Source organism: Panicum virgatum, chromosome 8N (assembly GCF_016808335.1).
Source record: "Panicum virgatum strain AP13 chromosome 8N, P.virgatum_v5, whole genome shotgun sequence".
Taxonomy (NCBI): Eukaryota; Viridiplantae; Streptophyta; class Magnoliopsida; order Poales; family Poaceae; genus Panicum; species Panicum virgatum.
Genome location: NC_053152.1, coordinates 15215013 through 15334216, shown reverse-complemented (window position 1 = coordinate 15334216; position 119204 = coordinate 15215013). Strand labels below are relative to the sequence as shown.

The window sequence follows — 119204 nt, the reverse complement described above, 5'->3', positions numbered from 1 at the left end:
TTGACCGGACATGCCAAAGGAGTTTGCATTTCAAAGAAAAACCTCCAGGTACGTGGCTGAATAACGATTGTTTCGGCATCGTTGATGTAACCAAAATAGTGTGAGCTATTAAAAATGTAGCTATATTTGAACTGTAGCAATACGATCATGAAGAAACTGTGGATAAAATGAAGCTTACACCTTCAAATGTAGCTGTCAATATAACTGCTTTTGTGGATGCAAATAGCTTATTCTAGAAAATTTGACTTGTGCAGTAGCATTTTATTTATTTCTATAAGTGTCGTGGAGATACAGTAGGGTACATAAGACACTGAATATATATGACCCATTCATATAGTTGTACTACTTTGTTTGTGAAGGGAATAAGTCCTGTGCTTGTGGTTTTTGTGGGGCTGTACTTGTAGTCCTGTGTGGGGCTGCAGCATCTCATTTTCTGCAGCACGCACTAGCACCATTGCTGACCTAAAGGACAACATCTTGGACTGCTTTAGCATCTAGATAGGACAGCAATTAGTCCTTTCATTTGGCATCTTAGACTAGGAGTAGAATATGCCTTAGTGCTGGCTGCCTTGCAGCTGTGTATAAATGTGTTGCCACCCCTCCCGTTGGAAGGCATGACATTGTGTTTGAGTGAATGAAAAACCCCAGAAAATTACCCCAACACTGAGTGTCATCCTCTCAGCTCAATGAGAGTGAAAATTGAGCTTCTAACAGTTTGTTCATATCGAAATTGTTAACTTCTGTTCATGTCATTGGCAGTCAAATGCATTTGATACATTCCACATTATAACAGAGGGCAAGCGTCGTTATCTTGCAGTGAAGTTTATTGCAAGACAAGAATGGGCTGTATCAGGAGATAGTCGGGGGACAATTCACGTGTACACACATACTTATAAATTAGAAAATGTTATGGTAATTGATGCTCACAGGGGAGCAATAAGATCACTGGCAGTTCATGCAACTCAACCTTATCTTCTGTCTTCGGCTGATGACCATCTGATGAAGCTATGGGACTGGGATATGGGCTGGGTTTGTACTCGAAGTTTCAAGAGGGACTTGTACGATCTACATCATGTGTGCTTTAATCCCATGGATGCCAATACGATCTACATCAACTTAGAGTGTGTTTAGTTGGTGAAAAAGTTTGGGTTTTGGTACTGTAGCACATTTCGTTGTTATTTGACAAATAATATCTAATTATGGACTAATTAGGCTTAAAAGATTTAGCTCGTGCTAATCAGTTAGATGGTGTAATTAGTTTTTTTTTCAACTGCATTTAATGCTCTATGCATATGTCCGAAAATTCGATGTGACGGACAGTATGCAAATTTTTTTGGGAACTAAACAGGGCCTTATATAGACATTAATGTAACACCAGCATAACTTGCATTGATTTATTAGCCTGGTGAAGGATAGCTTGGATTGGTCCTAGACTAGCTAGGGACTAAGCCTACCAACCAATCAACACCTGACCACCATATATCTTAGGGTAAGAAAAATGCACTGGTACAAACGGATTTCAAAAAGGACACTCGAGAAGAAAGCTGTTGCATTTTAAAGAAGTAAAATACATAAAAACACATGCGCTGAAGCAGCCCAAATATTTCCAACGGGACCACAGTAGGGCGCGCGTGTCTTGAGCTCCAGCTCGAGCTTGACCCAACGCGCTCAATAATTATTTCTCTACTTGAAATATGTCATTCTGTACATGTACATCATTTATTATGCATATAGATCCACCTGCATGATCTGATATTTCCATATAGACTAGAATACCCCGCTACATTTCTATCTCCATCTCACTGACATGTAGCCCTGCTACATCATCCCCATCCTCCTACCTTTCTTCCCAAATCCAATTTTTGCCAATGAAAACCGCGACAAGTACCCTATGAAATCTACTACCCGAGGGCTGAGGCCCTCCACACCCACCATGGTAGCCACAAGCAAGCTCCTTGCTACCGCCATCGTGGCGGATCGTTTCGTGCTGCACAGCAGGAGTGGTGAGACGCGGACACAGCATGAACTTATTGCGAGCAGGGGGAGGGGGGTGGCATTTTCTTGGGAGTGCTTGGTATGCATAGCAATCCGATTGGAGAAAACAATCTTATATATCAACCAATAAATCACCTCATCATGAACTCTTGCTAGTGCCAATGATTTTTTTGGGACGAAAAAGTCTAATATACTCCCTTAACTATAGCCAAAGTCCGAATATAACCGCTAAACTATTGTTTGGTTCATTTTACCAACCAAACTATCTATACTCTTTCGTTCAAATTAACCCCTAGTACAATTTGTCTTTTTAATTTCTCTATGTATAGGTGGGTTTTTAAGTTGAAATTTTAGAAGATGATATGACACACTTTGCATTTATGAAAGAGGGGAAAAGGGGTTGAATTTTAAAGAAAAGCAACGTCAATAAACACTGGCCCTAGACGGAGGAGGCGCACGGCTCAACCAAATTCAGCCTGGAGATGTTCTTACTTGTAGTTAGTTTTTTCATAGAGTAAAATGCACTGTATGTTCTTAAACTAGTTGAGCTGTTCTGTTCAGATCCATGAACTTTGAAAATATATTTTTAGGTCCAGAATCTATTTAAGTGAGTCACTTGAGGTCCAAAACTTGCCACGCCATCGCCCGCATCCGACGTGGACGTGCCACGGTGGCACCTGGCCCGGTGAGCGCGAGCGTGCCGCCGGGCAGAGCTCGCCTGCGCCCGCGCCCGTGGCGGCCGGCCGGAGCTCCCTCGCGCGTACCGGCGGCCGAGCCGAGCTTGCCTTTGCCTGCACCTGCGGCGGCCGGGGCGCAGCTGCCCTCCACACGCACCCATGGCGGCTAGGGCGGAGCTCCCCCGGAGCGCGCTCGCACCGGCCGGGCGGACTCCAGGCGGAGCTTGCCTGCGCCCACGGTGGACGTGGCGGAGCTCCTCGGCACGCACGCTCGCGGCTGCTGGGCAGAGCTCGTCTGCGCCCGAGCCCGCGGCGGCCGGCCAGAGCTCCCCCGCGCACACCGGCGGCCTAGCCGAGCTCCACCGCGCCGGCATAATCCAGCCACTCCGTTCACCCTCCATCCAAATTGGTTATGTCAATGTGTTCTCCTCATCCTTGTGCACCTCTTGCACCGCTCAATTGCGCCCCGCAGTACCGGAGCTGCTTACCCGCCCCGTTCTTCCTCGCGGCCGGCCGGCGCACTGCCGCGGACCGCCTTGCTGTGGCCCGCTTTCTCCGGCCGCGTTCTCTTCCTCCTTGCTTTTGTCTCATGCTCGTCTTGATGCCGTAGTGATCTCTGGCTTGACCGTTGGTCGATTTGTGCAGCAGGTTGGCCGGAACACGAAGTTCGTCGATGTTCAGCTTTCCGCCGCCGCCTCCGTCGTGGTCGACCGTGTTCCAGTCGATTTGGGGCCCTGCTGTCGTGTTGTGCTGCTTTGGGGTGAGTCTCTTAGCATGCCCATGCCGTTTGCGTGGTCAATTTGAGGCCGGCGGGTCCTTGGCGCCGTACGGAGGGGGAGCCGGCGAGGTGCTCGGAGCAGAGCGTCCTAACTAGTTAGGTAAACGCATGCTCTTTCTTTCTTACTGTGATTGATCAATCGTCGTATCAATTACTGATTTCTTCTTTTTTGTTGCTCGTTCCTGTCCAGCATTCGTTACTGTCCAGCGACATGTCCAGCAACTGAGTGTAGTAGAGATGCGGATGTTGCGGTGGTTTTGCGGCACACAAAGAGGGATAGAGTCCGGAACGAAGTTATTCGGGATAGGGTCGGGGTGGCACCAATTGAGGAGAAACTTACCCAGCATCGGCTGAGATGGTTTGCACATGTCCAACGAAGGCCTCCTGAGATGCCGGTGCGTAATGGGGTTCTTGAGCGGGTCGATAATGTAAAGAGGGGTAGAGGTAGACCTAAACTGACGTGAGATGAGTCGGTTAAGAGATACCTTAAGGATTGGAATATCTCTAAAGAGATAGTTTTGGATAGGAGCGCTTGGAGACTAGCTATCAATGTGCCTGAACCTTGAACTTATTTCTTTCGTGTTTCATCTCTAGTCTATCCCAACTTGCTTGAAAAAAGGCTATGTTGTGTTGTTCGTTCCTATAGAGGCAGGTATAGGTCTTCGACTTATGTGACTCTATTCTTCACTTTATAAAGTGCTTGCTCATAGAGTTCTTCCCTGAAGGGATAGAGTTTGGTATCGGCAGATGGTGTATACCCCACTAATTACTAAAAATGAGCAAACCGTCGTCGCCTATGTCTCCCGAACTGTTGCAAGCCAAGCAACATCACACCATGTCACCATTGCCGCCACCCGCCAGTCGCCACCTGCAGCCTGCAGTTGTGACCGCTACCAGCATGTGCAAGCCATCGACCTAAGATTGCCGCACGGTGCAGGCCCCCTCCATTCAGTGCTATTTGGAAGTTACAAGTTTTCTCTTCACCCAAACTCACTAGAAGTCGTGATCTTTGGATTCTATAGAACAGATTGAGAGATTCCCCATAGCATGGAGATGAAATATTGAATGCGTCATTGACATAATTGAATCAAATTCAAATGGCACTTGTTCTTACAATAAAATAAAACAGAGAGCAACTGAATAAGCAGTACAAATACTTGGGCGAGCTTCCCAAAGACAACAAACATAAACATTTCACAATTTTTAAGCACTGCTATAGTCACCAGTAATTTGATCCAGATTGAAATGTGGAGCACAGTCGAAGATGTCAATGACTCAGTAACAGTATGTTGGAGATGGTTGCAAGTACTAGATCCATAGAAGAATAGTAATGCAGAAGGAACCAATCCACCACGCCTAAATACGAATCTCTAGGACATGCTGCATCTTATGGTGCATCTCGCTCTTGTTCCACTGAGGTAGAAAGCCCTTGTGCAGGTTCACCAGCCAGAGCTTCTTCAGGGAACGAAGCAATTCGATGCCTTGAGGGACCTTATCTAGCTCCAACAGCGACACAATGTACAGACCTTCAATGCAAGGGAGGGCACCTTTCCCTATCACCAGCTGGTTGACATTAGGCATGTGCTTCAACACAAGCATCTTAAGGTGGGGAAATGATCCTTCAGGAAGAACCAAAGTCTTTGCACTACGAATGTTGTTAAGTCTCAGGTTTGTGAGGTTTGGCAAGTGTGGTGCGAGCATCTCCAGTGGATCTTCCCCAAGTTCACACCAACTTAAGGCTAAATACCTGAGATGTGTCCCATGGCCTCGAAATATTGGGCACTGTAGTGTTCCCTTAGCCCACTGCCCTCTGATAATCAACCTATGAAGTTCTGTCGACCTTGGTTTGAGAGCCTCAAAGCAAAGTGCCTCATTTTCATCCTTTGCAGAAAGAAGCAAGCTGGAAAGTAGTGGCATATTTGATAGGGCGGCAAATATATTGGCACAATCAGAAGCACAAATGTTGTCAATCCACACAGTCCTTAGCTGCATCAGTTTCTTCAGTTGTTGAGCCAAATCCTTGCTGGCTTCCACAGTCTCAAGAGTCTGCAGTTCCTCCAAGTTCGACAGATCTTTAGGTGCTTGCATCCCAATGAAGTACCGAAACTGCGACTGCTTCTCATCAGCATATCTGTCAGCTAAAAGGTGTCGTAGCTTCTTAATCTTAGAGATCCCTCGTGGCAGTCTCTCTATTTTTGTTTGCTTGATGTCTAGAGTCTGAAGGTTCAAGAGCTTCTCAACAGAATCAGGGAGTGATCTGACCTTGGTACGGCGCAAGCCGATGTAACGTAGGTTGAACAGAGTCCCTATAGATGCTGGCACTTCAGTAATTTCAGAATCTTGTAGCTCAAGAACAGTTAGGTAACTGGATTCACACAAAATTGACAATAACATGTCTGGGGAGGATGAAATTGTCCCAAGTGACACTAGAGTTCGAAGACGTGGAAGTTTAACTTTTAGTGATGCATTGTCTTTCCACCCATAAGACGATAGGCGTCGAACATCCTTATCCTTATCCATCAGTATCATTGCTCTATAATTATTTGCAGTGCCAAACCTCTCATCTTTTGCAACAGCAAGGGCAAGATCTCGCACGATATCATGCATTGTACATGTACTCACCCTTCCCTGCTCATCAGTTTCCATTGTTACCAGCATATTGCGGTGGATTAGTTCCATGAGGTTTCCCTCAGCTACCTCCTCCGATGTATTGTTTTCTTTGCTCACCACAAAGCCTTCTGCAACCCAAAGCCTCACCAAGCTCTCACGTGAGATTGGGTAATCTTCAGGGAAGAGGCTGCAGTACAAGAAGCAATTTCTGATATCTCCTGATAGATCATGGTAGCTCAGGTTCAAAATTGCTCGGACATGATCATTTTTTGATAGCTCACTTCGAAGCTGATTGTACAACTGATTCCATATGTAATATGTCCGTGGCCTTGAAGATAATAGGCTGGCAATTGATACAATTGCTAGTGGCAATCCCTGGCACCTATCTACTATAGAAGTAGCAATCTTCACAAGGTCATTGGGGCATGTGTGGTCCTTCTTGTTATAAAAAGTCCTTCTGCAGAAGAGATCAAACGCATGAATGTTGCTCAGAGGCTGGAGATCAAGGCGACGTGTTGGGTGAGCAAGAGCAGCCACATGATTCTTCCTTGTCGTGATTATGATGCGGCTTGCCTGGAGATTTTGGAATGCATCAGACATTTGAAAGTACACATCTTGGTCCCAGACATCGTCCAATACAATCAAGCATTTCCTATTTTTGAGCTTTTGCTTTATTTTTTCTTTCAAATCATGCACATCCAGTTTGTCAATATTTTGTTGTTCATCACCAACCTTCATGAGTAACTTCCTAAGCAGAGCATCCATAGTGTAGGTCTGGGACACAACCATCCATGCAGGAGCAGAAAAGTTGATTTTTTCACGTTCATAAACATTTGTAACAAGGGTGGTTTTTCCAAGTCCGCCCATACCTGATATCGTTATCACCGTGCTGTCAAGCTCGTCAGAATACAGCCATTCGGTGAGTGTTCTCCTGTTATCTTCAATCCCAACAAGATCTTCATCTTTGACAAGTAGAGGGAAGCTGTCTTGGGACCGTTGTCTTTCCATCTCAATAAACTGGTCAGGAACAAGCTGTGATGGCTGCAACCACTGCTCTTTAAGTTCTATAACATTCTTGATCTCCTTTTCGATCTTGACCACCTCATCTGCAATTTGACTAAAAACCAAGACATAATGTGATCCTTTTATGAAATACTTCTTCAGAAACCATTCTTCCTCCATTTGAAGTGTGTGATATGAGTACTTGTCCATTACATCCTCAACACGGTAGGCCAGCTTTCGCACTTCCCCAATCCAACCCCTGACAACTTCATCAGTTAGGTATACTGTACCAATCTTCCGTATAACGTTGTTCATGGCAGTCAGTTGCATCCTTATTTGCTCGATCTTGTCTTCCAGATCTCTCAGATTATTAACCTTTTCAGACAGTTTGGCCAGCATGGTCTTGGCCGTTTCATCAGCTAAAACGCTACCGATCTTTGTGAGAGCAAGGAGTACAGCTTCTGCCATGTCTGCTGAAGAAAATGAAATCAATCATGTTACAGCATACAAAGAAAATTTTCAATGAAATGTAAGTTTAACTTGCAAGTCCAGACAGCATTTTTCTTGAATACTGTTATTTATAACTGGTAGTTTTCCTGGATAACTTGCGGCTTCTTTGATATTTAATTCTAATTTTTACGGTGTGACTGTGTAGCTTGTTCGCTTTCTTATTTTTGCAAAAACTCAAGGCATGGTGATACTGAATAGAACCATACCAATCAACAGAGTACACTGTGTCAGTACAGCAGAAAATGTATAACCAGGCTTCATCATCTGAGATCTAATAGGCAATGAGTGGCTAATGTAATTCTCTAATGCAACCTCTAAAGTAGAACCCTTTTTACTGAAAATCATTACATACAGGAGTTTAGCTAATCAGCCTTAATATCATCAATAAATTGTACTCCCTCCATTCAACTATCCAAGGCCCATTTATCATTGACTCAAAGACCAAGGAACAATTAGCATGGAGAGAGGCCCATTTACTTCCTCCCCATTTCTGATGGCCTGCCTTAATTGAGTCCGACGGCCGGGATCCAAAGTGCAGCGCTAAAACCCGCCCCGTTCGCTAAACACATCGGCCTCCCGCTCGCTGCGGTACGGGAATAAAAAGAGGACGAAGCAGCAGATCCGGTTGAAGTGGCGGTCCTCTTTTAGTCCCGAAGCAAGCGAGCGACAAAGTAACAGCGGCATTGACCTCGAATCGTTTTAGAGGGAATAGGCCTTCCAAATCTGAATTTTTCAGAAATCCTAAGGGGCCTTGCATAGATGAATAGAGGGAGTATAATGAAAAATGTTCAGTTCAAAATATCTTTGAGAGTAATGAAATATAGGTCAGGCAAGCATAAAAGCTGGACAAAACTATCATGGTATCTCTTGAATTCTCTAATCCAGGTTGTGCTACTTTTGTGGCATCATATTTGCTATGTTTGTGGCATCATATAGGGCATATATCTTTATATGCAAAGCAATCAGGATAGCGTAACTTGCAAGCTCAAACCTGATGGCAAATACAGTGTAAGTCATTTTTTAAATTTTCCTAATATCCAATAAAGTAGCTCAGCTATAGTTATCGTTACAAGTAGCTAGTAGAAATGAAAATGTATTTAATTGAGTTAAATGTGAAAGATGGAATGCATTGACTACAAAATACGACTTGCTCGACACTATCAAAATAGATGCTAGGCAATTGCTCCTTTAAATCAAAATAACACTTACTTTCTGAAACTACACTCTTGACTCTACTATAAATGGTTCCTCTAGGTGGGCGCCTAGGCCAGCCTAGTTACACAGGTGTCAGTCGACTTTGTATAGGGAAACACTAAACATCAAAATCCTTTTACTGGTGCAAGATGTGGCTAAACGCACGCGATTACCCCACTGAAGGAAGATTGAAATGAAACGCGCGCGATTTACACCACTGAAGGAAGATTGAAATGAACAAAAGAATCAGCAAAGCAGATCCATTTTTTCCCATTAAGAAATGAACTGTCATGACTCATGAGTCAATAGGCACTAGGAACACGGCTGCAATTGTCCAAGAAATTCATCAGGTCAACTAGTAGGCAGGAAACTATGATCTGAAAGTTCAACACAATTGCTGTCGTAAATGGAGATACGTATGATAGATCTAGAAGCTCACATGCTGGAGACTCACCGGCGGACTAAAAAAGGGGGCAACAATCCAGGGCTCCAAGCGCTCAGGTCAGCAAAACTCTGCAGCATCAAGTAAGAAGGGATGAAAATACAGTCGAGGCAAGCATCAAGATTAAAGATGGAGTGATGACAGAAGAGATTGTTGCTAATAAAGAAAATAAAGGGCAAGAATCGGATGGATCTAACTTGCCGGGAACCATTTTCACGGGCTGTTACAGCAACTAACTGGCCATCCCTGCGCAGCACGCAGGCGCGGCACAGGGAGTGCAGGCTGCGCATATCTATGAGTTCACCGGCGGCGTAACGGCGGCTTGAGGCTGGCCTCTCGACCGCGGGTTCCATTATGGCCGGCGGCACAAGACGGCAAGACATGCCTGTTTGAGGGAAGAAGACGAAGGGTCGGTACTGTGGACCCTTCGGGGGGAGGTGAGCCCGGCCCAGCCCAGTCCAGTCATAGAGGACAGCCCGGAACATATCACTCAAAATTACTTTCTCTCACCTCAGTCCAGAAGAAATTGTTGAATCTCCTCTGGAGAAGATTTCTAGTTTATTTATACTTTGAAATTATATCACAAACATCCCTTTCCCTGCAACACAAAAATCTTAGGGAATCCGCGTCGCTCCTCCCAGGGGAGGCTCGGGCGGAGCCCGCCTCCCCGAGCACTGCTGCCTTCACTATGCCCCCCACCCCCACCCCTCGTCTCGCCGCCGCCCGAGAAGCCGCCGGAAGTCCGTAAGGCTGCAAGGAGGGCGACAGCGGGGCTCCAACTCCTCCTTTTTCTCTTCCTTCCTCCCCTCGCCCTCTCTCGGTTGCTGCCCCATCCATGGCGCCAGCGACCATCCCTAGCTTCCTGCGGCCGGTTTCACCTCCGGTGCGGCTGGATCTGCGCCCTCGGCCACCAGATCCGCCCTCCTTGAGCCTCGGCGTGGTGGGACTCGTCACGGCGCGGCGGCGGACCTTGGCCGCCGGATCCGCCATCCCTAGGCCTCGGCGCGGCGGCGGCGGCACCTTCCGCGGCGGCGGCACCTTCCGCGGCGGCGACGGCTTTTGCGGCTGGGCTGCTGGGGTGGCGCCCTGGTCGCCGATCTGCCCTCTCCTGGGGCTCGGCACGGCGGAGCGCGACGGCGGTGGCAGCGCTCGTGGCCTGGCGCGGGGCGCGCGCCCGAGCACGGATGCGTCTCGGCTGTGGTGCCCAGGGCCTGGTGCGGTGCGGCGGTGGCGGCGCTCGCGGCCTGGCGTGGCAGGGTGGCGCGCGGCGGGGTGCGGCGGTGGCGGCCCCTGTGTTGGCGCGTCGCTGGGGCGTGGATGTCAGCGTCTGGGGGACGCACGGCTTGGTGCCTGCGGCTTCAGTGTTGCTCGACCCCCCCGCTCGCGACTGCACTCGCGACTGCGTCTGGTCAGCATGTGTTGCGGTGTGTCGGCGGCGCCATGGTGGCATGTGTCGATGTCGGTTTTGCTTGGGCGTAAACTAGTGTCTCCGTGGTGGCGTCGTTGGCTGCGGCTGCGCGGAGGCTCGCCAGCAACACATGGTGGTGGTCTGGTGACGCCAGCCGTCTTTTCACCACGGTGATGATGCGGGTGAAAACTCATCCCTCCTTGGGACGGCGTCGATGGCGCCATTGGCGTCATTTCCTTCCTGAAGGCAATGTCGAGCATCTCTGGCTCGGACATTGCTCCTGTCTATGGACATGGACAGTGTCTTGGGCGTCGATCTCCCATGTCGGATGTGGCGGGTGTAAGCCCAACCCTTCTTGGGCTGGCATCGACGACATCTTCGGCGTCTTGAAGGCGATGTCGGCCTTTTTCGACTTGGAGGCATCCTTCGGCGTTGGCGGCTTCCGAAAGGGCTTTCACTTCTTTTTCCTTCCTTTCTCTCTTGTTTTGGGTTGTGTTGTGGGTTGTGGTGGCTCGTGTCGATGTCCCAATCCGACCGGGCAGAGTTCGCGGCGGCTCTGGTCGAGGTCCCAATCCGACCAGGCAGAGTGTAGATATTGGTGGCTCGTGTCGATGTCCCAATCTGTCCGAGCGGAGAGTTGTGGTGACTCGTGTCGATGTCCCAATCCGACCGTGCGGAGTGTAAGTTGGTAGGTTGGTGTAGTTTTTCGATGTCCCAATCCGACCAAACAAAGTCGAGTGAGTCCCGGTTGATGCCCCAATCCAACCGGCAGATGTTGCTAGTTGTAGGTGCTGTAGTGGTATATTTTGTAGTTTCTATTGTGTGGTTTTCGGGCCCGGTTTACCTATAAACAGAGTTAATTCTCTTCTTCTTATTAATATACGCCGAACCGCAAGGTTTTGGATTTTTCAAAAAAAAAATTATATCACAAAATAAAAGGTCAATGCATGTAATTTTGGTAGAGTTGAGCCTTAAAATTCATAGAACTAGGTATTATAGCTCCAGAGCCGATGTACATAGGAAATGTTTGGGTGAGTTATTGTGGGCTCTATTTGGGCTTGCAGGCTTGCAGCATTTACAAATTCCGTTTTGTATTTTTCCTTTTTTATATATTTAAATAAAGAAATTGGTAGGAGCTTCTCCTACCGTCCCACTAAAAAAACTTTTTATTTACGAGAAATGAACTTAACCTGACAACTTCAGATCTAACGTGGAACTGGGTGTTCTATTACCAAACAAAGCCAAAAGAGACATCAAAGGTAGGTTAAAGTGCTAAATTCGGAAAAATTGCTAAGCATTTGCAGATCGAATGAGTGTTACCGTAACTTATATAAGAAGCGTAACACGCAGATCGAACCGGACGAACCATGATTTCCTTCTTCTAAGATATTCTAACAAACACTAGAAAATTGTCTTCAGCAAATCAAGGCGGAAATGGTAAGGGGGAATATCATTTTGGATACATGGATCTACATACAGAGCCTAGCTGTGGTAGCTTGGCAGGCACAGACGACAGGGCTTTCAGAGGGGAGACACTCCGACCGAAAACACCTCACAGCACATCAGAATCTGACTCTGGGAATCCAGAATGGCTAATTCGCACGAAAAGAACAAGAATCTGAAACTGAAACTCGGCTCATACACGAGCTAACACAAGGATGAAACTTGCACGCACCTGCTGCTTCTAGCAATGGAGGTTGAGCCTGCTGGAGAGGGTGAAGGCAGGGGAGACCTTGACCTGGATGTGGAAGGAGAAGCAATGCCAATGAGCCAGCTAAGCTGATGGATGGCTCATGGCTCCTTCCTGCATTATTATGCCTTCATAATTTCTCTCTCTGATTTGTTCCTGGTCGAGTCGTGCTTCGTTGTCGCTTCCTGTCATAAAAATAGATCTTGAAATTTCATTGCGAAGACTTGGCAAAGTCGTCGACGGTATGCAGGACGCAGCAACAACCAGTAGTCCAGGGCCAGACACCGGTGGCACATGTCCCGCTGCCGCTGTTTCCGGTGCTTGCAAGTTGCCATTGGACGACTCATCAAGTGGGCAGACACGCGGCGCTAATTACAGTCAAACCAAACCTTTGTTATACCACTCTTAATACACTATTTAAGAAATGGGTAACACGCCCGCCCTGAAAATGATTTTCAGGGGCGAATTCATATCAATACATAAAAACCTTTAAAAATAAAAAAAAATTCTAGCCAACCAGCCAGCCACCACCACTAGCCTTGTAGTGTCGAGCTACAATTTTTTAAATAAAATATGTACACTTGCATCAATTGAGATTCGAATAGTGATAGGTCCCGCAACTCGGGGTCCTCAGTGGACCCTGTTGACGGCTCTTAAGTACCAATTTTAGGCTGTCAAATCCTGCATAAATGTGTAAAAGATAAACACCAATGTAGTGGTAGGGGTTTATTACTAACCATTTCCACAAGTGTTGGTAAATATTTGTATGTATGTGAAACAATGGAGAAAACACACCTTGAGAGCATGAGGACACATCATCAATCCAAGGTGACACCTTCTCAACGAATCAGGCGTATTTATGAGGATCCATGGGCCCGCCAGATCTAGCAAACCATCTTAAGAAGGGTCCACTCACCCATAACACGACCTTGGGACCTTTCTAGCAGCTTCCAGACCAAAAGGGGGGACCGTTTGGCCACCTTTTTCGGCCGGCCGAGCACTATGGTCGCCCGACCTATGGTTGGCACGTCTCGTGCCCATCTTCCACATGTTGGCTCCTTGTGACATCCCAAAGGACTGGTAGGCTCCGGGTGAAGTAACCGACTTAACAAGTGCTAGGTGGCACAAGGAGAAGAGTTGAAGGCTTGGAGGAAGTCCACTCTCCCAAGGCACCTCCCCCTTGTCACCCTCTATAAATACTAGGTGGGGGCCCATATTTGAGACACACAACACCAGCCAAGAGAGCTTCATTCCAAAGGCAAAGCCTTCCTAGCTTGTCTTTAGAATAGGGAGAGGGTAGAGGTGCTCAGGAGGGGCGCCGATCTTCGACGCTCTTCTCCAAATGTACCTCTACGAGAGTGAGATAGTAGTTCGGGAGATGTGCCGGGGTGTCAGCATTCTTCTTCGAGCTTGTACCTCTACGGATGCTGTTACATTCTTCTGGTTTTAGTAAGTATTTGTGGTTCCGATCTCTAGTATTTTACTTGGTATAGTAGATGCTAGTAGTGCTTGTAGTGGAGTGAGATTAGTTCTCTTACTAGCGGGTTCGTCGCTCTATATTCTTGCAGAGTGCTATAGTTGTCTACGGGATATCAAACGTAGTTAGACTGCAGTAGTAATCAATAGCGTAGACGTGGTGTCTAGGCTAGGGGTTATCCTTCGTTTGCATTATATCCCACGGTTTGTAGAGGTAGGCCATAGGTGGTGACAGACCTATTAGTCCTTCGCAATCCTCCACGTTCGGATATAGCATAGAGCTGTTGGCCGGGCGCTTGGGAAACCAAGCGTAAGCCGGTGCCCGAAGCGAGTATTGTGCCGAGAGATCGACCTTTAACTCAGCTATAGTGCTATCTTAGGAATCCTCACTACCCTTTCCACCTATCTTGGTGTGTCCTTGGACCGACTAGAATAGTAGTTAGTGCACACACGTTCTCTATGAATTCGATAACCCTTGGAATACTCTGAGGTGAAAGCTACAGCGATATCCGTGCGCTTGCGGATTTATTCGTGACGCTAAAATACCCAACAAGCTTTCTGGCGCTGTTGCCGAGGAACGGTTGTTGTATCTTTCTTCTTACCGAGTAGTCATCGTATCTTTTGCTTTTCTTTTCTTCTACCTTGACCCCCGCTATCCATAGGGAAGCTATCCTTTAAAAGCTTCGCTATCCTACAGGATTCATCCCGTATCATTTTTAATTTTCATTTCTGCTACCTTTACCCCCGTTACCCATGGAGAAGCCATCCTTTTACAGCCTCTCTACCCCTAAGGGGAGTTGTTGACGCGAGATGATCACACACCAAGCCCAGGAGCCCCGTACGCCAAGCCCGGACTGCACTTGATTTGAACCAAGGCGTGCCAGTCAATTTAACCTGTAAATTGACAAGAAAACAGCAAACCATCAAATTCAAGAGTGTATCGGCTGGATTTCCGAATCACTCTTACGCGGAGTATCGGCAAGGCCCTGCCGATACAGAAGACGACAATAGATCGGGTATGGTAAGCGTGTAATAAAAGCGATCTACAAGGGATCGGCAATGAACTGCCGATGCCGATAAGCAAGTAATCGGCTAGATCTAAAGCCGACCTGTGCCAGGTAACAGTGTACAAACCCACGAATGTATGGATCTGGACAAAGCTAAGCTTATGATCAAATCTAATCGGCTTTACAAGGTTTTATCGTGATAAACAAGGAGCTTACAGCCGATTAAACAAATCACTAAGTCGGGTAGTTTGTGAATGAATCTAAACGAGAAAATAGCGATGCGCCCGAGATCAAAGCTTAGATAAATTCGATAAATTTTGAATAGATCTGAACAAAGCCACATCGATGTGCCCGGAAGCTAAAGCTCAGATTTGCTCGGTAAACAAAAACTTACCAGCAAACCAAGTCGCTCGAATGTGAGGTATCCTTGATCAGTTTGAAAGAACTCGCGGAAAAGAAAAAGGATGGCGAAGTCGCTGACGAAAAAGTAAATTGCAAGTAGAGTAAATTTGTGTTTGTGATGTGTATCCATCTTTACAATAGCCGGGGGCCTGATATTTATACCCCACGCAAACACAATCCTAGCCGATTACGGCAAAGCACGATTCTATCTTTAGAAACAAAAAATTATTCTAAAATAAGATAACTCTTGCCAAACCGAAGCCAAAATATCTGGTCAATCTCTCCTTCCCCGGTCAGTAAGATTTTCAACCGTGGCACGCGACCACCTCTTCTCGTCCACCGATCGTACGACGCAGAACCTTTTCTCCCCTGTAACACTCTTTCTTGACACGTGCCAAAATCTGGTGTCAACACATGCCCCCCAATTTCGGAGTAAAATGTCCTTTTACTTTGAAATTAATCTTTGTCATGATTACACTGCCGAACGGTCCTTTCATTTACTATCATCTCGCTTTCCGTGCGGGTGGCGAACGAAAATCTCTTCTTTGCCCTCAACCTTTCACCTTCTCATCCACACAATGAGAATTTGATGATTCATCTTCCATAATTTTACCTGCACACCCCTAATTAAATCCAGTGGTGAAAAATTGTGCCGGTGCACGCAACCGATTCATCTCCCCCATCTCGGGCTATAAATCACCCCATTGGCACTGTAGTTTCTTCATCGGCCAGAGCTTTCATTGCCTTCTTCTTCCTCAAGCCCTCCAAAAACCCTAGCCTCTCCTCCTTCTCCTGAGCAAATGGCCAGCAACAAACGCGCCGGCGAGGGTTCTTCCAGCGCCCCTCTGCCGCTTCGTCCATGCCTTGGGTAAGATGTCGTTCTTTTTGTTAATGCTGAATCTCAGATCTGCTCCTGACCACCTTCTCATCTCTGCAGAGACGCCGCCGCTGAGATCCCCGCCAACTTCCAGACCCTGGATGAGGGTACCAAAGGCTACATCCGTGACCTCCTCCGCCAACTCGCCGAAGCCCGCCGTGACCTTGACCGGGCGCAGACGGACCAAGTCGTCATCCGCCACCAACTCACCAACGCCGACACCAAGGTCGCAAGTAAGTTTTCCGGCCATGTCTTCTTTGGTGATCTTTTCCAAGTATTTTACTCTAATCTTTTCTTCTCCCAGACTTGGAGTCGCAGGTCCAGACCCTTCTGGAAGCCTCCCGAGTCGCCATAGATTCGGTGAACGCGAGCGGGAGCTCCATCGCCGCACACCTCCGAAACGTCCCTGCCCGCGTCACAGAGGTCGCCGAGCACGGAGTCCACGCGGGCGCCGCCAGGACCATCGCCGTCATGTCCACCATGTCCGGGGCGGACTACCGGCAGTAGGAGCCGGTCTTCCCCGAGTGGGCAGCGGCACGGGATGCCTTCGACGAGCTGGTTGACGATCTCAGCCTTGCCGCCGACGCCATTGTGGCCGACGTGAGCTTGGACGGGGTTGTCAGCAACCTCTTCGGAGCGGAGTCAGATTAGGTTGTAGCATGCAACAGCCTATCTGGCTCTTTGTAAATATAATTAATGGATGGGCGTCGCGCATCAATTTAATTTTCTATCTTGCAATCCACGTCCATCGCGCTGAACAAACCAACCCATTTCCAAGATCCGAAATCGAACGAGAAATCCGAATCAGATCCGAACCATATGCTTGGACTGTATTTTTGATCTAAGGGTGATATGTGTCACATCAGCCACGAAAACACTCGAACACATTATGATACGATCAAGTCTTTTCTTATTTTGCACTAAAGGCGATACTTTTTCTGTATCGGCTATTTTGAAACAAACCGATCTTTTCGTGAAATCGGCTATGCATGTACCCACACACTTGGGTAATATTTCTTCAGATATTTTCCATTAAGTGCACTGAAAAACTCTTCTCCTTCTAGTGTCTCCAGAATGTATGCATTCCTAGGAACACATTTGCTGATCCTGTATGGCCCTTCCCATGTTGGGGACCATTTACCGAACCTGGGATCTTTCGTTCCTATCGGCAAGACCAGTTTCCATACTAGGTCCCCTTGGTCAAAAGATTTAGCTTTGACTTTCTTATCATACCATCGGCCTACTCTAGCTTTATTAGCCCCGATATTGATGAGAGCGTTCAGCCGATGCCCAGCCAAATCTTCCAACTCATCTTTCATCAACGTGCATAATCTTCGGCTATCAACTGATCTTGAAACATAACCTGTCTAGAACCAAGTCAAGTTTCCAAGGAAGCACAGCTTCATGCCCATAGACCAGCCAATACGGAGGCACCTTGGTAGCCCCATGGCAAGACATTCTGTAGGCCCATAAAGCTTCATTAAGAGTTGTATGCCACCTCTTTGGCTGTTCTTCGATCTTCCTCTTAATCAACTTAATGATTCCTTTGTTAGAGGCTTCTGCCTGACCATTGGCTTGGGCATAATATGGAGAAGAATTCAATAATTTAATTCCCATACTTGCAGCAAACTCTCCAAATTCCTCTGAAATAAACATTCTGCCTTGATCGGTCGTAATAGTTTGCGGAGTGCCAAACCGATAAACAATATGTTCTTTTACAAACTCAATCATTTCTTTGGACGTCATAGTTTTCAGAAGAATTGCTTCAACCCATTTGGTGAAATAATCTGTTGCTACCAGTATGAACTTGTGATTTTTGCTGGATGGTGGATAAATTTGTCCAATCAAGTCAATTCCCCATCCTCTGAACGGCCACGGCTTAATAATAGGATTCATTGCCGATGCCGGTGCTCTCTGCACATTGCCAAATTTCCGACACCCTTGACAACCTTTATAATAAGTAAAGCAATCTTCTAACATGGTTGGCCAAAAGTATCCGTTCCTCCTGATCACCCACTTCATTTTATATGCCGATTGATGTGACCCACAAACACCTTCATGTATCTCTCCCATTAAGACTTTAGCTTCTTCCCTATCAAGGCATCTGAGCAAGACTCCATCAATCGTCCGATAATATAATTCCCCTTCGAGCAACACATACTTGGTCGCTTGAAATCTGATCCTTCGGCTTACTTTCTTGGAGGGATTTTCCAAATATTCTACAATCTCCTTCCTCCAATCATCAGCAGGTAATTCCAAAGTCATCACACCTTCCATCGGCCGATAACTAGAATCATGTTGTGCCAGCCAACTAGCATCTCTATTATAAAGCTTGGGTACATGTTCTATGGTCACCTTTTTGAATTCTTTCAACAATCGGCAACACTCTTCATGATAGACCCGTAGGATATCATCTTTACATTCATATATGCTGATCAACTGATTGACCACTAACATGGAATCCCCAAATATTTCTACTGCATCAGGTCCGATTTCTTGCAATAGCCGAATTCCTTTAAGCAAAGCCTGGTACTCAGCCCGATTATTGGTAGCAGTAGCTTCTATTGGAAAAGACAACTCAAATGTTGCCCCCCGAGGCGACACCAAGACAATGCCAATACCAGATCCAACTCCATATGATGAACCATCAAAGAACAATGTCCGTGGAACTAGATCAACAACTCCCAATTCTGGCCCACAATGTTGAACAACAAAATCGGCCATGACTTGCCCTTTAACCGCTTTAGCCGATTCATATCTCAAATCAAATTCTGATAAGGCAATGAGAGCATGTATTTAATAACATCATCTTTGCTTACCACAATACACTCAGCCGATAACAGATAATGTCTAAGCTTGGTACAGGAAGAGTATAAGCAAAGACATAATCTTTCAATAGGAGAATACCTAGTTTCAGCATTCAAGAGTCTTCTACTAACGAAATATATCACATGTTCTTTTCCCTCGAACTCTTGAATAAGAGCTGATCCGATAGCACGTTCGTCAGCCGATAAATATAACTTAAACGGCTTGTGCTTTTGCGGTGGAACCAACACAGGAGGCGATGTTAGATACTACTTGATTTCATCCAACGCCTTTTGCTGTGCTTCTCCCCATACAAATTTCTGATCGGCCTTCAACTTTAATATAGAACTGAACGGCTGTATTTTACCGGATAGATTAGCAATAAATCTCTGAATAAAATTAATCTTGCCGATCAATGATTGAAGTTCAACTTTTGTTTTTGGAGCCACTACTTTGTTAATGGCTGTAATGGTTTTCTGACTAATCTCAATCCCTCTTTCATGAACCATAAACCTAAGGAACTGACCAACCGACACACCAAATGCACACTTGTTAGGATTCATCTTCAATCCATGTCTTCTAGTACATTCCAAAGCTTTGCGCAAGTCGGCTAAATGTTCCTGATACCCCTTGGATTTCACCATGACATCATCAATGTAAATCTCAACAATTTTTCCAATAATCTCATGGAAAATATAGTTCATGGCTCTCTGGTATGTTGCTCCAGCGTTCTTCAACCCAAAAGTCATGACAATCCATTCGAACAAACCAACATGCCCTGGATATCTGAATGCAGTTTTATGAATATCTTCCTCAGCCATGAATATCTGATTATATCCAGCATTCCCATCCATGAAACTGATCACTTTATGTCCTGCAGCAGTATCCACCAACATATCGTTGCTAAGTGCTACAAGATCTAGTACACTGGAACTCGTGGTTATGGACCCGAATCCTTTAGTATGGAACATTGTCTTTTCCAAGTAAAAACCCCTAGTATATGAAAGAATGAAAAGGTGCTTTCGTTCTTGTGGAATAAGAAGCCCTCGTACCTTAATGAAAGGAAAATAGGAATTTTTCGTTAGGTATTTGACCAAATAGGATCGTCCAGTTCCTATAGAACCTATCACTAAAATCAATGCATACACACAGTTGGGTAACCATCCATCAGCATAGCTTTGTTGAGATTCCTGAAATCAATGCATACACGCAGTTTCCCATTCTTCTTGTATACAGGAACCACATTGGATATCCACTCCGCATATCTGCACTGCCTGATGAACTTTGCTTCTATTAACTTTGTGATCTCGACCTTTATATCTGGTAGGATCTTGGGATTACACCGTCTTGAACCTTGCTGATGTGGCCGATACCCAAGTTTGATAGGAAACCGATGTTCAACAATAGACCGATCCAAACTTGGCATCTCATAATACTCCCAAGCAAAACAATCTTTGTATTCTTTCAACAGCTTGACTAACTCTTGCTTATACTCGGGATCTAACTTAGCACTAATAAACATCGGCCTTGGTCTATCTCCATCTCCAATGTCTACTTCTTCCAATGTATCGGCCGACATAAACCCATGCCCCAACTTCCCTTCATATTCTAGGAACTCATCCATTAGGAACGGTTTGGAGAACCGACTGCCTGGATCGGTAGAAGCATGGTAGCTATGTTAACAGGTGTAGCCGATGATCCTGATTACTGTCCATCATCATCCTTTGGCTTGACACGCCAAACTTCTGATCTGACCCCTCTTCTGGGAGCTTCCTTTCTTTCCTCCTCCTCCAGTGCCTCTGTCTGACGCAGCCTCTGAACTCGTCTCTTCTGCGATCTGGTCAAACCTCTCGAACACCATCGAGGCCGATCAATATTATCTTGAACAGGCTCTCTCTCTGGATTCCTGCGATGTGGGTACTCATCTAAAGCCTGAGCAGTAGCAGCCTGCTCAACTCGCTCATCGGCAGAAATCCTTCCTCCTGCAGGATCTCGTAGCATGGTCCTGCCCCCTAGCCGATCATGCACTGAAACCCTGCCCCCCAGCCGATCATGCAAATAGATGTGTCTATCGTTACCCCTCTCTCTGATAATCGGCCCTCGAGGCTTCTGGTCGAAACGTGGCTTCTTGTGCGATCGGTCTTCACGGTAGAAACCATTGCACTCTGGACAGTTATCCACTGTCGGCAGAGTCAACCCTTCCTCCCAATAGTACACAAAGAAAGGACATCTCCAGTGCTCTTCATGCTGTCGTGCAGAATCTTCTCTATACAGCTCCCTTTCTTGATCATGTTGGAACTTGTTCAGCAACATCAGAGATGTGACCTTCTTCTTTGGCACCGCTGATTCCTCTCCTTGTTGCGGCTCACCCTTGGCTTCATCGGTCGTTATCTATGCTTTGGGATCAACAGCCCCAGATTCCTTGGCCGATTGCGACGTGAGCATCTTTGTTTGTAGTGCGTTTCCTTTCTTTCCAACATCTACCATGTTTGCTGGAAACGGATGCCCATCAATCTTCATTGGCTTTTTGGGTGTCTCAAACTTGAGTCTACCATGTTCTATAGCCGATGGTATCTGTTGACGAAACACTTTGCACTCATTGGTGTCATGAGACGTTGCATTGTGCCATTTGCAGTACTTGATATTCTTCAACTCTTGATCTATCTGGATCTTGTGATATGGCTTTAGCTTAATCTGCCCTTCTGACAGCAACAAGTCGAAGATCTTGTCAGCCTTAGTAATATCAAACCCATACTTCTCGGGCTCTTTGTTACTGAAAGGACATGAGATTGGCTTCTTATTGTTCTGAACCTATTCAGCCGATCCCACCATCTGGTCATCATCTGAATCAGAAGTATCTGAGCAGTCAACGAAATTGACTTTCTTCTGGAAATTGCTTCTTTTCTGCTCATATGGTCTGGCCTCCCCTGTCATCATGTTGGCCATCTGACTGATGCTGTAGAATTCCTAGGAAGCATACTTCTTCTTGATGTGTGGCAGGAGTCCTTGAAAGGCAACCTTTGCAAGCTACTAATAAGATAGAACCAGACTAAAGCACCGGTTCTTGACATCTCTGAACCTCTGAATGAAAGAAGTGACCGATTCATCATCCCTTTTTCTCAAATTGGTCAAATCAGTCAGTTTCATCTCTTCTATACTAGAGTACAAGAACTGGTGGACCTGTTTCTCTAGATCGGCCCAGAATATTATGGAGTTGGCTGGCAACGTCGTAAACCATGTAAAGGCCGATCCAGATAAGGACATGGAGAACAAACGCACCTTCAATGCGTCATTCTGAGCTGCTTCTCCACACTGTATGATGAATCTGTTGATGTGTTCCACTGTGGAGACTTCCCCCTGTTCAGAAAACTTGGTGAAATCTAGAAGTTTGTACTTGTGGGGTAATGGCAGTTGGTCATAAGCAGCCGGATATGGAGTTCTGTACATCAGATTCTGCTGCTTTGGCTTCAAACCAAACTGATCTCTCATCACCTCAGCAATCTTGGATGCCCAGTCAATCTGTTGACCACTAGCTGATGCTGCCTATGGTGCTGGTGGAGTCATCGGCAAAGCTGCCGATGCTGGTTAAGTAGCTGGTGTGGCCATCGGCTTAGCAGCCGATGCGGTCTGTGTGACTTGCTGAGGGGATTGATTGGATGGCGATTGGTAGAGCACCATCTCATTACCATGACTGCTCTGTGCTATCCTCTAGCATGGGGAATCCTGTTTGCTGTTGTGCCACAGGAGGCACATTCAAATGATGCACAAAACCAGTCGCAAGATCATGGAAAACCCAGGTGACTCCATTGGCATGGGGAATCCTATTTGCCAGGACTTTTGTAAGAGACTTGGGCTGTAGTATCATTGCCAGATTCTATTGTTGAGGTGTCGGCCATGGGGCTAACATGTTGCTTGGGCTTGCTGGCGAAGGTACTGACGCAGGTGTAACAGACGGCTATGAAGCCGGTGCAGTATCTTGAGACTGGGTCGGCTGTGGAGCCGACGCATTGACTTGCTGATTCATCAGATGAGAAGCCGATGTACTCGGTTGCCCTGTTGGAGATGGAATCATATATTTTGGAGGCATACCAAGTCCAGTAGTAGGATCCCAACCAGCTGGGTATCCTGACATAAAGCTTCCCTGTGCATATGTAGCCATCGGCGTGGAATTGGTGTACACAGGAGGAAACTGAGTTGACGCCACAGTACTAATCGGCTGTGCACCTATGACACCCTCATCTGCCTGAGCTTGAGGATGAATCTGTGATGTCCCAATAGCCGATCCAGTAGGAGAAAAGACCATCTAACTGGCCTGTTGATAGGCCGGTCCCATGAACCTAGGTGTTCCCCTGTCTTGCAGCGTCTTGAGCACAGCATTGTGAACATAGTTGGCCATAATCGGAGCATGATTCACAAAAGCGTGTCCGATCACCTGATTCATCTGATGTATCATCTTGTCCTCATTTTGTGACTCATTGTAGGGTGGAAGAGTAGGAAAATCATACTTTTTGATTACCTCTCCACTCCTGTTGGTGCTGTAAGATAAGAGGCATTGTCGCTCAAAAGCTTCCATGACCGCCTGGAGTTCAGCCTTTTGTTCTTCCTCAGCTTATCCTTGTCGATCGGGATCTGGTTTCGCTCGGAAACCTCTACTTTTCCTTCAGTTGACATCTTGATGTTTCTTGTCCCACCGGGCATGCCAAAAGATGTGTTGACGCGAGATGATCACACACCAAGCCCAGGAGCCCCGTACGCCAAGCCCGGACTGCACTTGATTTGAACCAAGGCATGCCAGTCAATTTGACCTGTAAATTGACAAAGAAATAGCAAACCATCAAATTCAAGAGTGTATCAGCTGGATTTCTGAATCACTCTTACGCGGAGTATTGGCAAGGCCGTGCCGATACAGAAGACGATAATAGATTGGGTATGGTAAGCGTGTAATAAAAGCGATCTACAAGGGATCGGCAATGAACTGCCGATGCCGATAAACAAGTAGTCGGCTAGATCTAAAGCCAACACATGCCAGGTAACAGTGTACAGACCCACGAATATATGGATTTGGACAAAGCTAAGCTTATGATCAAATCTAATCGGCTTTATAAGGTTTTATCGTGATAAACAAGGAGCTCACAGCCGATTAAACAAATCACTAAGCCGGGTAGTTTGTGAATGAATCTAAATGAGAAAACAGCAATGCGCCCGAGATCAAAGATTAGATAAATTCGATAAATTTTGAATAGATCTGAATGAAGCCACAACGATGCGCCCGGAAGCTAAAGCTCAGATTTACTCGGTAAACAAAAACTTACCAGCAAACCAAGTCGTTCGAATGTGAGACGTCCTTGGTCAGCTTGAAAGAACTCGCGGAAAAGAAAAAGGATGGCGAAGTCGCCGATGAAAAAGTAAATTTCAAGTAGAGTAAATTTGTGTTTGTTGGATGTGTATCCATCTTTACAATAGCCGGGGGGCTCATATTTATACCCCATGCTAACACAATCCTAGCCGATTGCGGCAAAGCACAATTCTATCTTAAGAAACAAAAAATTATTCTAAAAATAAGATAACTCTTGCCAAACCGAAGCCAAAATATTTGGTCAATCTCTCCTTCCTTGGTCAGCAAGATTTTCAACCGTGGCACGCGACCACCTCTTCTCGTCCACCGATCATACGACGCAGAACCTTTTCTCCCCTGTAACATTCTTCCTTGACACGTGCCAAAATCTGGTGTCAACAGGAGTTCCTAGAGCCACCATCCTCTACACGAATAATTCTCTCATCCGGCTGTGAACTCTTTCCTGATCTTATCACTCTGGTTCGGAAGCCTTCCTTTTCTTGGTTAGAAAGTGAATACCCATACCACCATCTGTTGGATTTCGAGCAGCTATGTTCATTGTTTGCCATTGCATGCATGACACAGAAAACCTCATGTGGAAATTGTTCCCTTTCTCTATTATAGGGAAGGCCGAACAATGGTACACACATACCATAGGCAGTGTGAACGACAGCTGGGATGAGCTTAGAGACAAGTTTTGTCTTGAGTTCTTTCCGATGTCCCGATTCATTGATCTGCATAGGGATATCCGCTATTTTCAGCAGAGCGAGAGGGAATCCGTAAGCACGGCTTGGTACAGATTTTTGGTTTTGATAAAATCTGGACCTGTACTATCGATACCGAAATCTTTGTTGCTTCGCAAATTTTATGAGGTCTCGACAAGTACTCCGCCGCTTATCTCGACATTGCCATTGAAGGGTCATTTCTCCTTAAGTCTCCGGCTGAACATTGATAACTCCTAGATAATATCAATGAGTATACCATCTTCATCAACAGTCCCAAACGCCTCTGAAAACGGTGCAAGTCGAGACAAGAGGATTTCATAACAGCTCAATCCAATCCTTCAAGCATGATTGAACTTTATTCAAAGAGAGATAAGAATGAGCACGAACCTGGTGATCCTCGGGCGACCTCCTAGAAGAGCTTTGTTTAATGTCGAAAGTAGGACTCTCTCTTCTTTTTTTATATAGAGCAAGATGCAAGAGGTAAGAAAAGAACTTACTTGGTATAATCATGTACCTCCCCCACACTAGGAGTTTGCATTGCATGGCAACAAAACTCAAGTGTGTGGAGTCCAAGTCACCTATCGTAGTCATTGCTGTACAACATTTTCATGTTGATACAACGTCAATTCAGCCTTGGTTGAGTAAGTTTCATGGTGAGAGTAAATTTAGTTCGAATAAATTTTAGGTCTCCCTGATTCTTAAAACCGGCAGAGCCATTGTTTTCTTTCCACCATTTTCTTTGAATGCAGCACCAGGTACAAGCACAAGTGTGGGGGAGATCTCTCAAGATCATCATTGCCATACACATTCGAGATCTCCCACATGGGTATCGTACAACATTGTATGTGCCAACATGACACGGGACAAGACAAGGACACCGAAATCAGCCGATTACCTAGTGGTGTGACTGAATCACCACTGCCTTGATCCCCCATCTTCTTCAAGAGCGATAGTATGTCCACCCTCTTCCTCTCAATTCTCCATGATTTATGTGTTAGAATGAATTTAATTCTGAATCACTAAAATCAAACTCAAAAATGGAATGGGTCAGTGTGTTCCTCATGCTCCACATGTTTCATATGGTTGGCTTGCATATGTTTTACTCCATGGTTATCAAGCCCTACGGTCGCGTTGCCTTCGGCGGCATGGCGCGGGTCCTGCAGCGAGGCGAGGCGAGGCGCATTGCGGAGGCCAGGAGGGCGGCGCGGTGCGGGTCCAAGCGGCTGGCGTCCCAGGAGCCATGCGGGAAAGCAGGGCCTGCTTGTGGATGCGGAGGCCATGCAGCAGGTGAGAGGGGGGCTGCCGAGGCTCAGCCTGCAGCTGATAGAGGAAGCAGATGTGGCTTGCGGCTATGGTGACTCGGCCCTAGCCAGTGTTATAGGTAGGTAGTTCATCAACATTTGCATTTGGATTTCGACGAGGTATTCTTGGTGGGGGAGAGGCACTATTGCAAAAACAATTTGTAGCAACACCCTATTTTTTGGGGGCGGATAAAAAAGTAACTCATTCTTGTAAATGGAGTGGGTCACTGTAGCTTTTTGACCCACCCCTAAAATGCACTTTCAACATCTTCCATCCTCAGCAATCTTTAGGAAGCTCTGGAAATCTAAATGCACTCCAAGACTGAAATTTTTTGCCTGGCTATTGTTTGTGGATCGACTAAACACGAGGAATATGCTAGTTCGACGTCACTATAATGTTCAACCAAACTACCTCTGTGTTCTATGCTCAACCAATAATGAGGAGAACTTGGAACATCTCTTCTTCACCAGCCCTTTCGCCCTGAGTTGTTGGAATAAGCTTGGAATACATTGGGGCACAACAGCCAGTCTGGATGATCGTGTCCTGAACATGATAGCAGCATCTGGAATATCATTTTCCATGGAAATTTTTGTCATAGCAGCATGGGAAATATGGAATCTCCGAAACTCCAAGATATTTGATAATGAACTGTTTCCCTTCGTCTTTGGGTCAGGAAGTTCAAAGACCAAGTTAGTCTCCATCTCGTGAGAGTTAGGGAGGATAAGAGACTTAGTATCATTCAATGGCTTGAGTCTATCACTCAGATTTGTGTTTGTACATTTTGTTTATTCCCTCTCTTTTCCCTCTGTAAGTATTTCTTGTTGTAATCCTTTCGTTCTTTCGTTCAATAAAATTTCTATGGGGAACTCCCCCACAATCTTTCGCTCAAAAAAAAATGCTGCAATCAAATCTGGTGGTGGAGAATAAATTGTTTTCTATATGCTGTGTGTAACAGTCACATGCACCAGCAAATTGAAAATAAGAGTTGACACTAAAGACCACGAACAAGATCTAGACATGACAAACACATCGACACAGCAGGGGACTAAAATTCAGCAAAGCAAACTGAACTGAAAAATTGTGAGGCACAAAGGGGTTATAGGACAGTGGAAATATTTTTGTAGAGCTTTGTTTTTGGACTATGGGTAAGGGAAACAAGATAAATCTAAAGGGCACACGATAATATACCTCATGGTCAACCTGATTCCTAATACCACTTAAAGGGCATGTGGCCCGATCTTCTAAGAGGTAGGGGTAAATTCGATTGGTGGAGTATGTGGTGTTGGTGATCCGGGCTTCTAATCAGACACAATTCGAAGTCCTGCAACCATTGCACCACTGCTCCGTTGGTTATCGACCAAGCACAACTTGATTGACCTCGCCAAGAAGGTTTTTCCTGCAAGCGAATCGAAGAACACAAGCAAGAAAGGGTAAATACGCAATCTAAAATTGCATATGTGTATGAAGCAAAGATCAAAGTGGGGTTCAAGCTCTGATCACAAAAGGACTAATCGCCACAGTGGTGAAGAAGAAGAACGGGGGCCCTGATTCACAGCAAAAGGATCTTTTCTCTCTTCTCACTATGGGCCATGCTTCTTTGGCATGCCATCTTTCCTCTCTTTTTTTGGATAGCCCATGCCTCATTTGAAGGATAACATACATACAAAAATCCACACACATGCACATCTTGATCAAGGTTTATGACTGTTTCTCTGAAGGATCCAGTCTTTGACTTAGCAACATATGAAGAACAGGTATGCCTTCAACTTTTTCCTACCCTGAAGCTCCACATAAGCCTTTCTAGACGTAGGACTAGAAGAAGGCAACACTTTGCCTTGGTGAGGACTCAAAAAAAGAAAAAAGAGATATTTGAGAAAACAAACTGAGGAGCTAGGCTATGTTTGATTTTGAAAATTCAAAAAACCCAAGTTTCTTAGCAAAGGAGACTAAGGAACCTGAAGTTTAAACCGTTCCAAGTTTCAATTATCAAGGTAAAGCATGGTAGACACTTAAAAGTTGACAAGTCTAGGTGAAGCTTGGAATAACTTGTATGCAGGTTACATCAAAAGGGGTTGCAGAAGCGATCTTCTATGCAATCTTGTGGCATCTGCTGTGTGTTTTTGTCTTATTTCGCTCTTGCTCATCTGAAATCAGGAACTAAGTTAGTGATACGAATATCCGAGTAAGGTGTATAATTTTTCTTTATTAATGAGTCTAGTTGACAGTTAAATTTAGCACTTAACGACCATCATCAACTCCTCCAAGCTTGCCCTTTGCTCGTCGAGCAAAGTTTTAGACTTAGGTTGTTGATCAGGAGTTGCTACAATGTTTCATTCCTGACTTATACCGAAGGCACAACCAAATGCTTCTTACCATGATTTTGAATAAGTTGGCCTTGTTCTTACCTTTCACCTTACACATGTGGGGCTTGTAGCATTACCTTGTCTTTGGTGGTTGAGGGTCAGAATGGTCTCGTAGAGTGCCACTTTCTCACCCCTTTGTTCAACCATCAATCCGGAGTTTTTTTTATAAAATTTTTGAAAAGAAAAAGTATAGTTCCTCAATGATCTCTCGAATTGTTCATTGTGTACCATTCCTCACCAAGGTCTGTTTCTGTGCCTTTTCTTCCATCCTACTCCTATGGCTTCTTTTTGGTGGAGCTGTAGGTATGAAGGGTATACAGGCAAACTTGCTTCTTATATCTTTCTAAGTCAAAAACCGGATCTAAACGAGAAACAAATCATAAACCTTGATCAAGATTTGCAAGTGTGTGGATATTTTTTTTTGGTGTATGGTGAATGAACTCCTTTGCATGAACTATCTTTCTCTTGTTTTTTCTTTTTGCTTGGATATGGGCTATCTTCTTCTCTCTCTTTTTTTTTGACATGCCTTGTGGGCATGTGGCATACCTTCTTTGGGTATGCATCTTTTTATTTTGACATGCTTAACCATGTGGCATACCTTCTTTAGGTATGCATCTTTTTATTTCTTTTTGCATAGCCCCATATCCATGATGTCACTTTTTGATGAGATAGATGTCATGTAATGTCATGGAGTTTTATTTGGTGGGTGGATGGGTAGATATGTTTGCTAACTCCCAGTGTAGAAGTATAGCATGTGGTAGTGGACGTGTACTTGATCTTAATCATGAGAGTATGAAATGAATCTCGCTAAGGGTCACAACAATTTGACAAAGCTCAATGACAAAACAAGTTGCATATGTGGAAAAGCTTTTCAAACTTGTAACTCATATGGCTTTGGATGGGAATTTCATATCATTCAGGAACTTCATTTCATTTTTGTATTTTCAAAAAACAATTACTCCGGATATTAAGCATCACGTAGGAGAAGATCATAGCAACTCTTCTTAACCATATCATAGCCCACAACGACCTAGACCTGGTTCTACTTTTTGCTACCCACAAGTTTCAAGCTTAAGGGTTGAACATTTAGCCACCAGATTCAAAACTGGGCAGTGCACAAGGTTGTAACTAGGCATAAGAAAGAAATTAACAGAGCAACTATTCATCATCTCAACAAGGAAAAACTACACATGCTTACTACACATATTAGAAAGCAAATAAATATTTTTGGTTTTCTATGTTTTGCAAATTTTTGTTTGTTTTTAGTTATGCAAATTTTTGTGGTTTTTCTAAATTTTGCAAATTTTTATTTGGTTTCATGCAAGGTTTTGAAGCGGTAAAAATGGCATTTGGTACGAGTTACCTCTCGTGGAGGTTCTCACCCAAGCTAGCTTTAGGCTCACTGCTGTTGGTTGGAATTAAACCGATATACTCTCTGGTCCTACACACCTCCAAGGCCTTCTCCACGCCCTTGCTGGCCCTCTGTTTTGTTCCAAAGTACAATTAAATCATTAGGTAGCAATCTATTCACAAATTCACAAAAAAAAAACTTAGGAACGAACTCACTTGTAAATTTAATTGTCGAGCGCATGCGCGAGTAATTGGACCTTGTACAGCAGCTGGAGGAGTGTTGTTTGTATCCGTAAGATGTGAAGGCTATGGTTGTGGTTGTGGCTCATATAGATGTGAAGGCTGTGGTTGTGGCTACTGCAAATATTTCTTGCTGTAATCCTTTCTTTCTTTCGTTCAATAAAATTTCTGTGGGGAACTCCCCCACAGTCTTTCGCTAAAAAAAATGTTGCAATCAAATCTAGTGGTGGAGAATAAATTCTTTTCTATATGCTGTGTGTAACAATCACATGCACCAGCAAATTGAAAATAAGAGTTGACACTAAAGACCACGTACAAGATCTAGACACGATGAACACAACGACACAACAGGGTACTAAAATTTAGCAAAGCAAGCTGAACTAAAAAATTGTGGGGCACAAAGGAGTTATAGGACAGTGGAAATATTTTTGTAGAGCTTTTCTTTTTGGACTGTGGGTAAGGGAAACAAGATAAATCTAAAGGTAACACGATTATATACCTCACGGTCAACCTGACCAAGAACATCTGTCTCTCTTGTATGGAGTAGTGCCTACGCCTCCTGATCACCTTACATACCTGCATTTGGCGGGAACCGACCTCCAACAGTATAAATAGGGCCTCTCTCCACCCCTCAACACACATACACACTTCATCTGCTTCCCAAGAATCGCCCCGGCGGCCATGCCGCACGTCGACTCCAGCCCTCTTCCAGCCGTGCCCTCCTCCCGCTGCGCCCTCCTTTGCTTCTGCTCTCCTCGATCTCGTGGCGCCGTACAGTCTCCGTCTGCCCCCTGCTCTCCTCGGCCTCACGCCGCCGTACAGCCTCCATCCGCCCTTGCTCTTCCTCGGCCTTGCGCCGCCATGCAGCCTCCGAGCAGCTGCGACAACGGCCAGGTCCTGGCGGCGGCGGCTTCCGGCTATTCACTCGGACCAACCAGTATGTGATATCTTTTCGTCTTCCTCCATCCCTCTTTCGCATCTGTTCCTTTCTTCTCATTTTCAACAAAGGCGCAGCTCTGCTCTGAATCTACTCATCTGCTATCCCGGTGTACTGCTGCATCCTCCGCCGCCTTGCACTTGCGCCGGGGTGCTCTTGGCGTGCAGGGGCTGGCCAGCTCCTTCCTGGTGGCTTCGCACCCGCGATTCAGTGGTGGCACTATGAGATACAAGAAGGGGCGACAACTATAGTTTCTTTGGTTCTCTTCTTGGTGTTCTTAGTTCTGATTTTATTTGGGTAGTCTCCCGATTTTTATTAATACCTGCTTGCTTCTATTATACACAGGCATAATGAAACGAGCGGCCATAATTGCTACTGGCTGTATGGGGTGAACCAAAAGCGGTGGGGGAGAGAGATCAGAGCACGGCATGTCGAGGAAGCCTGCAACTTCACACGGAGACGTGGTGGTGCTGCTACTCTCAACCCAAATCAGATCGAACTCGCCCCAGCCCAAATCGAGTCACTTGTCCTCGGATTGAACTTTCCAATTCATCCTTTCTACTTCCCCTAGTGCATCGAGGTCTGTTCTTCCCAAAATTATTTTCGTTGAGTTCCAACCCATGCTTTCCTTCTTTTCTTGGTAGAGTCAGAACACATTTTCTTTCAATTTGGTTGCAGCAGTATGCTTTATGTGAAACTACCTTATTGCTGCGCTCGGGCTCGCCAACTGGTAGCTCATAAGACCCATAGGTTCAGCAAGTTTACGAAGCTTTTACTGGGAGAAGAAATGAGGAACTATAAAACACTTGACATCAGGCCTCCGTGATCCCTTGCAGGGCATGCGGCAGACGGGCCATGCATCTTCCTTACAGGCAAACAATGCCATCACAGCAGCCTCAATCAGTTCTGATTTCATCAGCTTCCCAGGACCTGCTGGATTTAACAGTCCATCATTTGCTACAGCAGAAGAACAATCAGGTATTAGTACAAAGAAATAATGAGTACTGTTGCTCCAGTTATTACAATATCTATGCAAAAAAAAAAACATGTGACTGCACATCATGCTACTTTCTTTCCTGGTACTTTCTCCTTATCCATGGAAACCCAACATGTAGCATACCCTGCCTTCTCCCACAGCTGCCACTATATATAAGTAATTTGCTTATTGAATAATTATTTAAGAGACAAGCACCTCTATTAGTAACACAGTTGTAATTGGATGGTATACTAGAAAGTGCATGAATGCTGCCTCAAGCTTATTTTTTCATCTCATTCATATCTATTTAGTTGTATACCGTGCTATAGATACATATTGGTTCCCTGCTGCATGTAAATTTGATTAGGATACAATGAAATTTCTTATAAATCTACTACCAGTCAATATTTATTAACAAAAGAGCTTCATTTCTAACCATTTACAACCAAAGCTTATCCTGCTCAGCAATTTCGGTACTGAACTCATGCTTTCAGCTGAAAAGGAACTTGAGAAGTCGTTTGGTACAAACAAGAACAAACAAGTGATGACAGCTACAATGCTGATCCAGATGAGGACTACTACACTGTAGGTACGCAATACACTATATGGGTCTCCTTTTAATTGATGCTCATATTGTACTATTGTATATCAAACAATGTAATTAAGTCAGACTCAATTTCTAACCAATTAATGTATAAAAAATTAAAATATTTATCTAATTTTCTCTTGTTCAACTCCATCTGCAGACTGACCGAGAACCAGCTGAATGGAAACATTGATGCTGATATCTAATTTTGAGCCCCCTATTTTTTTTATGTTACAACTGCTGCCTTCTGATGCCCTCATTGCGGTGTTAAGCTTAATGAGAACCTGCTGTCATTCTTTTTGGGTTGTTTTTCTTCTCAAATTTGGAATAGGTAACACTGTATGTCCTTACACATGAAGTTGATTGTGAACAATAGGAGCAAGCAATTCAGTTCCTTTATTGTCCCTATAATACCTTGACATTATTCCTCTTTTATTTAATGAATGCGAGTAATTTTAGTTAGTATTGTTAATTGGGATCTGGAATTTGTCCACCAAATTTTGTTGAGTGTGTTTGCACCTTCTCCATGTGATAATTCAGCAGGTTTGTGTTGAATTAAAATTCCATGCAGACAACAACCTTTACACCTGAGCTGCATGTCTGCATGTAGATCTGCCTTGGTATCCTTTGTAAATGTTTAGCATTTTGCTAGCTTAACAAAATATGACTGAACTGGCTGTTTAAGATAAATTATCATCGAACTATTGTAATCCTCTCTGTATGGACAATTTAGTTGTTTTGCCTATCTTATGACAATTATAGCTCTACCAAATTTATTCATACAGTTACTGCGCTTTGTAAAGCAAAAACAGAGGTCATATTTGGCTTGGGACTGCCCAGGTCTGACAAAAATGATGGCAATAATTTAACTCATTTGACGATTTCAAATACTTCTTGCGCTTCCCAAAATGCTTGAAGTGTCATATCTCTATACTCCTTAACATTTGGATTACATTTTCTACTTGAGTGTGAGTCCTCTTTAATACTTAGGCTACATATGCTATCTGGGCAGTTTTGCACGAACTAACCCGTTACGATTTTATTAGTTTACACCTGGAAAAAAATAGAAATTTATAAAACTTTAGCTCTGCCCTTCCTTTATCCATTTCCCTATCAGATATTGTAAAATTCACATACTATTTTTAATTTCTCTGTATTTCAAAACATCTACTACTACCATAATAATTACTACTAAGATTACAAAAGAATTATGCGCGCGCAACGCCCGCGCAATCCACTAGTTTATGCAATCATCAAGTGTTTCAAGACAGCAATCAGTGAGTTCAATCCACTGTTGTATGATTTGAAACATCTGGAAGGCAAGAAATTGGAAGGCTTTTAACGATCACGAGGAGTGTTGCGCGCCTGTGCGGCATGGTTAACGATCTTTGTCTATAGGTGGATCGTGCTAGGAACCATATCCGTAGAGCTGCTGGTGTGCACGGGGCATCCAGAGTGTATGGAACTTTAGGTGGTGCCAAAATCAGGCCACGTCATAGTTGCTAGCTTAGTCAAATTTGATCCAATGTATTGCAACATCTTGCACCCACTACTACAAAAACGGCCTTTTGTCCCGGTTCCACAGGGCTATTTGTCCCGGTTTTGGAACCGGGATTCGCCTTTCGGGACAAAAGGCTGGAGGCTTTTGTCTCGGGTGGCAGAATCGGAACAAAATGTTTCACACGCTAAAATTTTTTTTGCACCCCGCGGGATTCGATCCCAAGACCTCTTGTCTAGTGCATTGTTTTCTTGACAACTCACCTAAGTAGTACATGTGACTCAGTATAGAATAATTTTCTTTTGAACTGTCACATGGAGGGGCCTTTTGTCCGGGTTGGTAACACCAACCGGGACAAAAGGGTCCTTTTGTCTGGGTTGGTGCCACCAACCGGGATAAAAGGGTTGGGCCTTTTGTCCCGGATGGAGCCACCAACCGAGACAAAAGGGGGACCTTTTGTCCGGGTTGATACCTCCAACCGGGACAAAAAGCCCATGTCCTCTGCGCTGGCCCGGCTAACCGTTTGACCCGGGACAAAAGCCACCTATTGTCCCGGGCCCAAAGGCAACCGGGACAAATGGTCTGGAACAAAGGCCTGTTCTGTAGTAGTGACCTCGCCATGAATTGATATGAGGCCCACAAGTGTACCTTTTCCACCCCTCTCTCCTCTAGCACCGGCGCTTGAAGGTGCTAGTCTAACACATGCGCTCCAATATATTGTACCAGGGAAACTTTTTCTCTCTCATTTCTGGCACCACCTCAGCTCATTTCTGGCACCACCTCAGCCCACACGTTGCAGCTGCCCTAATAGGCTAATCTCCGTCTTCTTCTCTTACTCCCTCTAAACTTCACAATTCACAAATCCAGCTTTGCATCATTAATTATTGGACGTGTTTTCCTGCCGTAGTTTTCCTGCTATTGCATTCACAAATCCCGCTATTGCCTGCCGTAGTTTTCCTCTTAAAAAATATATTCAAGCTACGCAGACGAATTATTGGACGTGTTGTGCTTAAATGTAATAATAAAACAAAAAGCACAAATGTGGAACTTCGTTTTCTTTATCACGCCCTCTACTTCCAATCCCATGCCATGTACCACCCGTCCACCCCTAGTTGGACTGCTTCTGCCACCAGCACGCAAAGTAGGATATGCCCGGTGCGGCTATGCGCTAGTGTGCTCCCAATAGCAAACTCCTCACCGCCACCTCCTTCGGCCGACATCGCCACCCTACCGTGACCCTGTCAATTGGCCATCCAACAATGTCCTGCATACGAACTCAACCTAACATGCCACCACAACCTAATAGGAGTCCTAAGCAGCACGAGGAACGTGCAAAATGTGTGGTCAACTTCACACATGTCCTCACCATTGAGGCGTTGGAATTTTTCTCCTCTAGCTCGCCGTCGACCTGGTCCATATGCGCAGAAAGCTTTGATCGCCCATCACCATCGAAGGTGTGGTGCGCCTCTTCCCACAACCACAACGGAGATGCTCCACTTTGTGTGTACAGTGTATCCACTACCCTACACATCTTATGTTTATGTATATGGATCATACAATCAACTGAATTATGCAAAAATTAACTGTCCTGTTGCACACTGCACGACTTTGAATTATGGATTCTTGGTTCAAACTTCTAATATACCACATATTAGATTAAAATGTCACGAACCCAGCAGTTAAACACATATCGACAGTAAACGGCAGACACATGACACATAGGATGGTCTCCACTGATAAGATATCTTTAAGGAAAAAAAGATTTCTTTTTGATAAATGGTAATGTAAACTAATTACATTGGTAAAATTTGCGGTGAACCTAATGGAGATATACACAATTTCAGAACCGGTATACATATTGTTCAGATGACTTTTACCTACAATGGACCACCTCCAATTCTTATTTGAGATGGCATGATTTCCCTAAACTTTGATCAGACCAACGGGGCCTTATGCACATGAAATTAATTATTGAGAGAGCAAAATCCTAAAAAGGGATCATATCATGATCCGGATGAATATTTGGAGGACTCCACTGGGGTCGCAACGACCTCTGGGAGCAATCTAAGATGCCGATGTCTCGGCATCTCCATTATCAGAATTTGATGAGCCGCCGCCATTTGCCATCTCTGTATCACCATCACTCTGTCCCATGAACAAGTCCGCCTTGCTACGCCTTAGCAAGCCAACCTTCCTTTGTTCTAGAGTAAAATAAATGAACATGCTATGAGTTTAAGACGTAAATGTGCAAACACTTGAAATATTTAAATTCTCGGTCATACTTTTGCTGGTTATTGTGTTGCGAGTGACTGCTAAGAAGTCCTCCCAGGTGTACTTCCTCAGTTCTTGCTTCTCTTCCTCAGAAAGTTCAAAGTTTGGCTCCCTTCCACACATAAAAGCAGCCCTACACACACAGTAAAATTCTGGCTTTGTCAAATTTCGATTATTCATAATAATAGTAGGTGAACCATTAGCTATGCTACAAATTAGGCATCCACATTGGATTAGAGCAGCATCATTCGATTTTAACAGAGATACAAGGCTGTGTGCCATATTGCACATGCCCCTAGAACCAAATTAAGAATCAGAAAAGGTAAACAACAGATGGCAAAACTTACTTTAAAATATCAGCCAATGAGACAGCATAACAAAGAACACCATCAAACTAAACAAAACTGTGCAGCACAGTAAGAATTGGAAGGCTCGGAAAGTCACATCACTGAACAGTAAACTCTGACATACTGACATGTTGAATCATGTTCTACTTAGGGAATAAGAAGAGCTAACTTTACAGGTGAAGCAGATAGATACAAATTTTTTCAGTGCCTCAGATACTATCAAGGAAAGTCTATCACAGTATCACTCTTTCCTTCAATTGACAAAAACATGACACTTAAAGTTAATGGAATATGAACCTCTCGCTGCAAAATCACGTATCCACCTTGTCCTTGGTGATCTGCAGATCTATAAACGGTTTTCTAAAATGTGCTTCTGTGGCCAAAAAAGAGTACAGGGCAACCAAAGGTGAAAAAATCATGCAAACACGGTAGTTGCAGCGAACACAACTAAAAGTCTGAAATAAGCTTGCTACTGTGGATATTTAAACTATAGTGAATGCATGCATGTCATACAATGATGAACTAACTGGAGTTTAAACTGAATGATAGAGCTATGGATGGATAACAGCATTCTTATAATCCTAGGCAAAATATACTATGCCAGCAGAGTAGCTCATTGCTTTGTACACCAGCTGGGCATATATCAGATCTTCGACATGCTATTAGCATTAGCTTGTGTTGGTAAAAGGTCTATCTAAGAATAAAAGATTGAAATCTTATGGTCAAACATAAGTGTGCAGTCTTTAGTATAGCCCAATACCTATCATAAAGCCGGGCTGCTTCATCCGGTGTCCCAACAGTACCCAAATGAATCTGTTTCTTGTCAACTTTTATGGCAGCCTGCCATTTCATATTCTTGAAGTAAACCCCCCTCATAATGCATGGCTCTTGATCTACATACTGCTTTCTTCTATGTCGTTTTCTGCACTTGATTTCCTTGCCTGAGTGATAAGGAAAGAAAAATGCAATGTTCTGATCAGCTATAGAGTATAATTGTCAAGATCAACTCAAGCTGATAAAGGTAAGACACAACAAAGAAAAGGAACAGGGAAGTCCTCTAGGGGGAATCTAGAGGCCCTAAAGAAACATCCCCTAGACAGATATATATGAAAAAATTTGTCACAAAAACACACTCTCTGCAAACTATATTCTCCAAGGAAACTTAGCGCACGACAACAAAAAATGACACAAGTTCTTTACAGGATTACCAGTGCAGAATTCTAAAATATCATCTTCCATGTAAGAAGTATCACAACCACAAGTAACCTGAGCTTTATGTGGAGAAATAAATGCTATTGATACAGAATAAGAATGAAGTATGAACCTGGATAATATTGTGTTTTCTCTTTGAATCATCAGAACCATTTGAAGATTTTGTGAGCACATCAGAAGTCTTTGTCTGCGACAAAAGGTAAATTTCGCTAAAAAATCATATTTGTCGTTGTAACTAACAAAATTTTAGTAATGCTTGAAGTAGAATGCAGGTCCTACAGAATGTCACTTGAAAACTCATCAGGTTATCTAAAGGACAAATGGATACATAGGCAGGTAATATCAAACACAAACTAGTTATTTATATATACTAGACCATTTGGCGCGCATCATGATTGCAACAATAGAATTATAAAAGTGGACATGCATTTAAGTAAAGATACGACCAAAACGAGATATAACTATGTGACTTTAAACTAAGAAGTGGAGGACAAAATGATGTAGATACATCCTATTCTACTTCAGTACTAAAACCTAAAAGCATGCATAGGAAATCATGTACAAAAAGTACATTCTACTTCATAGAATGGTGCATCAACAAACATTCCAATTATTGTTGATTTATTTACTAATAAACACTTTCCATTCATCAAAATTGAAACCCCACTGATTTTCCTATTTCTATATTTTTACATAAATACAAAAACAGGTGGGATAAGTATAGAAATGCGACAACGACTTTTCCATCTGTTTTCATCCGTATCAATCAAATACTTGGTGCTATTGCTTAAAACGAGATATAACTTGGTGCTGAATATTTGATTTTTGCAGTATGTCACGGTCAACTAGTGCCAATCCAATTTCAAAAAGATATGAGTTATACTGGTGGCACTGGCACCACTGGGAATGAATGCCAAGCTTGTCAGTGATTTCAGCTATGTTCATATTGTTTGGGAAGATCTTATTTGTTCACGAACACCAGTATCACAACATCATGAAGCTAAACTTCTTCCATCAACACTGGCGCCGTTACTAGGAACACAAAACCTAGTGTGGTGACGCTAAGATATGTCCACACTAGGAAAGTTTATTCTCACATTAATGCTGATTTATCTAGTAATGGTTCTGGATCTCCCTACTTGGGCTTTGAAAGCCATTGATGAGATTAGAAGAGATTTTATGTGGAAAGGATGTGAGAGGAGGTCATTGTTTGATTGTCTGGCCTAAAGTTGCTAGACAACCTAATCTAGGTGGGTTGGGAATCTCCAATCTTCAGCTTTTGGGATGGGCCCTGCGTTGATTGCTCAAAAAAAAAAACTGCGTTGGCTCTGCCTGCAAAACACTGAACCTTATAAACCACGAGCTTTCTTTCCTATCAAAGCATCACCCAAAGTCAAGGCTTTTTTTGCTCTAGCTGTTGTTTCTTCAGTTGGAAATGGCAGAAACACTCTATTTTGGACTGATAAATGGCTGGCTGGTTAGAGTTTCGAGCATTCCCTACCACATTTATTTGGTGCAATAGCTGCAAGAGCAAAAGGTAGAACAGTGTTTGATGCTCTGAATAATAGGACATGGGTCTCTGATTTAAAAGGAGCACTCATAGTACATGTTTTGATAGGATACCTACAACTTTGGGAACTTCTTGAAAATGTGGAGTTGCAGCCAGATGTAGCAGTCAGTACTCCACAAAATCAGCCTATGAAGCTCTTTTTATTGGATCCATCCACTTCAGTACTTGGGAACAGATTTGGAAAAGCTGAGCTCCAGGCAAGTGCAAGTTCTTTATGTGGACAGTTGCACACAAGAAGTGTTGGACGGCTGATCACCTAGAAAGAAAAGGCCTCCTCCACCCGGTGGTCTGCCCTCTCTGCGACCAGTCAGAGGAGACAATTGATCACTTGCCGGTCTCATGTGTTTTTTCCCGACAAGTCTGATTTACTATTTTGTAAGGTTTTTGCTTACAGGACCTTGCCCCATAATCAGTGGAGCTATCCTTTGAAAATTGGTGGGATTACATAAGTAAGAGAGTTTCAGATCAAGGAAAGAAAGGTTTAAACTCGATTGTCATCTTAGGAGCTTGGGCCCTGCGGAATCATCGGAATTGCAGTGTTTTTTATAGGGCCAGTCCTAGCTTATCCAACATTGTTGCAGTCATAATTGATGAGTTGTTGCAGTGGTCCTTTGCTGGCGCTCGAGGAGTTCCATTCCTCCTTTCCCAAGCAGCTGCATCCACTTAGGTTTTTGCTTGGTCTCACTAAGAGAGAGAGAGTAAGTTCTTGTGTGTGTTTGTAGGGCGGATTACAAGCCCTTTTTTCTGTAACTTTTTGGAGGTTATTTACCCCTCTTCTTAATATATTGATGCGCAGCTCTCCTGCACGTTTGAGAAAAAAATCATGTACAGATTTGAACCTGGTGGGTGGAGTAGTCATACACTTACAACTTCACCACAGCACCGCATCAATGGTACTTTTAGTCTTTTTACGCAAGGTCGTCCTTGTGCATACATTGAATGAGGCAAATCAAGTGCATCATCCCACCAAAATATCTTGCCTAACGTACTTAAAGGTTTATGTTTTTGTTGCAGACTTTCTTCCATAGGATGAACTCTAAGGTTTCAGATCAAGATATCATTATCACACTTCCAAAATCATAATAACACATCGTGGCTGTACGTCTATGTTTGAAGGAACTCACCTCACTTGATGTCTTTGCTTGCTGGTGCTTATTTATGTTATCCTTTCCTGAAGTAAGCAATGATGTCAATGATGCTTTTACCTTCTCACTTGGCCATTGGAATACTTCTTTATTAGAAGATTTTGGCACGGAATGATTCTTGAACTCCGGAACAAGGCTTATCTGCAACCCAAAGGAATAGTGACACAATCCTCATTCTGCACTTTAGTTATTCTATAGAGTACGCGCTTTAGTTTTGACAGCAGAAACACTGCCTCATGTGTAAAAAGAAAATGGGAAATAGATGAGGTAATTACGCCTCTTGTCACTGATTCTTCACTGGTTCCCATTTCACCAAGCCTATCAAGGATCTCCCATAGAACAGGCCTCTTCCTTGGGTCACGATGCATGCAGTTTTGCCCCATTACAATGCATAGTGTTACTTGATGGTAAGCTGTTTCCAACGCTGTGTGCGTCCGTGATGTATCCGATTCCAACCTACTCCTCCAACCCCCAAGCACCTATAGAGATATGATTAATAACAGGGGGCATATGTATCGAATTTTTATACACAACATATATTCAGATGATACACGAGAACAGATCAACTGATAAACCATTAAACTTATAAAAAATAAAAGTCTGCTGTATAGTGAACAAAAAATAATCAAAATCATACAGCAGCAAGATAGGGAGAGCTTTATATATCTATTTTCAGCATTTAAAGTGTCCACTATGAAGACATTCTGATAACTAAGGCAACATATATGTGCTCGAATCATTCTTGGGTTGCCAAATCAGTTGCCACAAGTTGGTTAGGGGTTGTTAAAATATTGTACAAAGAAAAGGTGGGGGTCAATCGGCCATCATGGCCCAGGCTAAACGGAGATGCCAAATTAAACAAAGTAAAACTTACTGAATATGAGACTCCTAAAGAGGGCTTGTTTACATAAGTTTGAAAAAATATGTTTTTGAGTAACCAAGGGCTTGTTTACATAAGTTTGAACAAATATGTTTTTAAGTAACCAGGTTATCTTCTAAATTTCTAGTGTGTACTAAATATGACCTCAAGAATGACAACTTGCTAGTGAAAATGTAAATGGACCATTTTGTAAGAGGTTTGATAAAATTGTCCGTACACTCATTATGTTCCCGTGGTCCTTTTGGCCTGTCACTATCTGCATGATTATAATGCCCAAACTATATATGTCAGACTTGAAGCTGAATACTCCATCTTCATAATATTCTGGTGCCATGTAGTCCCTACATGATCTGAGACATTGGGATCAACATAATAAACTCAGATGACGTCCGCAAAACCAAGGAAGTACTTTTAAACAGAACTAGCTTACAGCGATGTAGTAAAGTTTTGAGATGCAGTTCGGCTGTCTTCACTCAAGAGTCTGGCATATGCATAATCCGCTATTTTTGGCACCATATTAGCATCAAGTAGTATATTCTCCGGTTTGAGGTCCAAATGGATAATAGAATTTTCATGAAGATAACCCAACCCCTGACATATTCCTTTTATTATTTGATAACGTGTGTGCCATTCAAGCCCACAAGATTCTTCTGCATATGTAAAGATAATTCTTAGAACTTATGAAGTCTTCTCGGTATTTAAAACATAAAGTACTAAAAATTCATGAACATTAGCTAACAATAGTTAAATTTATATGAGGTTTAGTTTTTTGTCGCATTATACCGATTTTACAAGAATTAGAAGTGAGATCTGTTATACTAGAACTAATAATTCTAAATAGACCTCTAGTTTAATAGGTGAATGCAGAAATTAACTACACCCAACCCAAAAGATTATAGCCCTGTCCCGAAATATCAGCACTGCTAGTTTTGTCCTAAGACAAACTATCTTAAGTTTGACAAAATTTATATGGAAGAGAAACATATACCGTATCACATCAAAGTACATTATGAAAATGGATCCAATAATACAAATATGATACTGTAAATGTTATTATATTCTATATATTATAGCTTACAGTCAAATGTAAGATGGTGTGACTTAGGATAAAACTATAAATATAATACTTATATGTTAGGATGGTAGAAATACCAACAATAACGCTAAACTAATATATATCAAGCATACCAGTAATATATCTCTGGAGGCTTCCATTATGTAGGTATTCGAAGCAAAGTAACATTTCCTGTTGTTCTACACAGAAGGTTTTCATCCCATCTTTGATACCCTTAGGTTGCGTGTGCACACAGTAGCCCAAAAACCTTACTATATTGCTGTGCTTAACTGTCATTAGACAATCGATTACACGAGCAAATTTTCCATCTACATTTCCATGCTGTCCATACAGCCTTTTCACAGCAACAATCACATCTCCAAGGATTCCCTGTTTAACTGCCCTTGTTAGCATAACACTATTTACATGAATTATGGACACATAATAATGTTTATGAACTTATTTAAGAACTAAAGTCACCTTGTAAACCATTCCAAATCCACCTTGATCGATCTCTTTCTCACTAGAGAAATTATTTGTGATGTTTTTCAAAAGTGATAAATCAAGAGTTGATGGCTTTGCGCTTTCATCTCGTAAAATGCTCACCAGCACATGATGTTTACTGTTTTCATCTGTCAATTATAGGAAACAGTATTCTGTAAAATAAGACCAGCCATGTTTGCTTATATTTGGAATACCGTCAAAAAAAACTTAATATATAAATGTCACATGCGTGGAAATTTTGCAGACCAACTTTGATATAGAACCACACAGTGGAACAGGGATGCTGGATCGAGCTATGACTTCTTAAAACATTACCCGACATAGGACAAGTAAGCTGTTGTTATACCTAAAATGAGGTGACTGTTCTGTCAAATTAGTAGAATATTTTAATTAAAAATCAGATTGGAGCACAAAGCATTTGAATTTGGAACTACTGAAACTGGTATTTATGTGCGCCCTAGTTTGTGTTTCTATCCTCTGACAAAGCTACCTGATTTCAGGTGACATGAAGGCTGGTAAGCCGATGGCAGATCGAATACTCCAGAGAACCTAGAATCGACTGCTGAAACACGGTAAAACCAGTCAGATCGATTGCTGAAAACCGGTCATACTAGTGCTATGGTGGTTTGCCCAATAGCACTCGAGCCTATTGCTACCATACCTTGTTAGGTCGTTCCTAGACAAACAATTGAGGTTGCAAAATTCTTTCCACCGTATCTTATACCTCTGTAGCATATAGTGTGCCGCCTATTCCTCCAAAAGGGATGGGTATGAATGTGTTCTTGATTACTTCAAAATATTCAAGGATACTAAGAACCATTGTTTTAGTTTATCAATTTTTGATAAAGATTTGGCTAATTTAGCTTCTTGTGGTATATGTTCATAACTTAAAGAAAGAATAGAAGGATATCATTTTTCTGTTAACCAAGTGCAAATAAGAGCCTTGGCTCTATAATATTGGCTTAAGACAATACTAAGGAAAATCACAAAACTCATCAGTCCAATGTGCATATCGTTGGTTGTGAATCCAATAGTTCAAACGATGACAAGAAAGATGTGTACGTTGCTGAAATTGTATGGCCATCTAAAGCTAAATCATATTCTGGTCCTCTCTTAAGCTAAATTACAAAGGAGGTCAGTTTTACTTCTAATATTTCCATGCATGATTGCATAATTGATGAATTATTTTGGAATGGACACATCAATATATGACATGCTATATCGCCACTGATGAGTTGAAGTGATGTCCATATTGTAACTGACATATCTCTTTTTCACATGAACTAAAGATTGCAATGTTTCCCATCGACAGGTAAAATCAGCCCTCGATGAATGATGATAAACTCTACATGAAATGCAAGTTGACAAGACAACCTTCCCTATCAATACTACTGGTTTGCACAATGCCAAGGTGCTGATTTGGCCGGATGAACCCAAAGGGGATAAGAGAAAAAATGTGATCATTGAAAATCACTATAAAAACATCTGAACTTAAGGGGGGGCAAGTAAGCTCTTCACGAGATGGCCTAGCCTTTTTTTTCAGACGCAAATCTATCAGAATGGTTCTGCAAATCGGTCAGATTGGTTTTGGTCAGGGCAAGCCCACAATAATCAAGTTGAAGCGTCCCCAAGTTGGCACTTGGGAGATGAATCAAGCTAAGGTTCATGGGAAGCTTACAAACCAAAAAAACAACCTTTGATCAACTTTTAACCAAGTATGTGAACCAAAGGACCATTCTTAACGATTGGCTTCTAAAAAAAAGCATCCAAGGTCACTTCGACGCCATGATGCCTTGGAGGGAGTCCACAAGGTGGAAGAATAGTCTTACCACTATTTACCCTCCATAGAATCGGCATCCAACAATGCCTTGGGCACCTCCATCATCATATTCTCCATATCTGACATGGGACTATGTTGAGATGTGGGTGCTATACCCAATGGAATATCCACCATTTTCATATAGGATGGGAAGCATATAGGGGAACTGTATTTGACAAGATTTCGTGTCCTGTGCAAAACTGATTGGGTCCTCACCAATCAAGTCAAGAGCAGTAACCTTGACAGGTCAGAGCGGACTCAAGCTGGCCATAGTGGATTTCCTAGAGGCTGTGGAAGTTTTCATACCTCCAAAGGAAGTATATTGCATCAAGAAGGAAGATGATGTCGGTGTTTAGCCACCAAGCCTGCTCAGGGATACCCCAAGCAGTAGGATTGTAGATAAGGGATCAACTAGTTCTGGAACCGATGGTGCAAGGAACACAAGGATTTAGACAGGCTCGGGCCGCGAGGTGTGTAATACCCTACGTCATGTGTGGTTGTTTGTATTGCCTTAGAGGTTGATTTGAGGTTGTATGTTTTGGAGGGGTCCCTGCCTGCCCTTATATAGTCTGGGGGGATAGGGTTACATGGAAAGTCCTTGCCAAGTACTTATAGATTCCTACTCCAACCGGATCGGGTGGTTTCCTTGTACTCCGACTAGTTCTATGCCTAATCATGTAGTTACAATAGAGATAAGGTACATGTCATGTGCTATCCCTTATTCTAGAATATTCCACGCCTGTGAGAAGTCCCGCAGCCCCGAGTCTGATAGAGGAGGTGCAGGCTATGAACATTGACTTAGAAAGGACCATAGGCAATGATGTCATACATATTGGTGATATGCATGTGGATGTTAATGATGTTGCTATGCCTAATGATCATGAAGCAAGCAGCAACAATTCATCCTCCAAGTACATACAATCGAGGCGGTGCCCTCTGGGCTTGACATGTAATTAGAAGTTGTGCCTTCCCGAACTGGTCAGACCGGTTTTGCCTGAAGCTGTGCAGTAAATTGAACCTCTAGCGCTAGTTTCAGTTCCCAGAATAATGATGATGGGGAGTTGGTGGATTATGGGTCTTGTCCACATGGCAACAACAAGGAAATTATATTCTTTCGGAGGAAGATATTGATTTTTTGTGGCCCAAGATGTGGTTTTCTAAGAATCCTAAGGGGTCGAATTTCCATATGAAACCCTTGTACATGAAAGGGCACATCAACGGTAAATTGGTATCTTGAATGCTCGATGATGGTAGTCATATCATGGACTTGATGCCATACTCTTTGTTCAAGAAGTTGGGTGGTTTGGATGAAAAACTTGTAAAGACCAACATGACAATTAGTGGTGTAGGAGGAGGCAATCCTATTGGCACTAAAGGAGCCACCTCTATGGGGAGTGTGATTGGATACATGCAAATTAGTGCATACCTTTTACTTTGCATCAATTTCTGATTAAGTTGATAGGCGATGAGGTTGAGATAATTCATGCAGATACTTTAGCTTTTGTTGCTACAATTGATACTTCTTCCATAGGCATACATGATAATTTCAAAGGCTTGTCAGGTTTGATCTTTCTAAGTACGAGGTTCTTAGTGGTATTAGAGATAGCTTCATTCCTGTTGTATTAAAGCCATTTGAGAAATGGCTAAACCATTTGATGTGATTGTAATGGATGCAAAATCAAATTGGTTGCAACAACGACCTCACCACTATCTAGCTCTTAAGAACCATACGTGTGAAGCCATTGACGAATTTGATGATCTAGAAAAGTTAGGTAAAGGGTTTACATCGGTCGATCCTTTGGAAGAGGTTGACATTGGGGATTGTATCGTCCCAAGGCTGATATTTGTAAATAAAAATTTGCAAGCTCATTATAAAGCTAAATTAATTTGTTATTGAAAAATGTTGATTATTTCCCTAGAATATCTTGTGATGCGTGCCTATTAAACCTGGTTTCAAGCCTTTTAAGCAACCTACTAGACATTTTAATCATGTTATCTATAACCAACAAATTAAAAAGGAGATTAATCGATGGGTAGAAGCATGATTTATTCGGTCTTGTAGATATATTGATTGGATATCTAGTATTGTACCAATTGAGTAGACGAATATCCCATGACTAAAGACATTAATAATTAATAAATCTACACCTAAAGATGATTTTAGAGATCTTAGTGTTTGCATTGATTTTACAGATCTTAATAAGGCTACTCCTAATGATGAATATCCTATGCCTATAGCCATAATTAATTAATGATGCTTCTAGACATAGAGTTATCAAATATCTGTGGTGGAAGAAGATACGTCTAAAATGACCTGTAGATGTCTGGGTTTTAATTTGTCAGCTTATTTGACTTGGTTATAATGACATGTTTCGACGAATGCTAGCGCAACTTACCAAAGGGCTATAATTTTATTTTTCATGACTTGCTTGATGTTATCCTAGAAGTTTATATTGATGACATCATGGTGAAATTTGCTAGATTAAATTTTCGTTTGGCTAATTTGTGGCTTGCTTTTGAGAGGATGCATCATAATGGTTTAAAGAAGAATCCACTGAAATGTGCTTTTGTTGTGTCGGTTGAAAAATTTTAAGGCTTTATTATTCATTAAAATGACACATAGATAGATCCTAAGAAAATAGAAGCTATACAGAAGGTGCAAGCTCCTACATGTAAGAGAGATTTGCAAAAATTTGTAGGCAAGGTGAATTACTTGTGAAGATTCATATATAACTTATCACGGAAGATTAATGCTTTTACACCTATAAGGAAGGTGCAAGCTCCTATATTTAAGATAGATACCTAACTATGGAGGCAAAACAACAAGAGGCTATTGAGAAAATCAAATATTATATGTATTCACCACCTGTGTTCATGGAGCCTAGGAGAGGAACTCCATTTAGGCCTTATGTGGGTGTAGAAGACAAGACTTTGGTGTTGATTTGACTCAGGAGATAGAAGGAAAGGGGTATGTTATTACTTTTGTAAGCCGATGACTCTTCAATGCGGAGACAAAGGTACACATTTATTGAAATATTATGCTTGTAACAAATGGAGGAATTATTTGTTATGTAGTACTTGTATAGAAGCATGTCAAACCAATCTTGTTAAGCATATATTGCATAGGTTACTTTTTGAGCGCTAAAGATGGAAAGTGAGCTTATGCACTTATTGAATATGATTTGGCTTGTAAATCTTTAAAATCTATCAAAGACCAAATTGTAGTGAATTTTATTGTTGAGCATCGGATTGACAATGAGCATGATTTAGAAGTCGACTATATTACTTTCACACCATGGAAGTTATATTTTGATGGATCGGTTTGTGATGATGGTCACGGAACTGGTGTTGTTCTTATTTCTCCAAGTAGTGCTAGTTTTAGATTTCGAGCCACTTGAAAGAATATCACACTAACATTCAAACCGAACATGAAGCACTTCTATTCGGTTTAGAAATTTTGCAATCCATGGGTGTAAAGCATGCGGAAGCACTTGGTTATTCATTATTAGTAGTATAACAAGTGCCTTATGTATATCAATACTTCAACTATTCATTAAGTACTTATTTTGATAAATGCCAAGATATCACATATTGTTTTGATGAGTTTGTTATATATACCAAGGCAAGTGAATGGAAGAGCTAATATTCTAGGTGCAACAAGCACTAGGTTCTAAAGTCGTGAAGAAGTATTTTCAAGACAAAAGGTTGATGTACAGACTGGTTGGACTGCATTGTCAAACCAGTTCGATCGCTCTGGAAAATGGCCTGACCGATTTTGAAACCATCCACTCCAATTCTAATAGTACTAACTCGGCCATGAAATCTCCTAAATTTGATTAGGCCGAATCTAGCGATTATTTGAAGGCCAATTTGGATTATCTGAAGGATTATAGTTGTGGTGGTGATAGAAAATTTTGATGTTTAGGATTTAAATACACTGACAACAAGTTCTTGCTAAACCGTCGAAGACTTGCTTATTAAATGCTCTGGCTAAAGTGGCTATAGGAGAAGTTCATGAAGGCATCTACGGAATGCACCAATCAGCTCCTAAAATGAACTGGTTGCTTAGGAGGGCCGATTTCTCTTGACCTAGTATTAGTGCCAATTGTTTCCATTATTACTAGGGATAAGAAGAGTGTCAAAGGTTACGTAATATGCAATTGGTGCCTACTGCGTTCATGCATCCTATTATTAAACCATTGCTATTTCGAGGATGGGGATTGAATTTAATGGAGCAAATACATCCTCCTTCATCAAAGTGCATCACTTTGTTTTGGTGGCTACGTATTTCTTAACCAAATGGACAGAGGGAGTTCCCCTATAGAATATGAACACTTCAGGAGGTAATTAAATTCATTATTGATCATATTGTCCATTGATTCAGAATTCCGCAAACTTTAACAATGGATCAAGGTACATCATCCATATCTAAAGACGTACGTGAGTTTACTCAACCCTATAAGATTAACTTGCTCAATTCATTTACATACTATCCTCAGGACAATGGTTAGGTCAAGTCTAGTAATAAGAATTTGATTAAGCTCATTGTTGACGGTCCTTAAGTGTTAAAATCAATCATCAACTCCAGCAGCTTTTCATGACATTTCATTCACCAAACTTAGATATAGGGCTTATAGCTAATCAGTTCCACGAGTTTTGGTGAATTGTGATCTGCAGGCACCCACAGTTGAAAAGAAAGGTAAAATACAAGTGAACTTAGAAGAAATGCACAGAAAATCCCGCCCTGCGTTTCACTTACAAAAAGGGCCCACATGGCAGAGCAAACAAACGCGCCAAGGAAGATACACCCGAAGATCATCACAAGGGCCCACCTATCAATGAGCCAAGGGAAGGCTGAGCCAAGGAAGTGCCATGGGTCGGCCAACCCCAAGGTTCGGCCTAACCTGGACAGGCACATGTCTAGGTGCCCCTTGACGTGGAGTAGCCCCTAAGAATCCTCAAAGTCGTGGATATTGTTTCCATATGAAGAGGAGGATCAAGAGGGAATATTCTTAGCATCTCCACTCCCTCAAGTCACCTCCACCACTATAAAAGGACCCTCCTCCCCCACACTCCGTCATTCATTCACCACTCATCCATTCTCATTCCACATTCCTCCCAACATTCACACACTAGTTGAGGGTGAAGTGATGTAGTGGAACTCCACTTTGGGCCCACTTGTAGGATAGGATAGGGAGTGTGTGAGGAGAAGTGTGGATCATAGCCGGACTTGTCGGCCTCGCTTCTACCTTGTACCTCGTCAGGTATGAATCACTTGAGTAAGTACCTGAGTTTATCTATTGTGGTTTTGTTCTTGGTATAGTTATACTTTGTTGTTACTCTCTTGCGGGTTCATCGTCCGTTCTTGTAGTGGATGCTCTAGTAGAGGGCCCCCAATAAAGATGGGTAAACCCTGATCGCCACTAGAGTAGTAGTCGAAGGTAGACGTGGTGTCTAGGCTCTAGATTACCTTTGTTTGCTCCAAGCCCCACGGTGCTGAGGGGTAGACGGCGGGTGGTGACAACCCTATCCATCCACCATAACGCAGTTAGCGCATTCCACCACATTCGGGCTTGGTTTGTAGTGCAATAGCTGGAGGGCCTTGGCAGACAAGGGTCAGACCGGAACCTGAAGTAAGCGAATAGCAGCAGAGTGTAGCTTTCATTGATCCTTACCCTTAGATAAACCATGCTACCTAGACTATCACATCTCCTGTTCTTCTGGCTAAACTAGTTAGAATACCATTACACCTCCGTTCCCTGAGAATAAAAACGATACCCTTAATACTCTCCGGGTGAAATGCTACAACTGTATATCCGTGCGCATGAGGATTCATCTGTAATCGTTAAGACATACCACCGGCATTTTTTGACGGTGTCGCTATTCTAGTGGCGACCTTAAGAAATGTCAACACTCATAAAAAAGAAAAATAGAAGATAATCCTAGGAGGTGACATGAGGTTTTGTCTGAAGCTTTATGGGCTCATCGCATATCTAGACATAGTGTTGTCACTTAAAATTGGCACATACTAAGATAAGTGAGATTAAGGCTTGAATAGCCACTTCCATGCTAACGTTACTATTTCTGCAAGATTGGCATGTGTATGTGTTTTGCAGGCCATGAACGTCATAGTTGAACATTTGCACATGATTTCAGTGGAGAGACAAAGAAGCAACTGAAGCAACAACAAACTGAGGTCTAAACATGAGTTTAAATGTGCCAAAATGAAGGCCTCGTTGAGATGCTCAAAATTGATATATGGATCACCTGATTTGGAGCCCTGATGCAGAAGTTATGGTGTCCACAAGATGCTCATAGAGCTCAAAACGGAAGTTCCGGGTTCTGGATGTTGGTGGTTACGGGTTTGACACCTATACACGTCAAGAAATCCCGAGGTTCCGATTTAGCGATCGGAACATCTAGTTTTTACTAAGGAAGTCCCAAAGAGGAGTTGTAAATCAGTTCTAAGTCATTTTATGCGTGCATTTGACTCCTCATGGGGGCAGACCATCCCACCCTACATATATGAAGGGCCACGGCGATTGAGACACATCCAATCAAACCAAACACTATGCATTTACCTTTTACCTCTAAACGCTAATATTTCTTCCAACCTCTTGTGTTATTCATCTACTGTTCTCCAGGACCATAGGTGGTGTCCTAGGCTTGCTAGCCATCTTAGAGCACGACCGGCGACGTCCAGGCCCTGATGGAATCCTTCCCGGTGAGAGCATTGACGACCTTTACTCATTTGCTCATAAATTAGTCATTCTTTGTCATGTAAGCACGTTGGCTATCCTTTGCTAGTTTGCTTGTAAACCTAGTTGTCCTTCACCACATAAGCATGCTAGTTATTCATCTAGGGTGAGCGTTTCATGCTTTTCAATCCAAACCCTAGAAAATTTGGAACTTCCCATTTCTACAAACCGGAACATCTGATTTCCACCAAGGCTCAGCGAGGAGAGCCTATGGGGGTTGCATGTTCAGTGCTCGGTGTTTGGTGTTGCATGTTTTCACGTCAACACAAGATGTTAGATAAATTACTCCTTTTGAGCTTGCATATAGTCAAGAGATTATTTTTCCTCTTGAGGCAAATCTAGGCACATATAGATTGGCCAAGCAAAATGATCTCTCTGTTGTTGATAACCATGACTTGATGATGGATAATATTCATAAGGTGATTAACAAGAGGTTGAGGGCTTTGAAGGAGATTGAAAGGACAAAATTGGGTTTGCTAGATCTTACAACAAAAATGTAAAAGGGAAGTCATTTCATGTGGGTGATCTAGTGTGGAAGCAATTCTACCCCTTACAATGAAGACCAACAAATTTGGCAAATGTCTCTGTCTGCGTAATGGGAACGAGGGGCCCCATAACCCCGGACTCATGCGCGATTAAGGAGGACGGGGCCCGCCAGCCGCGTCAGCCGGCAACGTCAGCCGAGCGCGGCCGTGGGCCTCCACCATGAACGTCCGCCTGCAGGAGGCGGGCGCCCACCAAGAGCGGGCCGGGCCCAACCCGGTGCGGGAAGCCCGGTGAGACGTTTCCTTCCCCTCGAAGACACCCGCCTGGTAAAAGGATCTTTTTACCAAGCGGTTGCAGTGCCTCACCACCGGACTCCATGCAGAGCCTGAGGGGATGCGCGGCTTCCTCGTAAGAACATCATGATTATGAGGATGTCGTGTGCTCAGAAGATAAGACGATAGGCGGCGGATAGCTTATCTCTGAGCTGCCCATCCCATCGGCCTAAAGATGGATGGTGGCTAGGACCCACCGACATTTACCGCGCCCCCGTCACAGTAAAAGCCAGAGCCACCCCGGGCGACGCCCCGGGGTTGACTTGGGTCTCCCCGGACCAGGAGGGTACATGGGACAACCCCGGAGGACACCACGTGGCCGCACTCGCGCCGCCCCGGACGCCCTCTGGGGCACCCCAGCAGCGTGTGGACCAGCCAGACCACCCCGGAGCATCTCAGGATAAGAAGGCCCACCAGTTAGTGTCTAAGGCCACCCCGGTTCTCCCCGGAGTCACCCAGAGCACCTCTGACACTGGCGGGACCAAGAAGACTGCTATGGAGGGCACGACAGAGCGCCTGCCTGCCTGACAGGGGCAGGGCAGCCTGGAAGACGGCGCCCGCCTTGCAAAGAGTGTGTTCACACCAGTTAGAGAAGCAACAAAGAAGGCAGATGTAGTCTATAAATAGAAAGATCCCAGGACATGTAAAGGGACTGATCCTTTCGAGACCCAACTGATACACAGGTTCTGGGCTTGGGCTCTCCAACTCGGATCACCAAAGAAACAATCACAACACACACATGACGTAGGGTATTACGCCTCCGGGCGGCCTGAACCTGTCTAAAAACCACTGTCTCAACCCGCTTCCTTAGGGGAGATCCTTGCACGATTTATACCCCTGGCCGAATCTCTAAACGGGGGTTCCCTTGAATCCCTGCTAGCGGTAATCACCCACCGTCAGTCTCCAAGTTGGGAAGGTCCTTACAATATTATCAGGGTGATCTTTGGAAATTCTTAATCGGCAGAGATATTGCAAGGTGAGCATTTGCCTAGGGCTTTTGATTGTATATACTTGAAGAAGTATTATCCGAACGCGTGGCAATAAACTTGATGTAGGTATGGCCGATAATTATGAATATTTCCTTTGGGATCCACATGGTTGATGATGTATTCTTTGTTGGGCATCATCCTTAGGTTTTTTATAGTCTTAGAAATAATTTTTTAGTGTGCAAGCTTACCTAAAAAAAGGGAGCATATGTTGACAACCAAAATTGGCAGGCCTGATAAAACAGGTCAACTAGTTTATAGAACTGGCCACTAGTTTTGGTGAGTTTGTCCAAATATAGATTTGACTTCAAAGTTGCGTAGCTCTCATGGAGATGATCAAAATGCATATGTAGATTGCAATTTGCACTTCGCTTAAGGCCTCAAGAAAAACTTCACCAAATGAAATAGGCAAGACTGGATTGCAACCTAGCAGACAGATTTTGGTCTATGTAATCTGAGTGGGAGTTGTATTTCAACACAAAATTTGTAATAGATTTTATTTCTAATAGGGCTCAACTTCTCCACTATATAAATATGAAGGATCACACTGATTGATGGCAACCAAGTCAAATCAAACACAAGTACCTTTATTTTTATATCCAAACCCATCTCATTTCCAAACTCTAACTGATGTTTTTCTTGCGTCTCTATGACGTTGGAGGACGTTCTAGGTGGCATGCTGATCCCAAAGCAACCCTAGGTTCACCAGCCCTGATAGGGTCCCTCCCAAACCGATGTTCTAGGTTTTTGCGGTGCAGCTGACGGAAACAGCCAAGCCAATTTTGAAACTGGTCAGACATGTTCTACATCAGGAGCATCACGAGTTGATTCATTGCGATCCGTGCGTGCTAGCACTTTTGGTGTGTTGATTGGATTTTGCGTCAACAGATAGCTAGTAATCCTAGTGCATGTGTGTTGGGTGTCTGGACAATGTACGAAAATTATATGCTTTCTATAAAAGCAGTAAAAACCATTATCTAAAAATAATATATTTTGAGTGTTTGAGTACCTAGATGTCAGGATAAGTTTAGGATCTAGATGACACTCTAGTGCAAGTTTAGGATCTAATAACCCATTTTGAGAGTTCAGGTATCTGGATGACATCTCATGATATGTTCAGGGATTGCCCCTGCATTTTACGTAAATTAGTTGTGTGGAATATTTTCTACTAGTTTTTTAATATATTACATAGTACTACTACACAATCATTAATAAATCCGTTGTGTCATGTGTACTTTTCATTCAAACCATGATATTGTTGTGAAATACAATTACCTGAACCAGAATGACTCCAAGGAGTGTCAGCACATCGAGAAATCCTGACAACAATAACATCCATTATGTTATAACAGGACGAGACAAGAAACAAACAAACAAATGGTAGCAAATGATGTGCTTTATATTCAATTAATTCAAAGAATTACATGCACGGAATGGTAGACCATACATCTATTTCCGTTGTTGGTATTACATTATGAAGTTTTAACATGTAGCTGCGGAATGGTAGACCATACATCTATTTCCGTTGTTGGTATTACATTATGAAGTTTTAACATGTAGCTACAACTTGAACTTAATTCCATAAATTGTAAATCAAATGCGTGTCACCAATCAACTGTCTAATAATAAGCATTCTCATGAAACATCAATTATGATTTTTATAGCGTGTAGAAGAGGATTAGAGGGAGGTGAAGCAACATGAGTTTAAAATTTGGGGATATGAACTGTCATTGACATGCCACTCATAGTATTCATTTTCCTATGCACTAGTATAAACAATGCCCATATGGAAGATGCCTGATCTCTCAAGGATTCTTTAGAACCATTAGCAATTTTGCTAGCTCTAACGAATCCAAAGAATAATTATCTACTAATATCTTAGGCAGATTTTTTCCATGAAAAATAACCATCGGAGATAAAATTTCCTAATTAATTGTTTTATCCAAACAATAGTATGACAAAATGATGATATATGAAATGGCCAAGTACAATAGCCTTGCTTTAACTATAGTATGAACTTAATAAAATGATGAAACAATTTTTAGCTCCAGAAATAATTTCTGTCAAATTTCCAACATTTACATGAAATTTCTAGCCACTGAAACAACATGCTGTTTCAGAAATTTCTGGAGAATTTTGCTTTCACGTTTGCATCTGCATTGCTTCAGAACTGCCGTAGCTTTGCATCTAGGCTCATTAAGTGTATTGTCAGTACGTGAGTTTGGTAATTGCTAGAAAAGAGACCGATGGGTTATTTCTTCATGTAGGCGTTGTTCATTTGAAAAATAATTTTAAGACTCTTACAACAATCTGGTCAATTGTTAATAATAAAATTGTTAGTGCACATATAAATAATACTTTTTCTGTTCCAAATTATAAGTCGTTTTAGCTTTTCTAAGTCCATAGCTTTTGTTACGTACCTAGATATACACTATCCCTAAATACAATGCAAAAACTATGTATTTAGAAAAGTCAAAATGACCTACAATTTAAAACAAAAGGAGTACTTGTGTAAGCTTTGTAGGTGAACTTAGGCCTTAGTACTTGTGTAAGCTTTGTACGTGAACTTGAGCCTTAGTTTGTAGAAACCAAAATCAACCCATCATTTTGGTCCCTTGTGCAACAACTATTGAAGGAATACTAATGTGTGTTCTCATCTATCACTTGCAATAATCATAGGCTATTTGTTGATTGGTTTTCTTAAAGGACAGCAAATGGTGAGTGTGCAGGTTAATATACAACCCTACCCTTTAGTACATAAGTACAGCCGAACACAGGGGCTCAAGCATCATTTTGTTAATTGAATCTATGTTTAAACAGCAGATAACCTTTTTTCAGCATAATGTTATTTTTCCTAATAGTAGTCATATATATATATATAATATTATAGGCCATTATTGAAGTAATCAAGAAGCGTATATATGAAACTACTATGTAATTAATGCAGGCTATTTATCTCGATGTTGTTATCATACTACATTAAAGGAAAAACTTAAGAAGAAGAAAACTCGTACTCTTCGCCAAACGAATTAACTCTTTGTAGATTGAAGCTTGTAAGTCTCGAATGTTTGCTAATCGTGGCATCCTTGAACATGGACTCGGCGGCCATCCTGTCAGATTCTTCTGCACCTGGTGCTGCTCCAATTCGGCCAATGATTTCTTGGAGGTTTAACAAGTGTTCAATTCCAACAAGAATATCTCCATACTGCTCTCCACTGTGTGCATTGAATTCTAGTTTGAGCCTCCGAAGGTTAGGCATTGTTCCGGCCAGAAAGGTAAGGCGCATAACTCCACATCTGAATTTGAGACATTTTAGAACTGGAAATGACGCACGATTGAAGATAATGCTTTCCGCAGTTGGTTGCCTGACATACAGAGAGAGAATCGTGAGTTCCGGTAATCTGGCTATGTTGTCAACATCCCCACTCGACAATTCACTAAGAGCAATTTTCAAACTGCAAAGCTTTTGGAGCTGTCCCATCCATATGGGAATTCTTGAAAAGATACAAATGGGCGGCAATAACTCAAGTCTCTGAAGAAAAACAGGCAGCGAAGACATATTGCCTGAGTAACACAGGTTAATGCTCGTGCAAGAAGCAGCTGGAGCAAGAACCATAGTTTTAAGGTTGCCAAGTTTCTCAAGGGAAGACACTAGAGCTATCAAGTTTCTCATTATATGATGCTCTAATGATGATGACGTAGAACAACAGGTAAGGTGAAGATCACGCAGATTAGTCAACTCTTCAAGGCTCCGCACATTGTCATAGGAGTTTCTGCTAAGGTCAAAAAATTGAAGTGTCCGTAGAGATCTCATTTGTCCAATACCATCGGGCAGGTTTATCACATCCTGAAGACAGAGGTGCATCAATCTCGGGAGATCAAAAGCATCTGATGGAAAGGTCGTTACTCTTGCATAGGTTTCTATTGTTTCCAGATATAGCAGTTCCTGCATCCTCGCTGGGAGTTTTACGGTCATATCTGTTGTAATCCGCAAGTAACGCAACTGAAATAATTTATTGATTCCACTAATGTCTAACTCCTTTTTATCACCCCAAAATTCAAGGATTAGAACTCGAAGTAGCTTCAACTCCATAATCGAAGGCAGACACTTGGCAAGTCCATAGAAGATGAGAGACCGCACTTCTGATAGTGTGATGCCTTCTGGTTTCGTTGCATACTTTGCACTGCTGAAAGTGAGTGACACTCGACGAACTTTTGCAGAAAGCTTTGTAATGACTTCAGAGTAGTCTATAACAGTAGTAAAATTCTCCTCCATGGACTTGCACCTAATAACTTCAAATACAGTGGAATGCACTGTGTAGAACGTCACCTCTTCTGAGAAGTCTATACAGTTAGGCTGAATTAGTCCCGTGCAGACAAGCTCATCAAAATTAAACTCTGCAACTTCGCTGGTGTCATTTCCTTCTGTGGCACTGATAAAACCTTCAGCACTCCATTGCTTCACCAAATCAGTCTTCAAGAAGGTGTACCCCTCAGGGTACATACTAAGATATAGTAGGCATGTTTTCAAATAGTCCGGAAGATTATTGTAGCTCAAGCCTACTATTTCTCTGAGCATGTCTTGTGAAGTACGATTATTCCTCATACTGCCAGATAATCATTCACTTACATGCTGCCATAGCTCTGAATTGTCGGGTTGGCCTGCTAAAATACTAGCTATGCAAATTACCGCAAGTGGCAGACCACCACATTTTTTAATAATTTCTTCTGAAACTTCCTTCACTTGTTCAGAGCATTGATGCTTGGAGCCCAATGTTCTATTGAATAGTAATTCTATTGAGTCTGTTCTACTCAATGGCTCCATCATAAATATACCATCAGATTCATAATCACAACACTCGAGAGCTACCTCCTCAATATCAGTCGTTATTAATATTCTACTACAATGAGTACCCTCCGGGAAAGCACTATAAACAATATCCCAAGAAGTTGTTTCCCATAAGCCATCAATTAGAATAAAATACCTGTCAGATTTTAAGATGTTAGAAATATGTTGTACCAGGACAACAGATAATTCAAAGTTGAAAATGATGATATACTAGAACTATTGTCTTCTCATTTTAGTCTCTCCCATGGAGTTCATTTTATTCTATATTCAGCCGGAAAAGCTAGCATGCGTTTGAGTTTTTATAAAGCTCTGAAATATTTTTATCTACTTTCCATCACACTTTAAAAGTTTCAACTATATACCCAAAGTGTGTTCGTAGAAAGTTTCTTATGAGACAGCCGTCGTTATTACAAATAGATGCCCTTTTCCTTACAATTGAACAGTTATATGATTTTTTGATTTTTTTCCTACTAATAAACAGAAAATCTGAACTTGAGAGTCTACATGTGAAGTGAATAGTACATTTAGATTTTTTTTCCCTTTCAGGATTATCCCTGTAAATTAAGTGACCCTCAACTATTGTACTTCCTTTATTTTTATTTACATGCCGTATTAGGTTTGTCCTAAGTTAAACTTGGCAAACTTATCAAATTTTTAGAAAAACTTAATAATATTTACAATACCAAATTTGTTTCATTGAATCCACCATGAAATATATGTGGATAGTGCATATGTTGGATAGTATAGAAAAAATGCGGCCGGAGGGGTGAACAGACCCCACCATTTTTCATTAAGAGGAAGCAACATAGCTTCTCCCGGCCGCGGAAAACCTCCCAAACCTCGGCCCATGCCCGAGAGGGCCAAACCTTGCGGCGAGCACAGCGATATGGATTTTTTTGCCCTAAACGATCGCACTGCACGACCGGAAAATCTGCCCTCGAGGGGGTTCGAACACCGGCCTGCAGGCAAGGGGTGCTACTGAGAGCACCTGACCACTCGGTTAGGCTTCCGTTCGCTGTTGGATAGCATAGCTATTGCTATATTTTTCTATACACTTGTTCAAAGTTAATCATGATTGACTTACGACGAACCTAATACGATATGTAAATAAAAATGAAGAGAGTATTATTATAGAGACCCTTACTAATCATGCTACATGCTTTTGGGATACCCTATGGAGCACTAGTGCACTACTGGGGGTGTAACACACATATACCTCTTCTGCTGGAGAAGTTCTCTAAGGTTATCAATAAGCTCTTGCGCTGGGAGACCATGAGGAGGTCGTTGATGGCGCTGGACCTGGGAGATGATGCTCCGGAGAAGCCTCCTTGTATCAGGCATCCTTGAGGCTCGCACAAAAGCTCGACAGTCGAACTTTCCTCCCATTTGACGGTACACTTGTTTTGCAAGAGTACTCTTGCCAACTCCCGCAGGTCCAAGTACGGATACCACTTTCATCCCTTGCTCAGCATCGTTGCTAAGCAACTTGATAAGCTTGGTGGTTGCATCATTGATACCGACAAGGTCCGTAATTGCTTGGCCGCTGAGCGTTGGTCATCAGCAACCATTGGCATAGCAGGACTGGATGCCCAGCGCCCAAGATCGTACCTGCTGTATCTATCGCGGGCGTGCTTCACCAGAGTGACAAATTCTTCGATCTCAAAGGGGATCTCTTGATTCTTTTCACCAGTATTGGAAGGGGATATTGTCTTGTCAATGTAATCTTCGATGTCATAGGACAGATCGCGCAGCTCGTTCATCCAGAGTTTGCCCATGGTGTTGGGAGCTTGCACCCTTGAAAGATTCCCAAGCATGGTATTCATTTCTTCTAGATCTTGTTTGAGGATCTGCAGTTTTTCCTTCTGCGGCTTCAGTGTGTCTGGCAGCTGATCCCCGGGAGAGACCAGCAAAGAACCAAGCTTCCCAAGAAGGGAGCCCATGGCGCCCAGCGAAGAACTGAACATCTGAACCTCCATCTCTCGTCAGAAGAAACCAAAGCATCGAGAGGAGGCCTAGCTATCCACTCCACACCATCAGCACAGCAGGATTCAAATCTGAGAGGGCAAAGGGAAACAGGGAAGGGGAGGAAACTTTGCTTGAACAACAGTGCTTCATTCGTTCTGCCAATCCATTGAATTCCGGTCGACTTAATAGAACCAGCCGATCCACTGGTTCGCTGCAAAGGCCCGATCAGCCATAGTACTAACGTACAATATCTGTGGCCCATAGCACAAGAGCACTCATGAACGGTCATTGTTACTGTACTGTAGCTCCGCACGGGCCCACCATGTTGGCCAACCACACCACAAGATGTTGTGAAGTATAGTCCCTTTCTTCTTTTCCCGTTTGTTGCTTTTTAGGCTTAGAATTACTTTGCAGCCCTTCACGTGTCGAGCAGCCCACTACAGGTCCGTCGCCCGTGAGGCCACTAGCAAACTGGCAGTCAGTGTAGACTATGCAGGCTTATTAGGCCGACGAAACAAAACATGGCAGAATTATTGAGGGATCAGGAAACGACAAAGATGCAAGACTTTGACCCGAAAATAAATAAATAACAAAATGATCTTAGAAATCTTTCTCAGTGATACGCTTAGCTTATGGTGCCACCAGTAGAAAACACGCCAAAGGTCCACCCCAAAAATATCAGAATGAAGATGAACCGGTACCAATGTTAGTATTGGTACCGGTTCATCTTGGTACCGGTACTTTTGGGGTGGATGGGACCTATGGATGAGCCTTAGGTATCGGTTAGTAACACCAACCGGTACACAAGACTCTCCATAGGTACCGGGTGGTAACTTTTACATTAGTACCGGGTGTTACCATCAACCGGTGCCTATGGATGAGCCTTAGGTACCGGTTGGTAACACCAACCGGTACCTTAAGAGCTTTAGGTACCGGTTGGTGTTACCAACCGATACCTTAGGCTCGTCCATAGGTTACTTCAAAAAAATATCTATCTTCCCATCAGATGTGATGTGTAGGCGAGATGGTCAGAAAGGCACATGCGAGGCAAGTGATCTTGAGTTCGAATCCCGGCCAACTATTTTTACCAAAAAATATAGCTTTAGGCACCGGTTCTTTTACCCGGTGCTGATGAATGCGACTATTGGTCTCGGTTACCGGGTACCGGTTCAAAAACCGGTACCTAAGGCCCATAGTAACCGGTGCCTATAGGCTTTTTTTCCAGTAGTGTGCCTTTGTTTATCAGTAGAGATTACACTTGGCTTATGGTGCCTTTCTTTTGGAGATGTTCTCTAAGGTTATCTATAAGCTCTTGCACGGGGAGACCATGAGGAGGTCGTTGATGGCGCTGGACCTGGGAGATGATGCTCCGGAGAAGCCTCCTTGTATCAGGCATCCTTGAGGCTCGCACAAATGCTCGATAGTCGAACTGTCCTCCCATTTGACGGTACACTTCTGTTGCAAGCGTAGTCTTACCAACACCCGCTGGTCCAAGTACGGATACTACTTTCATCCTCCGCTCAGCATCGTTGCTAATCATATTGATAAGCTTGGCCCTCGAATCACCAATACCAAGAAGGTCCGTGGATGGAATTGGAACCCTAACCTGCCCATCGGCCCTAAAGGCAGGATTGGTTGGCCAACGCCCAAGATCATTCCGGTGGTATCGATTGTAGGCGTCCCTGGCCTGCTTCACAAGAGTTTCAAATTCTTGGACGTCGTCGAAGGAGATCTCAATCTCTTCACTGCTATTAGAGTAGGGGCGCATCATCATCTTGTCAATGTAATCTTCGAAGTCATAGGACAGATTGCGCACTTCGTTCATCCAGAGTTTGGCCATGGGGTTGGGAGCTACCACCCTTGAAAGATTCCCAAGGAAGGTATTCATTTCTTCCAGATCTTGTTTCAGGAGCTCGAGTTTGTCCTTCTGTGGCTTCAGTGGCTCTGGGAGCTGATCCCCGGGAGAGACCAGCAAAGAACGGAGCTTCCCAAGAAGGGAGCCCATGGCGCCCCGCGAGGAACTGAACATCTGAACCTCCATCTCTCATGGGAAGAAACCAGATCAGCGAGACGAGGCGTAGTCACCTACTCCGCAGCATCTAGTATTGTGAATTTGTGATGGATTAGCACCGTGGGCGCGGGATGCAAATGTGAGAGGGCAAAGAGAAACAGGGAAAGGAGGGAGGAATATTGCTTGCTTGAACAGATGTGGTTCTGCTGACGGAGTTCTGGGCGAGTAAACCAGCAGTGGCCGTGTTTGGTTTAGTAGCACTAGAATAGCAAATTTTGACTATTAATTAAGGATATTAAATGAAGACAATTTATAAAATCAACTCTAGGACCCCTGTGCTAGGAACTATGAAGAATTTAATGGGGCTTTTGGCCGCGTGACTAAAGAATGGTTACTGTAGTATCACTATAGCCAATTATTGATTAATTACCATCATTAGATTTGTCGTGAAATATTACACTCATCCCTGAAAAAATTTTGCAAATAGATTTCATTTACTACTTCATGCATGCGAGATTTCTTTCTCGGTTTGCGTATTCCGGGAAACCAAACAAGGCTACTGTATCACGGGGAACTCCTCGATTGACTGCAATGGTCTGTCAGATTGTACTGCTAATGTGTAAAGTAATATTCCATCTCCACAAGGAATAATTTATACTGCTAATGTCCAATAATAATTATACTACTAATGCGTATAGTAGTGTCAACTGTACTGCTAACCATGAGCTGCCACTGCAGCCCTACATGGCCCCACCATACTGCACCATCCCTCTTGAATGTGTGTTTGTTCACGCAGCTGAAGCTCACCAGTGAAGCTTAGTAGGAACCTTCACGATGATGAGCTGCACTAATTATTAGTTGTTTATGTAAAAATCAATTGGATTTGCTATTAGGTCTCGTTTTTTTAGAGCAGTAAACTCACAAAATTTAAGAAGTGGCGTATTCATGTTGTCCATTTCGATCTGTCCATCAAATAATATATTGTATTATGACAGCCCACCTTTCCAAACCAAACACGTTACACTAGCTGATGGTCTAGAGTTCTGTAATAAATTTTTCTATAAAAAGGTGCGTTGTCATGAGGCCACTGGCCGGTGATCTGGCAGTAGATGTTAGGTGTAGACTGTGTAGATTTATCAGGGCTACCAAACCAAAGCGGCAAAATTATTTAAAGAATGGAAAAGGTTATATTTCCACCGTCCCACAAAGACGATTCGTTCAAGACATGTATAATATTTTAAACAGCTACTATCTATTTCATACACAGATAGCTAAATAGATAAATTTATAACAATTTAGATAGCTGTTGTCTTAATACGTACTCTAGTTGATGCTGTTTTGCATGGGAGCACGAACCAGAGTAGTAGACGAGATAGTAGACAACAACATACTCTTTCCTCATTTAATGATGACCACATCAACTCATTTTGCTTATGTAAGACTTATATAGATGGGTGTTGTCTAATTGTTGTACATACCCTTAAAAAATTTCAGATATATTACTAGTACTGAAAAATAACCATGTTATCCCTAATTAACTATAGCAGATGTGATTGAAGACCGTGTTGTTTATTTAGTTCTCTGGATTAGCAAATGCATTGAAACCAGAAAAATAACATGTACTTAAATATTTGATTGGCTCCATGCCCTTTCCAATATAATTCTTTCTTGGTATTTGATATTGATTTAATTAGATGGATTTTACTACGATCTAAACAAACAGTCTTTGTTGGACAAAATTTGAAGGCTAAACGAACGGTTTTTTGTGGGACGGAGAGAGTAGATCCTATAGATATAAATTTTTAGCCAAACAAATATAAGATTTAGCTAACAAGAATACTTGGACGTAAACCAATGAAGCTCTCTTAGCTTGTAGCTTTCGAGACCACGACGAATGAGTGCATCATCTGTGTCACCATACCAGTCAAGGTCGCCCTCCCCTCAAGGCCTTACCAGTGAGCCATAGCAACTCTCAGGCGCGTAATTGTCGCAGCTTGCAATTAAATTGAAATCGGTGAAGCTTAGTTGGTTGATAATCGGGTGGCAGACCCTGGGTGAATTCCTTCACAAGCCGGTGTCTTTCTCCATGTCTGATTTCGAGATCATAATCTTCGTAAGCCACAGTTTCTTTCTCCAATTCTGGATCCGAAATCCTATGCTTTCTGTTGTTCTTCTAGATCTAGATCTCCAAATAATTTGCTTGTGAGAGTTTATATATATTGATTCGCCTGGAATTTTTTGTTTGGTGGACTCTTCAAAACTAATTTACAAAGTATTCCTTTATCTAAACTTACTGTCAGATTATTAAAAGCCGGATGTGGTCAAGTTCTCTCACACATGATGCCCTTTAAGTTCTATGTCAATACTGGGCGTGAAGCAAGGCACTCTTCACCTGCTCACTAGGAACCATCAGCACTGAACAGGGGATCTATGGAGGACCCCGGCCTGTTGAGTGCATTTATAGACAATACATTGCGTCCCCCCGCCTGGTTATTATTATAAGTCCACGGCAGGCCCGAGAAACCCAAGTCGTGCAAATCACAATGACTAACAACTTCCTTAAAGTCCATCATCTGTCGTTCTGGCCGTGGGGTTTCTGAAAAATGCTCATACTGCCACATTGCTTCATTAAAATCACCCATCACCATCCAAGGTCCAGCCCACGCCCCACATAGAGAACGCAAGAGCTGCCACACCTTTCTCCTGTTTTCGACACGGGGTTCACCATAAACAAAAGTTGCCCGCCAAGGGGCTTCAGAAAGGTCAGCGCAGACCAATACATCGATATATCGTTCTCCCTGAGAGAGCAAGGATACATTTATATTTTCATCCCAAGAAAGTACAAGACCACCACTTAGACCACCACTGTCTACTGCTAAACAATTTTTTAAACCTAACTTCCAACGAAGATTCTTACATCTGTTGGCACTCATTCTTGTTTCCGAGAGGAAAACAAGCTTGGGGTGGTGCAACTTGACAAAGCTGCACAGTTCCTGAACTGTCCGGGAGTTCCCCAACCCCCGGTAGTTCCATGCTAGGATATTCATTGCGCCTGACGGGCTCCTCGTGAGCTCCCGTCAGGTCCACCTCCTGAAGGTCAGACTGTCTGCTTCGCTTCGCAAGAGACTCTCCTTCCTTCTGTAAGGTCGCTAGCAGCTGAGCAACTGTTGTGCCACTCTTTTCTAAGCCCTTCGCCGACTCAGCAAACCCTGATTTGCCACTCTTTCTATGCTTCTTCTGCACACCACTTCTGAATTTTGCTGAGTTGTCCTTCTCACCAGTAAAACTGGACTTCTGATCCTTTAACAATTTTGGTTGTTGACTCAAACTACTCACGCCTACAGACACAATAAAGCACGCCTTTTATAACCCACCTGGGTTTCCTGTTATGTTCCACCTGGATGTGGATTAGCTATCCTTCCATCCACCTCCTCTGAGCCTATAAACCCTAATGGAACATTTTTTTTATAATGATGGATATTTGTGGAACATTATTTCCTCATGCCTACAACATGAGGTAGAAAATTGTCTCACAAGTAAAAAATAATGTTCGAAGGGGAGGGAAATCAATTCAAGACGAAGTCTAGAGTTGGGATGGATGAATCAGCAATGGCTGGTCCATTGCTCATTGATGTCATGACATAAGAAAGAGTATGTACGTCATATACAGGTATTCCAACAGTTAGTTAACAAAGTAGCACTGACAATGCTATTTTGTGTAGTGGACTCTTCAACTACAGTGGAACTATTTTACATATTTACTACATACATATGTGCAATACAAAACGTGGTACTTGAACCCTGTTTGGTTCCAATAAGTCACCTAACTTATTAAGTCAGGGACTTATTTATTAAGCCCCTTTGCTTTGGTTGTACTGACTTATAAGTTAGCACTTGCTGCACAAAAAAGTGACTTATTTCAGTATAAGTAGGGGTGCACTTGCTTATGACTTATAAGTCCCTAGTGTTTGGCAAAATAAGTAGCTTATTTCACTTTTTGGCTTATAAGTAGGGAGACTTATTAAAACCAAACAGGGCCTTGATCCTTCATAAGATTGTTAAGCTAACAAATGTTACTTACTGTCGCAGTAACAGAAGGAGCTCTTCACCTGCTCACTAGGAACCATCAGAACTGAACAGGGGATCCATGGAGGACCCCGGCCTGTTGAGTGCATTCATAGACAATCTTTTGTCTAGATTGTTCTGTCTTGTGGAGGAGAAATACAATCTGTACAAGGGCTTTGAAGGAGATGTTACTTTCCTGATGAGAGAGCTCCCCATGATCACTAGTGCCATTGATGGACAGCTCTTGGGACAGGACGATCACATACTGCGTTTAACGGTTGATGAATTGCGCCATGTAGCTCATGAAATGGAGGACTGTATAGACCACATCATGTATGATGCGTCTTTGGATCAGCAGCCATGGTACTGCAAATATGTTAAATCTGGGAGGAAGAGAAAATCACGCTGCCAGTTAGGCGAAGAGATGCGGCGACTTAGGTCCAGACTGGAGGAAGCACTCCAACGGCAACAGAGGTATTCAGTATCCCGTTCATCCCCATCACAGCTGGCAGAATGTTCCTCGGATCAGCATGTGCTTCGTGATGATCTGGTCGGCATTGATACGCCCCTGGGGGAGCTTCTGGAGCAGTTGGCGGAAGCGGAGGGTCAACCAAAGCAGCTGAAGGTGATCTCTATAGTTGGGTTCTGTGGATTGGGGAAGACCATCCTTGCCAGGGAGTTGTACAACAGCGAGGTTGGCAAGCAATTCGAGGAAAGGGCATGGGTTTCAGGGGCCCATGGGGATCCAGGGAAGCTCTTAAGTGATATACTCTGTCAACTGCATAAGACAGATCTGGTTACCTCCACAGTTGACCGGCTTAGTATTGATCTCTGCAACTACCTGAATAACAAGAGGTGAGAAACTGTATCTTTCTTTAGCAACAAGAAAAAAATGTAGTCTAAATTAATTTATAACTGCATTACTGAATTTTATCATCAAAATGAAAATCTCTCAAAATGTCAAATGTAGATAGCCAGTAAAGACATCGGCTGTGAGATTCAGACAATTCCCATTATATTTTAGCACATCCAAACACCCCTAAATCTTTTCTGAATCCTCAAATATATTCTTTACTGAGTTATTGTCTGAATCTCATAGCCGATGTCTTTACTGGTTTTCTACTAGGGGTACTAAAGTTTAGTTCTAGATGTGCTAATAGGGCTAAACATGGGTTAATGAGAGCTAATCAAGGGCTAATGGGCTCTAATGACCAATTAGATGTAACTAGATCAGCAATTAGCCCATATTTAGTCCTACTATTTGGATCTGCTGCCCAAAACTCACTTGTGATATGAGGGGCAACAAAATGTTACCCCTCTTCAAGAAGTAACATGTAAAATTATTTGCTCCCTACAAATAATGTTCTGGGTGCTTGATAAGACAGAAAATTATTACACTAAAACATATAAGGTCTAGCCCCCCCCCCTCGCTCCCGCAAGGCGACCGGGGGGCTCCCTCGCGCCGCCGTCACAAGACCCCGCCGCCTCCTTTCCCCCTCGCCGTCGCCCGAGCAAGTACCCGGAAGCCCGGCGGCCGGCGAGGAAGGCGACGACGGGGCGAATCGGCCCCTAGGGGGCTCGGGCACCGGGGCGGGACGGCGCTTGGGGCCCTCTACTTGGCGGCGTGCCGGAGCTTCGTCGGCGCGGTTCCGGCCTTGCCGCGAACGGATCCGGCCATCGTGCCGCCAGATCTGCTGGCCCGCCCCTCTGCGTGGCGGTTGGTGAGCTCGGCGAGGAAGTCGGCGGTGCGGGTGAAGGCGAGCAGCTTGGGCGCGCCCTAGAATGGCGGTGAGGACGGCCCCTGCGGTGTGCGCGGCGTGCGCGCGGCCGGTCCCGGTGTCGAGCGGCGGCGGGGGACCGTGCGTGGGTCGGTGGCACATGGGGCTCACGACACTGTGTCCGTCCCGGTGGCCAGGCCGGGATGCGCCCCGCCCGTTCATGGCCGCAGGTGCGGCCCGTCGGCGCGCGGGGGCGGCATGCGGGTCTGGTGGCGACGGCTTGGGGCACCAATCCTGGCGTCCTTTTGGGCGTGGTGCTCCTGAGGCTGGCGACGGCCGCGCGCGCACGAGTGTGCGACACAGGAGGAGGATGCGCGCTGCTTCGGCTGACAGCGGGTGCTGTGGTTCCGGCCTGCGGTCGTGGCGGCGGTAGGTGCGGCGGTCCTCGTCGCGGGGCTGCGTTTGGTCTGGGCCGACGGCGTGGCGCGTGACTTCGAGGCAACGCGAGGAGCGGCGGTTGGACAACTTCGTCCCGGCACGGCATGTTGGGGTGGCACGGCGACGGTGCCACCCTCGGTGGTTCGCCTTGGCTGGGTTTCCTATGCGTTCCTGTTTCGGGCTGGACGCGCGCGGTGGCTTTGGGTTGGGATGCTCTGGGCGAAAGTCCTTGACCGCCAGTCTTGCTGATGGTGATGCCAACGGTGCCTTCGGGCGTCGTTCTCCCTGTTGGGGGCGGCATCTTCGAGCTCCTCCCACCTCTGTTTGGGTCTCTGGGCGAAAGCCCCGTCCGGCTCCTGGACGAGCGACGGCGGCGCCTCTAGCGTTGTAACCTTCTTGGAGGCGCCACTCTTTGAGACCCAACTCGGCTTGTGATGTCAGCGGTCGAGGGTGGTGACGGATACGTGCAGGAGGTTGAACTTCAAGGGGGTTGACAAGCTCACGTGGTGGCGTCTCGCTTGTTGTGGTGTCGACCAGGGGTTGCAGCATGTCTGTTGGCTTAGCTGTTTGTAGCGGACCGCGACGGCTGGCGCTGCTTAGCGGCTGTCAGTTCGGCATGGCACAACGTCTGAGGGCGGCGCTTGTGGCAACGACAACATGGGGCAATTAGGTTTGCAGCGGATTACGACAGGTGGCTCAGCTATGCTGGAGTTACTCCGGCGTGGTTCATCGTTGGAAGATGGCGCAAGCGACAACTCTAGTTTGCTATCACGGCGGCGGAAGCTATGTGCGTTTGTGGAGCAACGTTTGCTATCGACCGATGGGTTCGTCTCGGCTGTTCGATGAAGATCTTGGAAATAGGACAACACTATTTATATTTCTGACGGCAATACAATACACGGATCCATGACATGGAGTACTGAGGCGGACGTGGCGAGGCCCCCGCGTATGGTGTCTTCGGCGTGGCGAGAGAGTAAGGAGGAGTTCGACGGCGGGCGAGGTGAGGCCCCCGCGCATTGTGTTTTCGCAGCATCGTCTGCGAGGCAGCCAGCGAGAGGTCCGAATTCGGTGGTTCCACTCTGTCAGACGGTGGGTACTGTTGCAGCGGCGCTACGGCGTTGGGTCCCGCTTGGCGTTGGCCTGTTCGGTGCACGGCTGTCTGTTTCCTTGTTTTCTCCTTTGGCTTTGGACTGCATCTTGGCGGCGACTTCAAGTGCAGGAGAAGGTGGTTTGCCGCACCGGCTTGGATTTATCCGGCCAACATTGTATAACGGAGTTGCCTTGACTGTGTTGATGTCCAACCGGTCAGGGTCTCTCGAGGTTTGTTTCGAGTTCTCCCCGCGTTAATGTCCCAATCTAACCGAGTGAGTTTGAGTTGTAGGGTTTTCCGTGTTGACGTCCCAATCCAACCGGACGAGTTCTGTTTTTTTTTAAATTTCTTTTGTTTTCCTGACAATGGCCTCCCAAGGCCGTTGTCTTGTATTTTTCTTCTATATCAATGAAACTCGCACTATCTTGTGTGTGGTTCATTCAAAAAAATAAGATATAAAATTTCTAAATTAGCTATACAAACTAAATGGATTTGCAAGAACTGCATAAATCTCTTGCTGATTTGAGCCATACTATATACTGCACATGTGAATGTGTCCACCACTGAATGAATATATATGTTTTTTTATCGAACAAAGCATCTATATATGTTATTCACTTGGACTACAGAGAGCATATATATTGTATGTTATATATGCGATCACAATACAGTCCAACAAGAAAAATGTTCTTCTTTCTTCCTCCACGCATTGGTTAATGTGGTTGCAGAGTAGCTCTCTGATGACTTTTATATCCTCAATTCTACAATTCCAGGTTTTTCATCATAATTGATGGCATGGTGTCAGATCAATGGAGTATTATAAAGTCTGCCTTCCCTCGAGATGTTAGCAGTAGAATAGTGGTGACAACAAAAATACTGTCAGTAGCCAATGCCTGCAGCTCTGCCAATGGTTACATACACAAAATGAGAAGACTTGATGAGAAACACTCAAAGCAATTGTTCCTGAAAAATGCTTGTCCAGGGGAATATTCAGATTACTTGCAGCCGGATTCAGCAGCAATTTTAAAGAAATGTGATGGTCAACCACTTGCTCTCACTACCCTCGGCCATTTTATGCGAAAAAAGAGTTGGCCGACAGGACGTGACTGTGAAGATGTGTGCAGCCAGGTACGCTTGTACGACCTGCAGAGCGGTGATGATACCTTGGACAGGATGCATCAGGTGTTGATTCATGACTTCGCCAGCCTTCCAAGCCATGACCTCAAAGCTTGCTTTCTATATTTTGCTATGTTCCCTAGTGATCATCCAGTCAGGGCGAAAAGGCTAAAGAGGCAATGGCTAGCTGAGGGTTTTCTGCAGCCATCAAATTTATGCAGTGATCCCGAAGCTAAAAATTTTGAGAAGCTCATTGACCAGAACATCATTCAACCCGTTAATGTAAGCAACAACACCAAGGTGAAAACATGCAAAACTTATGGCATGATGCATGAGTTCATTACGCTCAAGTCTCTATGTGAAAACTTCATTACTTTGTTTGATGGATGTGAGCTCCAACCTAAGCATGTCCGTCGCATTTCTCTCCATCATAACAGTATTACAGATGGAACCAGTTTCAACATTGACCTATCTCTTGTCCGCTCACTGATAGTATTTGGGCAGGCAGGTAAAGATATGTTGAATTTCAGCAAGTATCAACTTCTGAGAGTCTTGGATCTTGAAGACTGTACAGACTTGCAAAATGATCATCTCAGAGAAGTATGTAACCTGTTGCTTCTTAAATATCTGAGCCTAGGACGCAATATTACGAGTCTTCCCAAAGAGATAAAACAACTGAAACATTTGGAGACCATCGATCTAAGGAGAACAAATGTAAATATCCTTCCAACAGAAGTTATTCAACTGCCACATTTAATTCATCTCTTTGGAAAATTTAAGCTTCCAGATAAAGCCATGCAAGATGAAGTGCAGAAGTTTCTGGTCTCAGGAAAATGTAAGTTGCAGACACTAGCAGGATTTCTCGTAGATGAAAGCGAAGGATTTGCGGAACTCATGGGTTATATGAAAAAATTACGAAAGGTCAAGATCTGGTGTTTGTCATCTGCGACTAGTAGTAAATTGACTACTCTTCAGAAGGCCATACAAGAGTACATTCATGATGAAAAGGATGCAAGCAATGACCCTCGTTCTTTGTCACTCCATTTTGACGGATGCTCTGAAGATTTTCTGAAAGACCTGAAGGCTCCCTGCTATCTGAGGTCACTGAAATTACAGGGCAGGTTACTAGAACTTCCTGGATTTGTTATGGAATTGCGCCGACTAAGGGAGTTGTGCCTTCAGTCAACTAAATTGACAGCTGATCTTCTCACAGCTTTGGCCAATTTGAAATATCTGCAGTACCTGAAGCTGATTGCAGATGAACTTGATGAGATCACCATTAAGGACAGGGCATTGCCAAGGCTGCTCTGCCTCTGTTTTGTGCTACAACGACCAACATTTCCAAATATTGAAGAAGGTGCTTTGCCATTTCTGGAATCACTTCAACTGTTCTGTAAAGATCTGGAAGGCATTTCGAATATCCAAATTAAATCCTTCAAACGACTAAGGGAAATAACTCTTGATGGTGGAATCACCAATGGTACAGTACAAAATTTGGTAAGGGCAGCAAAAGAACATCCCAACAGGCCAAAAGTTATTTTGCTCAAAGCTCCTGATCCAAGTCCAACCGAAGTTGTTCATCGAGAAGATCCTGCTGCACCAGGGGCAACTGAAAATGGGACTGCCACACAGATGCTACCTACTGGACCAAATGCATCTTTAACCGACTTCTCCATAGACTCCATAGACTCCATTGCCTGAATATATATGGCATTGGTCCTTGATGCAGCATCATCACAGTAAGTTAGGCCTCCACTCTTTGCATTTCATCTTTTGGAGATGAAATAACAAAGAAGCTCTATGATTAGTAATGACCTTCATAAATTTTGTAACACAACACCGCAACTGCAACTGGAACTAAAACTCAAAAGACATGAGAAACAAAATTGTGTTTTGCTTATCGAGTACCACTACAACTTGTGTTTCCATTGTACTTCTATCCAAAGATGAGACGCGATGGTGTTGTGATGGGCATTTTGGTTTTGCAGTATACGGTGAAGCTAAGTCGTTTGTGAATCCTCATCCTCATCGGTGAGTCACCACTTTGACCCAGACTACAATGAAGATGATTATATTCCCATATCGATAAAATAGGAGGGTCGTACCTAGAGATGTGGAACAAGTTTCGGCTCATCCGTGCCCCTGCTAAAATCAAATTAGTTTTTCCTCTGTTGATCAATTTTTTTTTTGAAACGACTCTGTTGATCATATGAACATAGTGTTATTACGCCCTCTTACTCAAACCCCACCCCTTACTATCCTATCATTTCGTCGCGTCTCCAAAGTTTCAGCTGTACAAATATGGTTTATGTATCTGCAAGTGTAGCTTCATGTGTTTCAGAATTACAGTATATACATAACATAATGTTGGGCAATGCTTTGGGATATATTGTTGTTTACCGGGGGAAACAGGTGTTCACAACGAGATTTTCTTTCGGTTGATTTGGGCGATGGGTTCTAATTTCCACACAGTGTTTACTCTGAACCACGCAAGAGGAACATAAACACTCCCGGAGAGATTCGAGGGGGGTGAGCACCTGAGTTCGGAAGGAAATCGAACTTCACCGGAGGGAGCCTGGAGGTAGGTACGCCGGCGACTTCGCGCTCTTCGACCGTAGGGTCAGCGACTCGGCGGCGGCGCGTTGCGGTCCCCAGCAGGAGGCTCGGCGGGGCAGGACGCGGAGCGCCAGCATTTCCTGCCGGCGGGGCCATCATCGGGACAAGGGAGTGGCTGCGCCTCGAGTGCAATAATAATGAGTTTGGGGTGGGGGATCGCGTCGGGCCGGCGAGGAGAAGCCCATCAAGATGGCCCGTAAATATTAGCCGGTCCAAACAAAACGTACTTACAGCCCAAAAGCCCAACATGCTCTGTTTGGTTCAATCAGAAAGAGAAAAATAATCTCAAAAAATCAGAAAGAGAAAAAAGTATTATATCAAAATAAAAACGAAAGAAAAGGTACTGACTGGTTGGGGCATTTTTTCTGCCACTTGTAGCACCCACGTGTTTGAAGAACAATGTTACAAGAACATCTACACTAAATTATAGCTGCAACAAGCATTCTAAACAAACTATATATTCTAAAGAAACTATATAACAGATTCGCCTAACAAAGGTAGCTGCTACTCGCCAAGGTAACAGAAGACTTGTCACCATGTCAATAGGCTTGCGGGACTGTATGCTGGAATTAAATTTGTCATGTGCGCACACACGTTGTTGCTCCTGATCCCGAGACCAGTTAACTGCTTTGAGATGTGACGAGCAGTGATCTTGCATTTCCATCCCCATCTGATACGGAATAATAATAATAATAAGTATAAAAAATATGAAATAATAATAATAAGCATAAGAAACTACGTTGAACATTTAAAAATTTAAAAGATAAGAAAATTAATTACCAGATTTTATCCTTCCAAAACATCTCTATAAACAATATTTTTAGTCTGTTTTCTACTTGGATCAATTTCTTTGTTAGGTTTCGCTAACAACCATGTTGTCTTACGAGATACACCTCTAGACAATGCAATATATAGTTGACCACGTGAGAAGACGGGTTCCGGGAGGTATATCCCAACATTTGGAATAGTTTGACCCTGAGTCTTGTTAATAGTTATTGCAAAACTCAATCTTATATGAAATTATTTCCTTTTGAACTTAAATGGTAATGTAATATCTCAACTCAATCTCGGTATGAAAACTCTATTCCCAGCATGTTGGCCATTAACATTCTCGCAGTCAATTGCATTATCTTCAAATGCTCTCACCACTAAGCATGTATTGTTGCAAAGGCCACCATGAGGATCCAGGTTCCTCAGAAGAATCACGGGATAATTTTTTATCTTCAATTCGTGAGGTGGTAACCCATTTGGCGTGATTGAGTTGAGAAAATCAAGAGGGTAATGGTTATGAGAATCATCTTCAACATAGTCGTGACTATAAAAAATCTTTTCTGTACCAAGAAATTTTTTATCATCATAATGTTCATTCCATCAACATGCTCATTTCGAGTTGAAAGAATTGCACGCTCGCACTTGTACTTTGCTGATGAATAGTTCCCTTTGAGATCTGGATACACGAGATCAATGAATTTATGAATGTTCTGCCTAGATTCATACTCAACCACAATGTCTTCTGGGAGCTGCACATAATCATTGTACGTTTCTTCGATTCCGTTGTAAATTTTCAATTAAAATTTTGAGTACCATGTATCACTTTGAGCTCTCATGTTTTGTACGAGATTTATCTTATGCACGTTTTCCCATATGTACGAACGGTTTGTAGTGTAGCATCTGTTATTTGAGCTCTAGTTCCACGTGGAACGACAGGAAGTACTTGTCTAAAATCTCCTCCAAATATCATAATCTTGCCTCCCAAAGGTTCGAGAGAGCTCTTTTTGTTGCCCACATGTTTCCAAATCGTAACGCAAGGGTACCAATAAGATGATTAATCACGATTAGTCATCGATGGGTCCAATTAGTCGAGCCTAGTCTTCTTGCATACTCTAGGACAGATATATCATATGGTATATTAGATGCAAGTGGGTACCCAATGGTGCTTTTTGGGTCAGTTAATTCACTACTAGGCTGAGCTTTTTTCCTGACGGCCAAAAACCGTCGGGATTCACCTGAAAACCGTCGGGAATAAGATTCCTGTCAGCTTACCAACAGGAATTTGCTGACATGAGACTGTGGTCAGGAAAGATGACAATTCCCGACGGTTTGGCCGACAGGAATTCTTTCCTGACGGCGGTTCCTGAAGGCCGGCCTGAGGACACGTCCTAAATGAATTCCTGATGGTTTTACAGCAAAACAAACCGTCAGGAAACCAAATAACAAAGATAAAAAAAATAATTTATCCATGCACATTATCATCTGTAATCACAATTTCTTAGCTCCATCAGATCCAATTGTAGTTCCATATACATGTCCATTAAAATCACTTATACATAAAGATTACAAGCCATCAACCAATTGTTGTTCCATATACATGTCCACTAAAATTACTTATACATAAAGATTACAAGCCATCCATCAAGATATGGCATAAACCGAGCAAATGATAACTGTACTAAATATACATTATTGAAGCGAACTTAATATGACATGTTGCTTTAATTTCTAACTCTATGTATACATAACTCAATTAATAAAACTAAAGTTAACTCGGCAACTTAATATGCCATGTTGCTTTAAATTCTAACTCTATGCATGACATTATCACCTTGATGTTGAGCTTTAGCAACATGAAGATCACCAGCTCTCCATTCACCATTCTGTTGTATCTTTGTACCTGGCCGTGACCAAATTAACTGGATCAGATAGCAGTACAAGTTCAAGTTGTCAAACCTTAAAAGAACTAGTAGTGATGGAATCACCAATGCACCCTGCTGTATAGTTCTGAAATGAAAAATACTTTCAACTTAATTTAAAGCATGCATAATACAAACTGAAATTCAGTTAAACATTAACCTATTCTGAACTAGAAAGAAACTTCAATTGAAGAGCACATAGGGTCACTAGTCACTTTCAGAAAAAAGGAGTGTTGATAAGATAAAGGCACTCACCTTCAGATATCAGCAGAATGAATAGATAAGTTCAAAATCCCACATTGAAGCATCACATTTTCTTGTCTATGCTATTTCATAAAGTATTGAAACTTTACTCTAATTAAATATACAAAATTTTATATTTGGCCTTGCTCTAATTCTTTCAATTGCTACAAGGATACTATGTGTGTTAGCTGTTTGGAAAATGGCATTCAAATATTTCAACGATATAAGAGAAGATCAAGTGCCCTGCATTGTGAACCAAACTACTGAACAGTCAAGGTCGGAGTTTGAGATGAACATATTAAAAAAAAACTAAGCTAATTGATCACTTTTACAGAAGATCGATGATCCTTATCTATCAACTAATTACAAGTCATCCTAGCGCATCACACTAGTTTCACAATCCTCTTTGGCTCTACATATTTGGGCTTTCCCAATGTTTTCTACTGAATAGGATGATGGAAGAGTTTCGCCAAAGTCCAAGATACTATCAGATAGCAGCTGCTAGTCATTACACAACTAGTAGTGATCAATTTCCTGCTACCTTTTGTGCCAATTTAAAAATGAATTCCTTCTATTTCCATAAAGAATCAGATAATTATATTCATAATGCCAACAGTTACACTCCAAACTATAAAAAGAAACTAGCATCTTTCAATTTCAATTTAAGATTTTAAGTACTAGCTAAACATGGTGACCAAGGTCAATATCATCCAACAGTTACCACAGCAAGACCTTTCCCTAGGAACAAGTAACGAATGCAAAATAAATAACTTGTGAATGTCTGCACTTTATTGAATCCAACTAAATATTAGCAAAAGTATCAGATACAACTAAATCCAGAAATGAATCTAGAACGATAAATGCAAATAACACAAGGAAACTAGCAAAAACTTGGGCCAGAGAGGTCGACCTTGCAGCCCTCAGCGTGGAAGCGGGGGGCTTGGTGTAGTTGTGCCGATGCGGGGAAGGCTTGGGGTCAGAGAGCTGTAGCGCTGGCATGAGCTCGGGGAGGAGTGCACCGGCCCGAGGTCTGGGATGAGCAGCACCAGCCCGAGGTCAAGAAGGAGGATGCAGCGGCGTCGGGGCAGATCCACCCAATACCGAGGTCGGAGAAGGCGGTTCCGACGTGGATCCGGTCGGCAAGCACGGAGCCGGTGCTGAGGCAGCGCCTAGGGTTAGGGTCCGGAGGAGCTTGAGGGAGGCGGAGGCAGAGGAGCTCGAGGGAGGCTGCGTGGGCTTGGACGCAGGCAGCGGCGCCACGTGGAGGGGATCTCCTGGGCGTGGGGAGGCAGAAGCAGGTAGGCGGAGGTGGAGGAGCGTGAGCGGAAATGGGAGCGGCGGCGGTCTAGGTTTCTCAGATGCAGGGTCAAGCGGAGAGGATAATGTCTGAGCCTTCCCTTCGTTGTTTCTTTAGCTGGGCCTGGGCGAGTTGGTGTGGGGCTGCGGCTCTGCCGATGTTGGGGATCACCCACTCATAGGTTGGGGTTTGGCCCGAAGCTGCAAGACGGAACATCTAAAACAGCCGAAGGTGACGAGGGTGCAAGGATCGTGGCCCAAGAAGGGGGGTTGAATTGGGACTTTTTCAAATTTCTATCTAGTCCTTAACCTAGACTAGTATTGCCCAATCTATAAAATTGAAACCTAGTCACTAGAGCATACTAGCACAAGGTCCTTAGGTAGGTAAACACACTATCATGATCATGTTGCCTAAAAGATATCACACTAGCAAGATCAAAACCTAAGTAAAAGATCACACTACCATGCAAGTTGTCCTAGTCAAACTACAAGCAATCAAAGACAAGAGTAACAACAAAAGGATTTAATTGCTTGAAATAAAAGTAAGAGACACGAGACAACCGGATTTTTTCCCGTGGTATCGAGGAGTTGACGCTCCCCCCTAATCCACGTTGGAGCACCCACACAAGGGTATAGCTCCCTTGCTTCACCAAGGAGCAAGTGATCACTAAGAATGCTCTTTCTCCATCTCCGGAACGGCGAGCTTCACACCGTATACAATCTTCTTGTCTTGGGGCTCCCACAAACACCAAGAGCTCACCAAGAACCTCCCGATCACCAAGACCGGCTAGGTGCCGTCAAACACCAAGAGTAACAAGCTCCTAAGCCTTCACTTGACCTACACTCAGTTGGCCCTAGCTCAAGCACACTTGCTACACTTGCAAAGGATGGATTCTTCAAGGTTGAAGCACAAACGAATTGCTAGATCTTCTCTTGTTTGCTCAAAGCACTTTCTCTTCTTCTCAAGGGTGGCCTCAAGTATTCAGGGTGTCAAAGGCAACTGAAATGAGCCATGGGGTGCCCTTATATAGAGTGAAGAGAGTTACATAGCCGTTGGAAGTCCACTGCAGAAAAACCGTGAGCACCGGAAGAACCGATGGGTGTCAGATTTGAGGCGTCGGTTCAACCGGTCTCTCTGTGTCCAAATTGTAGCCGTTGGGGTTCTGACACAGTATCCAGGCTTGCGTCAATGCACCGGTGCATGATCCGTAGGGGCATCGGTTCAACCGATGCTGAAGAGTTTCACTGACCAACACAAACAAGCTCTCTAGAACATAGGACGTCTAATGCACCGGTGCTTTGATTCTGAACCGTCGGTTCAACCGGTGCTGAAGAGAAGTTGAAGTCCACCAAAAACATGCTCTCTGGAACAAGGCACATCTAATGCACTGGTGCTTTGATTCTGAACCGTCGGTTCAACCGGTGCCATAGATTTCTGATTTGATATCTGCTGGCATCCAGAGAGATAGTCCGACAGGGCGTTGGAACTTCCGGCAAGCATTGGATGCTCCAATGCTAGGGGCACCGGTTCAACTAGTGCTGCTGTTTTTCTTTGTTTTTAGCTGAGTTGACTTGGATTCGACCGTGACTTTGATTGTTTCTTCTTCCAAGTGTTGTGTTGACTTCTATTGACCATCTTGGGCTATTTTTGAGCGAGTGTGCATGATTTCTAAGGCCAACTTAATTTTGATCAAGCTACTAACTCATGAACCCCTCTTAATAGTACGGTCAAGAACTAAAAACTATAAACCCTATCTAAATCAAGTGTTCTTCATCTCCTTATGACACTTGAGACTAGAAAGGTCCTTAATCTTTAGAAAAGAGTCCTTGGCACGCATGGTTGTTCCGAATTGAGGGGTCTCTTTTCACATTCCATATGAGACTTAACTAATCATTAATATTTCCTTCAAAACATACGTTAGTCGCATACGGTTGTCATTAATCACCGAAACTTACCATTAGCATCTATCGGCCCAGATGCACTTCAATCTCCCTCTTTTTGGTGATTGATGACAACACAAAGTAGAGATACATACTATAAGAAATTGAAAGCGATTAACAAGCATGCATTACTCGAAATAAAACACATGTAGGGACATGTCAACACAGAGCATACACAATATCCAAATAACATGTCCATACACAAAATCCATGAAGATCCAATCACGCCACAAACCACCAAGCTCCCCCTATCTCTACTCCCCCTATCTATCTCCCTCTTTGGCAATAAAGCACCAAAAAGAAAGGCGATCTAATCCTGAGCTGGAGAAGGCGGGGACTTCCGGCTGGGTCCGGTGGAAAACTGAGCGGCGGAGTCGTCGGCGTCGTCGTCCGTCCAATCGTCGTCGACGGAAGAAGACTTCTGCTCGACTGGAGTCATCGGAGCAGCAGAAGTAGCTGGGGTAGCGGTAGAAGCTGGCTCGGTGACGATCGTGGAGCCCGTCGGAGGAGCAGACGTGACGGGAGTCAGGTCTGGCTGAGTGGGGCGCACGACGGACGGACGGAGCACCTCAGGCTGAGAAGGTGAGTCAAACGTGAGTGACTGAGCTGAAGGGTGCTGTAACTGATGCAGAACCTTCTGCTGTCTGAGGAACTCTGCACGCTGCTCGGCAGTCCAGATGCTAGGCATGAGCCGGAGCAGCGGTGGAAGTATGAGCAGGACTGGCAAACAACCCGGTCTGAAGAAAGGGTGACATCGGGAATGATGCCAAGGGTGTCTACACAAAACCGCCAACAGGAGGAGCGGGAGCAGTGGGATCGAACTGGAGCTGCTGGGGTGTAGGGAGCTGAGGCTCAGGCAGTCCAGTGTGACGGTACAGCTGACCGAAGCATCCCGAGAAGAAAGTAAACATCTGCTGCTGGATCTGGGACTGCTGCTGAAGCTGTAACCTCATGGCCTCCTGCTGCTGCTGAATGCCCTCAAGAACAAGTGTCTGGGCCTCCTGCTGGCGAGCCTGCTCGGCTTGCATGCTCAGCTGAGCTGCAGCAAACCGGTCCTGCTGGTCTGAAAGCCGAGTAAGTATAGCTGCAAGAGAATCTGGCTGTGTGACCTGTGCAGTGGTAACTGGAGGAGCAGGGGCTCGTGCTGCACGGGAGGATCCTGCCTCATCATCATGAGCACCACGAGGAATAGAGACAGTGGGTATATACTCCTCGTCATCCTCCGAGTCCTCTGAGTCTGTGACTAGATAGTGTGGGAGCTGGGCTTCTGCTGCTGCGAGTGAGGCATCCTCGGCTGCTGTCGGATCATCTGCAACTGTGCCCTCAGCCAAGACACGCTCATCTAGAATCCGCTGTTCTCGGCGCTGGCCTCTCGGACCACGGCGGCCGTCTTGAGGAGCAGAAGGTGAATAGAAGCTGAAGAATGTCCTCGACTGCGCTAGCTCATCCATGTGTGCATTCTGACTGAGCTGAGCAAGAATCCAGCGGATCCAATGAGCGAAGGGGTGACGACGGTGAACTGTCATCCCATCCATGATCACGTCCTCTAGCTCGCAGATGAAGAAGTCGACAAGGTCAAAGTCACGACCTGTCATAATGTATAGTAAGAGCCACTGCTGCAAAGCTGTAATCCCCTCGTTGTATCCAATCCGGTATAACAGACTCTTCCTCAAAGCTAAGTGGATAGAGTGTGCTACTGGAGTCAGCCTGTCCGGAGTCCTCGGTGTGCCAGGTATGAAGGGCTGCTGAAAGAGAATGCTGACTTCCTCGTCAGACGGGAAGAGAGTCTCGTGAGGGCGACGAGGGGGCATTGTGTTGCCATAGGCCATGTAGTGTAAGTAGTGTGGCTCCTCGGCAATCTGAACTCCAAGTAAAGTAGCCAAACGTGCTCGAGTCAGACGATAGTGCCTCTCCTGGAACATGAAGTCAATAAACTGTCGGTCCTCCTCAATAAACAGCGTGGCGTAGAAGACTCGAACCCACTCTCGAATGTATCTGGACCTCTCACTGAGTAGAGCAGGCAATCCATCATATCTCTCGAAGAGAGGGAGCACTGGAGTCCCTCCTGCTGCCACACGCATAGCCACCCAGTGGAGCATCTTGTGCTCACTGATCTTGATATACTCGCAGTAAGCATGGTAAAAAGACTCCTGGAGCAGAGTGTGAAAGCGACGATCAACTCCAACATCCCTCTGCTCGGGAAACCACTGCTCTAGGGTCACATATCGCAGTCTCTTGACCCTAGGTCCTAGAATACCCCTGAGATCGAATAGCTCAACCTCGGGCAGCTCCTCACCACTGTCCTGACCTCCTATCTGAGTGCCACTGTCGGTGTGCTGCTGCTGTGCATGGCCTGCTCCCCTCTGAGTACCACCACCTCGAGTCCGTGGACGAGAGCGGGACTCAGGTGTGGTCTGTGCCGTCTCTGGCTGATGAGTACGTCCTGAACGACGTAACTGCTGCTATGGCTCCCCCTGAGTCTGAGGATCCCTGATCCGAAGTGATCCCTGCCTGTCTGCAGCATCTGCAACTGCCTCAGCCTGCTCTCGCTCGCGGTCCTCACGGGTGCGCTTCTTCTTTTTCTGCACAACCACCTTGCCTTTGCCCTTCTTGTCACCAGCCATCTGACATGGAAGCATAACAAGGATTCGATTTATGACATGAAATCTAGTGGATAACCTTTGAAAGAACATCCTAATATGGATCTCATCAAATCAAGAGTCAAGATGTGTGTGTGAGAGGCAAGAGTCATATGTGATCATGTGTGTAAAGGATAAGAAAACAAAGATACATCACATGCTAGAAGGGCAGCACCATACCCTTGCAAATCCAAGACTCGGTCGAGAAGAAATCGAAGAAACAGCCTAAAGGGGCAATTCCTCGAACACCTTGTGTGCACTTGAATCAAGGGAGGAGAGAAAACTTGAAAAGGCCTTGAATGCTCGCGCGTGGGAGTGTGAGGAAGGTGTGCTGGCGTTGTAGGCAGCGGCGAACGACGGCGCAGAGGAGTAGCAGCGGCGTACGGGCGGCGTAGGCGCGGAGTTGGCGGCGCGAGAGTGGCGCGGGTGCGTGCGAGCGGTGGCGAGAGGGCGCGCGGGCTGTGGAGGAGCGGCGCATGAGAGGCGGCGGAGCAGCGGCGCAGGGGACTGGCAGCGGTGGCGGCGAGGAGCGGTGAGCACAGGCGCGGCGGCGGCGGTGGAGCGGGCGTCCGAGCGCGGCGGTTTGCGTGGGAAGGAGAAGAACGTGAGGCTGACACGCGGGGCCCGCGGGCGGGATAAGTGAAACAAAACGAGCGGGCCCGCTAACCCTAAAGCATCAGAAGGTCCGATGATGCAGATACATGAGCATCGGTGTAACCACCGGTGTAATTTTGACCAGATCTAAAAGAGTTGAAAACGGGTCAACAGAGGGCACCGGAAGATCCGCTACTGAGGCACCGGAACATCCGACGGGCGTCGGTGCATTGGCAGGAGTAAGGTCCAGAGACGCTGCAAGGGCCAAAACTCCAAGCAGTAGCACCGGTTGAACCGATGCAAAGGCGTCGGTGCATCCGATGGTTGGCGGATGAACCATCGGTGAAACGGACGGAGGTTGTTCCAGAGATGATGCAGAAACCGAGCCACTAAGACTTTAAGCACCGGTTGAACCGATGCAAGGTAAAAACAGGGCGTCGGTTTAGCCGGTGGTTAAGGAAAATTTCTGCTGAACTACAAACTCTACTTATGATCCAAATTTTCAAAACCAAAGCCATAAACACTCAATTTGGACCATTTTCGAGAGACAGCCTCACCCCTCAAACACTCATACTAAGTGCTCGCAAGCTTTTACATAAACATAGGCAAAATAAAATCCAAGCGAGGTTTAAACACAAAAAACCAAATGTATGAGCCACTTTGCCTATGAACTTAGAGATTGAAATTTTAAGTTTGATAGGACGTGGCTCAATAGGCATGAAAGCACAAATATTGATCTTATCACTCTTGTGGAGATGATATATCATATTTAGCATGAATATCTTTCTCGAAGTGTGATTTTCTCCCTTGTGATGCTACTAATGTGATGCAATGCCAATGCAAAGCTAGAAATTAAACATGAATGCATTCTATATGACAAGCACATGCATTACAAAAATTTAAAACTATCTTGTCAAGTTTGAACCCTCGGCAAGCTTCTTCATGATGAACCATTCTTCATGCCATGAGCGTAACCAAGACCACCGGCTCATGCAAGACCCATGTTCATCACTATCTTAACAAGGTTAGACAAGCCCCTAGCACATGTACATATGAAATGCATCTATATGACAAGGCAATTATATGACGTTAGAAGCATCTAAAACATTAAGCTCACTTCGCAACCTACAAAAGGTGCTCTTATCTAGAGGTTTGGTGAAGATATCCGCCAATTGATCTTCGGAGCGAACACTACAAAGTAGTATGTCATTCCTTGCCACATGATCTCTTAGAAAGTGATGGCGAATATCTATGTGCTTGGTACGAGAGTGTTGAACCGGATTATTAGCAATTTTAACGGCACTCTCGTTATCACAAAGGAGCGGGATCCTATCTAATACTACACCATAGTCCAAGAGGTTTTGCTTCATGTAGAGGATTTGAGCACAACAAGCCCCGGCGGCAATGTATTCCGCCTCCACGGTTGACAAGGCCACTGAATTTTGTTTCTTTGAAGACCAAGAGACTAAGGAACGCCCTAGCAAGTGGCACCACCCGATGTACTTTTGCGATCCACACGGCATCCGGCAAAGTCCGAATCCGAGTATCCCAAAAGTGTAAAACTAGCGCCTTTGGGGTACCACAAGCCTATGCTAGGCGTATGCTTGAGATATCTAAGGATCCTCTTAACGGCACTAATGTGTGATTCCTTAGGATTAGTTTGAAAGCGGGCACACATGCATACGCTAAACATGATATCGGGCCTAGATGTGGTTAGGTAAAGAAGCGACCCAATCATAGAACGATAGAGAGTTTGGTCAACCGATTTACCTCCCTCATCCAAGTCAAGATGTCCATTAGTTGGCATTGGAGTCTTGATCGGCTTGCAATCATCCATCTTGAATTTCTTGAGAATATCCTTTGTATACTTTTCTTGATGGATGAAAGTCCCTTCCTTTAATTGCTTGATTTGAAATCCAAGGAAGAAATTGAGCTCACCGATCATGGACATCTCAAATTCCCTAGCCATCATTTCTCCAAATTCTTTGCAAAGAGTAGGGTTAGTTGAACCAAAAATGATATCATCAACATAAATTTGACATACGAATAGCTCTTCATTGATGATTCTTGTGAATAGAGTTGTATCCACCCTCCCGATCTTGAAGCCCTTGTTGAGAAGGAAGTCACGAAGACGTTCATACCAAGCCCTTGGCGCTTGCTTGAGCCCGTAGAGCGCCTTGTGCAACCTATAAACATGATTAGGATATCTAGGGTCCTTAAACCCGGGAGGTTGTTCAACAAACACCAACTCATTAATCAAGCCATTTAAGAACGCACTCTTCACATCCATTTGAAAGAGTTTCATGTTATGATGTGAAGCGTATGCTAAAAGGATACGAATGGCTTCAAGTCTTGCAACGGGGGCAAATGTTTCACCAAAATCCAACCCATCAACTTGTGCGAAGCCCTTTGCCACAAGTCTTGCCTTGTTGCGAATCACTACACCATGCTCATCTTGTTTGTTGCGGAAGACCCACTTGGTACCAATGATATTCTTGTCTTGAGGACGTTCTTCAAGAACCCAAACTTCATTGCGGGTGAAGTTGTTGAGCTCTTCTTGCATGGCTATCACCCAATCCGGGTCCTCAAGAGCTTCATCTATATTTGTGGGTTCCATGCAAGAAATAAACGAGTAATGTTCACAAAAAGAGGCATATTGACGTCTTCGAGTTCTTACTCCACTGAGGGGTTACCCATGACCAAGTCAATGGGATGATTTCTTGAAGTTCTTGTAAGCCTCTCTTGTGCTTGAGACGTTGATTCTTCTAGTGATTCGTCATCTTGATCTTGAGCTTGGGCTTGTTCACTTGTGATGTGTGTGTCATCAAATTGAAGTTGTTCTTCAACCACTTGTTCATCTTGGGCATCATGGAAAGGAGGTGAGGCATCATCTTCTTCATCGGATGACTCATCATGGTGATGGGATGATGTAGACTTGTCTTTATCCTTTGAGTCATCCTTGGAAGTGACTTCAACTTGAGTGGATGAGGCTTGTAGCTCTTCTACCTTTGGCTTGACTTGCCCAATAGTGATGTTCTTCATGACTTCTCGAAGTGGTTCATCACCTACATCATCACAAGAGAAAACTTCCCCTTGGGAGCCATTAGTCTCATCAAACTCCACATCACAAGTTTCTTCAATCTTGCTTGTAGCACTATTGAATACTCGATATGCTTTGGAGTTTGATGAATAACCAATAAGAAAACCAACATCACATCTACTTTCAAACTTGCCTAGGTGCTTCCTTTTCTTGAAGATGTAGCATTTGCAACCAAACACCCGGAAGTAGGAGATGTTGGGCTTCCTCCCAATGAGAAGCTCATAGGGTGTCTTTCCCAAGAAGCGGTGAAGATAAACTCGGTTGGATGCATGGCATGCGGTGTTGATGGCTTCCGCCCAAAATCTTTGTGAGATGCCATAGTCATCCAACATTGCTTTGCAAGAGTGATCAATGTCTTGTTCTTCCTCTCCACCACTCCGTTTTGTTGGGGTGTATATGTTGATGAAAACTTATGCTTGATCCCCAAGTCGTTGCAAAGCTCTTCTACTTGAGTGTTCCTAAACTCCGTGCCATTGTCACTCCAGACCTTCACAACACTTGACTCAAATTCATTTTGAGCTTGCTTGACAAAAATCTTGAAGATCCCCATAGTCTTGCTCTTGTCCTCTAAAAAGAAAGTCCAAGTATATCTAGAATAATCATCAACAATTACAAGACAATAGAGATTACCGCCAAGACTTTTGTAGGTGGTTGGCCCAAAGAGATCCATGTGTAGTAGCTTCAAGCTTCTTGATGTTGACAAATAAGCCTTCATGGGATGTGATGATGCAAATTACTTCCCGGCTTGACAAGCACTACACAATTTGCTTTTGTCAAATGTAACATCTTTAACACCAACCACCATACCTTGTTTGAAGGCCTTCTTGAGTTGGCTCATGCCAATATGAGCAATGCGGCGATGCCAAAGCCAACCCATGGAGTTCTTGGAGAAGAGACATGTCGCCAAGCTTGCATCATTAGATGAGAAATCAACAAGGAAGATGTTACCATGTCGAAATCCTTTGAATATTAAACTGTTATCCTCCTTGCTTGTCACTATAACCTCACTATCACTAAAGGTGCATATTAGTCCTAAATCACAAAGTTGAGCAATAGATAACAAATTGAAACTAACCGACTCAACAAGCAACACATTAAAAATAGAGAGATCCTTGGTAATTGCTACCTTACCCAAACCTACCACTTTTCCTTTTGAGTTGTCACCAAAGGTGACATGTTCATAATCGCCCACATCTTCATCTAGTGAGGTGAACATCTTTACATAGCCGGTCATGTGTTATGTACATCCGCTATCAAGCACCCAATGCTTGCCACCGGCTTTGTAGTTCACCTACACACAAATAAATCACTTTTGAGGTTTGGGAACCCATGCAAGTTTGGGTCCTTTGACATGAGTTACTAAAGCTTTAGGAACCCATAGTTGGCGTGGTAGCTTTCCCTTAATTTGAGTGCCAATAAACTTTGCCTTAACCTTGCCACTTTTAAACTTGCTTAACAAGAAATGATTTTCATTGAATTGAGACTTGTAATTAGGAGGCAAGTTAGGAGGTGGACGAGTAGGAATTGGACACTCCCTTGTGTGATGCCCGGTGACTTGACAATGTTGACAATATGAGCCAACTTCCTTGTTGAAGCATGCCATGAGCTCCGGCGACTTGGGACAATTTTCCGGAGGGTTGGGAAATGATCCAAGTCCATTTGTCCCAAAGTGCCTTGCATTGTGGAAGAGAATCTCCTTGTGCAAGTATTCTCCTCTTGTCACATTGAACACGCATTTGGTCATGCTTTCAAGCTCCTCCTCAAGTCGTTTCTCCCTATCATGGTTAGTCTTTGAACAAGAAGGAGAAGCATGATGACAAGTAGTAGGGTGAGGCAACTCCACAAGATCATCACAAGAAGTAGCTATATTGACTTTGATGACTTTCTTTTGAGATTCTTTAAGTTCTTCATCAAAGCATCAAAGGCAAGGTCAAGTTCTTGATATTTCATATTTAGGTTAGCATAATCAAGCTTGAGCTTCTTGTTGCATGAAGTAAGTGACTTGTTAAGCACAACTACTTCCTCATATTTAACATTTAATTCATCATGCTTAACAAGTAGCTTGTCATGCTCCTCTTTAAGTTACTTGCTGGGAACAATACTTGTATCATGAGTTTCTACTACCTCATTGTGCCTAACAATCAACTCATTATTTGAGGCCTTAAGCTTGGCATATTCAATTTCAAGAACTTTACATTTTGATTTGTACTTCTTGATCACTTGTTGGTACTCTTCTAGGATGTTTTGCACTTCATTAGGAGATAAGCAATGTTCACTTTCATCACTAGAGGAGTCTTCATCATCACTCACCTTGGAGTTACCTCTTGCCATGAAGCACATGGGTGGTGGAGGTAGAGGTGCCTCATCACCATCATCTTCATCATCATGCATGGCAATCCCCACAATCTTTTTCTTAGATTCTTCATCACTTGAGTCATCATTTGAGGATTCACCATCCGTGATCCATTCACCAAGGAAAGCCTTGACCTTCTCTTTTCTTGTGAAAGACCCTTTCTTCTTATGGTCCTTCTTCTCATAACTTTTTTTTGAAGTCTTGTATTGATTGTCACCATCTTCTTGTTTCTTGTTGAGCTTTGAAGTCTCCGGACAATCATATGAGAGGTGACCATATTTGCCACAATTGTAACAAACTTTCTTGATATTGTCCTTGCTCTTCCGGGTATGAAACTTGTTTTTCTTGGGGTCGTAGTTGTACCCTTTCTTGTTCAACCTTGACATCATCTTGGAGGTCTTCCTCATGAGGAGTGCTAGCTCAACATCACCGTCTTCATCACTTGAATCTTCATTAGCTTCATCTTCGCTTGAGCTTGGTGATGGAATTTTGCACTTGTTCTTTTTCTTGGACTTATGATCACTCTTAGCTTTGAGTGCAAGATCTCTCTTGTCTTGCGGTGGATCAACTTCTCCCAAGAGGAACATCTCATGAGACCGAATCTTCCCAACAACATCACTCACATAAAGTGTTTCAAGATCCTTCTCATAGAGCAATGAGGTGACGATGTTGTACTTGGGCTTGTGTAGACAATGTAGAATCTTCCGGATGATATCACTAGCAGACAAAGGAGAAATATCAAGAGCGTTAATGTCCTCAATAAGCACATTCAATCGAGCATACATTTGTTCAACCAATTCATTTGGAAGCATTTTGAATTCATTTAGTTTTTCCTTAAGCACTTGATATTTTTCTTCACGAAGCTTTTTAGAACCTACATAAATAGCTTCAAGTGCTTCCCAAATTTCATGAGCGGTCTTTTTGCTGTGAACACGAGCAAAGATCTCCTCACTAAGAGCATCAAACAAAGCATTCTTTGCTCTAGCACCATATTTGACTTGATCTTCATTCCACGGACCAACAATAGGTTTTTCCGTGACCGCCCAAGCCATGGGATTAATAGCCTCAAGGTAACCCGCCATGCGAGCTTTCCAATAAGCATAGTGTCTCCCATCGAGCTTGGGTGGACCACCACTTCCCCCGGCCATACTCTAGGATTTTAAGCCTAAAAAGAGAGCCCTTGCTCTGATACCAATTGTAAGGATCGTGGCCCAAGAAGGGGGGGTTGAATTGGGACTTTTTCAAATTTCTATCTAGTCCTTAACCTAGACTAGTATTGCCCAATCTATAAAATTGAAACCTAGTCACTAGAGCATGCTAGCACAAGGTTCTTAGGTAGGTAAACACACTATCATGATCATGTTGCCTAAAAGATATCACACTAGCAAGATCAAAACCTAAGTAAAAGATCACACTACCATGCAAGTTGTCCTAGTCAAACTACAAGCAATCAAAGACAAGAGTAACAACAAAAGGATTTAATTGCTTGAAATAAAAGTAAGAGACACGAGACAACCGGATTTTTTCCCGTGGTATCGAGGAGTTGACGCTCCCCCCTAATCCACGTTGGAGCACCCACACAAGGGTATAGCTCCCTTGCTTCACCAAGGAGCAAGTGATCACTAAGAATGCTTTTTCTCCATCTCCGAAACGGCGAGCTTCACACCGTATACAATCTTCTTGTCTTGGGGCTCCCACAAACACCAAGAGCTCACCAAGAACCTCCCGATCACCAAGACCGGCTAGGTGCCGTCAAACACCAAGAGTAACAAGCTCCTAAGCCTTCACTTGACCTACACTCAGTTGGCCCTAGCTCAAGCACACTTGCTACACTTGCAAAGGATGGATTCTTCAAGGTTGAAGCACAAACGAATTGCTAGATCTTCTCTTGTTTGCTCAAAGCACTTTCTCTTCTTCTCAAGGGTGGCCTCAAGTATTCAGGGTGTCAAAGGCAACTGAAATGAGCCATGGGGTGCCCTTATATAGAGTGGAGAGAGTTACATAGCCTTTGGAAGTCCACTGCAGAAAAACCGTGAGCACCGGAAGAACTGATGGGTGTCAGATTTGAGGCGTCGGTTCAATCGGTCTCTCTGTGTCCAAATTGTAGCCGTTGGGGTTCTGACACAGTATCCAGGCTTGCGTCAATGCACCGGTGCATGCTCTGTAGGGGCATCGGTTCAACCGATGCTGAAGAGTTTCACTGACCAACACAAACAAGCTCTCTAGAACATAGGACGTCTAATGCACCGGTGCTTTGATTATGAACCGTCGGTTCAACCGGTGCTGAAGAGAAGTTGAAGTCCACCAAAAACATGCTCTCTGGAACAAGGCACATCTAATGCACTGGTGCTTTGATTCTGAACCGTCGGTTCAACCGGTGCCATAGATTTCTGATTTGATATCTGCTGGCATCCAGAGAGATAGTCCGACAGGGCGTCGGAACTTCCGGCAAGCATTGGATGCTCCGATGCTAGGGGCACCGGTTCAACTGGTGCTGCTGTTTTTCTTTATTTTCAGCTGTGTTGACTTGGATTCGACCGTGACTTTGATTGTTTCTTCTTCCAAGTGTTGTGTTGACTTCTATTGACCATCTTGGGCTATTTTTGAGCGAGTGTGCATGATTTCTAAGGCCAACTTAATTTTGATCAAGCTACTAACTCATGAACCCCTCTTAATAGTACGGTCAAGAACTAAAAACTATAAACCCTATTTAAATCAAGTGTCCTTCATCTTCTGATGACACTTGAGACTAGAAAGGTCCTTAATCTTTAGAAAAGAGTCCTTGGCACGCATGGTTGTTCCGAATTGAGGGGTCTCTTTTCACATTCCATATGAGACTTAACTAATCATTAATATTTCCTTCAAAACATACGTTAGTCGCATACGGTTGTCATTAATCACCGAAACTTACCATTAGCATCTATCAGCCTAGATGCACTTCAGAGGGGGCGGCTGAAGGCGTCAGGAACCCGAAGGTTGACCCCATCGCCCGAAGGTCTCCGGAAGCTCCCGAAGGTCTCCAGAGGCGCGCGAAGGTCAACCATGAACTCGGAGGTCCAACGCCACCTTCGGGGTAGTGTCCCGCTCACGAATCGGATAGGGTAGACAATTTGTACACTCCAACTTGTATGAATGACCTTCGGCCTGGAATATTCGCAGAATGTTCGGAGCAGGTAGGGGCATTATAGTCACTATGTAACAAAGGTTAGGGGTATAAATACCCCCCCAACCAATTTGTACTGGACACGTGCTAATACGAAGGCGACACCCTGCCACTTTGTCTTGTCCAACCTTCGTGTATGCTCGTTGATTGGGTGATAAGGAAGTCGAGAACCCAACAAGGGCGCCCATCGTGTTCTTAGCTCGAAAACCAACCCTTGATGGCACCGCAAAAGAGGAAACCCACAGAATCGGCCACCGTCTCCTGCTTGGAACTCTTCCAGCTAACCGCACCACCATTTACTTTGAACACGAAACCAGACTGAGACTTTGAATCGTCTTTGTCGGTTTGGAAGCTAGCATCAGTGTAACCAGTGACAACGAGCTCCTCCTCACCTCAATAGACTAGAAACACATCATTAGTTCTTCTCAAGTACTTGAGGATGTTTTTCACAGCTATCCAGTGACTCTCACCTGGATCTGACTGGTACCTGCTCGTAAAAATTAGAGCAAAAAAAACATCTGGGCGTGTACTTATCATTGTATACATGATAGATCCAATTGCTGAGGCATATGGAACTTTGCTCAAGCGCTCTCGCTCATCAGTCATCGTAGGACACTGAGTCTTGCTAAGATGTATGCAATGTGACATAGGCAAGAACCCTTTCTTTGCCTCTTCCATATTGAACCGCTTCAACACTTTGTCAATGTAAGTATCTTGGCTTAATCCTATAAGCCTCTTTGATCTATCTCTATAGATCTTGATGCCCAGTATGTATGCTGCTTCTCCTAAATCCTTCATTGAAAAACTATTTTTCAGTGAAGTCTTTACGGACTCAAGCATAGGACTATTATTTCCAATTAGTAGTATGTCATCTACATACAGGATTAGAAATGCAACAAAGCTCCCACTTTCCTTCTTGTAAACACAAGCTTCTTCTTCGTTTTTAATGAAACCAAACCCTTTGACTACTTCATCAAAACAAATATTCCAACTCCGAGATGCTTGCTTTAATCCATAAATGGATTTTTGAAGCTTGCATATCTTTCCAGCATTGGTCGAATCGACAAAACCCTCGGGTTGCATCATATACACGTCCTCAGTCAGATTTCCATTAAGAAAAGCTGTTTTGACATCCATCTGCCATATTTCATAATCGAAATATGTAGCAATAGCTAGAATAATCCGAACAGATTTAAGCATCGCTACGGGCGAGAAAGTCTCGTCGTAGTCAACTCCTTGAACTTGTCGAAAACCTTTTGCGACAAGTCGAGCTTTATAGATGTGAACATTTCCATCCATATCTTTCTTCTTCTTATAGATCCATTTGCACTCTATGGTTCTCACACAATCAGGCGGGTCTATCAAGTTCCAAACTTGATTTTCCTTCATGGATTCTATTTCGAATTTCATGGCATCTTGTCATCTCTCGGAGTCAGGGTCTGCCATCGCCTCTGCATATGTCGCAGGCTTATCATTGTCTAACAATAATAATCACCGCACTACGCGGAGCCTTGCTGACCTTCGTGGTTGTGGTGGTACTTCTGTTGCCATAGGCATCTCAACTTGTTAAGCTACATTAGCGTTACTTGTAGAGTCTTGTCCTATTGGCTCATCTCGAACTTCTTTGAGTTGCACCGTTCTTTCACTTTTCTCTCCTTTGAGAAACTCTTTCTCTAGGAAAACTTCGTTCCGAGCGACAAACACTTTGCCCTCAGATCGATTGTAGAAGTAATACCCTAAGGTCTCCTTTGGGTATACCATGAATATGCACTTATCCGATTTGGGTGCAAGCTTTTCAGACTGGAGTCGTTTGACAAATGCTTCACAATCCCAAATTTTTAGAAAAGACAAACTGGAAATCTTGCCGGTCCATATCTCATATGGTGTCTTGTCTACGGATTTTGACGGCACTCTGTTCAGTGTGAAAGCTGCTGTTTCTAGAGAGTAACCCCAAAATGACAATGGTAAGTCCGACTGGCTCATCATTGATCGAACCATGTCCAACAGAGTTTGATTTACGTCGCTCAGAAAACCCGTTTCTTTGAGGTGTTCCTAGCGGCGTAAGTTGTGAAACAATTCCGTAACTCTTCAAATGATCGCTAAATTCATGGCTCATATATTCACCTCCACGATCTGATCGCAGGGCCTTAATCTTCTTGCCACATTGATTTTCTACTTCATTCTGAAATTCCTTGAACTTTTCAAAGGTTTCAGACTTATGCCTCATCAAGTAGACATAGCCATATCTACTTAAGTCATTAGTATAAGTAATGAAGTATTGGAATCCTCCTCTAGCAGTCAAGCTCATTGGTCCACACACATCAGTATGTATGAGTTCCAGCAAATCCGATGCTCTCTCTGAAAAACATGTGAATGACGTCTTGGACATCTTGCCCAGCAAATAAGCTTCGCATGTCTCGTATGATTCAAAATCAAACGAACTTAGAAGTCCATCCTCATGGAGCTTCTTCATGCGTTTCTCGCTTATATGACCGAGACGACAATGCCATACGTATGTATGATTCAAATCATTTAGCCGAGGCCTTTTAGCACTTATATTATAGACAGGAGAATCATCAAGATTTAAAATAAATAGCTCATTCTTAATGGACGCCAAAGTCACAAACATATTATTCTTAGAGATCACACAACCATTGTTTTCACTCACAAAAGAATAACCATCCTTCATCAAACATGAAGGAGACACAATGTTTCGACTCAAACTAGGAACAAAATAACAAGTATTACGCTCCAGGACAAATCCTGATGGTAGGTGTAGTTGCATCATCCCGACGGCCAAAGCAGCAACTCTTGCATTATTGCCGACGCAGAAGTGAACTTCTCCTCTTTCAACGCTTCTACTCTTTATCATTCCCTGCATCGAATTGCATATATGAGCAACCGATCCGGTATCAAATACCCAAGAATTAACATAAGAGTCAGCGAGAAATATTTCTATAATATGAACAACAAGTGTACCTGAGGTGGAAGAACGATTCTTCAACGTGGCTAGGTATAGCTTGCAGTTCCTCTTCCAGTGTCCTGGCTGGTGACAATGAAAGCACTCCTTGTATGCAGCTGGTCCAGGTTTGGCCTTGGGTGTAGGATTTGGCTTGGGGTTCGCAACCTTAGCCTTGTCCTTCTTCTTCTTCTTCCAAGAAGAACCTTTCTTCTTGAAGGTAGGCTTATTCTGGACAGCCATCACATGGCCGCCACCTGTGCTTTTTTTGATGTCACTCTCTGCCGTCTTGAGCATGCCGCACAGCTCATTCAAGCCCTTCTTAGCCCCGTGCATGTGGTAGTTCGAGACAAAGTTTCCATAGCTCGGAGGTAAAGAGGCAAGAATGAAGTCAATGGCCAACTCTTGGCCAAGTGGGAAGCCCAGCTTCTCCAACCTCTGTGTGTAACCAACCATCTTGATTACATGCGGCCCTACTGATGCTCCTTCTGCTAGCTTAGTTTCAGCAAAGGCCTTGGACACATTGAACCTTTCAGTCCTGGCCTGAGTCTGGAACATGTCCCGTAGCGCCACGATCATTTCGTGCACCGCATGGTTATTCTCAAACTGCATTTGCAGCTCGGGTTACATGCAAGCTAGCATGAGACAGCTTACTTCACGGTCGTTATCAACCGCTCTCCTGTAAGCATTCCTCTCAGCAGCAGGGTCACCTGCAACAGGCTCTTTTGGTAGTGGGTTATCTAGAACATCTTCCTTGTTAGCTGCCCTGAGAACAATTCTCAGGTTGCGGATACAATCCGCATAGTTTGTCTCATTCAATTTGTTGCTCTCAAGTACGGAACGTAAAGCAAATGGTTGGTTTTGAGCCATTGATCTACAACAAAATAAATGCAAAATACTAAGACAAAAGTATTCATGATGAAGTAAACGACATTAAACAATTTAATAGAATTTACTCCCACTAAAATCAATATCCCTCTTTTGATTCTTAGTGATTCAAGACCCACAACTAACACGTCCACTAGTGAGCTTTTGCGTCACCGCTAGAAGACGAGGTAGATCGGTAAGCAACTCTTGCTAATCATATCTCATATGACTCTTGTTGTTGGGTGACATCTCTATGTCTTGCTCCCAATCTTTATGCCCCAAGGTCCTTAACCATTGAGATGACCTTGTCAAGCTAATCAACCCTTTATGCGTGCATGTATCCGATACAGCCTGTCTAGTCAAGGAAAACTAGTGGCACCCTAATTTCATAGACCCACCACCAATCGTACAAGGCATGAGATAGTGCAAGGTTTAGTTGGTAGGGCATGTTGCTCAAAATTAATGAGGGATCGTTCCACTTCTACTATGATGCACGTAGTAGTAAAACGTCAAGAATGGCAAGCACATAATTGTGAATCAGTATGGCCCTTATTCTGATGGTGATCTCCATCTCCATAGAATTTATTTGCCATGTCGATCTCCATCTTCATGGAACCTGTTCACCATGTTGATCTCCATCTCCATATACAAGTGCACCATCCTTCATGTGATGATAACCCCAAGAACTAGAACTTGCTATTACACCTAATGGCTAGTAAATAAAATTACATTCACGACTTGGATCATCACAGGTTGGCACGCAGGCCATTACATCAAATGCAACAATTTATATGGCTCCGGCCGAATTGTCATAATCACGACACGCAGGTCATGAAACAATTACACACATGCATCACATACACATAGGGGCCATACCGATCACAAAACCTGCAAAACAGAGTTATGCGATTCCGACGTCCGAAATTAAAATGCTGAAAACTCTATCTTCTGGGCCGAATTTCACAAATCTAAATTTCGCGAAACTAGCAAGACTGTTTCGAACCAAGTCTAACTCTTTCTGTAGATACAAATCGATATAAAATTCACCACAATACGAGTTCGTATGCAAAAGTTATGACTGTTTTATAGTAAAACACGCTTTTGCAACAAAACCAAACTCACAGTAGATCCAATCTACTTCCCTATGCATCTCATGCATCTGGCTTATGCCCTAAATTTCGATTCGACCAATCACATTGATCTCCAACCGCAGCGACCGGGTTTATGTGCATCACTTAACTCCGATGGCGGAAAACCGATCGGTAGGAGTATGACGTTGCACAACCTTCGCAGCAAGCTTACGAAACTAGGTCATAGATCGATCTGAAACTACGCATATCTCCATATGCACATATCCGAATCTATAACGAGACAGCACTGGTTCTTGATACTGCTGTAGGAATATGGGGAAGCAAAAACAAAATTTTTCTACCGCATCAACCAGTATTACTACAGTTATAGATCACGGGATTACCACTAGACGCACGGTTGCGGAACTTCTGTAGCGCATCGGTGTAGTGCAGATGGAAGCCGACAGTGCAGTGTGTGAACCACCTCACAAACGGCTCATCCTTGTGCAGCAAGCGTAGCACCTCCACGAAGTCCACACATACGAGAAGAAGCGTCGCACTCCGGATTGCTAGATCCGCGAGAACAACTAGGGCTTGATACACGGAAGAGAGAAGGGCGGCGGCCAGCAAAGGGAGCTAGGGTTAGGGTTTCAAGGGGTGGGAGCCCAAAACTCCCTTCTGCTTATATAGCCCTGGAGGCACCCCCTTTGGTGGGCTCCTATGGGCCCCACCTTGGGCGCCATGGGCCCCACCTTCGGCGTCCCCTAATGGGCCAACTGAAGCCCATTAGTGCATCTAAGCCCAGTCTAATTTGGATCTCATTCTCATTAGGTTTCTGGCCCTTAAGTGTGTGACCCTATGGGCTCACGCGCGAATAGACATGGCCCGAGTACTCCTACTCGCCAATAGTTGATAGCGGTCTCTAGCAAGACGTGTCAACTCCTATGCACACACGAATCATATCTATGGAGCCGTCACAATCTTATACATGTTGTTCCCTTTGCCTCACGATATTTGGTCTAGCTTGAAGCCTGTTGACACCAGATTTTGGCACGTGTCAAGGAAGAGTGTTGCAAAGGAGAAAAGGTTCTGCGTCGTACGATCGGTGGATTTGGAGAGGTGGTCGTGTGCCACGGTTGAAAATCTTATTGACCGAGGAAGGAGAGAACTACCAGATATTTTGGTTTTGGTTTGGCAAGAGTTCTTATTTTTAGAATAGTTTTTTGTTTCTTAAGATAGAATCGTACTTTGCCGTAATCGGCTAGGATTGTTTTAGCGTGGGGTATAAATATGAGCCCCCCGGCTATTGTAAAGATTGATACACATCCAAACCAACAAACTTTACTACTTGCAATTTACTTTCTCGTCTGTGATTTCGCCACCCTTTTTTTCTCTTTTCCGCGAGTTCTTTCAAGCTGATCAAGGACGCCTCACATTCGAGCGACTTTGGTTTGCTAGTAAGTCTTTGTTTACCGAGTAAATCTAAGCTTTAGCTTCCGGGTGCATCGTTGTGCCTTCATTCAGATCTATTCAAAATTTACCGAATTTATCTAAGCTTTGATCTCAGGCGTATCGCTGTTTTCTTGTTTAGATCTATTCACAAACTACCCGGCTCAGTGATCTGTTTAATCGGCTGTAAGCTCCTTGTTTATCGTGATAAACCTTGTAAAGCTGATTAGATCGGTTGCAAGCTTAGTTTTGTCCAGATCCATACATTCGTGGGTTTGTACACTGTTACCTGGCACGTGTCGGCTCTAGATCTAGCCATCTAGCTGCATATCGGTATCGGCAGCTCATTGCTGATTCCTTATAGATCGCTTTTATTACACATTTTTCATACCCGATCTATTGTTGTTTTCTGTATCGGCAGAACCTTGCTGGTAAGCCGTGTAAGAGTGATTCGGAAATCCAGCTGATACACTCTTGAATTTGATGGTTTGCTGTTTCCTTGTCAATTTACAGGTCAAATTGACTGGCACACCTTGGTTTGAATCAAGTGCAGTCCGAGCTTGGCATACGGGGCTCTCGGGCTTGGTGTGTGATCGTTTCGCGTCAACACATCTTTTGGCACGCCCGGTGGGACAGAAACATCAAGATGTCAACTGAAGAGAAGGGAAAGGTTTCTCCGCAGAACCAGATCCCGATCGACAAGGACAAGCTGAGGGAAGAGCAAAAGGCAGAACTCAAGGCAGTCACTGAAGCTTTTGAGCAGCAGTGCCTTTTGTCCTACAGCACCAACAGGAGTGGAGAGATAATAAAAAAAATATGATTTTCCTACTCTTCCACCCTATAATGAGTCACAGAAGGAGGACAGGATGATACATCTAATGAATCAAGCGATCGGACAAGCTTTCATAAATCATCCTCCGATCATGGCTAACCATGTTCACAATGCTATGCTCAAGACACTACAAGACATGGGGACGCCTGGTTTTGTAGGACCGGCCTATCAACAGGCCAGTCAGATGATCTTTTCTCCTACTAGATCGGCTACTGGGACATCACAGATTGACCCTCGAGCTCAAGCAGATGGGAATATCATGGATGCACAGCCGATTAGTACTGTGGCGTCAACTCAGTTTTCTCATACACTAGTTCCTTGCTAATGGCTACATATGCACAGGGAAGCTTCATGTCAGGATACCCAACTGGCTGGGATCCTACCACCGGATTTGGTATGCCTCCAGAATACATGATTCCATCTCCAACAGGGCAACCAAGTACATCGGCTTCTCAGCCGATGAATCAGCAGGTCAGTGCATCGGCTCCACAGCCGACACAATCTCAAAATACCGCACCGGCTTCACAGCCGTCGATTACACCTACATCAGTCCCTTTGCCAGCAAGCCCAAGCAATGTGTCGGCCCCATGGCCGACGCCTCAACAACAGAATCTGGCGATGATACTGCAGCCCAAGTCTCCTACGGAAGTCCTGGCAAATAGAATTCCCCATGCTAATGGAGTCACCTGGGTTTTCCATGATCTTGCGACTGGTTTTGTGCGTCACGTGAACGTGCCCAACGTACCTCCTGTGGCACAACAACCGCCTAGTCAGAAGACACCATAGAGCGGTCATGGCGATGAGATGGTGCTTTACCAATCACTTTCTAATCAATCCCCTCAGCAAGTCGCACGGACCGCATCGGCTGCTCAACCGATGGCCACACCGAATGTCCAGCCAGCATCGGCAGCCTTACCGGTAACTCCACCAGCGCCACAGGCAGCATCAGCTGATGGTCAGTAGATTGACTGGGCATCCAAGATTGCTGAGGTGATGAGAGATCAGTTTGGTTTGAAGCCAAAGCAGCAGAATCTGATGTACAGAACTCCATATCCAGCTGCATATGATCAACTTCCATTGCCCCACAAGTACAAGCTTCCAGATTTCAGCAAGTTTTCTGGACAGGGGAAAGTCTCCACAGTGGAACACATCAACAGATTCATCATGCAGTGTGGAGAAGCAGCTCAGAACGCCACATTGAAGGTGCGATTGTTCTCTATGTCTCTCTCTGGATCGGCCTTTACATGGTTCACGACGTTGCCAACCAACTCCATTATATTTTGGGCCGATCTGGAGAAACAATTCCACCAGTTCTTCTACTATGGTATAGAAGAGATGAAGTTGACCGATTTGACCAACTTAAGGCAAAGGAATGATGAATCGGTCACCGCCTTCGTTCAGAGGTTTAGGGATGTCAAGAACCAGTGCTTTAGTCTGGTTCTATCTGATCAGCAGCTTGCAGAGGTTGCCTTCCAAGGACTCCTGCCACACATCAAGGAAAAGTATGCTTCCCAAGAGTTCTACAACATCAGTCAAATGGCTCATAGAATGACAGGGGAGGCCAGACCATATTAGCAGAAGAGAAGCAACTTCCAAAAGAAAGTCAATTTCATTGACTACTCAGACATTTCTGATTTAGATGATGACCAGATGGTGGGATCGGTTGAATGGGTCCAGAACAACAAAAAGCCGATTTCATGTCCTTTTGGTAACAAAGAACCCGAAAAGTATGGGTTTGATATCACCAAGGCTAACAAGATCTTTGACATGTTACTATCAGAGGGGCAGATTAAGCTGAAGCCATAAGATCCCAACAAATCAAGAGTTGAAGAATATCAAGTACTGCAAATGGCACAATGCAACATCTCATGATACAAATGAATGCAAAGTGTTTTGTCAGCAGATACAATCGGCTATAGAACAGGGTAGGCTCAAGTTTGAGATGCCCAAAAACCGATGAAGATTGATGAACACCCGTTTCCAGCAAACATGGTGGATGTTGGGAAGAAAGGAAATGCACTACAAAAAAAGGTGCTCACGTCTCAATCGGCCAAGGAATCTGGGACTGTTGATCCCAAAGCACAGATAACAACCGATGAAGCCAAGGGTAAGGAGCCGCAACAGTAAGAAGAATCAGCGGCACCAAAGAAGAAGGTCATGTCTCAGATGTTGCTAAACAAGTTTCAACGTGATCAAGAAAGGAGACAGTATAGAGAAGAGTCTGCACGGTGGCATGAAGGACACTGGAGGTGTCCTTTCTTTGTGTACTGTTGGGAGGAAGGCTTGACTCTGCCGACAGTGGATAACTGCCCAGAGTGCAACGGTTTCTATCATGAAGGCCGATCGCACAAGAAGCCACGTTTCGACCAGAGGCATCGAAGGCCGATCATCAGAGAGAGGAGGGGCGATAGGCGCATCTCTATACAGGATCGGCTGGGGGGCAGGGTTTCAGTGCATGATCGGCTGGGGCGCATGACCATGCTGCGAGATCCTGTAGGAGGAAGGATTTCTGCCGATGAGCGGATTGAACGAGTTGCTAATGCCCAAGTTTTAGATGAATACCCACATCGCAGGGACCCAGAAAAAAGAGCTTGTTCATGATAACATTGATCAGCCTCGGTGATGTCCAGCTAGTTTGAACAGATCGCAGAAGAGACGAGTTCAGAGACTGCGTCAGACAGAGGCGCTGGAAGAGAAGAGAAAGGAGGCTCCCTGGAGAGGAGTCAGGTCACATGTTTGGCATATCAAGTGAAAGGCTGATGATGGGCAGCAATCGGGGTCATCGGCTGCACTTGTTAACATAGCCACCATGCTTCTACCGATCCAAGCAGTCGGTTTCCCAAACCATTCCTAATGGATGAGTTCCTAGAAGATGAAGGAAAGTTGGGGCACGAGTTCACGTCGGCCGATGCTTTGGAAGAAGTAGACATTGAAGATGGAGATAGACCAAGACCGACGTTTATTAGTGCTAAGTTAGATTCGGAGTATAAATAAGAGTTGGTGAAGCTGTTAAAAGAATATAAAGATTGTTTTGCTTGGGAATATTATGAGATGCCGGGTTTGGATCGTTCTATTGTTGAACATCGGTTACCTATTAAACCTGGATATCAGCCACATCAACAAGGTTCAAGGCGGTGCAATCCTAAAATCCAACCAGATATAAAGGCCGAGATCACAAAATTAATAGAAGCGAAGTTCATCAGGCAATGCAGATATGCTGAATGGATATCCAATGTGGTTCTTGTATACAAGAAGAATGGGAAGTTACGTGTATGCATTGACTTCAGGGATCTCAACAAAGCTATGCCAATGGATGGTTACCCGATGCCAGTTGCCGATATGTTGGTAGATGCTGCTGCAGGACATAAGGTGATTAGTTTCATGGATGGGAATGCTGGATATAATCAGATATTCATGGCTGAAGAAGATATTCATAAAACTGCATTTAGATGTCCGGGGCATGTTGGTTTGTTCGAATGGATTGTCATGACTTTTGGGTTGAAGAATGCTGGGGTAACATACCAGAGGGTCATGAACTATATTTACCATGAGATCATCGGCAAGATTGTTGAGATTTATATTGATGACGTTGTGGTGAAATCAAAAGGGTATAAAGAACATTTAGTCGACTTACATAAAGCTTTGGAATGCACTAGAAAACATGGATTAAAGATGAATCCTAACAAGTGTACATTTGGTGTGTCAGCTGGTCAATTCCTTGGGTTTATGGTTCATGAGAGAGGAATCAAAATTAGTCAGAAGACTATTACAGCCATTAACAATGTAGTGGCTCCAGAAACTAAAGTTGAACTTCAATCATTGATCGGCAAGATTAATTTTATTCGGAGATTTATTGCTAATCTGTCCAGTAAAATACAGCCGTTCAGTCCTTTGTTGAAGTTGAAGGCCGATCAGAAGTTTGTGTGGGGAGAAGCACAACAAAAGGCATTGGACGAAATCAAGCAGTATCTAACATCGCCTCCTGTGTTGGTTCTGCCACAAAAGCACAAACCATTTAAATTATATTTATCGGCTGATGAGCGTGCTATCGGATCGGCCCTTATTCAAGATTTTGAGGGAAAAGAACGTGTGATATATTTCGTCAGTAGAAGACTCTTGGATGCTGAAACCAGGTACTCTCCTATTGAAAGGTTATGTTTTTGCTTATACTTTTCTTGTACCAAGCTTAAACATTATCTGTTATCGGCTGAGTGTGTTGTGGTGAGTAAAGATGATGTTATTAAATACATGCTCTCGTTGGCGATTTTGAATGGGAGAATTGAAAAATGGATTCTGGCCTTGTCGGAATTTGATCTAAGATATGAATCGACTAAAGCGGTCGAAGGGCAAGTCATGGCCGATTTTGTTGTTCAACATTGTGGGCCAGAATTGGGAGTTGTTGATCTAGTTCCATGGACGTTATTCTTTGATGGTTCATCATGTGGAATTGGATCTGGTATTGGCATTGTTTTTGTGTCGCCTCGGGGGGCAACGTTTGAGTTGTCTTTTCCAATAGAAGCTACTGCTACCAATAATCAGGCTGAGTACCAGGCTTTGCTTAAGGGAATTCGGCAGTTGCAAGAAATCAGGGCCGATGTGGTAGAAATATATGGGGATTCCATGTTAGTGGTCAACCAGTTGATCGGTATATATGAATATAAAGATGATATTCTACGAGTTTATCATAAAGAGTGTTGCCGATTGCTGAGAGAATTCAAGAAGGTAACCATAGAGCATGTACCCAAGCTTTATAATGGTGATGCTAATCAGCTGGCACAGGACGCTTCTGGTTATCGACCGATGGAGGGTGTGATGGCATTGGAATTACCTGCTGATGATTGGAGGTAAGAGATTGTAAACTATTTGGAAGATCCCTCCAAGAAAGTGAGCCGAAAAATCAGATTTCAGGCAACTAAATATGTATTGCTTGAAGGAGAGTTATATTACCGAACGATTGATGGAGTTTTGCTCAGATGCCTTGACAAAGAAGAAGCTAAGGTCTTGATGGGAGAGACACATGAAGGTGTATGTGGTTCACATCAATCGGCGTGTAAGATGAAGTGGGTGATCAGGAGAAACGGATACTTTTGGCCAACCATGCTAGAATATTACTTCACTTATTATAAAGGTTGTCAAGGGTGTCAGAAATTTGGTAATGTGCAGAGAGCACCGGCATTGGCTATGAATCCCATTATTAAGCCATGGCCATTCAGGGGGTGGGGGATTGACTTAATCGGACAAATTTATCCACCATCCAGTAAGAATCATAAGTTCATATTAGTAGCAACGGATTATTTCACCAAATGGGTTGAAGCGATTCCTCTGAAGACTGTGACATCCAAAGAGATGATTGAGTTTGTGAAGGTGCATATTGTTTATCGATTTGGTACTCCGTAAACTATCACGACCGATCAAGGCAGCATGTTTATTTCAGAGGAGTTTGGGGAGTTTGCTGCAAGTATGGGAATTAAATTGTTGAATTTTTCTCCATATTATGCCCAAGCCAATGGTCAGGCATAAGCTTCTAACAAAGGAATCATTAAGTTGATTAAAAGGAAGATTGAAGAGCAGCCAAAGAAGTAGCATACAACTCTTAATGAAGCTTTATGGGCCTACAAGATGTCTTGCCATGGGGCTACCAAAGTGTCTTCGTATCAGTTGGTTTATGGGCATGAAGCTGTGCTTCCTTGCGAGACTCGGCTTGGTTCCAGATGGGTTACATTTCAAGATCAGTTGACATCCGAGAATTATGTCACGTTGATGAAAGACGAGTTAGAAGATTTGGCTGGGCATCAGTTGAACGCTCCCATCAATATTGAGGCTAATAAAGCTAGAGTGGGCCAATGGTATAATAAGAAAGTCAAAGCCAAATCTTTTGACCAAGGAGACCTGGTGTGGAAACTAGTTTTGCCGATAGGAACAAAAGATCCCAAATTCGGCAAATGGTTTCCGACGTGGGAAGGGCCATACAAAATCAGCAAATGTGTTCATGGAAACGCATACATTTTGGAGACACTAGAAGGAGAAGAATTTTTCAGTGCGCTTAATGGCAAAGATCTGAAGAAGTATTACCCAAGTGTATGGGTAGATGCGTAGCCGATTGTACGAGAAAATCGGTTGATTTTAAATATAGCCGATACGGAGGAAGTATCGCCTTTAGTGCAAAATAAGGGACTTGATCGTAGCAAGATGCGTTCAAGTGTTTTCATGGCCGATATGACATGTATCGCCCTTAGATCAAAAATACAATCTAAACGCATGGTTCTAGTTTGGTTCGGATTTTCTGTTCGGCTTTGGATTGTGGGATGTGTTGGTTTGTTCAGTGTGATGATCGTGGATTGCAAGACAAAAAATTAAATCAAAGCAGAATGAAGGCAAGAAACCAAAGGGGAGGAGGCCAGTCCATTGATTATATTTACAAAAGAGCCAGAAAGGTTGTTACATTTACAACTTAGTCTGACTCTGCTCCGAAGAGGTTGCGACGACCCCGTCCAGGCTCACATCGTCGACAATGGCGTAGGCGACGAGGCTGAGATCGTCAACCAGCTCATCGAAGTCCTCGAGCTCCCGTGCCGCACCCCACTCGGGGAAGATCGGCTCCAACTGCCGATAGTCCGCCCCGGACATGGTGGAGACAACGGCGATGGCCCTGGCGGCGCCCGCCTGGACTCCATGGCCGGCGACCTCCTTAACGCGGGCCGGGATGTTCCGGAGGCGTGCGGCGACGGTGCTCCCCTTCGCATTCACCGAGTCTATGGTGACCCGGGAAGCCTCCAGGAGGGTTTGGACCTGCGACTCCAAGTCTAGAAGATGAAAACATTAGAGCAAAAATTCGGAGAAGATCACCGAAGAAGACACGGTCAGGAAAACATACTTGCGACCTTGGTGTCGGCGTTGGTGAGCTGGCCGCGGATGACGACCTGATCCGTCTGCGCCCGGTCAAGGTCATGGCGGTCCTCGTTGCACTGGCGGAGGAGGTCGCGAATGAACCCCTGGGTGCCCTCATCCAAGTCCTGGAAGTTGGCGGGGAGCTCGGCGTCGGCGTCTCTGCAGAGATGAGAAGGTGGTCAGATACAGATCTCAAATGCAGCATTGACAAGAAAGAGAAGCGTTTTACCTAAGGCGAGGACGGAGCGGCGGAGGAGCACCGGAAGAACCTTCGCCGGCATGCTTGTTGCTGGCCATTTGCTCGGAGCGAGAAGGAAAGGCTGGGGTTTTTGGGAGAGTTTGAGGAAGGAAAAAGCAAAGAAAGCTCTGCCCGATGGAGGAACTACAGCGCCGATGGGGTAATTTATAGTCTAGAGGAGGGAAGATGAATCGGTTGCGTGCGCCGGTGCAGTTTTTTACCCCTGGATTCAATTGGGGGTATGGGTAAAAAGACAAAAGGTGGATCAGCAGACTCCCGTTGTGTGGATGAGAAGATGAAAGGTTAAGAGCAAAGAAGAGATTTTCATTCGCCACCCGCACGGGAAGCGAGATGGCAGTAAATGAAAGGACCGTTCGGCAGTGTAATCATGACAAAGATTAATTTCAAAATAAAAGGGACATTTTACTCCGAAATTGGGGGGCATGTGTTGACACCAGATTTTGGCACGTGTCAAGGAAGAGTGTTGCAATGGAGAAAAGGTTCTGCGTCATATGATCGGTGGATTTGGAGAGGTGGTCGTGTGCCACGGTTGAAAATCTTGTTGATCGAGGAAGGAGAGATTGACTAGATATTTTGGCTTCGATTTGGCAAGAGTTATCTTATTTTTAGAATAGTTTTTTGTTTCTTAAGATAGAATCATTCTTTGCCGTAATTGGCTAGGATTGTGTTAGCGTGGGTTATAAATATGAGCCCCCCGGCTATTGTAAAGATTAATACACATCCAAACAAACAAATTTTACTACTTGCAATTTACTTTCTCGTCGGCGACTTCGCCACCCTTTTTTCTTTTTTCTGCGAGTTCTTTCAAGCTGATCAAGGATGCCTCACATTCGAGCGACTTGGTTTGCTGGTAAGTCTTTGTTTACAGAGCAAATCTGAGCTTTAGCTTCCGGACGCATCGCTGTGGCTTCGTTCAGATCTATTCAAAATTTACCGAATTTATCTAAGCTTTGATCTCAGGCGTATCGCTGTTTTCTCGTTTAGAGCTATTCACAAACTATCCGGCTTAGCCATCTGTTTAATCGGCTGTAAACTTCTTGTTTATTGTGACAAACCTTGTAAAGCTGATTAGATTGGTTGCAAGCTTAGCTTTGTCCAGATCCATATATTCGTGGGTTTGTACACTATTACCTGGCACGTGTCGGCTCTAGATCTAGCCGTCTAGTAGCATATCGGTATCGGCAGCTCATTGCCGATTCCTTGTAGATCACTTTTATTACACGTTTTTCATACCCGATCTATTGTCGTTTTCTGTATCGGTAGAACCTTGCTGATACGCCATGTAAGAGTGATTCGGAAATCCAGCCGATACACTCTTGAATTTGACGGTTTGCTATTTCCTTGTCAATTTACAGGTCAAATTGACTGGCACGCCTTGGTTTGAATCAAGTGCAGCCCGAGCTTGGCGTACAGGGCTCTCGGGCTTGGTGTGTGATCGTTTCGCGTCAACAAAGCCGACCACTCTTTCTCGATCCTGTGATTCGGAATCCTTGGTTAACTCTTAACCCTAGCATGGCCATGCATTTCTTGATCCGAATCACTCGAGGGGCCCAGAGATAATATCTCTCTCTTGTAGAGAGGGGCAAATCACATCTTGACTGACTATGTCTCACAACATGCTTCTTGACAGACCCGAAAGCCACCTTTATAACTACCCAGTTACGATGTAGTGTTTGATGGCTCCTAAGTAAGTCGATTCACATCTTGAGTACATACGACGATCTCAGGTCTTAGGACACAACGTACATATTGTGTAATGAGAACTCATCATCTCGTGTTGGGTCAGTTCAATCTCATGTCTCATATGAGTCCACATTATTAGTTTGACATCCCCATGTCCATGACTTGTGAAACGTAGTCAATCAACTAATACATGTGCTAGACTAATATTCATATGTGTCCTCACATGAACTCCGACTAGGAACACTTTAGAATATTCATACAAGTAAAGAGTTTCATAAATACTTCACATAAGCATTAATCAATACAAGTTGTCATCCATGAATATTCAAGGAACACTTTATTAATCATGAATACAAGGAAATATGATTGTCTCTAGGGCATATTTCCAACATCACATGCCGATAACCTTCTCGGAGGAGGACATGAGCCTCAACAGCTACCCTCATACTGATGAGATGGTGATCAAAGCCAACATTCATGGTTGGACCATCGGGAAAATACTAGTCGATACTGGCAGCTCCGCACACATTATCTTCTCAAGAACCTTCGACAGAATAAACATTGACAGAAACCTCCTCCAGCCTGCTGAAATCCCTCTGATTGGGTTCAGAGGGAAAAGGGTCGAAGCTCTCGGAAAGATCTCACTGCCATTGTCTTTCGGTGACACCACCAACCCAAGGACAGAACATATCACCTTCGATGTTGTCGAAATGAACTACCCTTACCTCGCCATCTTCAGTCGAGGCCTCATCAACAAGTTCAAAGCAGTAGTACATCAGCTGTATCTGTGCATGAAAATACCAGCTTCAATGGGCATCATTACTGTACGTGGCAATCAGCAACTTGCCAGAGACATCGAGCGAGATGTAGCTCCCGGGCAAAGAAATGTCCATACCCTCGAAGCCGAGAAGAGCGCAGTCACGGAGAAGCGTGACAAAAAAATAATCTTCGAGGAAGGGTGTGAAGTCAAAAGGGTACCCTTGGACAAGCACCTTCCAGACAAAGTTGTGACAATCAGTGCAACACTCTCCGATGAAGAAGAAAAAGAACTACTTGATTTTTTGAACAAGAACAAGGAAGTTTTCGCTTGGTCAGCAGGCGACCTTTGGGGAGTTAGCAGGGACATAGTTGAGCATCGCCACGATATCAGGCCTGGCTCCAAACCAAAAAAGCAAAGGCCTCGCAAAATGTCCGACGAAAAGGCAGCTATTGTCAAAGCGGAGATCCAGCGCCTGCTGGATGCGGAGATTATCCGCGAAGTCAAATATCCAACTTGGCTCGCTAACACAGTGCCTATCAAAAATAAAAACGGCAAGTGGAGAATGTGTATAGATTTCACATACTTAAACAAAGCCTGCCCGAAGGATGATTTCCCTCTCCCGAGAATTGACAAAAATATTGATGATGCTGCAAACAGCCTGTTAATGTCACTCTTAGATTGTTTCTTCGGGTACCACTAGATCTGGATGAGGAAAAAAGATGAAGAGAAAATAAGTTTTATAACTCCCTTCGGCACATATTGTTATGTGAGAATGCCCGAAGGCCTGAAAAATGCCGGCCAATCATTTTCACGGATGACCTCAAAAGTTTTAGAATCACAGTTAAAAAGAAACATCCTAGCCTATGTCGATGACATTGTCATCATCAGTGCAGCACGACAAGACCACATCAAAGATCTGGCGGAAACCTCCGCGAACCTCCGGAAGGCCAACCTAAGCCTCAACCCTGAAAAATGTGTCTTTGGGGTACACAGGGGAAAGATCTTGGGATGCCTGGTCTCAACCAAAGGCATCGAAGCAAACCCAGACAAAATTGCAGCCCTCTGCAACATGGAGGAGCTGCAGTCAACCAGGGATGTACAAAAGCTCACAGGAAGAATTGCTGCTCTAAACAGATTCATCCCACGCTTGGCAGACCGAAGCTTGCCGTTCTTCAAGGTGCTCCGAAGCTCTCAAAAATTCGAATGGGGCGTTCAACAAAGAGAAGCTTTCAACTCCCTCAAAGAATACCTCCAGCACATGACTAAACTAACCTCTCCAGGCCCAAAGGAGACGCTTTTGCTATACACCTCAGCCTCTCAAAAAGCTGTTAGCACCGCGTTAGTTGTTGATAGAGAGACAGATAGTACTCGCAAGCAACTCCCAGTCTACTTCACATCCGAAGCTCTAGCGGGCTCCAAGTTGCATTATTTGGAACTTGAAAAGGTAGCCTACGCAGTCATCATGGCCTCTCGTAAGCTTCGCCACTATTTCGAAGCTCATAGAATCATTGCCATCTCCAATCAACCTCTGCACGACCTGCTACACAATAGAGAAGCTTGCCCACGGATAGCCAAATGGGCTTCAGAGCTATCAGAGCTGGTAGTTGACTTTGAAAAATGAACAACAATCAAATCCCAGGTTTTGACAGACTTCATAGTAGATTGGACATCCCCCAAAGCCTAGGCAGAAGAGCCCATAGAAACATGGACGATCCATTGCGATGGAGCTTGGCAGAACGAAGGTGTTGGTATCACAGCAATCCTCGAGTCACCTTCGGGAGTAAAGATATGATACGCTGCTCGCCTAAGCTTCGATCAGTCAGTCCCATCCACAAACAACACGACTGAATACGAATCTCTCTTACTTGGGCTTCGCAAAATGAAGACGCTCGGACATCAAAACTGCATCATCATGATAGACTCGAAGGTCATAGCATACCATATAGAGAAAGAGTCCAAAGCCAAGAAACCCGGCTCATTGAATACTTGGAAGCAGTAAGGGCAATGGAAAAATATTTCAGAGGCTTTACCATCACTCACATCCCACGTGCCCAGAATGACGAAGCCGACAGGCTCGCAAAGGCTGCTGCTAGAAAGCAGCAACTCCCACCATATGTCTTCTTCGAGGAAATCCCCACACCTTCGGCTAAACCAAAGAAGGAAGGCAGAAGATTGGAGAGCACCGATAATGGCGTACCTTCGGGGCCACTACGAACCTTCCGATGAGGCAGAGGAGAAAAGACTCTCCCAAAGAGCAAGAGTTTATGTGATTTCGCAAGGCGAACTATACAAATCAGGGGTAGTAATCCCTTGGCTCAAGTGCATTCCAGCAGTTCAAGGTGTCGAACTCCTCAATGAGATTCACTCCGGCATCTGCGGCTCTTACATTGGAATCAGGCCCCTCGCAGCAAAAGCTTTCAGACAGGGATTTTTCTGGCCATCAGCACTAAAAGATGCAAAAATTGTCGACACCTTTCTGTTGCCCCCTCATCCTCAAAATCAAGCAAACTAACACTTCGACCGCCTGTGTCATGTGACTGGCGGAGACTCACAACCACATCCCCAACACTGTCTGTGCCTAAAAGAAGGGACCCAAATTGATCAAGATAAAGTTCCATAGGCTCTCCTCGAAGAGGGGAGTAACTTATCGTTTCCTCTAACTCTCGCATAAAGGACTCAATACATAGCTCATTGCGAGAAACCCCTCGAATGTAACGAGTTAAGCGATTACCTTTCTTAGCTGAAGGAACCTTCGACGGCGATGGGCGAGGAGGTCTCCCCGCCGCAACCTTCGAAGCGACCTTCGAGGGCTCGGCAACCGCAAGAGAGACTTTCTTCTTCTTAGCAGCAGGCTCCTCACTCGAAGCTCCCTTGCTCCTTTTTTCCGGCTTCCGGGGCTCTTCTTGATCAAGGTACTTCACGCCCATGACAGCAAGAGACCGGTTAACCCGAATACCCTCCGAGCAGCAGGCAGCAAAGGAATCATACTCCTTAGACAAATATGGCCCCGCCAACTCCGCCGCCCTCCGCTCCACCTCTGCGATAATAGCCTCGTTCGATTCTCTGGACGGCTTCACCAAATCAAACTTCGGGAAGGGGATTGTCTTTTTCAGCCCACGCACCCGAACCTTCCCAAAAGAGCCCCTGAGCCAACCGGCAGATAAAGGTCAAATGCTCGCACAGATAAACTCCTCAATCAAATCTCTGTCGCCGATGAGGCCAGCGACGGATGTAAAAGCGTCCAAGCACTCCCGATAACCAGCTCCAGATCTCCGGAAGTCGGCCTGGCTGATATGCCCAACTAGGAGAATCTTCTAGGCCAAAGGATAGGAAACCTCCACAGGATTCTCGGCACCAGGAAAGCAAGCCTTAGCATAAAACCAAAACTGGGCCAGTCATTGTCCCACCGATTCTTCTCGCAGTAAGAAAGCTCCACCCGATCAATCTTCAGTGTCTTGTTGGGCCTTCGGGGCATGAAGGTGCAATACCCGCTTTGAGCACTAAACACCTCATCCTCGTCCTCAAATCTTACCTTCCGGCCTTGAGGATGGAGCTCGTACAAGCGGCAAAATGCATCAATCGAAACAGGACCTCTAAAAGTCTTGACAGCCCAGAAAAACTTTTGAGAGTTGAATGATGGCATTGGGAGTCAGCTGATGAATCTTGACTTTCAATCTAGCCAATATCTCAGGAACCACAAAGTCAAGAGGAAAGCGAAGCCCAGCAACAAAAAAATCGCGGAAGACCACACATTCGCCATCCTCAGGACTCGATGTCTCCTCTCCTTGGGGCGGGCGACAAACCCCCGCAGAAAAATACCCTCTTTCAACATATGATTCAATCAAAGACGCAGACATAAGCGACGGTCCAAACCTTAAGGTCGGCTCAGGCTTGTCCCGCCTCATCAGTTCCGAAGGATCGGCGTCCACGTTTGCCAGATCCTCCTCCCCCTCCGAAATATGATCCTTTTCCTCAGATGAACCAGCACCTTCGGAGATGTCCTTTGATGTAAGCTTCACACGAGCCATCCCTACCAAAGTGTATGGCAGAACAATTCGTTAAAAAAGAAAAAACTTACAAAGACTTCAAGAGACGCGAAGCTTCCCGAACTCGCAAAACACTCCCTAAAGTAAGTAACAGAAGCAGGAGTGCTCGATGCTTCTAGCGAATCACAGCACCCCACGTGGCATGCTCAAACAAACAGATAGAGCTTCGCTACAGGCAAGAGACGTGAAAGTGACGCCTCACCCCCCTATATAGGGAGGTAAAAGTGAACAGTAACACCGACGGTAAAATCGAGATGAAGCTCGAGAGTCATCCAATGAAATAACGACACGTATGAATTGCTAACCTTCGGCTAGTACCAACCTCCGACGTGGGGAGACGTTCTTCTCCTGTATGCAGGAGATCAATACTTCGAGGGTTTGGCCCATTGGAGTCGGCCCTCGCCCGCGAGGGGCTACTGTTGGGGATCACCCACTCGTAGGTTGGGGGTGGCCTAAAGCTGCAAGACGGAACATCTGAAACAGCCGAAGGTGACGAGGGGGCGGCCGAAGGTGTCAGGAACCCGAAGGTTGACCCCGTCGCCCGAAGGTCTCCAGAAGCTCCCGAAGGTCTCCAGGGGCGCGCGAAGGTCAACCATGAACCCGGAGGTCCAACGCCACCTTCGGGGTAGCGTCCCACTCACGAATCGGATAGGGTAGACAATTTGTACACTCCAACTTGTATGAAATGGCATTCGGTCCGGAATATTCACAGAATAATCCGGGCAGGTAGGGGCATTATAGTCACTATATAACAAAGGTTAGAGGTATAAATACCCCCAACCAATCTGTACTGGACACGTGCTAATACGAAGGCGACACCCTACCACTTTGTCTTGTCCAACCTTCGTGTATGCTCGATGATTGGGTGATAAGGAAGTCGAGAACCCAACAGGCGATTGGGCTCCTGACGGTCGGCCTATACTGTCAGGACTCTTTGTGTTTCTGGTAGTAATTAGTTTATTTCTCCTCTCAAATTATTTACGTAAAATGTCATTCTAGTTTATTTTATCAATTTTTTAGATCGACCCAATGACCAAAATATTATCTAACTTGCATCCCTAAGTATATTGTTTAAAGTAAAGATGAAGATAATGTTGATGGTCAAATGGTCACTAACTTGTAATTTGTGAAGTAGACTAAAAGAGAGCTAGACAAGCACTCATTCAAAAGAACGAGATACTGCAAGCAGAGGGCCGCTGCTACTAGGGGCGGATCCAGCAGTGGATCTTTTATGCTACTAGTTTAACGCCACCTAGATTAATTCGTCATATGTTTAATTCTTGGCTGTCTAATCAATCTAAAAAGATTAGGAATCTCATCTGGGTGGGGGTTGCTGTTGTATGCTGGGCGATTTGGAGATGTCGCAATGATATTATTTTTAACAAAATCAAAGTTAATTCGATTTTGCAGGTCATCTTCAGGGGAACATACTGGTTACGTTTCTGGGCACAATTGCAGCGTGAGGAGCACGCTAAGAACATATTCTCCAGCTTGAGCAGACTAATTGAGATAGTTGCTCTTGATTTAGTTAAAGGAGGGTGGAAGCATGTCTATCGCTTGCAGTAGTTCTGTGTCTTTCTAGAGACTGGTGTGCCTTTTTCTGTTTTTGCAAACGTTGTATTTTTGGCTGTGTATGCCTCGTCATAGAGGCCGGATTGGTAATCTTTTTTCTAAAAAAATTTGAGATGGGGGTATGCATGTATGATGCTTAAGCTTCATGAGTTGCAGACCTGCAGCCAAGAACATGCATGTACGCACCTGTTGATTGAATTGAAGGGCAAGGTCTGTCAGCTTGGAGCTCACTGCAGGTGAGGACAAGGGGAAGACCAGCACTTAAAGATAGGAGAAATCCATATTAGCCAACACCTAGACTAGAATCTTGTTTTTTTTCTTTGGCATTCCTTGGTCAGGTCTTTGCACCCAACTCCTCATTATCCGGTTATAAATTCTTAATTGTTTAGAAAGACTAGGTTCTGTTTAGTTGTCTCCCGTAAAATTTTTGAAAGTGCATCTTTCTACATTTGAAGTACTAAATATAGACTAATTACAAAATTAATTACAGAACTCGTTTGTAAATCGCGAGACGAATCTAATGAGCCTAATTAATCCGTCATTAGAAGTTATTTACTGTAGCATTGCTGTAGTAATTTAACATCTAATTACGGCCTAATTAGGTTCATTAGATTCGTCTCGCGATTTACAGACAAACTGTGCAATGTGTTATTTATTTCGTCTAGATTTAAATCTCCATGCAGATGTCGGAAAAAAAATTGAAACTTTAAATTTGGGAACTAAACACGGCGTTGGCAAAGTCTGCGGCCCAGACCAACCGGCGATGGTCCGGTCGCCATTTCCACGTTCTCCCACTACGAGCTTTGGTATCATTCGATGCCTTTGCGGTTGGGGCCAGGTCCTCGCCCACCGTCGCATTCACCAGCAACCCCTGATTAGGATGTGCTTACTAGTTTAAAAAACCACTTGGTTGTTCGTAGAGTAAGTTTAATAACTGGCTATAAGTGGACGGATGTCTACGTGGAGATAAAAGAAACAAGAAGATAGAACGGGATGGGCGCGCTCGCCTGAAGTCGGTTGAGAGGTGCTACCGCCCCTGCTACTGCTATTGGCTGAGCAGTGCTGCTGTAAATTGAATGCTGGTGGGTCCGCCACACCGCGCGCCAGATCACCCTCTCTTGCAGCCGGTAGCCGGCAGATTCAATAAACTTGCTCGTATTCCAAATGCTTCTCTTGCAGCCGGTAGCCGGCAGATTCAATAAACTTGCTCTTATTCCGAATGCTGTTAGGAGTCACACATGTGACTGGCAGTCAAGATGTCACACAGTCATATTTTCAAAATCGTTATCCAAATCAAAATATGACTGCACCACTGTGCTTCTTGTGATGAACACAATTAGATGATTTTTGTGTAGAATATATTTTTTAACATGAAATATTTTTTCTGAAGCTGAAACAATTATTACAGCAATATAAAAAAATATTCAACCTTATGTGATGGTTTGACTCCTAGTCACATGTGTGGCTCCTAATATTTCTGCTTATCCCTGCTGTGAAAAATGAAAAATGAGTTATACATTTGTGATTCAACTGAAATATTTCATATGTCTCTAGTTTTGCTACATGGTGTGGACACCATGTCATTTGAGTGCAAAAACATACGCTTTTGTAGTGGCACGTGTAGATGATTATGGCCTCCTCGAATTTCATAATGAACATCAGTTCGTTTCCTAAAGAAATATGATTTGTTGCCATTGAAAACTAAAAAAATGAAAAATTAGAGCAACTTCAAAAGCTTAGCTAAATTCGGATGGGTAAAAATTGAAAAACGTCAGTTAAAAAGATATACAATAGCCTCTCCTTTCTCTCTTCTCTGTGTCCTCACCTGCTAGGCGGCCTTGTGTCCTCACCTGCTAGGCGGCCTTCATATGCCCAGGGCAAGGCTACCGTCGCGCCCCGAAGCAGTACGTGTGTTGTGCCCTGGTGTTGATGTTGCGGCGGTAGTGTCGGCGTCCAGCGTGCAGACGTCCAACGGGCGTCAAAGGCGTCACGACGGTAGCAGAGTCGATGTTGATGTCGCAGCGGCATCGAGGCCTATAACAAACATGGCCATATTTATGTCATTTCGAGTGATTTTGGTGATCGAATAAGAACGCAATCAATAAGACTAATAAGTTTATGAGCTCAAATTTGTAGAATTTTTAGATTCTATGGATGTAATCAAAAGTGTCCAATTCGTTGTCGAGACGCCCAAATCATAGTGAAAAAGCAGAGATTTAGCTAGTCAAATGACAGCCATGACCGGTTGGACAAGTGTAAGAAGGAAACACGAAGAAAAAAATTCAAAGAAACGCTGAATTGGACGAGTTCTGCATAAAAGAGTGGCACCGGTTTAACTAGTGGTCGTTGGTTCTTCTGATGACCATGCACCGGAATAACTGACTCCTTAGTATCGGGGCAATTCACTGCGTGTTTGGAAGCCAGGTGAAGTTCAGTATCACCGATACAACCGACGGTGGCATCGGAGTAACCACTAAAGCAATGTCTAGAAAGATTGTCAAGGGCGCAGCAGCATAGTCTTAAGCAATGGTTGAACCAGCGACGCATTGGAGCAAGGCGTCGGCGCAATGACATCAGCACTGCAAAGAAGACGAGGCAGATCCCTTCAGGACCGGTTGAATCGATGGGGCATCGGTGCAATGTATCGGTTAAATCAATGGTGGCTACATTAGCAGCAGGTGAATGTCTGAAGACTCAACGGCTATATGTGCTGGGTTTAGGATGACTGGTTTAACCGATGCCCCCAGGCATAGGCATTGGTTTAACCAATGCTATGCTGATTTTTGCTAGCCGTTGGAGCAATGGCTCTATGGATTTGAAGGGATATATAAGGGCCTCACCCTGGGTCATTTGAGGTTGCTGGAGTCCAGAGGAACCTCATACACACCAGAGAACACCTCCAAGCCATACAAGAAGTGAATTGATCACATCTTTAGTCCTTAGCACACCTTAGAGAGTGTAAGCGCTTGGTTAGCTCTTATGTCAGTGAGAGAGCAAGATGTTGCTGTCTTGTGCCGTGGTTCTAGATTGAACCAACAATGTATCTTGGTGTGCCGGCCCCTTGGAGCTTTGGTGGCTCGCCGGCAAGTCTATGACCCTCCGTTTTGGTGTGGAGCGGCGTGGACAGCTTTGTGTGGGGGACATGGAGACCCCATCCTTCATGGAGAAGCTCATTAGTGGAAAGCGGGATCTAGGTATCCGTGGTGACTTGGCAAGCCTTAGTGGCGAGTCAAGAATAGTCCCGGAAGAGATTTGGTGGCTGAGAAGTGCTACTCTTGATAGAGTGTGCTTCAACAACTTGGACTAGGGGTGGCTTAGTGTCTACCGATACCACGGGATAAATCTTCATGTCGAGAGTTTGCTTTCACCCATCCTCTCTTTACGTTTCCGTATTTCCTACTTGCAACTTGAGTGCCTTTACTTTCTTAGAGTAGCATCAAGCTAGAATTGGCTATAGTTTGCATAACTCTTTTAGGATAAGAGTTTCACACTAGATGAACCATAGTCGCACATTTAGATAACATGTTTTAGTTTAGATATTATGCAAACTAGTTAGAGTCTTAGGTTAAGATTTTTAAATTGCATAATTCACCCCACCCCCCTCTTAGACTACGAGCACCCGATTTCTTTCAAGTCCTCTAACAGGCGCCGAGGGCAAAAGAAAACGCAATCACTAGGGAAATGATCTGACGTGGAGGTGATTAGACTTTGGAGAGTCTGTTGGTTTACCCCACTGGTTAAGAAATTTTCTATTTTCATGGTTCTTCAAAACTCTAAATTTAGCTAGGATTATACCTAGACTCTTGGTGTTGCTCTTAAACACATTGTACCATGAGGAAAGGAACTTTTCTTGCCCTATGGGGAGTTTTGTTGTTTCGTTCCTGAAGCAATTGACCGCATACTAGCTACTGCAATGAATTGTTCTAAACATCTAAGAGCATCTCCAACAATAACCCCTAAATCAGATCGTCTAAATGCTAAATGGGGGCTGCCTCTATTTTTTAGGGGCTTTTAAATTTGTTTCAATTCCAGCAATAGCCCTCAATTCCAATATATAATAGAGGCCCCCCTAGAGACCCCCTAGGAATAGAGGGTGGAGGAGGGATTTTGGAGGCCTCCCCAAAATAGAGGGTGAAGTAGAGGGTCTGCTGGAGTGCATTTTTTTGGCTTAACCCTCTAAACATGGAATAGGGGCTATTTAGAGCGTCTGCTGGAGTTGCTCTAATATATCAATCTTGCTTACACAGCCACTTGTGAGCACAATCATACAATATTAGAAGTAAGGTAACTAACCAACTCTAACTTCCATCTTTACACACCGTTTGCAATATCAAATTCTAGCTGTTGAGCTTTGTTACAAGTTCATGAGGTAAGCCAATTAAAAAAGATCACTTTCTGTTCATAGCAAAAAAAAAAAGAAAAAGAAAAAGAAAAAGAAAAAAGAAAAGAGGCGCACTTGACCAACCAGTCATATAATTTGTAAGCAATTCGTTAATTGCTAGGTTTTTATTCCAACTGGATACAGACTTTGAAAAAAATAGTTATCATCTCATTCTCATCTATGCATTGGTTAGCATATTTCGTTTTATGAAGTATAATTGAGGAACTGGCAGACTAAATCAGGAATTCTCACATCATATTCATACGTGGCTGTAAAAGCACATCAGGAAACGAACATGTCAATGGTCAGATGATGCACGGGAGGCTATTATACCTGCAGCTTGTCTGCCTTGATTGAGTTTGAAAACAGTTTTAGATGGCTAATTTACTTCTTCAATAAATTTTACTTGATACTCAAGGTCATGTTTATTGAAATATAAGAAACACAAATCATAATTTGTGTCTAGGATTACCTCGTGTGTATACTTCTCTATGTTTTTCTTTATTTAGTAGGTCTAACAACATCTTAAGTTAAACTATTTGCTTTCACTTGTACAAACAAATGTTGTTTTGTGTAAACTCTTAAAAACTTCAGTATTACTATAAAACATGTATTCCTAGTTAAACTGGGTTTGCACTTTTTCTACATGGGGATACGATCAACTATTTTTTGAACATATTAGTTATTCCTTTTCATAATTATTTATGTTTTTAATTAAGTTAAATGTAGAGCTGGACAAAAAACTCGTAACTCGCTAGCTCGCTCGACTCGCTCGTTAATGAATCGGCTCGAGCTCGACTCGTTTTATAATGAGCCAGCTCGTTTTATAGCGAGCCAGCTCGAGCTGGCTCGCGAGCCGCTCGCGAGTCATAACAAGCCAAATTAAATTTCAAGCTAACAACTAAAATTAGCTAGGCCCATTAGCTACAAATTTCTTGGCAGCCCGGCCCAGCCCAAATCGTAAAATCCTAACAATCAGTACAGCGCACCACCGGTCCACCA

General features: G+C 44.0%; 4 protein-coding genes and 2 long non-coding RNA genes across 27 annotated transcripts; 2 read left to right on the top strand and 4 right to left on the bottom strand.

Moving 5' to 3' along the window:
• Positions 1-4498: 4498 nt before the first annotated feature.
• LOC120684689 (disease resistance protein RPM1-like) lies at positions 4499-12559 on the bottom strand. Of its 14 annotated transcripts, none has more exons than XM_039966572.1 (3): positions 12292-12559; positions 9221-9279; positions 4499-7535 (listed from the first exon to the last, which is right to left on the bottom strand). In XM_039966572.1, the coding sequence occupies exon 3, from the start codon at positions 7528-7530 to the stop codon at positions 4807-4809; it is 2724 nt and encodes a 907-aa protein (XP_039822506.1). In that variant the 5' UTR covers positions 7531-7535; positions 9221-9279; positions 12292-12559; the 3' UTR covers positions 4499-4806. The 14 variants fall into 14 exon arrangements, with proteins under 14 accessions (XP_039822506.1, XP_039822509.1, XP_039822516.1 ...); XM_039966575.1 differs by having other exon boundaries at positions 4499-7532; positions 12292-12516; XM_039966582.1 differs by having other exon boundaries at positions 9206-9279; positions 12292-12467.
• An 18304-nt stretch (positions 12560-30863) lies between these two features.
• Positions 30864-33159, top strand: LOC120685493. 6 transcript variants are annotated; one of them, XR_005679605.1, is made up of 5 exons: positions 30864-31125; positions 31203-31384; positions 31471-31705; positions 31962-32690; positions 32848-33159. It is a non-coding gene; the product is annotated as an uncharacterized LOC120685493 (long non-coding RNA). The 6 variants fall into 6 exon arrangements; XR_005679603.1 differs by having other exon boundaries at positions 30866-31125; positions 31293-31384; XR_005679607.1 differs by lacking the exon at positions 30864-31125 and having other exon boundaries at positions 31132-31384; positions 31962-32103; positions 32596-32690.
• A 2772-nt stretch (positions 33160-35931) lies between these two features.
• LOC120684564 (disease resistance protein RGA5-like) lies at positions 35932-60520 on the bottom strand. Of its 4 annotated transcripts, none has more exons than XM_039966416.1 (13): positions 59615-60520; positions 56564-58534; positions 54825-54868; positions 43145-43296; positions 42799-43054; positions 42041-42260; positions 41828-41960; positions 41006-41209; positions 40710-40871; positions 38128-38202; positions 37564-37744; positions 36468-36589; positions 35932-36386 (listed from the first exon to the last, which is right to left on the bottom strand). In XM_039966416.1, exons 2-11 carry the CDS (start codon positions 58153-58155, stop codon positions 37697-37699), a joined length of 2886 nt encoding a protein of 961 aa, XP_039822350.1. In that variant the 5' UTR covers positions 58156-58534; positions 59615-60520; the 3' UTR covers positions 35932-36386; positions 36468-36589; positions 37564-37696. The 4 variants fall into 4 exon arrangements, with proteins under 4 accessions (XP_039822350.1, XP_039822348.1, XP_039822347.1 ...); XM_039966414.1 differs by lacking the exon at positions 35932-36386 and adding an exon at positions 43659-43727; XM_039966413.1 differs by lacking the exon at positions 35932-36386 and adding an exon at positions 43659-43730 and having other exon boundaries at positions 59615-59952.
• LOC120684820 (disease resistance protein RGA5-like) lies at positions 59853-60374 on the bottom strand. The gene has a single exon (XM_039966686.1). The coding sequence runs from the start codon at positions 60372-60374 to the stop codon at positions 59853-59855; it is 522 nt and encodes a 173-aa protein (XP_039822620.1).
• A 3523-nt stretch (positions 60521-64043) lies between the features above and the next one.
• Positions 64044-73188, top strand: LOC120685639 (disease resistance protein RGA4-like). Its single transcript, XM_039967693.1, has 4 exons — positions 64044-64487; positions 66464-67294; positions 70459-72540; positions 72790-73188. Exons 2-3 carry the CDS (start codon positions 66522-66524, stop codon positions 72500-72502), a joined length of 2817 nt encoding a protein of 938 aa, XP_039823627.1. The 5' UTR covers positions 64044-64487; positions 66464-66521; the 3' UTR covers positions 72503-72540; positions 72790-73188.
• Positions 73189-75666: 2478 nt separating this feature from the next.
• On the bottom strand, positions 75667-77819 carry LOC120685654. The gene is made up of 2 exons (XR_005679684.1): positions 77261-77819; positions 75667-76088 (listed from the first exon to the last, which is right to left on the bottom strand). It is a non-coding gene; the product is annotated as an uncharacterized LOC120685654 (long non-coding RNA).
• Between the last annotated feature and the right edge of the window lie 41385 nt (positions 77820-119204).

Coding starts and splice junctions, on each gene's coding strand:
- LOC120684689 (XM_039966572.1), bottom strand. CDS start 7,530: ATGGCAGAAGCTGTACTCCTTGCTCTCACAAAGATCGGTAGCGTTTTA.
- LOC120684564 (XM_039966413.1), bottom strand. CDS start 58,155: ATGAGGAATAATCGTACTTCACAAGACATGCTCAGAGAAATAGTAGGC. Junction 43,731..54,824: donor TTGGAGTCATTCTGGTTCAG/GTAATTGTATTT, acceptor ACCGTGTTTCAG/CAGTCGATTCTAGGTTCTCT. Junction 38,203..40,709: donor AAGCAAAGACATCAAGTGAG/GTGAGTTCCTTC, acceptor CTTTTGTCGCAG/ACAAAGACTTCTGATGTGCT.
- LOC120684820 (XM_039966686.1), bottom strand. CDS start 60,374: ATGGAGGTTCAGATGTTCAGTTCTTCGCTGGGCGCCATGGGCTCCCTT.
- LOC120685639 (XM_039967693.1), top strand. CDS start 66,522: ATGGAGGACCCCGGCCTGTTGAGTGCATTCATAGACAATCTTTTGTCT. Junction 67,295..70,458: donor AACTACCTGAATAACAAGAG/GTGAGAAACTGT, acceptor CTACAATTCCAG/GTTTTTCATCATAATTGATG.